Below are 141458 nucleotides of genomic sequence, written 5' to 3' on the forward strand. Positions count from 1 at the left end.
CGCCTGCAGCCCTGGAGCTCAGTGTGTTGTCCAACCTGCACTTCTGTCAGATTCCCCAGGCCTTGGGCAGCCTCAGATCCCCCCAGGCCTTGGGCAGCCTCTTCTCCCAGGATGCCGCCCCGAAGGCTGCCCTGGAGCACGAGTAAGCACACCAGTTTTAGAGGAAAAGGCTGAAACTTCTTTTCAGACATAGCCACCCATTGCAGCTTCTGAGAATCCCAATGAACTCACCCCAGGGAAAGGCACCTTTGAGACTGTGGAAGCCTTGACAGGAACCAGGGTCCACATGAGGGCTTTGTGCCCAAGGGGCTGTGGTGAAGAGGCCAACGGGAGGACTTGTGATAAAATCACGCGATGCCTGGGGCTTGAGTCACAATTCTCCCACCAAAATGGTGAAAGAGGCAGGAGGGGAGGCTGAGAAGGTCCGGCTCTGCCATCTGCTCACTCCTTGGGCTCGTTTTTCTTCGGAGCTGCCCAGCTGTGCCCTTGGATGGATGCACGTAGGCGGTCCACAGCCACCGTGACCACTGACACAGTCAGCTAATACTCCGGGTTTGTGACTGTGCTCCTTCTGCCGTCTCTGATTTTAAGTGAGCGTTTTGGCTGATTCTGAGTTCCCTCTCTTAGTATATCAATTACGCTTCTTTTTAAAATTTTTTAGCGGTTGCCCTAGAGTTTCCCATACATACTTAGAACTAACCTACGCGTCTTCCAAGGAGCAAGATCACTGCCCGGCTGTGCTCTGTGCAGGTGCCTCCCATTAGCGTGTTTCCGGTCCCCACCCATCCCGTAATAGCGCTTTATCCCATCACGCACCCTTGAGCTGCCCTCACACCACACAGCGTTGCTGTCATGGTTACCTGTTAGATAAATTCAGAATAAGGAAAATGGCCCCTGGACACCCTTCTAACTCGGTACTGAAGTTGCCCCTGAGGCTCACCCTCCAGCCAAAGATTAGGCCCATAAAACAAAATGAGGCCAGATGGGCGCACCAGCCCAGGGCGAGGACGGTCGAGAAGGCAGGCAGGGACAGGAAAGCTGGTATTGGGGAACCTAAAGTCGAGAAGGGGAGAGTGCTGACATGTCGTGGTTGGCAACCAGTGTCGCAAAACAATATGTGTATTAATTGCTTAATGGAAAACTAATTTGCTCCGTAAACCTTCATCTAAAGCACAATAAAAAATAAATAGAAAAAATAATGTAATTTTCCACCTTAACGGAATAAAGAATAAGCAAAAAAAAAGGAAAATTAAATGCTTCTCATCAATTTTGTGTGCTTAAAAATCCCACCACGAAATTTTAAAAATTAAAAGAAAAATTCTTCTTTAGCCCCTTGGAAGCAGTGGTAGCTCTGGACCCCGGGTTCTGAGGCTCTGTCTGGCTCCTTCTCGGGGTCACTCAGCAGCTGAGCGTGCCTGAGCACTCCCTTCGAGGGCCAACTGGGGCCTGGGTGGGGAGGGGCCTTGCTCTCCAGAAGGCTGGGGGGCTTCTCTGGCACAACCATCCTGCAGGCCTGTGGGAGGGACAAATGAACCTAGAACAACCCGAGAGGTGCTGAGAGCTCGCAAGTTTCTGAGGCCCCGTGCAGCGTAACCACCCCCTCCCAGCCCATATACAGACCTGCGGGGTTTCCAGCCCTCGCCCCCAGGTTTGCCCTCCAGGGGGGTGCTGGGGAGGGAATGGTGGGGGAGGACAGGATAGGGGTGGGGGAGGGGAGCTGAAGGGTGGAGCAGCAGGGGAGGGGGGAGGGCTCAAGGGGAGGGGGAGCTTAGGCCTCCGCTTGGGCCTGAACCCCCTGTCCTCTGGGCAGGACAGGGAGCCTCCAGTGGGACCCTTTCTCCTTCAGGCCTAGTAGCCCAAGCCGGAGGTGAAGGCCCGTGACCACACCCACTTCCTCCTTGATGTACCCCCACACCCCCGTACTGCTTCCCGGCCTACCCACCCCCAGGGTAAACCCCATCTCCAGGGCCCTTCTGACCCCTTAAACTGGGAGGCTGGGACGGACAAGCCAGGGTGTTCCAAGGGCCCTGGCTCCTGAGCGCCAAGCAGAGAGGTCTGCGGCTTCTCCTGGTGACTACAGAATGCATCCATTTAATAGAAGTTTCCAGCACTGACTGTATAAAACCAGTAACAGAGGCCGCGGGCAGGCCTGATCACCCCCAGCCCCCCAGAATCCAATCCTCCTCTGGGGAGAGGGTGCCCCGGTGGCAGATGGCCGCAGGCGCCAGAATTGTGCTTCGAGGGGGCGTCTAGACGACGGGTTTGCACGGTCCTCCTACCAAGGCCCCGCAGAACGCCACAGCCGGAAAAGTTCATGTAGAAATGGAGGGATGGAGGGGAACATCGTCTCTGGCTTCTTTTGGGGAGTCAGGGCTGTCAGTCCACAGGCGAGGTGGCTCCCCTAAGCCCCCACCTCCCTGCAGCCTGCCCCTCCCCCACACAGCCCTTCTCCAGGGCCCCTCATGGTCTCCTCCTTTGTCTCTGGGGTCAGTGAGGGCCCCTGGCCAGGCTTCGAAAACCCTCCTTTGCTTTCTACCTCCTTTTGGAAGGGGTTCAGGACAGTCTAAGCCAGGGGCTCCCCTGGATCCCGGGGAGGTGAGCCCTGAGGGGCCACGCTCACAACAATGCACCCGGGGCCGGGAGGGTAGAGAACAGTGACCACAGCAGCCTGGTGCACTGTGGGCGCCCGGCACCAGTCAGCAACTCTCCGGGGGGCTCTGCTTCCCAGGCTCCCCATCACAGCCCCAGGGAAGAATCGTGGACGCGGGTGGTGAAAACAATGCGACTCTGCTCCTCCGGTCAGGATGGGCACTCTGGGTATGTGTGGGGGCCCTGGCCTCTGACCTCCTTGGTGCCAGGTTGGGCGCCTCCCGATGCACCCACAGCCACACGAAGCTGAGTGGACGGGGCAGTGTCCAGGCCTGACTCTCCTGGCTTCGCCCCAGGGTCTTTCTGATCAGCCAGGATGGGTCACGAGTTGCGGTACATGTGTGCAAAGATACATAGGTTGTACAGAGTTGTAAAAACAAGTTTAAAAATGCTTCTGGCAGCTCGCAGTGGTGCCCCAGGCAGTTGGTCCCCCACCCCGTGGCACTCCTTTCTTGTTAGGATTTGGAGCAGCCGTGGGCATGGGGTTGCTCTGGGCCAGGCCTTCGCCCAGCATCTGTGCATGATCCCGCCATCCTCCGGACCCGGGCATAGCACAGCATCTGGTCCCCCGTGCAGTGGCAGGTCTCCATGCAGGCTGGTCACTCAGAGTTGCGTCTCGTCGCGCGTCTCAGGGTTGCAAGATGCCAACTTGTGGCTGTAGCTGCTCTTCCGAGCCTGTGAGCTGCCGGCCACGTGGGCTAGGGGATCGGAACGGATGAGATACCTGCAGGAGGAGAAGTGGACCTGGAGGCTGGTACCCAGCCATCCTCCCCGGTGGCCGGCGCTCGGCAGGCCTGGTGGTCTCCCGCCATGGGGATGCAGCGCGCACTTACACGATGTCGTTGGGCTCCAGCCTCGTGTCGGGCGGTGGGTTGATGAGGACGTAGGACAGAGTGTTCTGCTGGTCATTCATCTCGTCTGCAAAGAGACAGGCCCAGCGGGCAGTCAGACTCAGCCCACCCTGGCTCTGCAGACGTGGGGGCCCGGGGCATGGGGCTCTGCGACCAGCTGCAGACCTCTCAGCCTTTGTTGGCCATTCTGCCGGCGCCCCTCACCCCAGCACACCCAGCCGGGGCCTGATCTCCCTGGCAGATAAATACCTGTCCCAGCTCCTGTCCTACATGGACAGGCGTCAGTCATTAGGGGCAGCAGGCGCTGGCACCGCCCTCAGCCCAAGCAGTCAGGATCAGGGGGCATCCTTCGGACACAGCAGCCCCTGGCAGAGGCACCCGAGCATACCTGCACACACCTGAGCGTACCTGCACAGACCCTGCACACGGCCCTGCATCCACACTTGACCTGGCCTCCCTCCCTCCCCTCTGTGCCCTTCTAGGCCTGACCCGTCCCTGGGGGTGGGGGGCACGGGGCACAGGCCACCCTGCTGGCTTGCTCAACCCACTGACCCATTGCTTTGGATTCACTTCCCTGTTTCTAAAACCTGCTCCCCACAACCATCAGCCCAAGGAACCCATGGACCACCCAGGGCACCCACGGGCCTCATTCCCACCAGGAGTGGAGGCCCTGCCCGCGGGTGTGTGACGGCTCACAGGTGGCCTTGAGGATGCCACTGCCCGGTGAGAATGGATTCTGAAGCCTCTGAGTGCCACAGGACCACCCAGGCACTGGAACAGGTGTTCCAGGACTCCAGTGATCTGCCTGGGACGGCTGGACCCTGGCGGCCGCTGAGAAGGGAAACAAATTCTGTGCGAAACGAGGAACAGTTGGTAGGCCTGGCGCTGCCGCCTGTTTCTCTGAACTCACAGGTTCAGAGGCAGAATCTGAGGATGGATTCAGGAGCCGTGCCACGCAGCCATACCACGGCGTACACACACCATGCCTTCAGAGAGGCAGGGGCGAGGCTGACGGGGCGATGTGGGCACCTCCAGCCCGGGGACCCGCTCTGTCGTGCGCCCTTGGCGGGTCACTCTTGTCGTGGGACGGGGACATTCATCCCCTGCTCCTTTGCCTGCCTGAGACCCTGAGTGCCAGGCCTTCTGCCTGATGCCATCTTTGCTCTTTTCTCAAACCCTAGGCTGGGTGCCCCCTCCCTTCCCTGGAAGCTGCAGCCCCCCAGCCCAGGGCTGCTCATGCTATCCGCTGTGCGGGGGGCTGTGCATGGTACCCCACCCAGCCCGAGGCCAGCACGCATTTCTGTGTGGAGCAGATGGAGGACAGGAGGTGGCAGATGGCCTGGTGGCCGCAGGCTGGGTGGGGAGAGGCAGGCAGCTCTTGGGGACCCTGAGCCCAGAATCTCAGGTAGTCAGAGTCTCTGGTGTGTCTTCTCCAGTGGGTGGGGCAGCCCCTGTGTGCCCAGCAGCCCTGGCTCATTCTGCCCGTTTGTCCTCTGAAGCACCCGTCCCCCCCTGGCCTAGTCCCCTGGGGCTTCCACCTGTCTTTCTGGGACAACCAGGGCATTTTCTGGGACTGGGTGAGCTGATGCTGGATGGAGCCAGGCCTGGAGCCACATGGGCCTGGGGGTGTCAGGCACTGGGGGGTGGGGAGGGTCGTGGTGCGGTGCCACCCTGAAGTCCCCAGGGCAGGCACAGAGGTGGCACTGGCCTGGGTTAGTGTCATCAGGGTCACACGCAGGCCTGGGTGGTAGCCTCGGCTCTTCTGCTAAGTGCCCCAGGGTGTGGCCACCTCACCCCGGGGCCCTCGGGGACCACTCCAATTCCTCTGCCCCGACTCTCCGCCCACACCAGGGGCCTCCTGCCCCCTTTCTCATTGTGTGGACCAGGCACTCTGGACCCCAGCCCTCCATGGCCCCTGGGCGGGACGCTATCATACAGGGGTCTCTGAGCACCTATGGGAGTCCCTATGCCTTCTCCAGAACCGGGGGCGACTGGAGCATGTTGCACCCTAAAGCCAGGCCCTAGCTGTGGCCCGACCAGACTGGCTCCTTGCTCATCTGCGTGCAGCCGGGCTGGCATGCTGTGTGGGCCCTGCAGCCCAGATGAGGGGTTGCCCCAAGGGTCTGCGGGGTGGGCGTGGCTCTCTTGTTTTAGGTCGTGGTCCTAGAACCTCTCGCGATGGTGGGTGCAGGGGGTGGGAAGTGTCTGCCCGCCCTGGGCACAGAGCACAGGCACAAGGGCACACAGGCGGCACTCAGCATGTGCCCAAGAGTGAGTGTGGTGTCCCCGAGGGTGCAGGCCTCTCCCTGCGTATGAGCCTAGGGTGCAGCGGGGTGCAGCGGGAGGGGTGCAGTGGGCAGGTGCTCACTCACAGAAGTTGCCACCCGCAGCAGCGATGGCTCTGGGCTGTGGGTTTTGTGCCCCAGCCTGGCCGCGCAGCAGGGCAGCAGGCAGCCCCAAGAGCCCCCGCGTAGATGCAGAACAGAGAAAAGCAGAGGCAGCAGGGCTGCCAACACTGTCTCCTGGACCCACGAGGCTCTGGCCCCCAGACCTGAGATCCATGGGGCCCAGGGGCCTCTGTTGGACCTGCGGACCACAGCTTCCATTCCAGACCTTGGTCTGCCCCCACCAGGGCTCTGCCCCTGCTAATGCCTCCCCAGCCCCTGCATGGAGGGGCTGCACCTGGTAGGCTGCACCCAGAGTTGGCTTGGGGTTCAGGCTCTAGGCTCCTCCTGAGCCCTCGCAAAAGCAAAGCGTTCTAGAAGCTGGGGGTCGGAGCCCAGACCCTGTCTGAATCTCCAGGAGTTTAAGGCATGGCTGAGGCTGTGGGCACCTTCTTGGAAGAAAGGGGGTGCCAGCCAGCCCTGAGCATGCAGATGAACTCTGGGTTGTCAGGAGAAGAACCCCCCTAGAGCCATGGCTGGTGTGGCCACCAAGCTCCGCCCACCAGGGCACCCCTGAGGGCCTGGTGCCCTGATGCTCAGAGCTGTGCAAAACCCAAATCATTACACCCTGTTTGGGGCAGGGGCTGGCCCCGGCTTCTCCCAGCTGCACAGTCGGACCCTAGCTTGGGATCATCTGTCTAGGACTGTCCGAGAGCTAGTGGGCTCAGGGACCTCTCAGGGCTGGCTCTGGGCCAGGGTGACCAGCTGCCTGTCAGGGCCACCCTTGGACAGTGGACTTTGCTTCTCAAACAATGAAGCAGCACAAAGGGTCCTCAGGGTGTCCAGACCTCAGGGCTGGAAGCCAGTGGTCCCATGGCCTCCTCGGGCCAGGCTGGTGTCCAACAACTGAGAAGTAGGAGGGGCAGGATCCCTGCAACGGCGCCGTCTGGGCGCACGTGCTGTGGCCAAGCTTGGCCTGGCCTGACCTGAGAGGCCTGGCTAGAAACCGGGCCCTCTTGTCTCTGCTCCTGTCCACCTGCCTGGTGGCCGGGCACTGGGGCCTGTGGCAAAGGGTGGGCGTGCCCCTCGGCGGGTCCGGAGTCGGCCTCGACTCCCAGGGCGAGAATTACCTTGGAGGTATCCCAGGTTTACCCGATTCATGACATCGCTGGCTGTTAAATTTGCTACGTCCTCTACAGAATACGAGAGCACAGACAGAGACAGAGAGAGAGAGAGAGAGGTCAGCAAGCGGCAGCGTGGCGAGGCGGCCTGCAGCACGCGGGGCATCCAGCCGGGGCAGGGCAGTGCGGCTCGGGAAAAGCGGCTGTCACGGAAGGAAGTGGCTCCTTCTGTGGAAGCTGGGGCAGCAGGGGCTGCGGGCCACGGAAGGCCGTGCAGAGCCCAGCTCCGGGCGGTGGCCAGGTCCCTCGGTCTGCAGTGCTCGCCGTGGGATGGTGAGAGGTGGCGCCCCCTCTTGGGGCCACAGCAGCCAACCCCCCCAAAAAGGTTGGGGCATGAGGGAACACCCTCCACAAGTGTCCACACACTGGATCCTGTAAAGGGGGCTGGGGATGGCACCCATGGGTCACCCTGTCCCCCAAACCCTGGCCTCTGAGTCTCCTTCACACCACCCTTCCTGGCCCTGAGGGCCCCCCAGCAAAGGTGCTCCCCGTGTGGACCAGCAGACAGTACAGCATGGCACAGACCCCCATGGCCCCAGGCAGCTCCCTGGGAACCCTGAGCTTCCTGACCCCACTTGGAGAGCCTGGAAGCTGTTGACCCAGGGAACAGAGGGCAGGGGGCAGGCAGGGGCGTCGCTGCAGGGCCTAGCAGGAGTCCTGAGGGGGCCGGGAGCCAGGCCCACCAGGCTGTGTCAACAGAGGCAGCGTCTCCAGAGAAGGATGTGTGGAGGGAGGGGGGCTTCTCCCCAGGAAGTGCCCAGGACTGCTCTTGGTCAAGGCCAGCTACAGAGAATGAACTTGGCGGTGGTGGGGGCGGTGATCCTGGAGCCTCATAGATGGGTGGGTGCCGAAGAATGACAGGTGGGGCCCCGCTGGGTGGACAGATGGACGGAAAAGTGCCCCCTGATGGGGATCACCATGGTCCCCAGGCCCTCCTCTTGGCTGCTGGGAGGACAGGGCGGGGGGGCGTACCCAGTCAAGGCAATGCCCCTTGTCTTCTTGGGAGCCCAGACCCCACCCCGCAACCTCCTCCTCCAGGAAGGGCTGCTCCTTGGCCAGCTCGCTCGAACGAGTTTTACGGGTGGGGAAACTGAGGACCAGAGCTGTGGGTGAGCTTCCCTCTGGGCTCAGGGGAGTCCTGTGCCATCTCCACTGGGAGTGCAGAGGGAGCTGGCTCTGAGCATGGGTGGACAGACGAACGGACAGACAGACAAGTAGGGCAGCCAGAGGCTGGGGAAGCCTGGGCCAGGCTAGGTGGGCCCTAGGGCATCGCTCCCAACGGCTGGCTTCCAGCCTGACCCACCTCGCCCTGGCTGTGTCCAGCAGGTGCCCCTTACTATAGCCCGAGGTGGGCAGGTCCCGAGGGTGCCCCCTTACCATAGCCGGTGGTGGGCAGCCCCAGGTGCTTCATGCGGTTCTTGACCAGCTCGGAGAGCTCCTGACGCTCGGAACGCTGGTACAGGCTGAGCCGCTGCTGGCCCATCCACTCGGCCGCCGCTGCCGCCTTGCCTGCCTGCTTGGGGCCCCTGCGGCTCAGCTTCCTCGCCCACTGCAGGCTCTTGTGCCGCAGTAGCGGGGGGTCTGTCTGGTCACTGCCGCCCAAGTGGCGGCCATGGGCACTGCCGCCACCGCCTGCCTGTGCTGCCCAGGGCCGCTTCACTTCCCGGGTGTCTTCACAGTCCTCCATGTTCACGGAGATCTGGGACTGGCCAAGGCGGACAGGTGAGGCTCCAGGACACCTGGGCCCTAGGCTCACATGCTGTGTTCTCCAGCTGGGGGGCACCTGGCTTCCACCTGACTCCTGCCGCCTGGCCTCTGGGTCTACCCTGCCCTTCATGACTCACTGGATGGCCAGGGCGGCCCCCTCAACCTCTCCAGGCCTGTGTTTCTGCAAGTCAGCTGGGGTCTGGGCCCTGGCACATCCTGGCTTTGCCACCCCCTCTGGGCCTCAGTTTCTCCTCTGCAGCTTGGGGGTGGCAGCCTCCTCCCACATGTTTCCCTGAGGCCTGGGGGGCCAGGGAGAGTGCAGGGAAGGGGGTGTGTGTATACGTTGGGGGACCCAAGGACCCCCTCCCACGTCCCTCCTGAGCGGGAGGGCCCAGCTAGAGGCCTGGGGGCTGGATGTGGTGTTCCCACCGGACCAGAAGGGAGGTGCACCTGGTGCTTCCCTACCCCTCCAAGCCTCAGTTTCCTCACTATACAGGAGTTGTGACAGTCATGGCCCCTTATGTTTCCCAGAGCATAGCCCCTGCCCGCTTCCCTCTGGGTGCAGGCCGGGGGGTAGGGGTGGGGTGGGGGGTGGACTCTGGCTGGAGTTTCTGTTCTGAAGCTGAGATGCTTTGTGTTGGACAGGAAGCTGGTCCAGGCATGAAGGGAGGGGGCCACTCACCTGGGCCCTGAAGTCGTGGGGCTGTAAGGAGATGGAGGCATCTGGGTGCCTGGGGTGGATATCCACCCCACCCCCAGGCACCCACCTTCCGTGCCTTCTCCCCGCCACCGCCAGCACAGCACGCCCTGAGCAGCATCCCCCAGCCGCCTGAGCCCCGTCCCCCACTCGGGGCAGCGACTAGTATGGCTCAAGGACACCAGCGCCTGGATCTAACCCAGCCCCCGAGTCCGATGGAAAGGCGGGAGGCAACTGAGCCCCAAAGCCACAAGGCGGTGGGGGGAGCAAAGGATGCTGCAGGGGGCAGTGCCATCTGAGCACTGCGTACCTCCGAGGTGGTGAAGACGTGGCACTCGGTCCTGTAGATGCCGATGGGGATCTCGGCACTGGAGGAACACAGCTTCTGGAAGAGGCGGCCGTAGGTGTGGATCCAGAGGTCGTCCTCAGAGATCTTCATCTGGGGGTGTGGGCTCCCTGAGCTGGGCCCGCCTGCCCGCCCGCCTGCCCAACCACCCACCTGGCGGTCCGCAGAACCTGGGCTGCTGCCTGTTCACAGAGCCTGGGCTGCCGCCTGCCCGCCCGCCTGGCTGTACACACGGCCTTGCCTGCCACCTGCCCACCCACCTGCCCACCACCCCATCCTCAGAACTTCGGCTGCCACCCATCCACCTATTCGCCCGGGCACTTACGGCACAGAGGTAGCCAGATCCCGGCGTGGTGTCCAGGCCCAGCAGCAGCCTGGTGATGGTGATCATGTAGTCCTTCACGAAGGACTGGGGGGAGGGGGCGCAGGTGAGGCAGGGGGCACCTGGCTCCTTCCTGCAGATGTGCCTGCCAGGTGCCCACAGCCTCCAGCTCGCACTCAGGCTGCCGGCTCACCTGGTCCAGGTCCGCGCAAAGCACGGCTGGGGACAGCGCCAGGGAGGCCCATCTGGTTTTGGGAATGCACTCTGCCAAGTGCCACTGCGTCACAAAGGGGACCAGAACCCCGAAGGCTGCCAGGAGCAGGGCTCAGGACAGCACCTTCCAGGGAAGAGGACCCCTGCTGCTCCAGGGCTACCCACTCCCAGCCCTGCAGCCAGGGACCCAGGATCGCTCAGACTGGGGCGGACGTTGGCCAGGGAGATGAGAGACTGGGGCCCCAGGCATCGCAGCCCTCTCGGCCCGGTGCTGACTCACCTGGTAGAGCAGCGTGTCCAACATGCTGATGCTGAAGACGCGGCCTGCGGCGAAGGGCAGGCGGAACATGAAGGCCAGGTTGGAGCCGTTCTCGCGCTCCCTCTGCAGGAGAGAGGTCCTCAGCTGCAGCCCGCAGCCCTGCGTGGAGCAGGCGGGGCGGGAGGGGGCCGCGTGTGCACACGTGTGCAGTGTGTGGGTGGGCGCGGGAGGCCTGAACTCCCAGCCACGTCCCCACAGACACTCAGGCCGCAGCCCACATTTGCGAAGAAGAGGAATCAGCGGCCTGCTGGTGTGTGACCCAGGCAGCCGCCCAGGCCGACAGTGCTCACCAAAGTGCTGCTGCCGCCGTCCACAAATTCTCAGTGACCCTAATAATTTTATCCCTGGACTTGTGTTTTGCGAGCGAGGCCCGATGGGACAATGGAGCGTGACGTAAGCAAAGGACATGCGTGTGATATGCTTGTTAGCTGTGTCTGCCTATGGCGTCCACGATGACCATGGGCACAGGATTCCCACGGGCCCACGATTCCCACGGGCCCACCGTATCGGTTTCTTGTGGCTACTGTAACAAATGACCACAAACTTCGTGGCTTAAAATAAACCAAATTTATTACCTTACTGGTCTGGCAGTCGGAAGACTAGGCTGAAATCAAGGCTCGGCTTCCTTACCTTGTCCAGCTTCTAGAAGCCGCCATATGTACAACTGTGGTTCGGTGGTAGAATTCTCGCCTTCCATGTGGGACCCAGATTCGAGTCCCAGGCGACGCACCTCATGTGCAGCCGCCACCCGTCCGTCAGCGAAGGCTTGGGTGTTGCCATGATGCTGAACAGGTTTCTGCAGTTTCCGGACAGGGAAGAAAGGCCTGGCAGTCTCCTTCACAAAGTCGCCAGTGAAACCCTGTGTATCACAGAGGTCCGCTCTACAAGCGATCACGGGGATGGCGCAGGACCAGGAAGCACTTCGTTCAGTTGTGTGTGGGCTCGTCATGAGTTGGGGGCCAGCTCGACAGCAGCTAAAAAGAGGCTACCTATTTTCTTTGGCTCGTGGCCCCTTCCTCCATCTTCAAAGCCAGCAGCGTAGTGTCCTCAACTCTCTCTCTGCCCCTCCTGACTCCCTCTTATGAGGCCCTTGTGATGACACTGGGCACCCAGATAATCCAGGACAACCTCCCCCGCCAAGACCCTTATCTTAGCACATCTGCAATGTCTCTTTTGCCGCTATTTTAGTCATCTAGTGCTGCTATAACAGAAATACTGCAAGTGGATGGCGTTAAAAAAGAGAAATTTATTCTCTCATAGTTCAGGAGGCTAGAAGTCCAAATTCAGGGCGCCAGCTCCAGGGAAAGGCTTTGTCTCTGTCGGCTCTGAGGGAAGGTCCTTGTCATCAATCTTCCCCTGATCTAGGAGCTTCTCAGGACAGGGACTCCAGGCCCAAAGGGCACACTGCACTCCTGGCTCCTCTTGCTTGGTGGTACTGAGGTTCCTCTCTTCTCTGCTTGCTTCTCTCCTTTATATCTCAGAAGAGATAGACTCAAGATACAACTGAGTCCTGTAGATTGAGTCCTGCCTCATTAACATAACTGCCTCTAATCTTGCTTCATGAATGTCATACGGGTTAGGATTTACAACACGTAGGATAATCAGATCAGATCACAAAAAGGACAACAACCTCACGATACTGGGAATCATGGCCTAGCCAGGTTGATACACAGTTTTGGGGGACACAATTCAACCCAGGAGAGCCACGTAAAATGACATCATCACAGGTTTGGGGGATTAGGATGTGGACATCTCTGAGGGCCACTGATCTTCCCACCACACCACATGGGAGTTCGGTGGGACTCAGAGTGAGTACAAGGTCAGCATGTGCCACAAGCTAAGCGCACAGGGCGCCAACTGGCTGAGCGGCCACGCTGTCCCTTGCAACCAGAACTTGCTCCAAGTGCAGAGAAGTGGCAAGGGGGCTCCAAGAAGTGGATGAGCACGGAGCCCCACTGCGCCCTTTCTCGCCCAGGACACTTCCCTGCAGCCGCCAACCTCCCTCCTGGAAAGGACGGCACAGAGGGAGAGGGAACAGGGGGCCGGCAGGATAACTGCTCCTTCTCCTTTAGCCCTTCCTCACTCCTCAGGGAGCTGAAGGGAGAGTGCCTGTGGACAAGTGAAATATGAACAGCCAGGCTAGCTTTGTGCTGAGCTTTTTCCTGGGTTCTGGCGCGAACAAAATCATAGGCTGTCCGGGCTGCAAAATGTGAATCGTGAGATTTTGGCGGCTCTGCACCGAGCTAAACATCCGTGGGTTTGCATTTAAAACTGGCGCTGCATGTGGGAAGGCGAGAGGCAAAATCCATGCTAACAACCAATAATGTCAACCACCTTTACTTAGGGACGGTGAGCCCTTGCTAAAGCCGACAGGGAGGAGAGGCAGAGGCAGGAGTCAATCCGAGACTAGGGACCCGGGTGGGCGAGGCCGTTCAGGGTGAGGCCCATGTTACAACTACTGCAAATGCCCAGTGGAGAACGCGGCAGGCGTTGAGCACGGAGACCAGCAGGATAAGATGGGGCAGCAGTGTGCACCTGGACCTTCCATCTGGGGCTGCAGGGAATCCTAGAGCAGATCGTCTAGGGGACACCCTTGTCGCTACTGTTAGGTGCCATCAAGTGACCTCATGTGCAACAGAACGAGACACTGCCCGGTCCTGCGCCACCCTCACAATCGTTGCTGTTTGAGCCCATCGTGGCCTTAGGGCCCCCACTTCTTTATGTCAACGTGTTTGTTTACAGCTCCCTGGGTGGTGCACACAGTTTATGCTCGACCACTAACACAGCCAGCTGTGTTGGGGAAGAAAGACCCGGTGACCTGCTGTCATAAAGACGACAGTCAAGAAAAATGGGGCAGTTCTACTCTGTAACACACGTTGCCATGAGCGGGAATCAACTCTACAGAAGTGGTTTGGGTTTTCTTGGTTTGTGTTTGTTTACAACTGCTATCTCCTGGGCTGAAATGGACCGGTATTGGCCATTTTGAATCAGAGAATCACATGGCCTACTATGCCAGAAATGACAAATTGAAGAGGAATGGTGTTTCATTCATTGTCAAAAAGAACATTTTGAGATCTATCCTGAAGTACAACGCTGTCAGTAATAGGATAATATCCACATACCTACAAGAAAGACCAGTTAATACGACCATTGTTCAGATTTACACACCAACCCCTGGAGAAGGACATCATGCTTGGCAGAGTACAGGGTCAGCGGGAAAGAGGAAGACCCTGAACGAGGCGGATTGACACAGTGGCTGCAACAATGAGCTCAAGCATGACAACGATTGTAAGGATGGCACAGGACCGGGCAGTGTTTCCTTCTGTTGTGCACGGGGTCGGTATGAGTAGGAACCAACTCGATGGCACCTAACAACAACAACAACACACCAACCACTAAGGCCAAAGATAAAGAGATTAAAGATTTTTACCACCTTCTGCAGCCTGAAATGGATTGAATGTGCAATCAAGATGCATTGACAATTACTGGCAATTGCAATGCAAAAGTTGGAAACAACGAAGAAGCATCTGTAGCTGGAAAATATGGCCTTGGTGACAGAAACGACACCAGAGGTCACATGGCAGAATTTTGCAAGACCAACGACTTCTTCATTGCACATACCTTTCTCAACAACATAAAATGGTGACCATACACAAGGACCTTGCTAGATGAACACACAGGAATTAAATCGACTACATCTGTGGAAAGGGACTATGGAAAAGCTCAGCGTTATCAGTCAGAACAAGGCCAGGGGCCAAGTGCGGAACAGACCGTCAATTGCTCCTATGCAAGTTCAAGTTGAAGCTGAAGAAAATTAGAGCCAAAGTGCAGCCTTGAGTAAATACCACCTGAATTTGGAGACCATCCCAAGAACAGATTTGACACATTGAACACTAATGGCCAAAGACCAGACAAGCTGTGGGATGACATCAAGGACACCATACATGAAGAAAGGAAAAGGTCATCAAACAGACAGGAAAGAAAGAAAAAAACAAAATGGATGTCAGAAGAGACTCTGGAACTTGTTCTTGAATGTAGATCTTCTAAACAGAACGGAAGAAATGATGAAATAAAAGAGCTGAACAGAAGATTTCGAAGGGTGGCTAGAGATGACAAAGTATTACAATGAAATGTGCAAAGACCTGGAGTTAGAAAACTAAAGGGAAGAACATGCTTGACATTTCTCAAGCTGAAAGAACTGAAGAAAAAATTTAAGCCTCAGGTTGAAATACTGACGGATTATGATGGTGCAGTGGTTAAGTGTCTGGCTGCTAATCAAAAGGTCAGTGGTTCAATTCTACCAGCTACTCCTTGGAAACCCTACATGGGGCAGTTCTACCCTGTCCTATAAAATTGCTGTGAGTCAAAATCGACTCGACGGTGTTTTTCTTTTTTCCCTTTTAATAGGCAAAATATTGAACAACGCAGGAAGCATCAAAAGAAGATGGAAGGAATACACAGAGTCACTGTACCAAAAAGAATTAGTCGATGTTCAACCATTTCAGGAGGCAGTATACGATCAGGCAGAAACCGATGGCATTGAAGGAAGAAGTCCAGACTGCACTGAAGGCATTGGCGAAAAACAGGGCTCCAGGGATTGCCGGATATCAACTGAGATGTTTCAACAAATGGATGCAATAGTAGAAGCGCTCACTTGTCTATGCCGAGAAATTTGGAAGACAGTTACCTGGAGTGCGCTTGCTGTGTGTTTGCTGACCTGAACTCCTTCAGACCTGCCTCATCGAGCAGGGGAGACATGAGGTCACCAGGAGCGGAACAGGGGCTTATCCAAGCCGTGACCACTACCAGGACCACAGCCTCACCCTGACCCCATGGCCGGCTTCCTGTCCACCCTTGGGTCAGATTCCGTCTTCCAGGTCCCAAGAATCCTCCTCAGACCTGGCCCAAGTGCTCTGATGTAGAATCCTAGCTCCAGGGCTGCTAGGCAAGTGTTTACCCTCCCTTCTCAGGTTGGACGGAGGCTGAGCACACTGCTGCTGGGCGGGCAGACTCTCTGGGCATCTGGGGCTGCCTGTGGATGCAGGCAGGGCAGACTCCAGGCTGGGCAGGAGGCAATGATGCACACCATAGCCCAGTCCTGGGGGCAGAAAGGGCCCTGAGCCCAGGCTTCCAGGCTGCTGGTCCAAAGCAGGAGTTTCTCCATGTCCCCCGTGGCCATCCTCGGGGCTGCCTGGCCACGTCCACTCGCCTTCTGATTCTGATGGGGCTCTCAGTCCGTGGCTCAGTGGACCCCACTCTCATGTGAATCTGGGCTCAGGATAGGATGAACTGTGTCTGTGTGTGACGAGGCGCCCCGGTGCTTGTCCTTTCTGCCTGGTGTTGATGGTCAGGCCCAGCTGTGATGGTGGCATTTTCTGGGTCTTCCCCAGGGGTCTCATGGGGTCAGCTCACCAACAAAGTTTTAGCCCCGGCTGGTGAGTTCAGGGCTCACACAAAGTGGCCAGAGTCAGCCTGTTCCTGATCGAGTGGCTGGGGTCCCTAAGAGCCACAGGCGAGGAGCCTATGTGGCCAACTTGCCAGCTCCCCGGTCTCACTCAAGGGCAGCCTAACATGGGGTGAGGTGATGTGGCAACAATGGTACTGTGGGGTCCCTGCCTGTGGTGGCAGGCCACCACGTCCCAGGACACACGGCCATGGCCTCCATGGAGACCCTGCCAGCTCTAGACAAAGCCCTTTTAGAAAGTCAGGGAGTGAGCTTCATGGAGTCACCAGGCTACACGGTCAAAAGCCTCCAAACCGCTGGGCCCCTGGGCCCCCCTGGGTCCCCCCCGCTGCAGGAGCTCCCTGCGTGCCCATCCCCCCCGGCTGCAGCCCTCTCAGTCCCTTCTGAACCCCGCAGGAGCTGGAGGCACAGGTGGCAGATGTAGGCGCGCAGGGACCCTGGCTGAGTGTTGGGCGGCACGCACCTTCTCCAGCTTGGAGAGCGCCAGCGAGTAGCTGTCCTTGGCCCGGAACTGCATGAAGCGCATGTTGGAGGGGTGGGTGAGCTCGGTAGTGATGCTGAGGCTGGGGAAGAGCCTGCGGGGGATGGGGGATCAGGTGGGGCCGGGTGTGCCGCTGCCGCCCCGCCCTGCCCTCTCCAATGCCCCGCCCACCACCCCGCCCCCACCCCCTCCTCCTCACCCCTCCCCACCCCTCCTCTCCCCTCCCCACCCGCTCACCGGAACATGGTCTGCACGTTGACGATGGTCTTGGCATCGGCCATGTAGTCCTCCTCGGCGCTCATGGTGCTCTCCTTGTCCACCACCACCAGGTTGTCCGCGTAGATGATACCACACTGCAGCAGGCTGTCCAGGCTGGGAACCAAGTGCGCGGTGGGGACCCAGCTGTCCCCACACCCCCGCCTCCCTCAGAACTGCCCCTGGGCCAGGGTGGGTGTGGGGTAAGCAGGCCTGTGCCTGGGGTGCATCCCCTGGGCCCCACTGGGCCTCCCATCCCCTCCGGGCTACCTGGGCTTCTCTGCTGCCACAGGAGGACCTTGGAGGGGGAGGGCAGGTGTGGAGGGCCCTCCTTCTTCTAAGAAATGCCCGGCCTCCCCCCACCCCCAGGTCCTGCATGGGGCGCAGCTCAGCACCTTACTTGTCCACAGAGCCCTCCATGTAGTAGACCATAGGGAAACAGCAGATGGCCTCCAGGAAGTGGTGGTCCGGCCTGGGGGGGATGGCAGCTCCTGGAGGGGCCCCGTCTGTGGCTTACCTTCCCCACCCCACCAGAGCAGGTCTGGATCCCCAGAAGCACACTGTGTCAGGCCCGAGGGGCCTTCAGAGGCCAGTGAGGCCATACTTCGTTCTACCAGAGGGAAAACACAGGCCTGCTGAGGTCAGGCCCCCTGGGGGTAAAGCACTGCTCAGGTTCCTGGTGGAGGGGAGAGCCACATGGGCCCCTCAGGGACTCCCATTTGGAGAGACAAACAGAGGCACAAGAAACCATGAGACAAGGGAGGAAGACGTGGGAGAGCCTGGGAGCTAGAGGATGGGGTGTGCTCTCCAGTGAGAAATGGGAGAAGCCTGACCACCAGGAAGGACCAGGCCAGAAGCCTGGGATCTGCCTGCTGCCTTCCTGAAGGTGGGGGCAGATGGGGCCCAGGTGAGGTGAGGCCACAGGTATGGGGGCCCAGGGACCCCAGGGTGGGCAGGGTGGTTCTCCATGGCCCCTCTGCTTGGTGGGGCCAGCAGACTCAGGCCTGGGCCAGGACAGCCGTGAGTTCAGTGGCGCTGACGTTGGTGGGAGGGGCCTTACTTGTTATCCAGGAGCAGTACAATGGGGTTGAGCTCCTTGCGGGACCTGTAGTAGGCCCGCAGCGGCACAATGAAGTTGTAAAGCCCATTGCCGGCTGTCTCGGCGGAGACGATGATGAGTTTGTTCTTGAACCCGTAGGCCTTGGCATCTTCATAGCTGTTGTGCTTGCAGCCCTGGGGGCGACCCCCAAGTCACGTGCCAGGAAGGGGCCGTGGTGACCCTGCACTCCCAGGGACCCCAGCCAAATGACACCCGTACAGAGACTGCATGGCAGCCTGTCATGACACTCAGGACAGACACAAGTAAAATGGATGCAACTACCCAGACCTCCCACCCACCCTGTGGGAGCTGCACCAATGGTGCCAACAAGGCTGTGTCTGTCCTGACGCACTGCTCCAAGTGAGCCAGGGCTCGCGGAGCCACCAGCATGGGCAAGACGGGAATCACGTCAGCACGGGCCAGGGAGGGTCTGTATGCACTCATCTTAGCATGGTTTTAGCGTTGAGCTATGGGTACAGAAGTCACACAGACGTATCGTGTGTGTGCATGTGCACAGATATACTTGCTAGCTCTGCCTCCCAGAGGGATTAGGGGAGTTGACACCCCCTAACAATGAGCACACCCAGCGCCCAGATTTTAGCTTCTAACTACCACTTTCCATGAAAAGGACTTTCTGGAGAAACGACTCTTCCTGGAGCTGGGCAGGGGAAACACAAGGTGTGGGTGTAACATCTTTGATTAGTAAGTAAAGGACGTGCCCAGAGAATGATGGGGCAAGTCAGGGGACCCAGAAGTCAGCTTGAAGGGGCTCCCACCAGCAAAATCAGGAAAAACAAGCAATTTGTAACAAATGATGCTGTGTTATGCAGATGACACAACTTGCTCTCTTTAAGTGAAGAGGACTTGGAGCACTTACCGATGAAGAGCAAAGACCGCAGCCTTCAGTGTGGATCACACCTCAGCAAAGAAAACAAAAATCCTCACAACTGGACCAATGAGCAACACCACGGTAAACGGGGAAAGATTGAGGTTATCAAGGAGTTCATTTTACTTGGATCCACAATCAACACCCACAGAAGCAGCAGTCAAGAAATCAAACAATGCATTCAATTGGGAAAACCTGCTGCAAAGGACCTCTTTCAAGTGTTGAAAAGCAAAGACATCACCGTGAAGACTAAGGTGCGCCTGACCTAATCCAGGGTGTTTTCAATCACATCATATGCATGTGAAAGCCGGACAATGAATAAGGAAGACCGAAGAAGAGTTGACGCCTTTGAATTGGGGTGTTGGCAAAGAATACTGAATATACCATGGGCTGCCAACAGAACAAAAAAATCTGTCTTAGAAGTACAACCAGAATGCTCCTTAGAAGCAAGGATGGCAAGACTGAGTCTCACATACTTTGGACATGTTATGAGTCCCTGGAGAAGGACATCATGCTTGGTAAAGTACAGTGTCAGCAGAAAACAGGAAGACCCTCGAGGAGACGCACTGACGCAGTGTCTGCAGCAACGGGCTCAAGCATAACAACAATTGTGAGCATGGCACAGGACCGGGCGGTGTTTCGTTCTGCTGTGCGTCTGGTCACTGTGAGTCGGAACCGACTGGACAGCACTAACAACAATGACAACAGCTGCAATAGTAAATGGTGGGCTATAACCCACTGAGTAAAATACGAACCCCAAGAACCATACTGATATAAACAGATGAATAAAAATAAACAGGGACAAGGGAAGGTTCTTCCTTCCTGCAGAATGCCAGCTAGTAAAGATGAAAGGACAGGACTGGAGAACCACAGTGGGTGCTGACACTGGGGGTAAGGGCTGGGCGGGGACCATGCGCCCATGCAGCCTCAAGGTGCCTTCCCCTCAACAGCTTGTTAACCACAGACGGAACGGTGTCTTACAGAGAAGCCTGGCCAACACCACCATTACCCAGCAATCCACATTAACATCATCCATGGAAGGACAAGAGGACGTTGCACGCCTCCTGATGGGGTGCACTGAGGACGTGGCACTAGTTCTGGGGTATTCAAGCAATGTGCATAACCTGAATCCAACCACGGGGAAACACCAAGCAAACCCAAACCAGGGACATTCTACAAACTAACTAACCAGCCTGGACTCTTCAAAACCCACCGCCCATCTGCCAGCACATCGTTCTGTGGGGGCTTGGGTGTTGCTGTGATGCTGGAAGCTATGCCATTGGTATTTCAAATACCGTCAGGGTCACCCATGGTGGACAGGTTTCAGCAGAACTTCCAGACTGACAGACTCGGAGAAAGGCCTAGTGGCCTACTTTCAAAAACCAGCCAGTGAAAACACTTTGGATCCCAGAACGTCGTCTGACCCTGATTCAGTTACTCCGTATGCTCATCAGGAGGGCCCGACTGCTGACATCCGTCATGGGGGACGTCACGTTGGGTTAAATGGAGGACCAGTGAAGAAGAGGGAACCCTCAACGAGATGGACTGACACAACAGCCTCAACGATGGACTCAAACATCGCAACGATCGTGAAGATGGCGTAGGAGCCGGCAGCGTTCATTCTGGTACACGTGGGATCCCCATGACTTGACGCTAACTCGACGGCATCAAACAACTACTCTTCAAAACATCTTCCTGGGATGGGCCAAGGAGAAGCTGAAGAACGTTCCAGATTAAAGGAGACACAAGCTGAAGAATGTTCAGAATAAAGGAGACTAAAGAGGCACAACAACTAAATGTAACACGTGATACTGGATTGGATCCTGACCGGGGAAAAATCACAAAAAAGGACAAACGGCCACAAAGCCGTGGAAAGGCTCTGGGGGCAGGAGGCACAATCTGCTTCAGGACTGTGGGTTTGATGCTGACCGTGTTGACGCTGGTGTCCTGTCAGCAATTCGGTTGTAGCAGGAACAAGACAAGGTCACAGTGAAGCGTTCGTCTGCTAACTGAAAGGTTGGTGGTTCAAACCCGCCCAGTAGCACCGTGAAAGAAAGGTCTGGCGATCTGCTTCTGCAAAGATTCCAGCCGAGAAAACCCTGGGGAGCAGCTCTACTCTGTCACTCATGGAATCACCACGAGCAGGACGGACTCACTGGCAACTGGCTTTGTTTTGTTTTTATGAACTTGAGTGTCCTTGGTCTTGGGGAACGCAGGTTGACTTATTTGGGGGTAAAGGGCCACAGGGCTCCGATGTGATATCAGATGGTTCAGGAACACATGCATATAAAATACAGACATAAGGCAGTGAAGAGGCAGTGGGGGGCAGTGTAGACCTTTGGGGAATCAGGTGAAAGGTCTACGGTGCTCCTTGTGTATGCTTTTCTGTAAGTCTGCAATTATGCGGAGAGAAAACACCACCAAAGGTGGAACAGGCTGGATGCACTGCCCTGGGCTGGGCGGCTGGGCAGCAGGGGGCTAGGAGGACAGGGGTGGGCTCACCTTGTCCAGCCGGAGGCAGCAGAAGGGCGCCTTCACGGGCAGGAGGTGGCACAGGGTCGGGGAGCTGCCGATGTAGGGCGAGTTGGGGGGATAGCCCTTCACATACCTGGACAGGGGACAAGGGCCCTCAGCAGCATGCCGGCGTCCCCCCGGCCAGCAGTGGGGACTCCATGGACACTTGGCTGGGGGCCTCTAAGGGCATCGGCTCAGCCCACCCACCACCACCCTCCCCGGTAACCCACAAGCCAGCCCTGCGGTGGCTCTCGTTGCCCTAGACCACCGTGTGCGTTAGGATGGTTCCTCGGTGGGACTCTGCACCAGGTGACCGCGGGGCCCTGGCTGGAGCTCGAGGCTGCGCCACAGGACCGGCCCCCGGGGGACACGCAGCACTGCCAGATCCCGCGGACCTGCCGGCAGCCAGGCCAGGGCTGGGGTCCAGGCTGGAGGTGGGGTCAGGGGTGGGGTTAGGGGTGCGCCGGGACCGTGCGGGGCTAGAGGTGGGGACAGGGGCTGAGGGGCGGGGAAAGGAGGACCAGACTCTACCCCGCTAGTACCCGCGGCGGGTAGGGGTGGGGGTGGGGCCGGGGAGGGTGGGATCTAGGACGTCCCCCAGCACAGCAATGGGTTCAGCCCTCCCCGCCTGACCCTTTCCAGGCCCCAGCCAGGACTCTGCGTTCTCCTCTCCAGCTCCGCGGCTCGGGAGCCTCCCCCCGCCCTGCCCCCCCCCGACGCCCCTCGCCCACATCGCCCGCTCCCCAGGTTCTCCGGCCCCGCCCGCCGGCGCTCACTCCACCACCGACAGCCCCTCGTCGTCTGACTGCGCGGTCTCGTCCTCCGACTGGTCGCTTAGCAGGTCGCAGGGCAGCAGCGCCGAGCTGTCGGCCAGCTCCAGGACCGGCGCGATGCTGGGCCGCCGGCTGCCCGAGCCGTTCTCCGTGGGCAGCGCCAGCTTGCTGTCCCCCCTGCTCTGCGGTGGCCGGCATTCTGCGTTCTGGAGGTCCATGGCCACTGTCCCTGCGGGGAGCAGGCACTTGGCGGGTAGCCCCCTCCGGAAGCCTCCAGAGAGCAGGCTCCCAGAGCCCGGGGAGTCTCCGCCCCACTGAGCCTCAGTTTCTCTCTCCATACAATAGTGACAGTGGCCTCTTTGGGTGGTAGTGTTGAGCAGGACCCCACAGGCCCCTGGCACTGGCCCACCGTATCCATGTCAGTGATCACCACTCGAGGGGACCAGCCAGAAGGGGAGGGACTCTTGGCTGGGTGAACCCAAGGGTGGCAGTCCAGCCACTCTGCCCAGAGGGCTTGCGGGGCTCGGTCACCACAAGGGTGGACACAAGAGTGGCCAGCCCTTTACTGCCCGCTGGAATGGGTCCTGTCTGCACCCCTCTGGCCACTCTTCCATGGCAGTGTGGTGCTGCCAAGTGAGTGCTGGGAAGGGCCCAGGGTGTGCTGAGCACCTGCAGGGACAGCTGAGCTGCTGTTGCCCCGGACCAGGGAGGGGCCGGGGGCCACGTGGTTCTCATGGTTTCCGGATGCCCATGGGGGATGTGCAGGACATGTTAGGAAGCCCAGGTGGCCACAGGCCACCTCCTCTGCTCCTCCCGATCTTCTCACCTGCACCCCGGCCTCCCCTTCCCCGGGCCCCCTCGCACCCACGGAGGCGATGATACTGTGCACCGGTAGCCTCGAGGGCCCCTCGTAGAGGCCCTGGCCGGAGCAGCCCTGCCTCCTCTGCTTCTCCTCCTGCTTGAAAATGAAGGCCGAGTTCTCCTCCTTGGTGATGTTGATGTAGAAGCAGGTGTCCGAGGCGGCCAGGGTGTGCCGGGGCCCCGGGTTCAGCAGGATGCTCTTGTGGTCCTCGCGCTTCAGCCCGATGAGGCACACGCCGTACCTGGGGACGCGCGCAGGCGGGCGGTGGGCGGCTCCACGGGCTGTGCGCGCCCCGGACACCCAGCCCAGCTCCACTGCCCTGGCCCGGGCGTCGCCGCAGCCTGGACCCCGGGGCGCCCCCGCTGTCCCCCTGCCCGGCCGCGGGGACACACTGCCTGCTCCCACCCTCCTCTTCCTCCTCAGGGCCGGCGGGCAGCTCGATGGGTCCCCACTACCCTCTGGCCGCTCCTGCGCCCACCCCTCAGCCTGAGAAGACCCCACGGCCGGCCCTGCTCCCGCTGCCCCCGTATCCGTCCAGAGGGATCTGGCCTCGAGGCCCCGCCCCTGCGCCCGCCCGCCCCGCCCACCCCTGCGCCCGCCCCGCCCTGCTCTGGCCCCGCCTCACCCCTGCGCCTTCCCTGGCCCCGCCCCACCGGCCCCGCCCCTCCCCGGCCCCGCCCACCCGGCCCCGCCTCCATACTTCTTGTGGGCGTGGAAGGCGGCGTAGGTGAAGCTCTTGCCCTCGTACTCGCGGAAGAACTTGCTGTCGCCCATGCGGATGTGGTAGACCTCGTTCCCCGAGCAGCGGCCGTACATGCGCTGCCACTGCTCCGGCGACTCCTGGCCCTCCCTGTGGGGGGCGGCGTCGGCTCGGGGCGCGGGGCTGCCAGCGCCTCCCCCCTGCCCAGGGCGCCCCCCCCGCCCGCCCCAGGGTGCACGCACTGGCCTCGGGAGGTGTGCACCAGCAGGGTGATGAGGGTGGAGGTGGCTGGGCAGATGCAGTTCAGGGCCAGCAGGGCGTACTTGCACTCCTCCTCACACACCACGTGGTCTGCGGGGACACCGGGGTCACCGTCACTGTCCGCCTCCGCGCCCAGCACGGGCTGCTCTCCTGCCTCCCCCCGCCCCGGGTGAAGTGGGCGCCTTTATGTGGCCTTGGGGTGCTTTGGGAAGAACAGCCGGAGATTTTCCCCTAAACCCTAAGGAATTACCTTTTGCCCTAGTTTTCTACCCCAGAGGGTTTGTTACATTTCCTAGGTAAACTGTACGCAACTTGGTTTCATACTTTTTGCCCAGTCCTGGGCTGCAGCCTGCCCTGGATTGGTCGATGGGCTATGCAAGTGACTGTCTGTAGCCTACCGTGAGGGGATTGGTCAGTTCCTGGCCCAGGTGGGAGGGCCGTACCTTGGAATCGACAAGGAGTTTGTGTATATACTGAGCCAGTCCTACAGAAGTCTTAGAGACAGAAAGAAACAGAAGCAGAAAGAAGAGTGAAGGAGGAGAGACAGAGAGAGGAGGAAAGGAACTTCCTGAAAGAGCCGTAACAGGGGTCAAGGGCTGTAACAGTGGGGACAACGAGAGCCCTGGAGAGAGCCCAGCAGCAGAGTCAAGAGGAGCCTGTCCCCGGGGGCTGAGAGGAGGCCTGCACGGTGGAGAGGAGCTGAGAGAGTGCCCCGCACTGAACGGGGGGGACTGTCTACATGCTTCCTGATTCTGAGCTGTACCCTGTTCCTTATTAAACCACTTAAGTATGGTCTACGAGTTCTGTGTGGTCATTGCAATGGATAATTGAACCCAGAAGAGAAGCGCAGGGTGCCATGGGGGAGGTGGCTGGCGTCAGGATTGGTCAACAGGCTGGAGAGTGGAGGTATGTCTGACCTCCGCCTCATGCGGCTCAGCCTTAGGCATCATCCCCCTGCACTTAGACAAGTTCTGACATTATTACTATTTCTACTATTCCTGAGCACCCCTCCTGTACCCAGCACAGGCCTGCTCACCTGACCCGTGGAGGTGCCTAGCTCACCTGTCCCTCTCACCTGGGAGCTCATCAGACAGTGCTCCTGCCCTCACTAATCTGGGCCCCCAGGCACAGGATGGCTCATCTCAGAAGGTCCCACATGGGCTCCCACCCTAGATGTGGTGGGATGGAGGGTCCATAGAGTTAGGACCTGGCCACAGGGACCCTGTGACATTGAGCTTGCATGGACGGTGCTTGAGGCCCTGCTCTTCTCCAGTCCACACATGCACGCTCCCCTGTGTGCACACAGCCCCCCAACCATACCAGCAAACTTGACGTGGAACTTGTTCTCAGGCTTAAGGATCTGCACATAGAGGGGGCAGTTGGGGGCAAAGTCCTTCACAGCCCAGGCACGCAGGATGGTCTGGTGGTCCTGGGGGTGGGGTGCGGTCAGTGCCAGTGCCTGTGGGGCAGCAGCAGCAACAGGGTGTGGGCTCTGCCCTGGGGCTGGACAGGGGACAGCACTCACCGCCGCAGTGCGGTCCACCTCATTCCGGCTGCTGAGGATGAAGCAGGCCTCCCCGTTGTCCATCCTGCAAAGCACCAGGGGCTCACAGCTGCCCTTCTGGGGCCCTGAGAGACTTGGAGTGTGGGTAGCCCAGCCTGGGAGTGTTGAGGTGAGGGGGGAAGGGTTCCTGGGAGGGGAGACACAGCTGGGCCTTGAAGGGAGGGGGGCTGGACCAGGGCCTCGTAGAGCTAGGGGAGGGAAGGAGGGAGAGGGCTGGGCTGGGCGGTGGCACTGAGCTGGAGCAGCTCTAGAGCTGGCAGCTCTTGGGTGGGCCAGCCACCCACTGACTCACTCCTGGCCCATGAAGACCTTAGCAGAGCCCCCAGCCTCCCAGCACCCGGTCTGTCTCAGGGAGCACATGAGGGGGTCCTGTGAGCTCCTCGCAGCTTCCTGAGACCAGTGAGCCCATGCAGCCCAGCAGTTCCCCCTGGTTCCCTTGGTGGCCCTGTCGTCCCTTCTCAGTCCCTCCTCAAACCATGGTCCCCTCAGCCTGTGGTTCCCCTCAGTTCCCCCTCAGCCCCCCTCGTGGCCTTGTGGTTCCCCCTCACCCCCTCATGGTCCTCCCACCACAGATGCTCCTGTGGTCCCCCTGTGTTTCCCCCTCAGTCCCCTCGGTCCTCCTGCGGCCTCCCTGCAGTCCCCCCCGCCCCTCCAGCCCCCCCCCCAGCACTCACTTGGCCCGCATGAGGTCTTGGTCCTTGAGTGCGGAGCCCTGGAGGTAGATGACCCTCTGGGACCACAAGGGGATCTGCAGGACCCTGCGTACTTGCACATCCATCTCCGTGGGGCACAGGATGACCACGTAATAGTCCTGCAGCCGAGGCTGTGTCAGCTGGCACAGCCTCCTGCCCTCCCCCCCTTCCTGCTGTCCTGTGTGTGTTCACACCTGGCCCCTAATGGGACCCCTGGACAACACCTGGAGAGTGTGGGAGTGGACGGACATGAGAGACCACCTGGCCCCACCTTCCACTGGACAGGCAGGGAAACCCAAGCCTGAGGCACTTAGGAGACTGGCCTGGTCATGCAGCACTCCTGCCGCAGGGGTGACTAGTGGGCGACCTCAGAGGGAGCCCGGGGCCTACCTGGAGGCAGGGGCTTGCCTGGAGCGGGGGCTTACCTGGAGCAGAGGCTTACCTGGAGCCGGAGGCCTACCTGGAGCGGGGGCCTACCTGGAGCCGGGGGCCTACCTGGACCAGGAGCCTACCTGGAGCAGGGGCTTACCTGGAGCCGGGGGTGGGCATAGAACTCATTCAGGAAGTCCATGAGGAGGTCGATCTTGAGGGAGCTGACGCACAGGACCACGTGCTTCTCCGTCTGTGCCCGGTGGCGGCTATAGTTGCCGCCTGACTTCTGCCGCTCCATCCAGAGGTACACGAGCTCCTCAAACTGTGCAGAGAAGGGTGAGTGCCACACGGCTGGGGGGCATCAGAGAGAGGGCCCTTCCCATGTGGGACCATGACAAAGCAACCACTGACCCAAGAGCCCGGCCAGCACAGGGGTGATGGGGGTCAGGGCTGGTGGAATGTGCAGGGACATGGGCACTCTCGGTAGGAGGCCAGCAAGGCAAGGGTGGCAGCAGGACTAAGGAGAACTGGGCACACCCCTGTCCACCTCCTGCCCTGGATGGACCCAAAATGCTGCCCCTCCATGTCCAGGTAAGTAAGAGCCTTGCACCTGCTGGTCTACACCTGGGACCAAGTGTGAAATGAACACATTAGGGACTCTTCATCGGGTAGTTCATGCCAGCTGCCTGAGACACAGCCAGACACTGAGCGCTCACTTTATTATTCCACTTCAGAGGGGTGTGAACGGTGAGGCTGTGTGCATCCACGCTGGCCCACATTTCCTGGGTGTGAGCTGTGGGTGTTGGATTTGTCTCCAATGAAGAAAATCCACACATGTGTGTTTTATTGACTATGCAAAGACATTCAACTGTGTGGGTCATAACAAATTACGGATAATATTGTGAAGAATAAGAATTCCAGAATGCTTAATTGTGCTCATGAGGAACCTGTACAGAGACCAGGAGGCAGTCATCCCAACAGAGCAAAGGGTACTGCAAGGTTTAAAGTCAGGAAAGGTGTACACCAGGGTTGCATCTTTTCACCATACATTTCAATCTGTATGCTGAGCAAGTAATCTGAAAAACTGGACTGTATGAAAAAGAATGTGGCATCAGGATTGGTTGTTGTTGCTATTGTTAGGTGCTGTCGAGCTGGTTCCAACTCACAGAGGCCCCACCTACAACAGAACGAAACACTGCCCAGTCCTAAGCCATCCTCACATTCATTGTTAGGCTTGAGCCCATTACTGCAGCCACTGTGTGAATCCATCTCGTCAAGGGTCTTCCTCTGTTTCACTGACCCTCTGCTTTACCAAGCATGATGTCCTTCTCCAGGGACTGACCCCTCCTGATAACATGTTCAAAGTATGTGAGATAAAGTCTCACCATTATTGCTTTCAAAGAGCAATCTGGCTGTATTTCTTCCAAGACAGACTTGTTCGTTCTTCTGGCAGTCCATGCTATGTTCATTATTCTTCCCCAATGCAATAATTCAAAGGCATCAATTCTTCTTTAGCCTTCCTTATTCATTGTTCAGCTTCCGCATACATATGAGGTGACTGAAAACAACATGGCTTGGGTCAGGTGCACTTTAGTCTTCAAAATAACAGCTTCACTTTTTAACACTTTAAAGAGGTCTTTTGTAGCAGATTTGCCTAATGCAATGTGTCATTTGATTTCTTGACTGCTGCCTCTATGGGTGTTCATTGTGGATCCAAGTAAAATGAAATCCTTGACAACTTCAATCTTTTCTCTGTTTATCATGATGTTGCTCATTGGTCCAGCTGTGAGGATTTTTGTTCTCTTTATGTTAAGGTGTAACCCATACCGAAGGCTGTGGTCTTTGATCTTCATCAGTAAGTGCTTCAAGTCCTCTTTGCTTTCAGTAAGCAAGGTTGTGTCATCTGCATAACCCAGGTTGTTAATGAGTCTTCCTTCAGTCCTGGTGCCATGTTCTTCTTCATATAGTTCAGCTTCTCGGATTATTTGCTCAGCATACAGATTGAATAAGTATGGTAAAAGGATGCAACCCTGACGCACACCTTTCCTGACTTTAAACAACACAGTATCCCCTTTTTCTGTTCGAACAACTGCCTCTTGATCTATGTACAGGTTTTGTGTGAGCATAAATGTTCTGGAATTCCCATTCTTTGCAATGTTATCCATGGTTTGTCATGATCCACACAGTCGAATGCCTTTGCATAGTCAATAAGACACAGGTAAACATCCTTCTGGTATTCTCTGCTTTCAGCCAGGATCCATCTGACATCAGCAATGACATCCCTGGTTCCACGTCCTCTTCTGAAACCAGACTGAATTTCTGGCAGTTCCCTGTCGATATCCTGCTGCAGCCATTTTTGAATGATCTTCAGCAGAATTTTGCTTGCAGGTGATATTGTTTGGTAATTCCCGCACTCGGTTGGATCACCTTTCTTTGGAATAGGCATAAATATGGATCTCTCTCTGTTGGTTGGCCAGGTAGCTGTCTTCCAAATTTCTTGGGATAGACCAGTGCACACTTCCAGTGCCGCATCCGTTTGTTGAAACATCTCAATTGATATTCCACCAATTCCTGGCGCCTTGTTTTTCACCAATGCCTTCAGTGCACCTTGGACTTCTTCCTTCAGTATCATCAGTTACTGATTATATCCTACCCCACATCAGTGGGTTTTTTTTTCTTAAATGGTTGAATGTCGACCAATCCTTTTTTTCGGTATAGTGACTCTGTGTATGCTTTCCATCTTTTTTTGATGCTTCCTGTGTCATTTAATTTTTCCCCCACAGAATCCTTCAGTATTGCAACTCAAGGCTCCAATTTTTCTTTAGCTCTTTCAGCTTGAGAAATGCCAAGCATGTTCGTCCTTTCTGGTTTCCTAACTCTGGGTCTTTGCACATGTTATTATGATACTTTGCTTTCTCTTCTCGAGCTGCCCTTTGAAATCTGTTCAGCTCTTTTACTTCATTATTTCTTCCTTTTGCTTCACTACTTGATGTTCAAGAGCAAGTTGCGAGTGTCTTCTGACATCCATATTGTTTTTTTCTTTCTTTCCTGTCTTTTTAATGACCTCTTGCTTTCTTCATGTATGATGTCCTTTCATAACTTGTCTGGTCTTTGGCCATTAGTGTTCAAAGTGTCAAATCTGTTCTTGAGATGGTCTCTAAATTCAGGTGGGATATACTCATGGTCGTACTTTGGCTCTCATAGACTTGTTCTAATTTTTTTCAGTTTCAACTTGAACTTGCATGTGAGCAATTGATGCTCTGTTTTGAAGTTGGACCCTGACCTTGTTCTGACTGATGATATTGAGCTTTTCCATCATCTCTTTCCACATATGTTGTCGATTTGATTCCTGCGTATTCCATCTGGTGAGGTCCACATATGTAGTCACTGTTTACATTGGTGAAAAAGGTATCTGCAGTGAAGAAGTCATTGGTCTTGCAAAATTGTATCATGCGATCTCTGGCATCGTTTCTATCACCAAGGCAATTATTTCCAAGTACCGATCCTTCTTTGTTTCCAACTTTTGCATTCCAATCACCAGTAATTATCAATGCATCTTGGTTGCATGCTCGATCAATTTTAGACTGCAAAGTTGGCAAAAATCTTCAGTTTCTTCATCTTTCGCCTTAGTGGTTGGTGTGTAAATTTGAATAATAATCGTATTAACTGGTCTTCGTTGTAGGCGTATGGATATTATCCTATCACTGACAGCATTGTACTTCAGGATAGATCTTGAAATGCTCTTTTTAACGATGAATGCAACACCATTCCTCTTAAAGTTGTCATTTCCCGAGAGGCGGGGCCAAGATGGCGGACTAAGTGGACGCTACCGCGGATCCCTCTTGCAACAAAGACTCGGAAAAACAAGTGAATCGATCACATACATAACAATCTATGAACCCTGAACAACAAACACAGATTTAGAGATGGAGAACGAACAAATACGGGGAGGCAGAGATTGTTTTCAGAGCCTGGAGCCAGCTTACCAGTCAGGTGACCTTCGGCCCCCGATTTGGGGCAGAGCCCAGGGGGGCAGACGGCTCAAACAAGGGGCCCAGCCCTGGCTCCCGAACTCATTCCGGGAGGGGACCCAGCCGGTTCGCGCGGGCGGCGTGGCGGCACAGCTGGTGGGAGAAGTCCCCAGGAGGCAGTGACTGGTCTTGGAGCGGGGAGAGCAGCGTCCCAGCCGGGGAGCCATCCCGCCGGGATTTTGGCAGGCCGTGGGCGCAGGGAGCAGCTCCATCTCCCTGAACTGACTCCGGGAGGGGCTCAGCCAGTTCGCGTGGGCGGCGTGGCAACGCAGCCGGTGGGAGAAGTCCCCGGGAGGCAGTGACGGGTCTTGGAGAGGGGAGAGCGGCGTCCTACCTGGGGAACCATCCCGCCAGAATTTTGACTGGGCACAGGCATGGCATAGGCGCACAGAGCTGCTCCACCCCCCTGAACTAGCCCCGGGGGGGCCCAGCCGGTTTGCGCGGGCGGTGTGGCGACGCGGCCGGTGGGGGAGGTCCCCGGGGGGCAGCGACTAGTCTTGGAGCAGGGAGAGTGGCGTCCCAGCCGGGACGCGCGGTCGCAGCGCAGGCGCGGGGAGCTGCTCCGCTCGCCTGAGCTGACCCCCGGGGGAGGCCCAGCCGGTTCTCGGAGGCGGCGCGGCAACGCGGCTGGCGGTACAGGGAGTTCCCAGGAGGCAGCGACTGATTTTGGAGTTGGGAGTGCACCGTCCCAGTAGGGGAACCCTGACGTTGGGCGTGGGGCTGGCAGCGGAGGATCTGACCGTGACTCCAGCGGGCCAGACCCCCCAGGGGCAATCTCCACACAGCCAGCACACATAGGCGACGTGCCCCACGGGAATCTCAGATATAATAGTCATTCCAAGCAAGACAAGCAACTCTGGCTATATTCTGAGGTGCCACTCTCCTATCTCTCTGATCCCTCCCCCACCCTCCCCAGGCGGCTTCATTAACATCCGAATAGCCTGAGCCAGAGGGAGAACTCTGATAGGGATCTGACTGCATTTTTTTTTTAGCGGATTTTCTGGAAAAACTAGTTTCCCAGTGATGGCTCAGAAACAGCAGTCCATATCAAACCACTTAAAGAAGCAGACCATGACAGCTTCTCCAATCCCCCAAACAAAAGAATCAAAATCTTTCCCAAATGAAGATACAATCTTGGAATTATCAGATACAGAATATAAAAAACTAATTTACAGAATGCTTCAAGACATCACAAACAAAATAAGGCAAACTGCAGAAAAAGCCAAGGAACACACCAATAAACCTGTTGAAGAACTCAAAAAGATTATTCAAGAACATAGTGGAAAAATTAATAAGTTGCAAGAATCCATAGAGAGACAGCATGTAGAAATCCAAAAGATTAACAATAAAATTACAGAATTAGACAACACAATAGGAAGTCAGAGGAGCAGACTCAAGCAATTAGAATGCAGACTGGGACATCTGGAGGACCAGGGAATCAACACCAACATAGCTGAAAAAAAATCAGATAAAAGAATTAAAAAAAATGAAGAAACCCTAAGAATCATGTGGGACTCTATCAAGAAGGATAACTTGCGTGTGATTGGAGTCCCAGAACAGGGAGGGAGAACAGAAAACACAGAGAAAATAGTTGAAGAACTCCTGACACAAAACTTCCCTGACATCATGAAAGACGAAAGGATATCTATCCAAGATGCTCATCGAACCCCATTTAAGATTGATCCAAAAAGAAAAACACCAAGACATATTATCATCAAACTCGTCAAAACCAAAGATAAACAGAAAATTTTAAAAGCAGCCAGGGAGAAAAGAAAGGTTTCCTTCAAGGCAGAATCAATAAGAATAAGTTCAGACTACTCAGCAGAAACCATGCAGGCAAGAAGGGAATGGGACGACATATACAGAGCACTGAAGGAGAAAAACTGCCAGCCAAGGATCATATATCCAGCAAAACTCTCTCTCAAATATGAAGGCGAAATTAAGATATTTACAGATAAACACAAGTTTAGAGAATTTGCAAAAAACAAACCAAAGCTACAAGAAATACTAAAGGATATTGTTTGGTCAGAAAACCAATAATATCAGATACCAGCACAATACAAGGTCACAAAACAGAACGTCCTGATATCAACTCAAATAGGGAAATCACAAAAACAAACAAATTAAGATTAATTAAAAAAAAATACACATAACAGGGAATCATGGAAGTCAATAGGTAAAAGATCACAATAATCAAAAAGAGGGACTAAATACAGGAGGCATTAAACTGCCATATGGAGAGTGATACAAGGCGATATAGAACAATACAAGTTAGGTTTTTACTTAAAAATAGGGGTAAATAATAAGGTAACCACAAAGAGGTATAACAACTCCATAACTCAAGATAAAAGTCAAGAAAAACGTAACGACTCAACTAACATAAAGTCAAACACTGTGAAAATGAGGATCTCACAATTTACTAAGAAAAACGCCTCAGCACAAAAAAGTATGTGGAAAAATGAAATGGCCAACAACACACATGAAAAGGCATCAAAATGACAGCACTAAAAACTTATTTATCTATAATTAGGCTGAATGTAAATGGACTAAATGCACCAATAAAGAGACAGAGAGTCACGGACTGGATAAAGAAACACGATCCGTCTATATGCTGCCTACAAGAGACACACCTTAGACTTAGAGACACAAACAAACTAAAACTCAAAGGATGGAAAAAAATATATCAAGCAAACAATAAGCAAAAAAGAAGAGGAGTAGCAATATTAATTTCTGACAAAAAAGACTTTAGACTTAAATCCACCACAAAGGATAAAGAAGGACACTAGATAATGATAAAAGGGACAATTGATCAGGAAGACATAACCATATTAAATATTTATGTACCCAATGACAGGGCTGCAAGATACATAAATCAAATTTTAACAGAATTGAAAAGTGAGATAGACACCTCCACAATTATAGTAGGAGACTTCAACACACCACTTTCGGAGAAGGGCAGGACATCCAGTAAGAAGCTCAATAGAGACACGGAAGACCTAATTACAACAATCAACCAACTTGACCTCATTGACTTATACAGAACTCTCCACCCAAATGCTGCAAAGTATACTTTTTTTTCTAGCGCACATGGAACATTCTCTAGAATAGACCACATATTAGGTCATAAAACAAACCTTTGCAGAATCCAAAATATCGAAATATTACAAAGCATCTTCTCAGACCACAAGGCAATAAAACTAGAAATCAGTAACAGAAAAACTAGGGAAAAGAAATCAAATACTTGGAAACTGAACAATACCCTCCTGAAAAAAGACTGGGTTATAGAAGACATCAAGGAGGGAATAAGGAAATTCATAGAATGCAACGAGAATGAAAGTACTTCCTATCAAAACCTCTGGGACACAGCAAAAGCAGTGCTCAGAGGCCAATTTATATCGATAAATGCACACATACAAAAAGAAGAAAGAGCCAAAATCAGAGAACTGTCCCGACAACTTGAACAAATAGAAAGCGAGCAACAAAAGAATCCATCAGGCACCAGAAGAAAACAAATAATAAAAATTAGAGCTCAACTAAATGAATTAGAGAACAGAAAAACAATTGAAAGAATTAACAAAGCCAAAAGCTGGCTCTTTGAAAAAATTAACAAAATTGATAAACCATTGGCTAGACTGACTAAAGAAATACAGGAAAGGAAACAAATAACCCGAATAAGAAACGAGAAGGACCACATCACAACAGAACCAAATGAAATCAAAAGAATCATTTCAGATTACTATGAAAAATTGTACTCTAACAAATTTTCAAACCTAGAAGAAATGGATGAATTCCTGGAAAAACACCACCTACCTAAACTAACACATTCAGAAGTAGAACAATTAAATAGACCCATAACAAAAAAAGAGATTGAAACGGTAATCAAAAAACTCCCAACAAAAAAAGGTCCTGGCCCGGACGGCTTCACTGCAGAGTTCTACCAAACTTTCAGAGAAGAGTTAACACCACTACTACTAAAGGTATTTCAAAGCATAGAAAATGACGGAATACTATCCAACTCATTCTATGAAGCCACCATCTCCCTGATACCAAAACCAGGTAAAGACATTACAAAAAAAGAAAATTATAGACCTATATCCCTCATGAACATAGATGCAAAAATCCTCAACAAAATTCTAGCCAATAGAATCCAACAACACATCAAAAAAACAATTCACCATGATCAAGTGGGATTTATACCAGGTATGCAAGGCTGGTTTAATATCAGAAAAACCATTAGTGTAATCCATCACATAAATAAAACAAAAGATAAAAACCACATGATCTTATCAATTGATGCAGAAAAGGCATTTGACAAAGTCCAACACCCATTTATGATAAAAACTCTTACCAAAATAGGAATTGAAGGAAAATTCCTCAACATAATAAAGGGCATCTATGCAAAGCCAACAGCCAATATCACTCTAAATGGAGAGAACCTGAAAGCATTTCCCTTGAGAACGGGAACCAGACAAGGATGCCCTTTATCACCGCTCTTATTCAACATCGTACTTGAAGTCCTAGCCAGGGCAATTAGGCTAGACAAAGAAATAAAGGGTATCCGGATTGGCAAGGAGGAAGTAAAGTTATCACTATTTGCAGATGACACGATCTTATATACAGAAAACCCTAAGGAATCCTCCAGAAAACTACTGAAACTAATAGAAGAGTTTGGCAGAGTCTCAGGTTATAAAATAAACATACAAAAATCACTTGGATTCCTCTACATCAACAAAAAGAACACCGAAGAGGAAATAACCAAATCAATACCATTCACAGCAGCCCCCAAGAAGATAAAATACTTAGGAATAAATCTTACCAAGGGTGTAAAAGACCTATACAAAGAAAACTACAAAGCTCTACTACAAGAAATTCAAAAGGACATACTTAAGTGGAAAAACATACCTTGCTCATGGATAGGAAGACTTAACATAGTAAAAATGTCTATTCTACCAAAAGCCATCTATACATATAATGCACTTCCGATCCAAATTCCAATGTCATATTTTAAGGGGATAGACAAACAAATCACCAATTTCATATGGAAGGGAAAGAGGCCCCGGATAAGCAAAGCATTACTGAAAAAGAAGAAGAAAGTGGGAGGCCTCACTCTACCTGATTTCAGAACCTATTATACAGCCACAGTAGTCAAAACAGCCTGGTACTGGTACAACAACAGACACATAGACCAATGGAACAGAATTGAGAACCCAGATGTAAATCCATGCACGTATGAGGAGCTGATATTTGACAAAGGACCAGTGTCAGTTAATTGGGGAAAGGATAGTCTTTTTAACAAATGGTGCTGGCATAACTGGATATCCATTTGCAAAAGAATGAAACAGGACCCATACCTCACACCATGCACAAAAACTAACTCCAAGTGGATCAAAGACCTAAACATAAAGACTAAAACGATAAAGATCATGGAAGAAAAAATAGGGACAACCTTAGGAGCCCTAATACAAGGCATAAACAGAATACAAAACATTACCAAAAATGACGAAGAGAAACCGCATAACTGGGAGCTCCTAAAAATCAAACACCTATGCTCATCTAAAGACTTCACCAAAAGAGTAAAAAGACCACCTACAGACTGGGAAAGAATATTCAGCTATGACATCTCAGACCAGCGCCTGATCTCTAAAATCTACATGATTCTGTCAAAACTCAACCACAAGAAGACAAACAACCCAATCAAGAAGTGGGCAAAGGATATGAACACACATTTCACTAAAGAAGATATTCAGGCAGCTAACAGATACATGAGAAAATGCTCTCGATCATTGGCCATTAGAGAAATGCAAATTAAAACTACGATGAGATGCCATCTCACTCCAACAAGGCTGGCATTAATCCAAAAAACACAAAATAATAAATGTTGGAGAGGCTGCGGAGAGATTGGAACTCTTATACACTGCTGGTGGGAATGTAAAATGGTACAACCACTTTGGAAATCTATCTGGCGTTATCTTAAACAGTTAGAAATACAACTACCATACAACCCAGAAATCCCACTCCTGGGAATATACCCTAGAGATACAAGAGCCTTCACACAAACAGATATATGCACGCCCATGTTTATTGCAGCTCTGTTTACAATAGCAAAAAGCTGGAAGCAACCAAGGTGTCCATCAATGGATGAATGGGTAAATAAATTGTGGTACATTCACACAGTGGAATACTACGCATCGATAAAGAACAGTGAGGAATCTGTGAAACATTTCATAACATGGAGGAACCTGGAAGGCATTATGCTGAGCGAAATTAGTCAGAGGCAAAAGGACAAATATTGTATAAGACCACTATTATAAGATCTTGAGAAATAGTAAAAACTTAGAAGAACACATACTTTTGTGGTTACGAAGTGGGGAGGGAGGGAGGGAGGGAGAGAGTTTTTTACTGATTAATCAGTAGATAAGAACTGCTTTAGGTGAAGGGAAAGACAACACTCAACACATGGAAGGTCAGCTCAATTGGACTGGACCAAAAGCAGAGAAGTTTCCGGGATAAAATGAATGCTTCAAAGGTCAGCGGAGCAGGGGCGGGGGCCTGGGGAACATGGTTTGAGGGGACTTCTAAGTCAATTGGCAAAATAATTCTATTATGAAAATATGCTGCATCCCACTTTGAAATGTGGCGTCTGGGGTCTTAAATGCTAACAAGCGGCCATCTAAGATACATCAATTGGTCTCAACCCACCTGGAGCAAAGGAAAATGAAGAACACCAAGGTCACACGACAACTAAGAGCCCAAGAGACAGAAAGGGCCACATGATCCAGAGGCCTACATCATCCTGAGACCAGAAGAACTAGTTGGTGCCCAGCCACAACCGATGACTGCCCTGACAGGGAGCACAACAGAGAACCCCTGAGGAAGCAGGACATCAGTGGGATGCAGACCCCAAATTCTCATAAAAAGACCATACTTAATGGTCTGACTGAGACTAGAGGAATCCCGGCGGCCACGCTCCCCAAACCTTCTGTTGGCCCAGGACAGGAACCATCCCCGAAGACAACTCATCAGACATGAAAGGGACTGGTCAGTGGGTAGGAGAGAGATGCTGATGAAGAGTGAGCTAATTATATCAGGTGGACACTTGAGACTGTGTTGGCATCTCCTTTCTGGAGGGGGGATGGGAGGATAGAGAGAGAGGGAAGCTGGCAAAATTGTCACGAAAGGAGAGACTGAAAGGGTTGACTCAATAGGGGGAGAGCAAGTGCGAGTACGGAGTAAGATGTATGTAAACTTATATGTGACAGACTGACTGGATTTGTAAACGTTCACTTGAAGCTTAATAAAAGTTGATAAAAAAATATATAAAAAAAAATTTTTTTAAAGTTGTCATTTCCCGCATAGTAGACCATATGACTGTCTGATTCAAAATGGCCAATACCGGTCCATTTCAGCTCACTAATGCCTAGAACATTGATGTTTATGTGTTCCATTTCATTTTTGATGATTTCCAATTTTTCAAGATTCATACTTCGTACATTCTACATTCTAATTATTAATGGATGTTTGCAGCTGCCTCTTCTCATTTTGAGTCCTGCCATATCAGCAAATGAAGGTCCCGAAAGCTCCATCCACGTCATTAAGGTCGACTCTACTTTGAGGAGGCAGCTCTTTCCCAGTCATCTCTGAGTGCCTTCCAACCTGGGGGGCTCATCTTCCAGCACTATATCAATGTTCCACTACTATTCATAAGGTTTTCACTGGCTAATGCTTTTTAGAAGTAGATCACCAGGTCGTTTTTCCTAGTCTGTCTTAGTTTGGAAGCTCAGCTGAAACCTGTCCGCCATGGGTGACCCTGCTGGTATTTGAACACAGGCAGGTGGCATAGCTTCTAGCATCACAGCTACACGCAAGTCCCCACAGTAGGGACAAACCACTCAGGACTGGTGGAAGACTCATTAACAACTTGTGATACGCAGATGACACAACCTTGCTTACTGAAAACGAAGAGGATTTGAAGAATTTACTGACGAAGATCAAAGGCCACAATCTTCAGTATGGATTACACCTCAACATAAAGAAAACAAAAATCCTCACAACTGGACTAATAAGCAACATTATGATAAATGGAGAAAAGACTGACATTGTGAAGGATTTTATTTTACTTGTATCCACAATGAACGCCCGTGGAAGTAGCAGTACAAGAAATCAAACGACATGTTGCATTTGGCAAATCTGCTGCAGAAGACCTCTTTAAAGTGCTAAAAAGCAAAGATGTCACTTTGGGAATTAAGGTGCACTTGACCCAAGCCATGATATTTTCAATCACCTCATATGTATGCAGACGTTGGACAATCATTAAGGAAGACCAAAGAAGAATTGATGTCTTTGAATTACTGCATTATGGAAGAATAACGAACATACCATGAACTGCCAAAAGAGTGAACAAGTCTGTCTCGGAAGAAATACAGCCAGATTGCTCTTTGGAAGTGATAATGGTGAGACTTTATCTCATGTACTTTGAACATGTTATCAGGAGGGGTCAGTCCCTGGAGAAGGACATCATGCTTGGTAAAGTAGAGGGTCAGCGAAACAGAGGAAGACCGTTGATGAGATGGATTCACACAGTGGCTGCAACAATGGGTTCTAGCATAATGACTGTGAGGATGACACAGGACCTGGCAGTGCTTTGTTCGGTTGTACATAGGGTCACTAGAGTCGGAACCAATTTGACAGCACCTAGTGATAACACCACCACTACGCGGGAAAATACAGGTGTCGAGGAGCAGATGGTGCTAGGAGGGTCTACAGGGCTTTTGCAGGCAGCTCCGTAGTGCTGTCGCTGTGCTGACTGTGCCAGCCACGCTTGGGCCACATGTCCGAGGCCTGTCTGAGGGGAAATCGGGGCCCCGTGATATCCTTCAGCCTTTTCTGGCTCAAGCATTGAGTTCACTCATTTGTTCAGCACACCTTTAAACGAGCAACGGGACCGGCAGCGATTTGTGACCTGTGGCAGGGCCGTGTGCTATGACCTTGCTTCAGTGAGGTCATTGCACTGAATATACCAAGTGCCTATCATGGGTCGGAGCCCTGGTGGCGCAGTGGCTAAGAGCTCGGCTGCTAACCTAAAGGTCGGCAGTTCAAATCCACAAGCTGCTCCTTGGAAACCCTATGGGGCAGTTCTACTCTGTCCTCTAGGGTCACTATGAGTTGAAATCGACTGGATGGCAATGGGTTTGGTGGTTTGGTTTATCATGGGCCATGCCCATGCAGGGTCAAGGCCCTGGGCCCTGAGCACACAGGTGGCTACACAGCTGAAAGGTGCTTGAGGCTGGGACCTGAACAGAGACTGTCACGAGGGGTGAGGGACTCAAGCCCCACCTCTCACTTGGCAAGTCAAACAACGCTCTGAGCCTCAGTTTCCCCGTTGGCACAAAGGGTGATTGTGCCTGCCTGAAGGGGTTGCTTTGAGGGCTCAGGGGGCCCAGCAGAGGCAGCCATCAGCCCTGAGTGGGCAGAGGACGCCTTCACAGGGTCAGCTGTGGTCCTCAGTGTGTACTGAAAGGGACAGCCCTTCTGAGCGCAATTTCACAGTCTCGCTCCTCTCCAGGGTGCTCACTGGTGAACTTAGCGAGCAAAGGAGGGAGGGAGGATCATTGGGACCACCCTTTAATCACCATCCCTGACAACGCAGTCTTTCCAAGTTTATCAGAGGGATGCCGCTCAGGAGGTGGGGTCAGTGCTGCCCTGAGGTCTGACCACCTGCGCCCCCCGATCTGACTGGGGTGGTTCACGCCTGCCTGGTGCCCCCTGCAGGCCTTCGTGTCCAGGCGGCTTCCCTCCTTGTCAGTGGGGGGGCTTGAGCATGTGGCCTGGTGGATGGAGCGTGAGCAGAAGGGACAGTGCGCTAGCTGCGATCATAGGCTCCTGCCCCGTGCTTACCCCTCCCTGGCATGAGTAGGGCAGGTCCCAGACAGGAGCTTCCCCCGGCCAGATCACGGAAAGACAAAAACACAGAAGCCCTTTTGGCTTGCCTGCAGGGACCCACAGACCCGCCACGTCCACCCTGGCTGCACGGTACCACTGTTGCTGCAGGAGGGTGGCTGGGCGGCTCTGGCCAAACGCAAGCTCCAGAGCCATCAGCCTCAGCCCACACTGCCCGGCCGCCTGGGCTTCCTGAGGAAGACCCTTTGCAGAGGGCCCATCACCGAGCAGGACACCGTCCCCACCCTCTCCTCCCCGCCCCCAGGTCCCATGCACTGTCCCCACCTGCAGCGGGAGCACCACGAGGGCCACACAGATCATGATGACCACCAGCAGCTGGGACGGCCAGATCTTGGGTGTCACGTCACCGTAGCCCACGGTGGAAAAGGTGACAATGCAGAAGTAGAAAGAGGTCAGCAGGGACAAGTTCCCACCTGAGCGCTCCAGGTGCTGGATGCCACAGGTACTGCAGGTGCGGGGGAGGGGGGCCTCATGAGCTTGCCAATAGCATGGCTGACCCAGCCCCCAATCCCCACTGAGCTCCAGGCACCCCCCACCTCTCTCTGGTGGCCCCCAGACCTGCTCTCAGCTGGACCTCAGGACAACACCCCCCCCTTCAGCCTAGAGCCCAGCTGAGGGTCTCCCTGGGCCTCAGAGGAGCTGGGCCTCAGGGCCACACTGGAGCATGGGCTCCAAGTCAGCTGACCAGCTGGCCCCCGAAGCCATGACCTGGCCTTCTGGACATGACAGCCCAGGAGTCGGTGTCTGAGGCTGTTCTGCCCCTAGCTCCTTTGCCAACTCGAGGGCGGCCTTTTCCTCCTGGGTCCTGTCTCTCCCTGTAGGGCCCCCCAACTCCTCACCCAGGGCTGGCCGCAACACATGCCCTCCCGACAAACCCCCCAGGGCCGGCTGCCCCTCAGGACTTCAGAATCTAGGCATGGTAGCCTAGCCTGCAGGACCCGACACCCACATGTGGGGCTGACTGCCCCACAGGACTCACCACCCGGGGCCTAGCTCAGCCTATAGGATCCCCTGACTGCCCCATCAGCCCAGGGCTGGCTGCCCCTGGCCCCCATGCATGGGTGCCTCCACTGGCCACACTCACCCAGTGAAGACAAGGCACAGCAGGGTGCAGAAGAGGATCAGGACCTGGTTGAACATGGCTGACTGGGTCCGCAGGATGGCCCGGTGGAAGTCGTTCTGCGAGGGGGGCGTGCCATCAGCGGGCAGAGCCTGTGGACCCAGCAGGGAGGCCAGGCCACCTAGCCTGCTCCCCCTGAAGAGCCCACAGACCCCCTCTTTGTGGCGAGCTCCATGCTTTGTTAATGAAACTCCCCAAATACATGGTACTTAACGCGACAGAGGTGAGAAAGACACCATGCCAAGCAGCCCTCTGCACCCATCAAGGACCCCAGCCATGTACCCACCTCAGCTCGGCCCCTTGGGGAGGGCCAAGAACTCAGATGTGACCTCAGCCATGAAAACTCAGGTACAATTAAGATGATGGGGGGCTGGACTTGGGGGTTCAGGCCGCCCTGGAGGAAACCTGGTTCGTCAGGAGAGACCAGGCCTCCCCAGGACGGGCTGAGGGCCCGCTACCTGGGAACGTGGCTACGGCTCCTGACATTTAAGCAAAAGGGATCTCGAGTGGACATTCTGCAGAGGGGTCTGCCTGGGGCCCCGTGTGCGTGGCCTGGTTTGCACGCGGCCCCCGGAGCTGTACAGAGGTGGGGTGCCGGCAGGCATCTTACAATCATGTTCTCCAGGGCGTGCTTGGCCAGCCAGCAGTTCAGAAACACAGGGATGAACAGGTTCCGCAGAGGTGGCCAGAAGATCTGGGGGCAGAGGCAGGTCATGGGGCCTCTGCGCTTGGGGTCCGGGCTCGGGACCTGTGCTCAGACAGGGGGAGGGGGGCACCCACCGTGATGATGAAGGGCAGGGTGTTGATCATCTCCAGGACGAAAGAGACTTGGAAGATCTGCTCCCAGATGTTGCCCTGGGGGGCCAGGCAGGCTTCAGATACAGGCGGGAGGGGAGGGGGCCCAGGGAAGGGGAAGAGAGGGAAGTGGGGGTGCGGAGAGGGAGAGAGAAATGCCAGCCCAGGAGGTCAGGGTAGGGGCTGGGAGGGGAGGCCAAGGGGGAGGGCGATGGAATGGGAAGATGGAGGGGTAGGGGAGTCAAGGGGGAGGCTGATGGAGAAGTGGGTAGGGGCTGAGGGGGAGGGTGGGGGGAGGCTGAGAGGGAGGGCGGTGAATTGGGGGATTGGCCGAGGGGGATGGGGTGAGGGCTCACTTTGTAGCTGAGGTGCATTGGGGTAGGGGTGGGGCTCACCTTGTAGCTGAGGTACATGAGGGGGAGGTGAGGGGCTCACCTTGTAGCTGAGGTAGATGGCGGGGAAGTGAGGGGCTCACCTTGTAGCTGAGGTACATGAAGGGGAGGTGAGGGGCTCACCTTGTAGCTGAGGTACATGGCAGGGAGGTGAGGGGCTCACCTTGTAGCTGAGGTGCACGGGGGTAGGGGTGGGCCTCACCTTACAGCTGAGGTACATGAGGGGGAGGTGAGGGGCTCACCTTGTAGCTGAGGCACATGAGGGGGAGGTGAGGGGCTCACCTTGTAGCTGAGGTACATGAGGGGGAGGTGAGGGGCTCACCTTGTAGCTGAGGTACATGGGGGTAGGGGTGGGGCTCACCTTGTAGCTGAGGTACATGAGGGGGAGGTGAGGGGCTCACCTTGTAGCTGAGGTACATAGGGGGAGGGAGAAGGGGCTCATTTTGAGCTGAGGTGCATGGGGGGAGGAGGGAAGGGCTCATCTTGAGCTGCAGGACATGAGTGGGAGGTGAGGGGCTCTCCTTGTAGCTGAGGTGCATGGTGGGGTGGCGTGGGGCTCACCTTGTAGCTGAGGTACATGAGCAGCATGGTCTCCAGGAAGCTAATCATGGCCACGATGACCTGGAGACAAGAAAGGGGAGCAGTCTTCTCGTGAGCGGGGGCAGGCAGGGCCTCAGCAGGCGGTGGGATGTGTGTGTGTGTGGCGGGGGGCCTGGGCCTTGCTCCAGCGTCAGCCCTTGGCCTGAGCTGGCCAAGACCTGGCGCTGAGCCTCCAATGGCTGAGCCCTGACATGAATCCCAGGCCCCCCACTCCCGAGGGCAACGAGGCCAGGTCTGCTCTAGGCCCCAGGGATGTGGAGACTGATAATAGATGAACACAGGACACCCCCATGATTCCAGGGAGACAGAGCCCACTGCGCCCTGGGCCCCCCACTCACCTGGACGGCCCACAGAGCCATTTTCCTCTCCACCCACAGGATGGGAGCCCTGGGGAAGGAGCAGAGGGGTGAGCTTGGCTCTGGGGCACCCTTCTCCTTTGTTAAAAGTATTATGAACTGAACTTCTGTTAAGGGTGATGGAAAAAATTTGGGAACGTTGGTTGAACAACACGATGAACATATTTAACTTTGCTGAACTGTATGTGTGAAGAACATTGAAATGGCCAAAGTTTTGTCACCTATGTGTTTAGCACAATAAAAAAAAATGCAAAACAAGAAAAAGAAAGTATTATGATTGGGAAAAGAAGCACCTGAGTTCATGGGACCATCTTCCTCCCGTATCTTCCCTCCCCACCCGCAGCCTGCAAGGCTGAACCTGTGTGGCTCAGCTCAGGAAGAATAGGCCAGAGCTGACTGCCGGGCCAAGCAGCTTGGGGTGACTAACTGGAGGGCTGACACTTGCTATAATTCTTTAAGTTGCTCCCCCTTAGCCTTCAAGGGTGCATGCAGAAGGGGACAGCCCCCTAGCCAGGGCTGACCATTTGCAGCCACCATCCCGGGGCACAGGTGAATGTGTCCTCAGGGAGGTCGGGGTGCAGACATGACCCCTTGTGTTGGGGGTGCACAGGCTGGGCTGGGGATCCACCCCTGGTGAATTGGGAGGTGTAAGCTCCTGCCCACCCACTGTACCCAGCGAACTCACCAATAGAACTCGGAGGACGAGCCATTGAAGGTGTAGATTTGCTTGGGACAGCCCCAGCTGTGGAGAGACACAGGGGCTGGCATGGCTGCAGCCCCCTCCCACTGCCATCCTGGAAGGGATGCTGCCAGGGGTGTTGGCCCTCAGGAGGGTGGGAGGGGACATCACTTGCCCACCCAGGGCAAATCCTGCATCTTGGATGGGTGTCTGTGCTCCAACACTGCTGCAGAGGCAGCTCGCACCTGCCCTGCAGAAACCCCCACAGGGAGGGTCCCCAAGTGAGGAGGGGTGGGGTGCAGGGCTCTGCCCCACCAGCAGGCAGGAGGATGAGCACACACCCACGTCTATGGGATCTGGAGCCTGAGCGGGAGGCTGGCGGTCAAGCAGGGGCTGGGGACCTCTGCCTGTTAGGACAGACCCTGGGGAAGGGCCAAGACCCCTGGCCAGAGACAGACACCGAGACATACAGTGCCTCCTGCAAGGCCAGGGAATGCCTCAAACAAGGCTGGACAACGAGTGGGGCAGAGAGAGAGAAAGCTGAGCTCCCGCCTCCTTAGCACCGACTTGAAGAGGCACATCACTAAATCACTCTCAAGGACAAACCTCTCCAAGCCACTAGGAAGCCTGGCTGGGGGTAAGGAAATAGGGGCACAGCCAACATGCTGATGATAGTCACAGACTCTAACCTACACCAGGGTCACTAACCAAGGAGATCTCACAGTTTACAGAACCCCACGGGGATGGGCAGCTGCCTTCTCTCTCTTCTTTTGACCAGTAGACTTTCTCCCTGAGCCTTATTGGGGCTGTTACTATAAGCTAATGCACAAAGGCATGGCTGGTCATCCTCTTATCCTTCCATCCATCTATCCATTCATTCATCCATCTGACCATCTGTTTTTCCATCCATCTGTCTGTCCGTCTGTCCGTCCTCCCATCCTCTCATCCCCCCACCCTCCCATCTTTCCATCCTTCCAACCACCCATCCATCCATTCATTCATTCTTCCACCCACCCATCCATCCATTCATTCATTCTTCCAACCACCCATCCATCCATTCATTCATTCTTCCACCCACCCATCCATCCATCCTTTCATCCATTTGACCATCTGCCCATCCTCCCATCCGTCCACCCTCCCATCCATCCAGGCCCTCTCCCTATCCATCCGCCCATCCATCCATGCATTTGTCCATCCACTACCCACCCATCTATCCATTTATCTTCCTACCAACCCATCCTGCCATCCAACATTTACCTACATACCCATCCTCCCTCTCATTCATCCATCCAATAAAGAATGTTCTAAGTAATGAACAATCTGAAAATAAAAAGTATTCATTTTACAATAACATCTAAAAATAATAAAAGACCTAGGAATAAATTTAACCAAGAAAGTGAAAGACCATTACACTGGAAACTATAAAACACTGCTAAAAGAAATTAAAATGAAACCAACCAAACCCACTGCCATTGATGCCGACTCATAGTAATCCTATAGGACAGAGTAGAACTGCCTCATAGGGTTTCCAAGGCTGTAATCTTTACGGAAGCAGACTGGCTCATTTTTCTCCTGTGGACCAGCTGTTGGATTTGAACTACCGACATTTTGGTTAGCGGCAGAGCACTTTAACCACTGTGCCACCAGAGTTCCTTGAAAGAAATTAAAGGAAATTTAAATGAATGAAAAGGGATCCCATGTTCATGGATTGGAAGACAATTGTATCCAAAGTAATCCGCAGGTATAATGCAATTTCTTTATTAAAACTAAAATTCCAACAGTTTTTTTTTTTTTTTTGCAGAAATGGAAAAGCTGATCCTCAAATTCATATGGAATTGAAAGGGGCCCAAAATAGACAAAACAGCCTTGGGAAAAAAACAAAACAGAACAATGTAAGAGGACTCACACTTCCTGAATTCAAAACATATTACAAAGCTACAGTAATCAAAGCAGTGTGGTACTGGTATAAGGAAAGACATACAGACCAATGGAATAGAATTGAAAATCCAGAAAAAGAAAACCCATATATTTATGATCAACTGATTTTTTATAACGGTGCCAAAACGCATACAACGGGAAAGAACAATCTCTTCAACAAATGGTGCTGACACAACTGGATCTCTACATGCAAAGGAATGAAGTTGAACCGTACCTCACACCATGCACAAAAGAGAATTAAAAATGGAACAATGACCTAACCGTAAGGAAAAAAAACCCACAGAATTCTTAGAAGAAAACATAGGGGTAAAGCTTCAAATGACGCCGAAATCATCAGCAACAAGATTAAAAAATAGGCAAATCAGACTTACTCAAAATTAAAAACTTCTGGCATGAAGCGACATTACCAAGTGACAAGACAAGCTACAGAATGGGAGAAAATATTTTCAAACCATATATTGGATAAAGTTTAATATCCAGAATACATAAATTCTTAAACGTCAACAACAAAAAGCGTAACAACCCAATTAAAAAATGAATGGAAGACCTGAATAGAAATTTATCCAAAGAAGATATATACAAATGACCAACTAGCACATAAAAAGATGCTCAACACCATTAGTCATTGAAAAAACAAAATAAAACCCACTGCCATTCAGTCAATTCCAACTCCTAGTGACCCTATAGGACAGAGTAGAACTGCCCCATAGGGTTTTCAAGGAGCTGCTGGTGGATTCAAACTGCTGACTTTTTGGTTAGCAGGTAAGCTTTTCCAGGGAAATGTAAATCAAAAAAACAATGAGATACTACTTAACATCACTAGGTTGGCTATTATTTAAAAAAAAAAGAAAAGAAAAATAAGTATTGGCAAGGATGTGAAGAGACTGGAACTCCCATACATTGCTGGTGGGAATGTAAAATGGTGCAGTCACTGTGGAAAACAGTCTGGCAGTTTTTTGAAAAGTTAAACAGAATTGCAACCCGGCAATTCTACTCCTGGGTGTGTCCCCCAAAAACTTGAAAGCAGGGATTCAAACAGATACTTATATACCAATGTTCAATATTCACAAGAGCCAAAAGGTAGAAACAACCCAAATGCCCGTCAGTGGACGAATAGATAAATGAAGTATGGCATATACGTACAATGAAATATTTAAAAATATATTATCCAGCCATAAAAAGAAATGAAATTCTGATACATGGATGAACTTTGAAAAAATGCTGAGTGAAATAAGCCAGACACAAAAGGACAACTATTGTATGATCCCAGTTACGTGAAATATTGAGAACAGGTAAATCCATGGATACAAAAAGATCAGTGGTTATCAGGGGCTGAAAGGAGGGAGAAATGGGGAGACATAAAACGTTCTCAGCACCATTGTTTGTGTTGGTCAAACACTGGAGACAACTCAAGCCTCTACATAGAATAGAATAGTGAGAGGGACTGAGAGGTAATCATACCACGGAGTCCCGTAGCAAAGGGCATCCGAGTGACATCCACAGGCCACCACACGGGTGACGTTTGCGAATGAACATTTGAGCCAAACATGCACGAATCAGAATGATCCCTGCTGCTCTGTTCATTTGTGTGAAGTTGTAAAGCAACTGTCTTGCCTAACAATAATACACAGGTGTCAGGCTCATCTGCAAAGGGAGGAGGAAAGACGGCCCCGATGTCAGCGTAGGGATTTCCCACGGAGGAGCGAGCTGGGCAGGACGGGAAACCAGTGGGGGCTCTGAGGGAAAAAAGTGCCTTAAAAATCACGAAGGGGACGCAGAAAAGAAAAAAAAAAGCCTAGAAAACATGATGGCAGGAATGAAAAGCTCAGACCAAAGTTGGAAAAGAAAGCGAAGGGAATTCCCCAGAAAGAACAATAAAGGGAAAAGAGGAGAGAAAAGAAAAGGATCCTTCCAGAAGCCAATATCTGAATAACAGGAATTCCAGAAAGAGTGCCGAGAAAATAAGGGGAGATGGTCTTCAAAGACATAATTCAAGAAAATTCTGGATGTTGGTTCCCAGGTTGGGGTCCAATGGGGCCAACTTGGAGGTGAAAAGGGAACCATGCCAAGGCTGCCATCGCTGGGCATAGAGAGAAGATTCCACCAGCTCTCAGGGAGAAGAAAGCGCTTCACCAAAGCATCAAGGAAACATGTCACATATTCTCAACTGCAGCAACAGACTCAGGAAGACGATGGGGCAACACTTCAGAACACGAGCGAAAATGATTTTCAATGGCTATGAGGTCCAATGGGGACATTTCAGACCTGCAAGGTCACAGACAACAGACCCCACACACCTGTTTCTGGGAGCCCCGGGAGGGTGTGCTCCATGGAAAAGAAGAAGGGGAAAACCGAGAACGGGGATGCCACAGGGGCCAGGAGGGTCAACAGGGCAAGATGCAGCCTTGGGCTGGCTCAGTGCCTGCACTGAGGGTTTGCCCAGGCAGGCAGGAGCTAAGCCCCCTCCTCAACCCATGGCAGTCATGTCCCTCCTTGAGGAGAGCCATTTCTGGGTCTGCGAACAGCTGTAAACACAGCCACAGGTTCAGAGACAAAGGAGGTGAGTTGGAACGTGAGGGCAGTGTTGCTGAGCTGAGAAACCTGGGGATGGACGAGTGGGCAGGGGTGGCATTTGGGGAGGAAGCACCCCATGGCCCTGGACCCTGGGGGCTTTCCGGGTCCAGCTGGGTGCTGGCCACAGATGCCCACCTGCCCCCATCAGCCCCTCTCACAGACAGGGGGCCCTGCGTTTCCCAGGCCCCACTGTCACCCACCATCCGATGCCCTGGTTGGGATCGTCGAGCAGGACACGGACGATGTAGAGCAGGCAGGTGAGCAACTTCAGCGAGAAGTTGAACAGCCGGATCCGCAGGCCTGTGGAGAGGGGCTTCAGCTGGGGCTTTGGGGAACACAGCCACCAAGGGAGCGGGCTGTGGGGAGCAGGCCACCAAGGGAGGTGGCTGTGGCATCTTTCCAACATCCCCTCCCCGAGCTCCTGAGGGCCCGGTTGCACAGTGAGAGGGGCAGGTGTGGGTGCAGTGGGGCCTGGTGGTGGGGAGCTGTGCCACTTCTGAGGAGGTGCCATTCCTGTCCCCATCCACAGACCAGGCTCTGAGGTTCAGGGGTGCCGTGCGTGTCCCCTGGTTTCTTGCTCCTTGGGGACAGGACTTGGGGGCTTGCACCTGCTGGTGGGCTTCAAGCCCACAGACACAGCCTCCACGTCCCCATCCTACGTCCTAGGGGCTGTCCAAAGTGGCCAAGGTGGAGGGTGGGGCAGGAAGGTTATCTGAGCCCCAGTGTGCAGCAGTGGGCAGGGGGGCAGCACCACCGGTTCCTGTCTTATATTCCACTGGGTTCAAGGCGGTGAAGCCATGATGGGGGGCATTTCCTCCACCCCTGCACCCCACTACCCTGGCACAGCCCCCTCCCCACTCTGCCCAGGACCTCCATCCTCTGCCCTGCCCCCGCCTTCCTCTGCATCCACGCGGGTGCCCCTGCCCAGATGTCCTCAGTGGCAAGCTCTTCCTCCTCCCCGCCCCACCACCTGCCTTCATCCCCCCGCCCCACTCACTGGATCTTTGGTTTTTGATGAAGAACAGCTTGAGACGCTCTTTGAAGGTGTTCTCGTTGACATAGAACTCCACCTGGACCCTGGTGAAACAGGAGAGGGGACGTGGGGGACTCTGGGGACAGCGAGGGGGCACAGCTGAACTGGCCTCCTCCAAGACAACAGAGCCTGCGAAGATGGAGAACCAGGCTAGGGCACCACCTCCAGACACAGCTCCAGACCCAGGCTTGGGGGCCCAGCGCCCACACGTCCCAGCAGACAGAGTCAACTTGCTGGTCAGGGCTGGGGGGTGACCTGGGGACCTGGTTTGGAGGCTGGCCATCACATTTCAGTGGACAGGCTGTGGGCCTCAGGCCCAGAGCCTCCAGGCCACTCAGACAGACATGGCTGCCAGCCCATTGCACGTACCCCCAGCCCCAGAGACTTGTCTATAAGGCAGTGTGACCTGCAGCTGCCCAGATGCCCGCGTGGCCCTCTGCGTGGAGCTTTGGCCCAAACCCACCTTGCTACCTGCACAAAACACCCCAGGGCAGCTGGTCAGCCACTCTATCTGGTGGCCCCTGGTCTCTGTGCCCAGAGGCCACTACTTGATTGGCTGAGGGGTGTTGGAGAGAGGCTGGCAGGTAGCAGTCACCCTTTGTCCCCCTTCCCGCCAAGGCCCCTCCACCAGCCACTCCTTCTCTCAGCTTTTTGGCAGTCAGAGGTCAGTCCCAGACATCCTGAGCCCCGCGCGCCTCTGTTCACATGACCCTGCCCCGACCCCTTCTCCCTGCTGGGGCCCAGCACCTTCTTAGATGGGCCCACCCTGGACTGAGCAGGAATTGTTGGAAGCTCCCAGATGGGGTAGGTGGAGTGGCAGAGTGTGCGGTAGCCCCCACTGCTGACCCTCGTCCCAACAACCCTGTGATGGGTCATCTGGCCGTGAGGAGTATCATGGGCCTGGGGCGGGCCGGCCACTGCCCCCCACCCCACCTCGGACGCAGTGCCAGGAATGCCGACCAGGAGCAGGCTGCAGGTGCCACGGAGAGGAGACTCAAGTTGACACCACACAGGACAGAAGAGATGTCTCATGAGCCAGGTTCGGAAGCGGGGTGAGCATACTCCCCCTAGGCCGGCAGGGCCCCGGGGTGCTGGGTAAGGCCCTCCAAGGCCTCCCAGGCTGCCCAAGGCGTCAGGTTTGCACTGTAATGCCCACGCCTCCAACCTCCCCCTCTACCTAGGCCGTGTCGGCCGCTAATCAGGAAGGAGGTCTTAGGGAGCCCATAGGCTGTCCCCAAGTGCATTGCTGTAGACCCCAAAACCAAACAGGGTATTAGCAAGCTAGGGAACTCAGGGTACATGAGGCCAGGGCCTTGCCCCCACACGAGAGAGGGCGAGGGGCCTGGACAGGCCACCAGGGAGTTGGGTAGCATGGTGTGGTAGGTCACACCCCATGAGGGGAAGCACAGAGCTCCCGAGGCAGTCATCCTACCTGAGGGCTGCTGGAGGGCTGCCTGGAGGAGGCAGCATTGGGGGGACAGGCACGTGGCTGGGTGGATGCCCCAGGTAGAGGTGAGCCACACCTTCCTCTCCCCACCTCACTCCTCCCTGTCACCCTCATCGGGGAGGGCTCTGAGCAGTGATTGTCCCGCTCTATGAGGCATCTGTACCCCATCTGCCAAGGTTAACGCTGCTCTCCCCTGAAAGACGAAGGCACTGCCTGGCCAGGACTCCACCGCCTCAGCAGCCTCTAAAAAGTCTGTGAAATATTCACGGCCCCCAGGAGCATTCCGTGCAAAGTGATGCCTGGTCGATTCATTAGCTGTGACACCTTGGCTTGGCACAACCCGGCCTCGAGGCTACGGGGAGAGACCTCAGGCTGAGCCCCAGCGCCTGCCCTGCAGTGGCCCCTGGGGTCACAGGGCTCAGGGCCCAGGAAGAGGCAGGGGGTAGCCCTTTCCTTGCTGAAGATGCCGCTCAGGCCAGGTCCTGGAGGAGGGCAGTCACCGGACCACACACTGAACTCCTGGGGCCAGCTCTCTGGCCCTGCCCCGAGGACCCTGGGCAGTCGTCAGCCCAGAGCCAGGCGGCACCTGCAGGGGCCTAGCCCAATGGGGTGCATCCCCCAAGCCTGTGGTCAGAGTGTACCCCAGCACAGGCTCCTCTGCCCTCGCTCCCTGGGGCCCTCCTGCCTGTCTCTCACCCTCCCACACCTACCCCCCTGGGCCCTGCATCTCTCCCCAGCTAGCTCCGGGCCTTATTCTTGTCTCTGCAATGGATCGCACCCCGAGGACCAGCTCCTGTCCCTCCCCTGCCCTCTCCCCAACTCTGCCCTGAGCTCAGAATAAGCGCCCTGCAAAGACCAGGAGGGACGGGCCCCTGCGCGCCCTGCCTCCACCACCGCGGGCCAGGGAGGAGCTTCACCTCCTGTGAACCCCGCAGCGGCTCTCCTGTCCTGCATGCCCCAGAGGAAGGCACCCCCACTGCAGACACTTAAACGTGGGTCCTGTCAGGCTCTGGGGTGGTCGGGGTGGCTGAGGGGCAGCCTGCCCCAGCTCCACTGACCACGGCCAGCACAGGGTGACTCCCTGGGTGCCCTCACCGCAGGGGCCCCGGCCTCTGTTGGGCCTCCAGGAACGAACCCTGAGACACCTCACCAGTGCCCACTGGCAGCCCTGTGGCCTGGGAAGCAACCCCACCGAGAAAGGTGCTCTCCATGCTGCAGCAGAACAGGGAGATCACCGCGACGGGAGAGGCCCCGGCCTGCTGACCTGCCCGTAGGGGCTGACGGCCAGCTTCGCCTGGGAAGTCGGTGCCACCGACAGCACCTTTAATTCTGAATGAGCCGTGGCTGCCCGGGCCTCCGGCACCACCGCAAAAAGTGGATTGAAAAGTACAGTCTGTTTTAGCCGGAAGCATGTTTAATGGGATGGATAGAGGGTGTAATTCAGTCCAAAAGGGCACTGGAGCAGATCCCCGGGGGGCTCGAGGTAGGCAAGGCCTGCCTGCTGGGGTCACTCTGGGCAGACCTCGCCCGCTGCCCACCAAGGGGCAGAGCTTCTGGGAGCTGCCCCAGGCCCCTGCAGGCCCCACTGCCGAGGGCACCTGTGCTCAGCGCACATGGGTTGGGGCAGGTTGAAGGGGGCGCTCTTGACTCAATAAGCCTTTGTTTAGGACGAGGATAGGCTGCCGAGACATAGGACAGTCTGGGCCTGGTGATCAGGGGCTGGGCTGAGGTCCAGTGACTCCTGGAAGCTGAACAGTGAGCTCTGCCCATTGCACCTCCAAGTCTTCATCTGAGGGACAGGACAGAACAGGAACTGGCCCCAGAGGAGGGAGGGTTAGGCCTGCCCACCGTGCTTGAGCCCAGAGCTGTGCCATAGGGTAAGGCAGCAGGCTGCTAGGTAACAGGAGCCTTGCTGGGCTCTCACCTGTGCATCATCAGCCCTCAGAGCGAGGCCTGGCAGTCGTCCCCATGTGTGCTCCGCCACGTGCCAGGCGGGCCCCACCACCACTCAGGGCTGCAGGCCAGCAGCAGCCACCAACAGCAGCTGGGAAGACCATGCACCTGACGCCCATGTGGGCAGCAGGCAGGAGTTCCTGGTGGCTGGTCCCGGATGACCAAGACCACGGTGAGCCACTCTCAGGAGCCAGAGCTGGGGAGGGGCTTGGCAGGGAGACTGTACATGGGGGAGGGGCCCTGGAGCTGGCTGCAGCCGTGGGCTCTTGCACCTAGAGCGAGGCGGCCCTGTGCAAGAAGGCCACTCTGCAGAGCGAGGGCCTGCTCCTGTGTCCACTGACAGTCACTCACTCACTCAGTCACCCGACAAAGCACGGTAGCTGCTGCAGAGTCGCCGGGCGCATGGCGACCGCTTGCACAACAGGACGAGATGCTGCCCAGGCCTGTGCCATCCAAGATCAGCTGCTGACTGGATCGTTGTGATCCATGGGCTGACTTCAGAAGTAGATCTCCAGGCCTTTCTTCCTAGTCTGTCTTAGTCTGGAAGTTCTGCTGAAACGTGTTCAGCATCACAGCAACACGCGAGCCTCCGCTGACAGATGGGCGGTGGCTGCGCACTAAGTGCCTTGGCCAGGAATCGAACCCGGGTCTCCTGCATGGAAGGTGAGAATTCTACCACTGAGCTTTCATTGTCCTCAGCCGACAGGCAGGGACTGGGCATCAAGGTGGCTGGCACTCGGACATGTCCGGCCTGGTAACAATGGCGGCACTTCTCACAGCAAGCACAGAAGCTCACAGGCTGCATAGTGCTCCCACATCCTCCCTCCTGACATCCAACCCATGACGCAGGCTTGGAGCACGGTCCCACTGTCGTGAGAAGAACTGGGGGCACACAGCACCGCGCCCAGTGGTGGTCAGAGGCAGCCTGCACTCTGGGTGGCATCTACACAGGCCACCCCACCCCTCTCACATGGCGAGTCCCCGAAGCTGTGGTGCGGTGCAGACAGGGCGGGTACATGGGGGCACTGCCTAGGGCCCAGGAACGAGGTCTGAGCAGCCCGTACCAGTCAGGCCTGGCCATGAGGCCCAGAGCAGCAGGTGGTGGGCCGGGACTTGTTTGCCCACGGTCTGGCCCACCAGCCTCACGTGCCCAGTGCCTGGCTCTTTGTGCACACCCCTCCATGCCTCCTCTCCTCCTTGCCCCTGCAAGAGCCCCAGCCAGCCCGGCCTACGTGGGCAGAGAGACTAGGCCACCTGGTGGGTCAGAGGCAAGCCAGCCCCAGGCTGCTGCCTGACCTGCTCTGACAGACTATTTTCAAGGTGCGTCCAGTGTGTGGCCGGCTGCCAGTCTTCGCCCAAGGCCAGCCCACACCCAGGTGGGCCGTGAGGCACCCTTGTGCTGACATAGCCAGCTGCCTGGAATTGAGCTGGGCAGGCCAGGCCCATTAGCTACAGTCCCCATTGGTCTGGAGGAGCGGCCTTCCAGGGATTCCTGGCAGCGGCCTCTGCGCAGATGACCAGTGCTGGGAAGCTCCAGTCATGGTGCCAGGCCTGCAGGCGCCCAGTCCCCAGGGTGCGGGCTGATAGGTACATAGCCACAGGCGGGCATGCAGTGCGGACCCACCCGCCGGCCCACAGAAGCCACACTCACATGGGTGGGCGTCCCAGAGCTGCCTCCCCTAATCGGTGGCTCTACGCAGGCTCACAGCACCGGGCAGGGGCATGGTGGGCAGGGCCAGGCCAGTCGCCAGCCCAAGGTGGCTATTCTGAGCTGGGCCGAGCATGTGACCAGCCTAGTGGCCTGGACAAGGGCGTGGCCCGGGGCTCTCTGAGTTGCTCTGTGGAGGACTTCAGATGGACTAGAAGGGCCCTGAAGGTGGCGGGCGGTAGGTGGCAGCCTTGCATCTCTCCTCCGCCCCCCACCGCCCCAGGGCTGGGGGCTGGGGAGGCCAAGACCCAGAGTGGGTGTGGCGGCCCAGTGTGGGGCTCCCACCACGCCTCCTGGATGGTGGCAGGTTGGGGGCACGGCCGCAGAGAGGCCACGGTCCCAACGGCCAGCAGTACCACCACTGGTGACAACGATGAATGAAACACGACATCTTCACGCCCCCCCAGTGGCCCCTGCAAAGCACTCACTGTGACAGGGAGGAGTCCAGGCTGAAATCTTCCGCTCGAAGCCTGGGGACAGAGCCGACACGTCAACACAGAAGGTAACAGACAGACAGAGAGTCAGAGGGCATTAGGCGGGCAACAGAGGGCCCAGGCTCCCTGGACCAGGCTATGCACAGACAAAGAGGCTCCAGGCGGAATCGGGGGAAGCGGGGAGCACCCATGTGCAGTCCTAGCCTGGGGAGGCCACCCAGCAGGTGCCTTGGGGTGCCATGCCCGAGAACGCAGCAGATCCACACGGGATATGGAACATGCATCCAGCTGCAGCCTTGCTCTGCTGCAGGAGGTGAGGGCAGACAGGAAGGAACCCCCCGCCCTCAGCCGAGCATGTAAACGTGGCCCATCTGGTAGACACCCATGGCCCAGCACGGTCTTGCAAGTCCTCACAAGTCCGTCAGAGGAGCACTGTCAGCCCCTTCACAGCGAGGCGGCTGAGGTACCTCAAGGGGCAGGCCTGCTGGCTCACGGTCACGCAACCGGACGTGGACAGTCAGGGTGACTCTTGGGCCTCCTGACCCTCTCCATTCCCCTGCCTCAGCCAGCACATGCAAAGACGGGGGCAGGGGGCCACCAACCTGCCCCTCAGCTTCCTAGTGACAGGATAGGTGGGGCTGGGGGCCAATGATTTTGGGGAACCCAGAGGCACACCCCTCCACTGAGGGCAGCCATGCCTTGCAGCCCTGCAGGTGGCCCAGGGATGCCCGGCCTCAGGCCCTCCCAGAATGGCTGGTGGGAAGCAGGACATCAGGTGGGGTCAGCCAGGGCAGGCCCTCAGGGGCTGGGGCAGGGCAGGAGCTCTGAGGGGCAGGGGAGGGTCTGTGCCCTCACTGGTTACACGGCTGTCCTGGACTAGCTTCCCTGGAGGGCTTCAGATGGCTTCTCCCTCTTAAACCTCGTTATGGATTGAATTGTGTCCCCCAAAATATGTGCTGTGAACTCTAACCTGTATGCCTGTGGTTATAATCCCACCTGGGAATGGCTTGTCTTTGTTATGTTAACGGGGCAGGATTAGCGTAGGGTGTATCTTCAGTCAATTTCTTTGGAGATATAAAAGAGACTAAGCAGGAGCCCTGGTGGCACAGTGGTTAAGAGCTTGGCTGCTAACCAAAAGGTCAGCAGTTCAAATCCACCAGCTGCTCCTTGGAAACCCTATGGGGCAGTTCTGCTCTGTCCTGTAGGGTCGCTGTGGGTCGGAATTGACTGGACGGCAATGGGTAACAGGTAAGCAAGCAAACGAGATGGGTTAAGACAGGTGCCAAGACACATGAAGATCTCAAGGAACCAGGAAGCAGAAGCTGAAGCGACGCGGACCTTCCTCCAGAACTAACAGAGAGAGAAAGCCTTCCCCTAGAGCCAGCGCTCTGAATTCGGACTTTTAGCTTCGTAACTGTGAGAAATAAATTTCTGTCTGTTAAAGCCATCCACTTGTGGTATTTCTGTGTTAGGAGCACTAGATAGCTAAAACAACCATCAAAGCTACCATTTACCAGAAGAGGAAACAGAGGTTCAGAGAGGCCCGTTGCTCTTCCAAGGGCACACAGCAGGAAGGAGGGGGCTAGGCACACACCAGCCTGCCTTTGCAGGGCCCGGTAGGGTTGGCAGGGTCCTCTCTATGTGCCCCCAGCTCAGGCCTAGCTTGTGGGCCTGGTGGATGAGGTGGGGATGCTAGGCACACACTCTGGAGGGGCTCAGGCTCCTGGCAGGATGGCAGCTTCTGGGCCAAGGCCCCTGGGAGCTGCTTGGGGACTCTGCCTGCCAGTTGGGCTCAGGTTTCCTCTCGCGCTGCCCTGAGCTCCAAGCAGAGACAACAGCTGCATCGGGGTGGCAGGAACCTAGCAGGACTACAGCCAGTCCCAGGGGACCAGAACCACGTGCTCCCCAACCCGCGGGGCCCAGATCTTGTGGGAGCACAGCCCCCAGCTCTGTCTCTGGCCCCCTCCCAGGACAAGGCCTGGTCACCTCCCATGTGGCTGGAGAGGGGGAGCCCCGCCCTCCTGGCACTCTCTTGCCTCCGACAAAAGCCGGATTAAGCGTCCCAGTGGGCAGCGTATGTCTTGTGCTAGGCCTCTGCCTAGGAGCCCGGTGTCCACCACCTTGGTGGCTTGAGTGTCCAGGGACTGCCCATGCCTGGGCACAGGACAGCCTGTGCTGTGGGGGCAGGTGCTGCCACACAGACAGGGAAAGTGGTCGGAGGCCACTTTGTCAGCCCGGCAGACCCCGGCCAAGGACTGGAGTCATGAAGGGGGCCCTGGGACAGGCCCTGCAGGTGAGCTGCCCCGTGTGGAGCAGCTGAGCCCAGACCCAGCAGAGCCGCATGTGGGAGCCCTGATGGAAGGGTGGGGAGGAGGTAGGCGTGAGCTAGGAAGGGGTGAGGAGCTGCACGGGGTGGGGGGGCAGAGAGGAGCCAGGAGCCTCTGTGGGGTCAGGCAGAAGCCAGGGAGGCAGGGCCTCAGCAGTACTAGGATGGAGGTGGCGGAGCGCTGGAGGCGGCAGGACAGGATGACTGGGGAGGAAGCCCGGGCAGGGGAGGGGGCTCTGTCCCCAAAGCTGAACCCTGACGGGCCTGGAGCTACTGCAGACGCTGTTACTGAAATCCCTAGGGACCAGGGCCACACTGGGCCCTGTGTCTGCAGTATGGGGGTGTCGTGCACTGTGAGTGCGGGCGGTGGGCCCTGTGTCTGCAGTATGGGGGTGTCGTGCACTGTGAGTGCGGGCGGTGGCCCTGTGTCTGCAGTATGGGGGTGTCGTGCACTGTGAGTGCAGGCGGTGGCCCTAGGGAGGGCCAAGGAATTGGGGGGCAGGAACAGGGGAGTGGGCAGGGGCGTGCCCCCCAGTCGGGCCTCCGTGATTCTGAAGAGCAGAAGGTGGCATCCAGGTGACGTGGTGGTGGGGTGGGGATGGGGGGTGCAGACAGGGAAGCTCATGGACAGATGTGGGGAGGGGGGCTCTTTAGGATGGAGACGCTGGGGCAGGCATACACTGGCGAGAGGGTGCAGAGGGGAGGGTCCTTGAGAAGCTGCCATAGGGAGGGTGGGCTGGGGCAGAGGGGTGAACAGAGGGCACTTTGGGGCCTGTCCGCGTCATAGACTGAGGCCTGGAGTATGGGCCCATCCTCAGGGGACAGAGACGCTGCTCCACAGCCAGGCTCACCAGGACAGCCAGGAGCTACACCCAGCAGGTGACCCTCTGCCGGGAGCAGCCACATAGGGTGCCTGTGGGTTCCAGACTACAACCGGAACATGGGCTTGGCCCCGTCCCACCCTTACACTTCGCAGCTCTTCAGGCCTGGTCCCTCTGCCGCACCATGGCCCCCCTTGCAGCCCTAGGCCCCACCCCTCTACTCCCCGTGGCCCCACCCTTTGCTGCCACAGGCCCTGCCCCTCTGCCCCACCATGGCCCTGCCCCTTGCTGCCCTAAGCCCGGCCCCTCTGCCTCCCTATGGCCCAGCCTCCTCCACTGCTTGGGATGAGGTGGGCTTCTGCGTACTGAATCCAGAGTGGACAGAGGGTCCTGGGCCACGAGGCGACCACCAATCTCGAAAAATTGTGCTGCCTGCACCCAGGCCTAGCACCTCCTGGTCCCCTCTCTAGCCACCATCCATATTGCAGCTGACCCCTCCCTGGAATCCCAGAGCAGCCAGAATCCCGCCCCAGGAGCCCAAGCTGGGCTGGGGGGACCGACGCTGGAGGGAACAGCCATGAGATGAGGGTGCAGCGTGCCAGGGGGCAGCTGGGGAGGTCCCCACTCTGGAAGCTGCACCAGGAGCTGGCATCTCTCTCCCCCTGCAGCTCAGGCCTTTGGGGGGCAGTGGTAAGGCCTGGCCCTGGGCTTCCTCGGGGAGAGAGAACCCTGGCTGGCCCAGGGGCAGCCAGGTGTGCGGGGAGGGCAGCTTTCAGGGCTGTGGCTGGCTGGTCACTCTGACATATGGCACCCACCTTCCTGCCCTGGGCTTTCCTGGAATTTCCATCAGACCCATGCTCCTAAAAAGGAAGTCCCCCAGGTCCTCCCCTGCTCAGGAACCTGCCCTGGCCCATCCCCCCAGGCCCAACTCCGCAGCCTGAATCTCTCGTGGAGAGGCGCATGCGGTGGGGGGTGGGGGTGGGGCTGCAGGGCTTCAGCTCCCCCATCTTGGCTCAGCCTCAGTTTCTACTCCGCGAAATGAGACAGATAACAGCACTGCACTTCAGGGGCTGCTGGGGACTGCGCAAGGCGCCTTGTGTCAGGGCAAAGGCCGATGGGGGCAGGGGTGGGTGTGGGAGGGCTTCCTGGAGGAGATGGCCCTGTGCCCTGTCTCCCATGCCACACTGCAGGCCTTGATGCACCTTGGGCAGGACCTGCCATCCCTGCGGTGCCTGCAGGAAGGGGCAGAGCAGGAGCCAATCCCACTGCTGTCCCTGCAGCCTGGGGATCACCCCTGAGAAGCAGCCTCCTCCCCTGGTGTTGAGAGGCATGAGAGGGGAGGAGGGGTCAGAAAGCCTGCGGCCAGGTGGGAGGAGCAGGTGAGAGGCCCTGGGCACCCTTGGTGCTGCCATCTGTCAGGCTAAATCTTCTCCAAATTCTCTCGCCTGGACAGGGTGTACACTCATGCACACTCACACTCACAGACATCACGCACTCACACTTGTGCACACTCAGACACACTCAGAAACACACTCAGGCACTCGTACTCACACTCACAGACATGACTCACACGCACACTCAGACACACTCAGACACATACACGCAGACACACCCACACTCACACAGATACAGACACGCACACTCACACACTCACACAGATACACCCACACACACACACTCACCCACTCACAGACACACACACAGACACAGATACTCACAGACACACCCACACACACCCACTCACATACTCACAGACACACACAGGCTCAGATACACACACTCACAGGCACACTCACACACACACACACACACTCCCATCTCTGGTCCCACTGCTTCCTTGGCCTGGAAGGTCCCTGCCGGGTCTCCCCATGCCCAGGACGCCCTGCTCTCCAGCCCAGCCCAGCCCGCCTCTCCCCCAGGCCCGGCTTCCTGCACGACTCCGCCTGCACTGGGGGCAGCTCTGATTCATCCGCATTTCCCCCGCAGCACCGGGAGCTGCTCCTGGCAGGCACGCAGGGAAGGTGCTGGCTCAGAATTTACTGCTGCAAGCCAGGCCTCGATGTCCTTATCCATGAAATGGGGGTGCTGCTCTCAGGAGGCCCAGGGCAGGGCAGCTGGGGAGGGGACAGTGCTGCCCCACCTTCAGCCCAGGGCCAGTCACCCTGCTGCAGTGCAGGGCCCCTGCACCCTGGCCACCACCCACACCAAGTGCTGCCCCGCAACCCTCTGCACCCTGTCTGCCACCTGAACCAGGCCCTGCCCTGGGGCGGCCCCCAGTCTGGCTTGGCAGGGTCACAGGGAGCCTATCCCAGTCGGTGCAGCAGCCCCAGTCTGCTGTGCAGCCTCAGGGAGTTCCCCGACCCCTCTGGGCCTCACACTTCTCCCTTTTTAAGTGGGACCCGCACACTTGCTTCACTGGCCCACCGGGCACAGCGCCCTGCGGCCACCTCCTCTTCCTCCCTGTCTTACCTGCAGGCCTTCTGCGACTCTCGGGTTTTTTTTTGGGGGGGGGGTGCCACAGGCTCTCCCAGGCTGGCAGGAGAGAGCAGGAGGCCGGGCAGCTTGGATAGGGGTTCCGGGGGGGACTCCCTCCTCTGCCCCGACTGGCTGCAGACGGCGGCAGGTGCGGCAGCGCAGCCGAGCAGGATGCAAAGCCGCGCGGAGATGCAAAGCTCTTCCCCGGCCGGCGCTCTGCAAGCCCCCGCCCGGACGACGGCGCCGCTCCCAGGCCCGCGCCCGCCGCCGCGCCCCTACCTCTGGCCCACGTCGCTGCCCACGGAGCCCCCGCCGCGCGCCGGCAGCAGTGGGCTCAGCCCGTGCGGCTCCTCGGGAACCGATGCGCCGGCCGGGGTGCCCCCGGGGCCCGCCTTGCCCTCGGACGGAGAGCGCGGCAGCTTGGCCCGCGCCATCCTGCCGGAGGGAGCACTCGGCCAGCGGCAGCGGGAGGGGCGCGGGGGCGGTGCCAGGCGCAACCATCGTAGCCAATACCATCTCGGCCCGCGCCCCCCGCGCCGCGGCAGTGGAACGGCCGGGGCGGGGGGAGTTGAGGGCGGTGGGGCTCACCGAACCGGCCCCTGGGGGCCAGGACGCGCAGCCACCCGCCCGCCTACGGTGCTAGGGGCCGCCTTTTCTACCAGAAGTAATAGTAACAACGAGCGAGACAGGCGCAGTAACCTCCCCAGAGTCGCAGCAGTGACAGCTGGTACTGCTGGCCGCTCACCTGCGCCAGGTAGGGGCTGCTGGAGAGGGGAGGGGACATCCACGTCCGGCCTCGTGCCCAGGTCTCAGCTCTCCTGCGTGTCCTGGGGACCTGGGTCAGGTGCTCGGGCCGGCCTGCCCAGAGCCGAGCCCCCTCCTAGCCCAGCCCCCTCCTAGCCCAGCCCCCTCCTAGCCCAGCCCCCTCCTAGCCCAGCCCCCTCCTAGCCCAGCCCCCTCCTAGCCCAGCCCCCTCCTAGCCCAGCCCCCTCCTAGCCCAGCCCCCTCCTAGCCCAGCCCCCTCCTAGCCCAGCCCCCTCCTAGCCCAGCCCCCTCCTAGCCCAGCCCCCTCCTAGCCCAGCCCCCTGGCCAGCTGGAACACTACTGCGACTGTCCTCCCTCCTGCAGCCTCCCCGCTCCCTCATTTCCTGCCCTGGCTCTGGACCGCATCAAAACTCTCAGGACACAGTTTGGGGGGCACTTGTTTATTGGGGCCCCGGATCCTGCCAAGGGTGAAGCAGCCATTGTGCACGGAGCAAGGTCTGTGTGGACACCCTGCCAGGTAGAGGCAGTACCACCTCATTCGATACTGGGGGAGCAGTGCATGTCTGTCCAGTTTGCAAACTGGGAAAACTGAGGCACGGAGGCAGGAAGTGGCTTCCCCAGGAGTCTGAGACAGGAAGGGGTTATTGTAGTTGTTAGGTGCCATGGAGTTGGTTCTGACTCATAGTGACCCCGTGCACAACAGAACAAAACACTGCCCAGTCCTGCACCATCCTTACAATCGTTGTTATGCTTGATCCCATTGTTGCAGCCACTGTGTCAATCCACTTCATTGAGGGTCTTCCTCTTTTCCGCTGACCCTGTACTCTGCCAAGCATGATGTCCCTTTCCAGGGACTGATCCCTCCTGACAACATGTCCAAAGTATGTAAGACGCTGTCTCGCCATCCTTGTCTCTAAGGAGCACTCTGGCCGCACTTCTTCCAAGACAGATTTGTTCGTTCTTTTGGCAGTCCATGGTATAGTCAATATTCTTCGCCAACACCGCAATTCAAAGGCGTCTGTTCTTCTTTGGTCTTCCTTATTCATTGTCCAGCTTTCACATGCATATGATGTGATTGAAAATACCATGGCTTGGGTCAGGTCAGGAAGGGGTAGAGCAAGGATTTGAACCCAGGATGTCAGACTTGGTGCCTGGCCCCTGATGGCCACAGGACGGCTTCTCTACTTCCCATGTCACAGGTGGGCCTGTGCCTCAGGGAGGGGTACCCCAACCAGGGTCACACGGTGGCAGGGGGCTATGCATCTTGCTGCCCTGATGCCCAGCTCTGCCCAGGAGGCTCCAAGATTCATACCTGTCCTGTCCTCAGCAGCTGCCAAGGCCACCAGGGTCCTCCTGACCCACCCAAACCCTGGCCCCACCAAAAGCACTCGCCTGGTCAATGGGCCACCTCTGTTCACCCCACTGCGACCAGCGAGCACCTGGGGCCTGGGCTATGGAAGGTTGCAGAAGGAAGTGGGCCTCAGTACGCCAGAAAGCAGCAACTCATCCTCCACCCCTAGCTTATACCATAAGAGCCCTCGGGGACCGGGCTGCACCATCCAAGTCCCAGGGTCTCCTCCTGTCCTTGGCTGAACCATTTCTGCCCTCGCTGGCCTCAGGGTACCTCTGCAGGCCTCGCAGCACCAGGGGAGTGAGCATCCACAGCGAGGCTTCAGCCATGGCCTCTGCGTGCGTGAGCCTTCCAGTCTTTAGCCCTCAACCAAGGGGCTGGGTAGGCTGGGCCCCTTTGGGGAAGCTGAGGCGCATGTACCCTGGTGTACGTGCTCAGAAAATGACCAGCCTGCTGGTGCTACCAATACCTGCCCAACGTCCTTCCAGATTTCTCGAGTAGAAACCTCCAGTCCAAGGAAACACAAAACACATGCCTCCTCTGACATCACCTCTCTCCTCCTGTCTGCCTCTTCCACCCCCGTCTGTCCGTGTGCTGTGCTGTGGGGGCTCGTGTGTTTCTGCGATGCTGGAGGCTATGCCACTGATACTTCAAATACCATCGAGGTCACTCATGGTAGACAGCTTTCAGCAGAGCTTCAAGACTAAGACAGACTAGGAAGAAAGGCCTTGTGATTTACTTCCAAAAATTAGCCAATGAAAACACTATGGAAAAACCCTATGGAACATTGTCCGATATAGTGCTAATGGGCCCCTTGGGTTGGAAGGCACTAACAATACACTGTGGCCGAAACAATGGACTAGAACATACCAACGATCATGAAGATGGTGCAGGTTCCGGCCACATTTGGTTCTGTTGTAGGTGGGATTGCCGTGGGTCGGAGACGACTACAAGGCAGCTAAGATCTGCCCTAGAGAAATGAAGTGCTTGTGGCAGCAAAGCCTGAGGAGCCCTGACTGCCCCAAGGGAGGGGGCAGACAGACATCCTTCTGCCACTACCGTTCCTGAGGGCAGCACTGAGCAGCTCAGAGAATGAGGCTGGGCTCCGGCCCAGAAGTCTCTCTAAACAGACTGTTGAATGAAGCACACATGGTGATTTATATAAAGGCTAAACAAAAAGTACTACCAACTGTGGGAATGCGCAGACAGAGCACCGCACAACTCCAGAGGGCGCTGTGTGCGCTGTTCAACAAGCTGTTCTCTCCCTGTCCCTGCTGTGCATGGAGAGCCAGACGTCGGGATGTGCTCCACAGATACGACCGTCACCCCTGGGAGCCACCCTCTCCCTGTCCCTGCAGTGCACAGAGAAAGAGCTGGGCATTGGGATCCACTCCACAGAGACCACTGTCACCCCTGGGAGCCACCCTCTCCCTGTCCCTGCAGTGCACAGAGAAAGAGCTAGACGTTGGAATCCACTCCACAGATACCACCGTCACCCCTGGGAGCCACCCTCTCCCTGTCCCTGCAGTGCACGGACAAAGAGCCAGACGTCGGGAAGCACTCCACAGAGACCGCCGTCACCCCTGGGAGCCACCCTCTCCCTGTCCCTGCAGTGCACAAAGAGCCAGACATCGGGATGCGCTCCCACGGAGACCACTGTCAGCCCTGGGAGGAGAAGAGAAGGCCGGAGAAGAGAATGTCTCGGGCGTCCAAGGTGTCACAGAAAGAACATGCGCCTCCTTTCCCTGAGCAACTCCACAGCCCCTTTAGGATGCTGGTATGAGCACCAAATGGTAAACATCAAGGGAGACTTCGGACATTTGGCCCAGAGCAGGATAGGGAGCTACGTCTTTTTTGGTTCCTGATTTTTGAGAGTGCAGTTGATCTACGCATACTGACGGAGGCTCAAGTCTAGGATCAGTGTTATTTGAAGAGAGAATGGTGTCAGGTATTTTGTAAGGTGCGATCTAATTTAAAAAACATTGGCTGTCATCAAAAGCACGAGAAACAAGATATAAAGTAGATAAATTGGACTTCATCAAAATTAAAAACGTTGCATCAAATGACTTTATTAGCAAAGCGAACAGACAACTTACAGAATGAGAGAAAATACTGGGGAACCGTTTATCTGCTAAGGGTTTAATACCCAGGATATATGAAGTACTAGTACAACTCAACAACAAAAAGACAAACAACCCAGTTAAAAACCTGGGCAAGGGACTTGAACACACGTCTCACCGTTAAGCATACAAAAACGTGATCGATTTCGTTAGTCGTTAAACATCAGTTGCTGTTGAGTCAATTCCGACTTGCAAATCAAAACCACACTTTGCAAATAACTGCAAATGTGAGAATCAGCACAAAGCCAATTCCTTTGAGGCAGAGATCAAGTATATCCCAGACTTCCACGTTCTTCAAGGGGCTGGACTGCTCCATCTCTGAAGCTGTCGCTCTCCTTCCTCCGAGCACTCTCCCCGCCCCTGCTGGGTTCGGCAACTCACTGCAACGTCTCACAGAACGCGTGAACTGTACTTACAGGTAAGTGGTTTACTACCTCAGGGTCCGGGAGCATGTAGGCAAAGCCTCCCTTCTTCGGTGCAGGACAGCTCTCTCAGCTTCTCTCCACTGTGCAGACCCCCCCAGCCCCCCGAGGACAGGCTCCTCTTGGCCTTGCCGTCTGTGTTGCTGCTGGGCCCCTCCAGGCCTCTCGCTGTCTTCAGTGTTACAGCTCTCTTAGGAGGTTCCTTGCCTCTTCTCTGTCTGCTTCTTTCTTCCTTCTAATTCTTCCTATTGCTTCCTTCTGTCTGAAAAAATTTTGTGAGGTTGGCTGCTTAAATACACAAACTCCTTGTCAATTTCAAGGCATGGCACTTCTACCAGGGCCACGAACTGGCCAATCCCCTTTTAGTAGGCCACAGACGCTTTGTTTGCATAGTAAGGTACAGATACCTCATTTGCATAGTCTATTGACCAATCACAGGGCGGGCTGCAGCCCAGGACCAGATAAAAAGTCTCAAAACCGGGCTGTTTACAGTTTACCCAGGAACGGCAATCAACTGGGACAAAAGTAACAAATCTGGAGTAGAAAACTAGGGCAAAGGCAACACCTCAGGGTTTAGGGGAAAATCTCTCAAGCTGTTTTTCCAAAGAACAAGGCAAAAGGCCACATCAAGGCAGCTATTGCACCACACACAGTGAGACACCACTTCACACCCACTGCTGTTGTTGGTGTCAGGTGCCGTTGCGTCGGTTCTGACTATAGCGACCCTGTGTACAACAGAACGAAACACCGCCTAGTCGGTCCTGCGCCATCCGCACAATTGTTGCTTGAGCCCATCATTGCAGCCACTGTGTCAGTCCACCTTGTTAAGGGTCTTCCTCTCTTTCACACCCACTAAGGTGACTACTACCGGAAATTAACAAAAGTATTGGGAAGGATGTGGGAAAACTGGAACCCTCACTCACTGCTGATGGAAACGTAAAATAGTGCAGCCGCTGTGGGAACCAGTGTGGCAGTTCCTCCGAAAGTTAAAGGTGGAATCACCCCGTGGCCCAGCAATTTCAGTCCTGGGTAGATACCAGGAGACGTGAGAGCTGGGACCCAAACAGGCGCTTGCACACCAGTGTTCACTGCAGCGTTACTCATTATGACCCAAAAGGTGAAACAACCCAGGTGGCCCTCAACTAACGAATGGGTGAGCGGAACGAGGTCCTCCACACGTGGACTATCATTCAGCCTAAGAGAAACGAAGTTCTGATACCCACCGAGAAACATCACGCCGAGTGAGCTCAGTCAGACGCAAGAGGACAAATACTCTATGATCCCACTTACCTGAGGTATCTAGAATCAGCAAATGCATAGACCCCCAAGTTCCTTAGTGGTTCCCAGGGGTGGCTGGGGGGGGAACGGGGAGTCGCTGTTGAAGGGGTGCTGAGTTTCTGAGGGTGATGGTAGCACAACACAGTGAATGTAATGAACGTCACAAAGTTGTACAGTAAAACACGGTCGAAATGCTAAATGTTTTGTTGCATATATTTTACCACAATAAAATTAAAAAGAAACTGAATAACTCAGAGTATAGGTATGTACGGGCCGATATTCCCAGGGAACAAACAGCCAACTGCCAGCGGTGCTAAAAGCTGGGGTCGGGTGTGGGGGAGGGTAGAATTCTGACTTCAGGCAGCATGATTTATGTAAGGTTGGGTTCATTTTAAAAACAACCATCCACTTTTGTCCTAGAAGTAAAGCAGCTGTGTTTCCCTCTTCAGGGGAGGACAGCCCCCTCAGTCCTGAGCAGGGGCCCCGCCCAAGGCTTCCGAGTTCCCCGGTCTCTGTAGCCACTGTGGGGTGTGTCTGGCAGGCTGACACTTGGGACTGGCAACCCTGAGCCTGGCTGCCCCGCCCACCAGCATGTATGATTGTGTACCCCTGGGTTGCCCACGAAACCCTGGTAGTGTAGGCAGCGTAGGTCGGCAGTTCGAATCCACCAGGTGATCCTTGGAAACCATACGGGACAATTCTACGCTGTTCTATAGGCTCGCTGAGTTAGAATTGACTCGATGGCAATGGGTTTGGTTTGGGTCTCCCAGGCCTGTGAGGAGAAGAGGCGAAGGAACAAGCAAGCAAACAATCTATATGTTGTTGTTGTTCGGTGCCATCAAGTTGGTCCAGACTCATAGCGACCCTATGGACAAGAGAAACACTGCCTGGTCTCCCACCACCCTCACAATCGTTGTTATGCTTGAGCCCATTGTTGCAGCCACTGTGTCAATCCATCTCTTGAGGGTCTTCCTCTTTTTCTACTTTACCAAGCGTGAAGTCCTTCTCTGGGGATTGATCCCTCCTGATAACATGTCCAAAGTATGTGGTATGTAGTCTCACCATCCCCGCTTCTAAGGAGCATTCTTGTACTTGTTATAACACAGGAAAGGATGGGGTGCTGTGAGGCAGTGATGTGGGGGTCAGGCATGGCCTGGTCAGCTCTCAGGGGTGCCCTGAAGAGGAGAAGAACCTGCCCAGGAGTGAGGGGTGGGCACGGGGGGGGTGGGGAGGGGGAGACTTGTGCTCCAGGAGCAGGGAGGAGGCCTCTGCAGGTGAGAGACCAGGGCAGCAGGCAGACAAGGCTGATGCATCCACAGGGAGCATAGAGGCTTCACTGTCACTAGAACAGGGGGCTTAAAGGGCTTGATGTGGGGCCCCGCCCTGCCTTATCCATGGGACTGCAGGGTGGCTCAGGCCGAGGTACAGAAGGTGGGCTATGGGGAGCAGCAGAGAGGCGCGGCGGCTTTGGAGGTCCTGGTGCCCAGACGGTGGTGTGGACAGGGAGGGGGAGGACAGTGAGCTGACCAGACTCCTGAAAGGCTGGATGGGGGGCCAACCAAGGGGGAGGGAATGGGTGAGGGGGAACACCCTAGGATGGGAAGGAGAAGGTGGGGGGTGGAGGTGGCTTATGAGTCCGTTTTGGACGTTCTCCGCTGACAGTGCCTGCCTGATGCCTCACATGTGAGGTGGTTGCTAAAGCGCACTCCTGCCCTCACCATAGAAGCAGGCTATATTCGGGCTTCAGATCAAAACTGCCTGACTATGTCTAACTACTTCCCTACTCTTTCTACTGTTTTAACTTCAGGGTTAGACCACAGCTGAAAGTCATAAACAAGTTCCAAGAAAAACCAACACCGGACCACCAGGCATGTACAGATAAATCAGAAAACTCATGTCAAGGAATGAAGAATCACCAGACTTATGTCGTCTGTAGAAACTGAGTGCATTTCGGAAGTGAAAGGTGACAGTCGCTTCCATGCCAATTCCTAGCCTGCCCCACAATGAATAATCAGCAAAAATCATGACTGTGTATAACTTCCTGATTCTGCTTACTATAATGACCTCATAAAGGCTGATCCCCGCCCAGTTTTGGGGAGCTGCCTTGGTGACTGGAGTCCCAGCACACTCCTTTACTTGGCCAACTAAACAAATGCTTTCACTTTGCCTTAAAAGCCATGTCCATTTCTCTGTTCAGACAGTTCTGAGCCGAGCAGGGACCTGGACCTGAGCTGGTCCTAGTCCAGTATGGGCAGTTACACATGAGTGTTGAACACCCTCGCCCAGTGCTCCTGAGATGTGAGCATAGGGGCCACCAGCTCGGGTGTGGGTCTTAGGCCAGGGCCATGGGGGTTCTCTCAGTCTCACCTGGAGCAAGGTGAGGACAAAGAGGCAGGGCACCCATAGGTGCGAAGGAAGAGACACTGCCTTGGGCAGGCCCAAAGCCCAAGGAAATGAGAAAATGGAGCAGAAAGTGGGAGGAGAAACTCACAGGCCAGTAAGGATGGGGCACAACCACTCACAATTTCCCAGAACAGTGACCTAGACAGTATCACAGACCAGGCAGTGCTGCTCCCACCCTGCTCCCCCCTTCTGAAGCCAACGGTTGTTCTTCGGGATCCTGGGGTCCTCAGCAAAGCCCCACATCTGGAGAGGGGCGAACCAGTGGGTGTCCTGAGCTGCTGTTTCCTGGCATGGGCTGACACTTGGACCAAAGCCAGGGCTCCCAGGCTGCCCCTGGGGTGGACAAGTATGAAGCCCCGCGGTGCCCCAGCCAGGTAGTGTGGACACTGGGGTAGAAGTTTCACAGGATCTCAGAGGAAAGCAGAACTCGAGGACTCCGACAGATGCTTGCCACTGCCCTGTGCTCTTCGGCCGTAGAAACGTGGACAGAACAAGGAGTTCTGAAATGGGCTGTGAAGCCAAGACCCCTCGAATATTCTCTCAGAGCTAAGCAGATTAAGGCAAGGACATAAGTAAGTTGGAGCAAAAGAAAAGAAAGCCATGGAAAAAGCAAGAAGGGGAAGAAAAAAAAAAAAGGAACAAGAGAGAAAGAAAGGGAAAAAAGGGAGAAAAAGAGAGAAAGAACAACGGACTTGGCATTGAGAAGACAAAGACCCCAGCTGCCAAAAAATCACAGCCCAGAACAGAAGGCAAATGCCCAAAGGGCTTCGGGCACTAAATCAACTTAATAAAGACAAGGTTCAATAAAACAAGAGCTCAAAGACGAGATAAGTCCATTTATCTACACAGACTGAGCTAAAAGGGAGACTGCAGACCTCAGGAAACAAACCAAGAGCCCAAATATCATCATGGTGATTATTAAATGAACCCAAGACAGCAAGAACCAGGAGAAACATGGCTGAAAATCCAATTACTGGTCCCGCAGACTGGCTGACAGTCGTGGCGAAGGCAAAGACAGAGATCAAAGGAGCCGGAGAGGAGCTGGAGATGTGGAGGAAGCCCCACCCCAAGGATCTCTGTGTCTGAGTAGACGTCCCATCCAGCAGCACAGAAAAAGTACTTCTTAATATAATGATGGACTGATGAAAGAACTACACATAGAGTTAGTTTCAGGAAAGTAAGATATAGATTAGGAAGGACCTGGCGGTCTACTTCTGAAAAAATTGGGCAGTGAAAACCTTATGAACTGTAGTGGAACATTGTCTGGGATAGTGCCAGAAGATGAGCTCCTCAGGTCGGAAAGCACTCAAAATACGACTGGGGAAGAGCTGCCTCCTCAAAGAAGAGTCAACCTTAATGACATGGATGGAGTCAAGCTTTTGGAACCTTCATTTGCTGATGTGGCACGACTCAAAGTGAGAAAAAACAGCTGCAAACATCCAGTAATAATAGGACTGTGGAATGTACAAAGTAAGAATCTAGGAAAATTGGAAGTCATCAAAAATGAAGTGGACTGTATAAAGATCGATATCCTATGCATAGTGAGCTGAAATGGATTAGTATTGGTCGTTTTGAATTGGACAATCATATGCTCTACTGTGCCAGGAATGACAAATTGAAGAGGAATGGTGTCGCATTCATTGTCGAAAAAAACATTTCAGGATCTATCCTGAAGTACAATGCTGTCAGTGATAGGATAGTATCCATATGCCTATAAGGAAGACCAGTCAACATGACTATTATTCAAATTTATACACCAACCACTAATGACAAAGATGAGGAAATTGAAGATTTTTACCAACTTCTGCAGCCTGAAATTGATGGAACATGCAATCAAGATGAATTGATAATTACTGATGTTTGGAATGTGAAAGTTGGAAACAAAGGCAAAGGATCGGTAGTTGGAAAAATGGTCTTAGTGACAGAAATGACACCAGAGATTGCATGATAGAATTTTGCAAGACCAATGACTTCTTCACAGCAAATACCCTTTTTCAACAACATAAATCGCGACTATACACATGGACCTCACCAGATGGAATACACAGGAATCAAATCAACTACATCTGTGGAAAGAGACAATGGAAAAGCTCAATATCAGTCAGAACAAGGCCAGGGCCGACTGTTGAATAAACGATCAATTGCTCATATGCAAGTTCAAGTTGAGGCTGGAGAAAAGGAGAACAAGTCCACGAGAGCCAAAATACGACTTTGAGTATATTCCACCTGAATTTAGAGATCATCTCAGAATAGATTTGACGCATTGAACACTAATGACTGAAGATCAGATGAGTTCTGGAATAACACCATGGACATCATACATGAAGAAAGCAAAAGGTCGTTAGAAAGACAGGAAAGAAAGAAAAAAACAAAATGGATGTCAGAAGAGACTCTGAAACTTGCTCTTGATTAGCTAAAGAGTAGAGTAGCTAAAGTGAAAGGAAGAAATGATGAAGTAAAAGCTGAACAGAAGATTTTGAAAGGGCGGCTTGAGAAGACTAAGTAAAGTATTATAATGATATGTGCAAAGATCTGGAGTTAGAAAACCAAAAGGGAAGAATACACTTGGCATTTCTCAAGCTGAAACAGCTGAAAAAATTCAAGCCTTGAGTTGCAATACTGAAGAATTCCACAGGAAAAATACTGAACTATGCAGGAAGCTTCAAAATAAGATGGAAGGATACACAGAGTCACTGTACGAAAAGAACTGGTCAATGTTTAGTCACTTCAGTGTATATGATCAAGTGTATGTGATCAAGAACTGATGATACTGAAGGAAGAAGTCCAAGCTGCACTGAAGGCATTGCTGAAAAACAAGGCTCCTGGGATTGATGGAATACCAACTGAGATGTTTTGACAAACAGATGCTGCACTGGAGGTGCTCACACGTCCATGTCGAGAAATTTGAAAGACAGCTTCCTGGCCAACCAACTGGAAGAGATCCATATTTGTGCCCATTCCAAAGAGAGGTGATCCAACAGAATTCACGGATTATCGAACAATATCATTAATATCACATGCAAGTAAAATTTTGCTGAAGATCATTCAAAAGTTGTTGCAGCAGTACATTGACAGGGAAATGCCAGAAGCTTGAGCCAATTCAGAAGAAGACATGGAATGAGGGATATCTTTGCTGCTGTCAGAAGGATCTTGGCTGAAAGCAGAGAATACCAGAAAGATGTTTACCTGTGTTTTATTGATTATGCAAAAGCATTTGACTGTGGATCATAACAAATTATGGATAATGCTGCGAAGAATGGGAATCCCAGAACACTTCATTGTACTCATGAGGAACCTGTACATAGACCAAGAAGCAGTCCCTTGAACAGAAAAATGGGGTACTGCGTGATTTAAAGTCAGGAAAGGTGTGCACCAGAGTTGTATCCTTTCACCATGCCTACTCAATGTGTATGCTGAGCAAATAATCTGAGAAGCTGGACTATAGGAAGAAGCATGTAGCATCAGGGTTGGAGGAAGATGCATTAACAACCTGCAATATGCAGATAACACAACCTTGCTTGCTGAAAGCGAACAGACTTGAAGCACCTACTGATGAAAATCAAAGACTACAACCTTCACTATGGATTGCACCTCAACATAAAGAAAACAAAAATCCTCACAATGGGCCAATAAGCAACATCATGATAAAAGGAGGAAATATTGAAGTTGTCATGGATTTCATTTTACTTGCGTTCACAATCAACACCCATGGAAGCAGCAGTCAAGAAATCAGACGACATATTGTGTTGGGGAAATCTGCTGCCAAAGACCTCTTTAAGGTGCTGAAAAGCAAGGATGTCACTTTCAGGACTAAGGCACACCTGACCCAACCCATGGTGTTTTCAATTATCTCATATGCACACGGAAACTAAACAATGAATAAGGAAGACCGAAGAAGAATTGATGCCTTTGAATTATAGTGTTGGCGAAAGAATATTGAATATACCATGGACTGCAATAAGAATGAACAAATCTGTCTTGGAAGAGATATAGCCAGAATGCTTCTTAGAAGCAAGGATGGTGAGACTTTGTCTCATGTACTTTGGACATGTTATCAGTCCCTTGAGAAGGACATTATGATTGGTAAAGTAGAGGGTCAGCGAAAAATAGGAAGACCCTCAACAAGAAGGATTGACGCAGGGGCTCCATAATGGGCTCAAACATAACAAAGATTGTCATGATGGCACAGGACCAGGCAGCATTTTGTTCTGTTGTACACAGGGTCACTATGAGTCAGAACTGACTCCACAGCACCTAACCACAAGATACAGAATTGACTACGCCCAGGTATTCTACTTAATCTGTTGTGTTTAAAGGATAAAGAAAGAATTCTTCAGGCATATAAGACAGAAAAAGTGAATCACCTAGAAGAGGAAGGCAAACCAGCTGCAGGTTTTCTGAAGCGAATTCAATGTCTCCTGCCTACCGAGTTTTATGGAAAAGGAAAACGAGATCTAGGACTGTTATACCCAGCCAAGATGTCATTCAAGTCTAGAGGCACGAGGGGGACGTTCTCAAATGGAAAGCAACTCAGAAATTACGGCACAAGTCCAGATGCCCTCCTTGGAAAAAAACAACCTTAAAAGTAAAATGCAATCAAATCAAAGAAATACCAAAATCAATAATCCAGGAATGGAAAAGCCACTGTGAATGGGTTGGTGAAAGTCCACCTAAAATCAGAGAAAATATTTTTAAAACTATGCACAGCGTGGTTAAAGAACAGGTAGTAATGATTCGAAACCTCGACAGAGTAAAAAGAACAACACAATTAGCAAATTCTGGGGGGTGAAGGAGAGGGAGAGAATCAGGAGGGTTAGCGGTGCCCCCTTCAGAGCAGGGATGTCCCACAAGGAGTCCCACTCCGAGCCGACTGTGATCCTAGCAGCCCCACTAAAAGGAATGGGGCTCCTCGGAGAAACAATGGATTCTAGGGCACGGGAGGCGGTAGGAGAGCTGGAAAACCTAGAAAACAAGGAAGGTGTGAAGGGGGATGGGAGTCATGCAAAGGATCCAGAGGCCAGCTGGCCAGGACTCCCCCTAGTCAGAGTAGGGACACTGCGCATCAGGAAAGGAATGACGGAAATGTGGTCAGCGCATGTCCTGTGGCTGCTAACTATCACAGACTTATGGGCTTTGAACAACACGGGTTTATTTTTTCACAGTTCTATCAGACACAAGTCTAAAATCAAGGTGTGGGCTGGGCTGGTTCTTTCTGGAGGCTCCAGCGGAGACTGTCTCCTTGTCTTTTCTGGCTCTAAAGGCCGCCTGCGTTCCTTGGTTCGTGGCCATGCATCACGCCAACCTCTGCTTCCGTTCTGAGGTCTCCTCTGATCTGACCCTCCTGCCCCCCTCTCATAAGGGCCCTTGTGATGGCATTGGGCCCACATGGGTAATCCAGGACAACCTCCCCTCCTCAAGACCCTTAACTTGTCACATCTGCAATGTCCCTTTTGCCAGGTAAGGTAAACATTCACAGGTTCTTGGGGTTAGGATGACATCTGTAGGGGCCATTGTTCTGTCTCCCACACATGGTGAATCCATGACACTCCACAGGGCAATGCATGGTCCTCAGAAAGAGAAATCTAGAAAACACCCCACTTGTCACCATTTGAGGCTAATAAATACCGCCTTACTCTGGAAACTGGTAATTAAACAGAAAGGAATAAACATATCTTCCTGTTTTTTCAGTAGAAATTTTACTTTGGGGTACTCAGCTAGCTCCCATTGATGAAGGCAAGCCCTGCTTACAGGAGGAATGGCTAACAATGGTGAGGTGAACAGAAGAAGTCGGCCCCCAAGGCCCCAGGGAGGCCAGGCAAGGATGTGCGATGGGGCTCAAACCCACTGATGCTTGGTCGGGGGGAACTGGATGCTGGTTGGTGATAGCTCGCCTGAAGGTGATCACCATGGAAGGGCTGGCTGTCATCTCATTGGAGAGACAACCCAGACATTTTCCTTTGTCCACCAGGCCTTTAGACCCAGCTCCCAGGTCCCGAGAGGAACAAGCTGACCAACCAGGGAGAGGCCAGCAGACACTGGCCAACACTGGCCTACGGGACCAGAGCCTGTGTAGTGACCGCCTAGGCCATGTAACAAGTTTGTGGCACAGAACAACCCAGATTTACTCTCTCACACTCTGGAGGTTAGAAGTCCCGGCATAGCTGAGCTCAGGGTCCCCCCAGGCCAAAATCAAGGTGTTGGCAGACTGGGCTCTGATCTGGAGGCTCTGGGGCAGACTCTGTTCCCTGTCTCTTTCAGCTCCCATTGGCTCCAGTGCTCCCTGGCTTGTGAACTCGTTGCTCCCATCTCTGCCTCTGTGGTCACATGGCCCTGTGTGTGTCTCCCTCCCCCTTATCAGGACACGTGTGAGTGCACTCAGGGCCCATCCAGTAATTCAGGATCATCTCTCATCTCAATATTCCTCTTCCCCACGGTGCCTGGAGAACATGGTTGGAGCCCCCTGGTAGCAGGGATGGGAAGACTGTGCGGGGCTTCACAAAGGGGGCACTCTGTATCCCACAGGGCGAGGCCTGGGAAGCCTGGGACCCTCTTTGTCAATGGAGTGTTGTCCCTGCCATGGTGCCAACCTCCTCCTCCAGGGCATTACAGGCACCATCGGGCACAGCAGTGACATCCTGGGATGTTCACCCCCTCCCCCCCACTGGTTAATCAGTCTGAAGGGGCCCCCTGAGGGACACAGAAAAGTTGACAGAAGGGAGGCGGAGGGAGAGAATCAGTGCGTTAATTAGCTAACTAGGTTTGCAGGCCAGAGTGAGGCCTTCACGAGACTAGCCAGGATTTGAAGGGTTGGACAGGTGGGCATTGGAGGTGGGGTTCACCCTCCCAGTGTGCCCCACTTTTTCCTCATGAGATGCCCCAAGGTGGCCACTGGGGCCAGGACAGGGTGAAGAAGTAGAGCTGGCACTCAAGCCATGGGCCTGGGGTCCAAGGTCAAGTCCTGCCGAGCAGGCATCGAAGGGAACCCTGGGTGCTGTGGGCAGAGAGCCTCTGTCCTCACGACTGCCCCAGGCTCAGATGCTCCCACCCTGGGAGGCACTCCTATCCCGTGACAGGCCCTCCCTCCAGTCCCGTGAAGGGACTGAGATACATGAGGGAAGGCTCCCGGGCCCTGAGGCTAGGGTTCTGCCACGAGAGGGGCTGCCAGTGGCCCCTGGCCATCACAGAGTCAAGGAGGGGCTGGGGGCCTCATGTCCACCCCCTCAGTCTCCCCTAGCCACCTCCTTGGCCGAGCCCCCACCCCAACCCAGACCCCTTCTTGGCTCTGCCTGTCCCCACCACCCCAGACCCAGAAGTCATCTTCAGGGGCACTCGGGGCTCCCTGTGAGTGATACTGTTGGGGGAGGTGCAGAGCAGGCCTTTCTCCCACTGCGGCCACCCCAGGGGTCTTGGTGGAAAGTGACCGTTGGAGCTATACCCCTTAACCTTGTAGGGATCCAGGTCTGCAGGGACACAGGGGTTCCCAGAGCTGTGCCTGTCCACCCTGCCTCGGTGCCCCTCCCCAGCATTGTTCCTGGAGGCCAAGCCCTCCTCTGCAAGGAGCTCCCAGGCTCCCATGGTGTGGCCAGTGAGTGGGCTTCGCTCTCTGTTGTCATGGATTAATCATGTCCCCCAAAATGTCTGTCAACTTGGCTAGGTCACGATCTCCAGTATTGTATGATTGTCTACCCTTTTGTTACCCAATGTGATTTCCCTATGTGTTGTAAATCCTATCACTGTGATGTAATTTATATTGATGAGATCTACAAGATTAGATGTCTTAAGCCAATCTCTTTTGAGACATAAAAGAGAGAAGCGAGCAGAGAGACATGGGACTTCGTACCACCAAGAATGAAGAGCAGGAGTGTGCATCCTTTGGACCTGGGGTCCCTGCACTGAGAAGCTCCTAGTCCAGGGGAAAATTGATGACAAGGACCTTCCTCCAGAGCCGACAGAGAGAGAAAGCCTTACCCTGGAGCCGGGGCCCTGAATTCAGACTTCTAGCCGACTAGGCTGTGAGAGGACAAACTTCTCTTTGTTAAAGCCATCCACTTGTGGTATTTCTGTTCTAGCAGCACTAGATGACCAAGACATCTGTGTTTCCTGTTTGGAGCTCTTTTCACACTGACTCAGGACCACCCGGAAAAACAGCCCAGCCAAGCCAGCAGATGTTGTCTCCCAAGCCTGGCCAAAAGTCCTGAGCCCCACAGTGACCACTCTGCATGCTTCAGCCACACGTGGGCCTCCCCACAGCCCTACCCTGGACATGCCGTTAATGACCAGAGAAGGGGATGGGGGCACAGCCTGGACCCCGCCCCTAGGGGCTGCCCCCTTGAACCTGGGCCCTCTGCTGGGGTTGTGGAGTAGTTTCCAGACCCAGAAAACCCATTGCAATCGAGTGGATTCTGACAGAGCAGAACTGCCCTGTAAGGTTTCAAAGGAGTGGCTGGTGGATTTGAACTGCTGACCTTTTGGTTAACAGCTGAGCTTTTAACCACCACACCACCAGGGCACCTTCCAGGTCCCTCAGAAGTTCCCCCAATTATCTGTGTGACCACGAACAGGTCCCCTTCTGGGCCTCAGTTTCTCTGTCTTCAGGGGTGGGGTTGGGCCAACAGACGTTCGAAAGCCCCTGGGCTGGCTCTGTCACACCCAGACATCCCTGCACTTGGCTGATGCACCTCCATCTCCCCGGTGGGGCCTGGGGCAGCTGGCCCTGTTTACAAGTGGGGACATTCAGGCCCAGGGGAGCTGCTCTCTCACCTGAGGGCCCTGTACTGTGGGGGGTGTCCCATACTCCGTCTCTCACATGTGCCCCTGTCACTGGCAAATGTCCCTCTGTGTTCTCGTTCCTTTACGCACCACCCACTCACTGTCCCCTGGCCAGTCCTGGCCTCCCAGAGCTAGGGGTGACCCGGGCCCTAGAACCCACACCTGGGGAGCAGGCAGGGAGGAAGGTGTGGACTGGCCCAGGGTCACAATCTCCACAGCAGAGGGGCACCTGCCCTCTCCTCCCCTACCCTGACACAGGGCCCCTCTCTCTCCAGGCCCCTGCTCCCTGCTGGGACCCCGGATGATAGCAGGAGCAAACCACACCTGGCCCCCAACCCCACACACCACAGCCAAGAGGGGGACATGCACACGACCCAGCCCTGACCCAGAAAATGGCTCAAACACCCTTCCTCACTCGGGACACCTTGAAGCACATGGAATCGGCCGGAAACTTCCAGGCCCACAGCAGCCTCTCCTGTTCAAATCAGCTGGGCCTTGAGTTCCATCTTGCAAGGGGCAAAGAGTGGGCCCCTGAGACCACAGGCAGCGAGTCAATGCCGGGGCCCAGGACCACCCAGCACCCACATGCCACGGCCCCTCCACTGTCAGTGGGCTCCCCCAGAACCTGCAGGTATGGCATGTGGGAGCCAGGCCACTCACCCTAACGACGGGGGACTGATTCTTGGAGTGAGGGGACCCGAGGGATCCTAGGCCCGAGTCAGCAGGCAGGGCCAAGGCGCTGTAGGTGTCCTGGGGGCAGGTGGGCCTGGGTGAGGGAGAGTTAGGAGGGGTCCGGGCCCAGCAGGAGTCCCTGGGGATGCAAACAGCTAACGTGTTTGGCTGCTAGCCAAAAGATTGGAAGTTCAAGTTCACCCAGAGATGCCTCGGAAAAAAGACCCAGTGACCGGCTTCTGTGAAGACTGTGGCCACGGAAACCCTGACAGCTCTGCTCTGACACACAGGAAGGCACCGTAAGTCAGCAAGGACTCAAGGACAACTGGGGGACCCACCCAGGGGGCTCGGCGTCTGGGCCCGGCAGCTGCCAAGGGCAGAGGGCTTCCTGGGAAGTGACGATGGACGCCAGGAGGCGCAGCCTGGGAGACCCCAGGCACGGGGCCTGAAGAGCCAGGTGGCTGGGCGGGGAGTGAGACGGGCAAGAGTTCGGCCTGGCTGAATCAAACCGCTTCGGAGTCAACGTTCTTGGAATCTACACCTAAGTGCCGACCACCGGATCGTTTTTGCTGCTGGCACCCAAGACCTACTTGTGATTAACGAACTAGGTGCTTAGACAAGATAAGGGGCTACATTTCAAGGCCCTGTGTGCTTGACCAGCTATAAATTACTGATAAGCCTCTCGAGTTGTTTTTCAAGGCCTCACCAGGTCCAGAGCGTGCACAGTAAAGATCAACATAGACTATGAATGACCTTCCACATGAGACAAACATGAGCAGGGACCCCTTGCCAGGACTCGAACCAAGATCCAGAGGCATCACACATGCACAACATCCCAGAACAAGTCCTGTTTGACATCCCTCCACCTTAGTTCCAGCAGCCTCTGCGAGGAAGTCCATCTTGAATTCTAACTGTGCACGCATTTGATTTTCATAACCCCTCCCCTTCTCCTGGAAATCTCCACCCATCTAATGAATAAAGATAATGCCTTTTTCCTGCCTAAAAACTTTTATAAAGCCTAGGAAATCCTTTGTTCTGGGAGAGACTGGAGGCTAGCATAGGTGGAAACCCCTCTCCATCTCTCCCTTGCGAGCCTTTTCCTAATAAACCTTTGTTCTTGTGGAACCTCTGAGCCTCTCCTGGTCATCCTTGGTCAGTAGGAAGCAAGAACCTAAGCAGGGCTTGGTCCCAAGCTGGGAAGCCTTGCCCTGCAATAGGGAGGGCTGGCGTGCAGGGAGAAAAGGGGCTCGGCTTTAGACCCAAGGAATCCTGGGAGCCAGGCGACATGTCTCCCGAAGCACGTCTCACCCTGTCCTGCATGGATCCAAACATGGCAGGTGACCCCCACGCTCGCCTGGGTCCTGCGTCCTGGTGTGGACAAATGGAGGACAGAGGCCCGGGGTACCCCTGCGGAATCACCACCCAGCCAGTCCGGCCAGTCCGGTCTGTTAGCAAGGCAGCCTGCGCCGGTCAGAGGAAGCGCCTGGGGCGCATTTAAATAGAACTTCCCTCGGGATGTGCGGCTACAGCGTTTCCCTGAGCTCCGCAGTACTCTCCGGAAGAGCTCTTGGGGAAGGTGGCCACCGAGGCTGAGGACTCTGCCTGCTCCAAACCCAGACCATCCTCACCTCCGCACCCGCCCTGGGTGGGACAGCTCCCACCCCAGACTCTAGCAGCCCACGAGGCTCAGGCCTCAGTGATGGTGGGTGCTCCCGCCCTTCCTGGAGCCCTGGCCTAGCAGGGGAACCTACTGAAAACCCCGTGCTCCTGTCCTCCCCGCCCCTGCTTCCCTTCCCAAACCTCTTTTTAAAAAGCCAAATACATTGCCTTGAAGTAAATGCCACTCACAGAGAGGGTTGTTTTTGGCTGTAACCTTTAAAGAAGCAGATCACCAGGTCTTACTTCTGTAGTGCCGCTGGGTGCGTTTGAATTGCCAACCTTTCACTTAGCAGCTGAGTGCAAACCATTTGTGCCACCCTGGGACCTTTGCCAAACCTCCACTGCCCCTAAAACATGACCACCCCCTCTACCTCAGCAGGCATCCACTTAAGGGACCGTCCCTTAACACAGGGTCCATCACGTCATGGGCCACGCCCATACTTATCCATCCAGCACTTTCTACATCAGTGCACAGAGCCCTTCCCAGATAGCCTCCCACTCCATTTAGCCAGAGGTGTACGATGTGTGTCCATGGAACAGAGCGGCTCAGCAGCTGAGGGAGCCTCCACGTGGGAGCAGGGTGCCTACAACCAGTGTCTCCGTGGAGGGAGGCTGGAGGAGGCAGGCTGGAGATGGAAGGCTGGAGGAGGAGGAGGCTGGAGGAGGAGTTTGAAGGAGGAGGAAGCTAGAGAAGGAGGCCGGAGAAGGAGGAGGCTGGAGGAGGAGGTTGGAGGAGGAAGAGGCTGGAGGACGAAGAGGCTGGAGCAGGAGGCTAGAGAAGGAGGAAGGCTGAAGGAGGAGGGAGGCTGGAGGAGGAGGAGGCTAGAGAAGGAGGCCAGAGAAGGAGGCTGGAGAAGGAGGAGGCTGGATGAGGAGGAGGCTAGAAGAGGATGGAGGAGGAGGAGGCTGGTGGAGGAGGAGGAGGTTGAAGGAGGAGGGAGGCTGGAGGAGGAGGAGGCTTGAGGAGGAGTTTGGAGGAGGAGGAGGCTAGAGAAGGAGGCTGGAAGAGAAGGAGGCTGGAGAAGGAGAAGGCTGGAGAAGGAGGCTAGAGAAGGAGGAAGACTGAAGGAGGAGGGAGGCTGGAGGAGGAAGAGGCTAGAGAAGAAGGCTGGAGGAGAAGGAGGCTGGAGAAGGAGGAGGCTGGAGGAGGAGGAGGTTGGAGGAGGAAGCAGCTGGAGGTGGAGGCTGGAGGAGGGAGGCTGAAGGAAGAAGTGGCTGGAGGAGGAAGAGGCTGGAGGTAGAGGCTGGAGGAGGAGGCTGGAGGAGACAGGCTGGAGGAGGTAGGCTGAAGGAGGAAGTGGCTGGAGGTGGAAGCTGGAGGAGGAGGAGGAGGCTGGAAGAGGAGGAGGTGATCCTGCAGGGCAGGTAGGTGACTCTCGGGATGGGTCCCGCTGCCCTTGATGTTCACACCTTCATTCACATTTGTGATGACCATTGTTGCCTTGGATTAAAAAAGGAACACGGTCCAGCTGACATGGGGAGGGGATGCAAGGGGCTGGGCCCCAGTGGGGCAGGGGATGAGGAGGGGACAGCTTAGAAAGAGGCCCTCCCAAATCTGCTCGGCTTTCAGGCAGATGTCTGGGGGCCGCCCTGTGTCAAGGAGCCTGGGACTGGCCAACGGTCCTGGAGGGGGCCGGTGGTAGGGGCTCAGGGTGGGCAGGGACCCGGAGTGGCAGAACCCAGCAAAGCTTCCCAGGAAGACTGCCTGCCCCACCCCATGGTGCAGGTACAGGCTGGGCTAGGAGGCCTGGTCCCTGGAGGAGTGTAGTCAGGATGGTGTAGACAGGAAGGGCAGGATGGTGGGGGTGAGAGCAGGATGGTGGAGGGTGGGGGCAGGATGGTAGAGGGCGGGGAAAGGATGGTGGAGGATAGGGGTGGAACGGTAGAGGGTGGGGGAGGGCCAGATGGTGGGGGGCTGGGGGCAGGATGATTGTGGAAGACAGGCTCTAGGACCCTGATGAGAAGGAGGCAGGAGCTGGGTTGGGGCTCCCCTAGGGGGAAGGAGGCACTTTCAAGCCATCCAACAGCATTTCTTCCCCCTAGGGGACGATTCTCACCAGCTCCTCTCTCCATCCAACTACCAGGCTCACAGCTCTGGGCTGTGGGCTGTGGGCCCTGGGCAGCACTTTGCAGCTAGCTCAGTGATTGCTAGGTTATCAGCAATTAAGGTGAGCGGGCCCCAAGGTGAGGCTCTTCCCTAGAGACCCATGCCCTGGCCTTCCCCCTTTCTAGCATGGAGGTGAGCTCTGGGGAGCTTTGCATGCCCCCACCTCCTTTCCCCAAGCTGGAGGGGGCAGGGCCAGCAGAGTCGGGAGGGGTGTGGAGCGGGTGTGGAGCGATCAGCAGGGAACCTGAGGCCTCTCTGAAGCCCATCTGCTGGCCTCTGCAGCCCAGGGCCCTGTCTGATGTCAACAGTCCCCCCTGTAGGGCAGGCAGGGATCTGGCCCAGGCAGAGGGCTGCTGCTTCCCCACCTTCCTGCCTTCCCACATCCCCACTTGTTTTGTGAATAAATATTTGGTGTTGCTCAACTCCAAAAACCCAGGCCACGACTCTGGGCTGTCAGAGGACAAAGGGGCACAGCCCAGCGGGGCCTCTTCTGGACCATGTTCTGACCGGGAGAAGGCTTGGACTCTGGGTGTCCTTCCTGCAGGAAGGCAGCATTCAGCTCCACGGCACACCTGGGGAGGGGCCCCTGGACTGGGCCCACCAACCGGGGCCTGCACAGGCACAGCCCTGCCTCCTCCCCCTGCCTAGAGCCCCAGCACCAGACCAGGCTGTCCTATGAGCACCCCCAACAGCCCGCCGCCCTGTCCTCACATGCTGGGGGGTGTGGGGGGTGCACCGACCTGTGATACACCTCCAACTGTGACTTTGGGAACCCTGAGGGGCTGTGCTTGGAGCAAGAGCTGACCTCCACCCCTGGGGGCTGGCATGTGAAGCTGTGGAAAGCAGCTGGTCCCAGGCAGGGCATCCAGGAGGGGGTTCACTGCCAGGTCACCTCCTCCCTGTGGTTCTCCTATCCCAAGTCTCCCCTGTGATTCTACCTCTTATGGGAGGTAGTCTCCCCTCCCCCTTTCTCCCCATCTCGTATCTCAGTGTACAAGCCCCATTCCACCCAGCTCTGGGGGGAGCGGAAGGCAGGGCTAAAGTCGGCTAGATGGCACAGATCGGGGGACTGAGGCTCCCCCAGGACGCTGGTTAACAGGGATGCCTGTCATGGCCACAGCTCCTGGGTGGTGCAGCTAGTTTACACTACACTACTAAAGCTTGGCAGCTTGCACGCCCCCAGTGGTGCCACAGAAGAAAGGCCTGGTGAGCTGCTTTGTAAAAATTACAGCCAAGAAAGCCCCATGGAGCACAGTTCTGCAACACTTGGGGGTCGCCATGGTTGGAACTGATTGAATGGCAACTCGGGGTTTGGGTCCAGGCTCTGGCCACGCCCACCATTTGCAAAGCCCTTTCACATCTCCTGTCTCTTGCCCGCTTCCCCCCTTTAAGGGGTGCCATCCCCCTCTGCAGGAGCAGGGGCCTCACGGCAAGGTCTGCAGTTCCTGAGGCGGCCACTCAGAGCCCGAGTCTGTCTCCCCCAGGGTCCTAGCACCCACTTAGGTTTTCAGGACAACTCAACCATGGAGGTGGGGGCTGGGCCCTTGGCCTCCCGAGCTCCTCTGGGCTCCTTGGGGCCTGGCTCTGGGGCAGAGGGGCAGTGAGAGGCCCCAGGGTGGGCAAGGGGTCCCAGGCCTGGGGGAGGACCAGAGGTGAACTGCCGCTGAGAGTCCTGCTCCCGGAAGCCCTCAGAGCCAGCCCATAGCCAGCGGTGAGAGGCGCCCAGGAGCCCCTTCACTCCTCTCCCAGCTCTGCCAGCCTCCCTCCGCTCTGGGAGCCACTTCCATCGACCACGTGGGCGAGGCTGCAGTGACTCACTGCTAGTGGCCTCGGCCTTGGAGAACAGCCTCCAGAGTCTTCGTAAAGCATGACCCTCTCCCACAGAGCCTGCCCTGGTGCTGGAGAGGAGGACAGGGTGGGGACAACTGGGAGGAGAGAAAGCATCCTGGGCCACAGGAGCCTGGGTGGCATGCCAGGCGAAAGGGGCTGGAGCTGCCTCTGCTGAGCCCCTGCTGAGCCCCGGCTGTGTGTCCATGGGCGGAGGGAGGGGCAGACACAGCCTACCCCTCTCCCTAACCCTAGGTGCCCCGTGGCAGATACCACTTCCCTTGGCACACTGGCCCACTGGCCTGCAGCTTGAGATGTCTGGGCTGGGAGCCAGGCAGGGAGTCCTGTGTGGAGGGTGGGGCTCAGGGGATCTCAGGACCCACCAGCAGGGCAGGTTCTGCCCCAGCCTCCCAGTCTCCTGCCACCCCAACAAGGCCTAGGGAACAGTGTGTATGCCAGAAGGAGTCTTCCAGAATCTGGGGGGCATGAGAAGGACACGGCCATACTCTCCCAGGCAAGCGAGGCTAGAGCAGAGAACATTGTGAGGGCTCCCCGTGGCTGCCCTTTACCACATCGGTGGGTAGTGAGCCGGGCAGGCCTCCCAAGCTGCTGCTGGCACAGAAAGCCCCGGTCACTCCCAGTCCTGGGCTTCCCAAACCCAGGCTCCTCTTTCCTATACTCAGACCAGAGACAATTTTCCAGGAAGGCTCCTCAAGTCCCTGTGATGAATGGATGCAAGGAGGGAGCTGGGAGCTGGCCAGAGAACAGGTGGTACCCATGGGTCTTGAAGTCCCACCTCACTGGCCCCTCGTTTCCTCTGGGGCACAGCCAGCCATGTGCCTCACTGGGTCAAGGCAGAAGAGCCCCTTGCACCCTGCCCGGTCCCCCCTCCAGCCTCTAGGTGAGCAGATGCTGGAGATACCCAAACCAGCAGCCCACCTCATCTGGAAGCTCTGAGGTAAGGTATAGGGTGGGGGGCACCTTTCCCAAATGGCCTGGCCGGGTCTTCCCACGTGGTGTCTCTCAGGGCCCACGAGGTGTCTGAGAGAGGCATGACCTCCATGCTCTTTCCTCCCATTTCACTTCATTTCCGACTGCAGAAGGGCAACGGGGAGGGCAGCCGAGTGCCAGGGGCCACCAAGGTCTCCTCCCCCCCCCCCACAGATACACACACACAGCAGACACACACATCTCCAAACACTGGACACCTCCAGCCCTGTGAGGCTGCTGGGCTGCTCACACAGGAGACAGGCCCTCAAACAGGGCCCAGCAGAAAATAGACTGGGGTTGCCAGGGGATGGGGGAGTGGAGAGCGACTGCTTAAAGGGTCTAGGGTCCTCTTTTGGGGTGATGAGAAGTTTTGGAGCTAGGCAACGGTGACGGTTGGATTGCGAATGGACTGGACTAAATGTCATGAATGGCAAATTTTATGTTTTGTGTATTTTAAAAGCATAAGCCAGGGCCTAGCTATGAGTTGGAATCGACTCGACAGCACTGGATTTGGGTTAGGTCACAGCACCGCATTAACGCTAGCTAACTCCCAGTCCCCAGGGAGGCGGGGCAGTCTTCCCCAGGGCAGACCCACGGCCACTCTAGCCAAAGGCGAAGTCTTCCCGTTGCTCTCTGGAAATGAACGGATATAGCATTACAATTACATCGACCACACTGGCCTGGTCCAGTCGTCTGGAGACCAGGCACCACCGGGGGAGATGGTACCACCCAGGGAAGACAGGCACCACTTTCTGCCAGCGCCTGAAGAAGCTCCAGCTGAGGCTGTTCTGGAGAATTAACCAAGTCCCACCTGAGCAGGCACCCAGGCCTGGTGCTGACACGGGAAGATGTGGAGGGCATGGGTGGGCTCAGGGAAACCCCCTGCCCTGTGCACCAAACCAGCACCAGCCTGCCCTCCTGCCCAGCCAGGGAGTTGAACGAACTCTTGACCTGGGCGTTTTTGCTCAGGTGGGTTTACTCATGGCTGTGGCATTTAGACAAACAGCAGCAAGTCGACCTTAGAGGGCTTCCCAGCAGGACTCACATGCCTTGATTCTAAAAGGATGAGGACTTGGGCTCTGTCTTCCCCTGACTCAGTTAATGCCACCGAATGTTGTGTGAGGTGGAGCAAAACGCTCCATTTCCAGCAGGCAGGGTGATTTTAAAAACCATTTTCCATAAGCTCTGGAGCTCCTTACACACAGTCCTCAACGCTGACCCTGCTCCCAAGGAGCATTTTTGTTTTTCAGCCGCAGTTGAGCAAGGGGCCACTCTGAGGGCTCAGTGTGAGTCCTGACAATTTCCAGCCACGTGGACTTTTTGTGCTAATGTGAATAATTGCACAGTCGGGGAAAATGCAAATCCGCTCCCCGGGCTCGGGGCTGAGGTGACCAGGCCTACGGAAAGGCCAGCAGCCGCCCCTAGCTCGAGGGAGGGAAGGAGAGCGTCGGGCCCGGGCTGCAGGCTCTAGCGTCCTAGAGTCCGGAAAGCTCGCCCACAGACGGGCGTGAGCGCGCCTCCCAGGAGGCTGACGGAGCTAAGTGCCGGCTGTTTACCCAGACAGCTATTTGGGGAAAAGGCACAGGAAGAAGCCACATTTCTTCTAGCTGCCTGCCAGTCCCCTTGCATTAACGACTTCCAAGGTTCAAAGGACCCCTGCCCATTTTTTTACCCAGGAGAATTTGAGGCGAGGCAACCTCTTCACGCTGAACGAGTGACCACAGCATGTGCCTGAAGGACACTACCCCTCAATTAATAATTAATAGGGGACCACAGCATGCGTCTGGAGGACATCAGCCTGAGCGCGTCCACCCCAGCTCTTCCCCCAAATTAGCAGAGCTGAGGGTTTGGGGCGCTGAGGGCGGACCGGGGTGCAGGGCCGCATATCGGTCTCTGGGAAGGCCCCCACCACAAAGCCCCCGGATCCCGTCCCCCAGGCCCCCTCTGAACTTCTTCCGTTTCCTAGAAGCCGGGAAAGTTGAGGGGCTCTTGGTCGCCGGCGCGCGCCGGGCCGGAACCGGCCTTCAGCACCGGGGACAGCGGCCGGCGCGGAGCCTGCTGCCCGGCTGTGGGCAAGGACCTGGCCGCCCCCCGCCTACCTGTCGTCGCTCTGGAAGGACTGGTCGCCCAGCAGCAGGTCTCGGAAGCGATACCGCGGCGGCAGGGGCAGCACCTCGGAGTCCAGGTCGGTCATCTTGAGGCTGGCGATGTCCAAGAGCACACCGTCCCCGCGGCAGCCGTCCCCGGCGCCGGGCTGCCTGTGGGCACACGCCAGGGCCCGGTCAGCAAGCCGCGGCCAGCAGGGGTGCGCTCGGCCCCCGCGGCACCTCGGGCTCCGGCCGGCGGGCGGCCCGGCCCGCGCTGCGCAGCGGAGCCAGGGCGCCCCCACCGAGCAGCGGGGCGGGGGAGGGGAGGGGCGGCACCTGGGGGAGGGGCGGGGCGGGGCCTGGAGGCGGGGTCGGCCGGGAGGGGCGGGTGGGGTGTGCTGGGCCGGGCTCGCCCCAAACCGGCTCCCGGGCGGGAGGAGCCTGAGGGCTGGGGGCTCTCATGGCCTGCCCAGGGCAGGAGCCCACGACCGTGCCGGGTCCCACCTCCTCCTTCCCTCGACTCCTCCGCGGGTCAGTGCAAGGCTTCCTGGCCCTCACAGCCTTTGCCAAGGCTCCTTGGTCAGCTTTCCTCCAGGATCCAGAACCCCCACCTCCACCCCAAAGACCCTCCTTCAGAACCTCAGGCTACTTAGGGGGAGGGGGAGGTGCAGTAGCTGAAGGTTTAAGAAGAGGCCCTGTCCTGCCTCCCTGGGGCCCAGCAGCTCTGGTCAGGTCAGAACCTGCGGGGGAGGGGGTGGTGTGGGGGAGGGGAGAACTCCTCTGCCCAGAGCTGCCCACAGAGGGGCCACAGACACCCTGTCCCTATCCCCTGAGTCAGGGTGGGCAGATCAGGTACCCAGAGGGTCCCTGGAGTCTGCAGCCTTTGAGGCCCAAGGGCCAGTCTCCTGGCTCCTGCCCTCCTCTGTCCCCATCCCCATGTTAGTGAGTCCTAGCTGCAGTCCAGTTACCCACCTGGGGCTCCAGAGCCAGGTGGCAGAACAGCCATCCAAGGCCCCCAGTTCCCAGCCTCCACAGACAGCAGTCCCCAAAGCCCCTTGCACACTAGCCTTGTTGTGGGGCTCTAGGACCCCTCAGCCCTCAAATCGGGGATCACAGCCTCCTTTCAGGCCCCCTTGCAACACAAGCCCCCTCACAGCACGAGGCACCTGACTCCCACCAAAACAGTTTCCCAGCCATGCCTGAGGTCAGCACAGACAGCCCCCAAGGTACAGATGGCAACTGAAGCTGAGGCATCAGCGCCAGAGGGAGGTCGAGCTAGATCCCAGGTCCCTGACCCCAATCAGCACTGAGGGCTCCTGGCACTCTGTGGGAAATGTGTGAGGCAGAGGTTCTTCCCACACCCTCAGCCTCCAGACTAAGCATCGTCCCCACCTGCCTCCTCTAAGAACAGAGACCTCCGGACAGGGCAGACACCCACACAGGGTAGACGCCCGGGAAGAGCCGACCCTTGAGCAGAGCAGACCCTGGAAGACAGACCCCTGGGGAAGGTTGTAACTCTACATGGACCCAGGACAGGCCTCCCGGCTCCCTTCCAAGCCAATCCAGGGTGGGCAGGACCAGCTGAGGGGGTGAAGGATCTCTTCCCACCCAGGGCACGTCTTAGGTTCGCGACTAGTAGGTGGGGTGGGGAGAGGTTAGAAGGGGGAGGCTGGCTGGACTTTGCCGACCACACTCAGCTCTCTGTTCTGGGGCAGCGAGGGCAGTGTACTGAGACCAGGAGAGGTGGCACTCACCTGGTCCCCGGGGCCCAAGTGCCCACTATGACACCCTCCAGTTGAGAAGGGAAAGTGCATAGCCTGAGCTCCATTGAACACCTGACCCATGTCCCCCACTCCCACCCAGACAGCAGGCAGGCAAGCGTGGGTACCCCCATCCTACAGATGTGGAGATGCTCCACAGACCGTCCCGGTCCTGAGCTGCCAGCAAACTGCCTCCCCCACCCTGTTCTCCCAGGGTCACAGGTCAACCCCGGGACCTGGCAGTGTTGGAGAGATCACATTTTCCTAATTGTGTCAGTGTGGCCAGTGTTTTTCTTTAGTCAGGAGGTGGCTGGGAGGTGTGGGGTGGCGGAGGAAGGGACCATGTGGATGCGGGTTGGGGCTATAGTTCTCGGGTTGGTTTATACTGTAAGCCCCTTCCAATGGCGACACCCCCAGTTTCCCAGCCCTGGCTGCCTCTGCCACCCTTGCCCTTTGGCACTGCTATGGGCTTCCAGGGAAGGGATCAAGGGTGGGGTCCCCTGTTTGTAGCAGGAGTCCCAAGACCTGCCCCCCACTACGTGGCCAGGCTGCCCCCTCACGGTGGTGCTGTGGTGATGGTCAGGTGTGAAGGCTGCGGACAGGCATCCCACAGGCCTCCTGGCACCCCACTGCCTCCCCAGCAGAGCGAAGCTCCACGCTTTTGGCTGTGTGCTAGCCAAGGGACAGGGGCTGCCAGGTCACTGGGAAATGTGCCTGAGGTAGGAGGTGCTCGGCACTTGGCTGGGCAACTGCCCTGCACCCTCACAGAGTGTGAAGACCTGGACAATGAGCCATCTGGGCAGGACAGCAGCAAGGGTACAGTGCAGCCCCGCAGAAGCCTAGATGGCTGGGGTGGGGGCAAAAGGAGACCCTGGGGTAGCCTCCCACTCTGCCTCTTTGCACCTCTTTCCCTCTGCCTTCTCCCCTGTGTGATGTAGTCTCCTCTCCCAGGTCCTGAACACGTTACCCTTTTACCCCTGGGCTCCCCCTTACCTTGTTGGTGGCTGCACCAAAGAATTATCAGTTGCACAAGAACTCAGGGGTATGCAGTTCAGGATAGCGTACACCTCCAGATCCAGGCCATCCCTTCCAGATGGAATTCCTGGGGACAGGTGTCAGCCCTGCTATGGGACACGCTGTGCCCTGGGAGCCAGGGCAGGCCAACAGGAGGGTGGTCCCACCTCCTAGGCGGAGGCTGGGGTGGACCCTACTAGGGGAACCCGCAGGGGGCCTGACGATAACAGTGTGGCCCAGACCTGGCTCCATCAGTCCTAGCCAGGTGGCCCTGGGCAAGTCACTTCATCTGCCTGAGGCTGATTCCCCATCTGTACATGGATGCCATTACCCTCTGGGGTGACGGTGAAGATGAAGAGAGATAGTGTCTTGGTCACCTAGTGCTGCTATAACAGAAATACCACAAGTGGATGGATTTAACAAAGAGAAATCTATTCTCTCACAGTTTAGGAGGCTAGAAGTCCGAATTCAGGGTGCCAGTTTCAGGGAAAGGCTTTCTGTCTCTGTTGGCTCTGGGGGAAGGTCCTTGTCATCAATCTTTCCCTGCTCTAGGAGCTTCTCAGTGCAGGGACCCCAGGTCCAAAGGACGCGCTCTCCTGGCTATAATTTCTTGGTGGTATGAGGTCCCCACATCTCTCTGCTGGCTTCATTCCTTCATATCTCAAAAGAGATTGGTTTAAGACACAATCTAATCTTGTAGGTTTAGTCCTGCCTCATTAACATACTGCCACTAATCCCATCTCATTAACATCATAGAGAAGGGCTTTACAACACATAGGAAAATCACATCAGATGACAAAATGGTGGACAATCACACAATACTGGGAATTGTGGCCTAGCCAAGGCGACACACATTGTTGGGGGGACACAATTCAACCCATAATAAGTAGTAAGTGTGCAGTCCTTAGCATGGTTAGTACTTAGTATACACGTCAGGTGGCCACTCAGGCTGCTTGGCCAGCAGTCTGACCGAGCTCCAGAGAGCAAGGCAAAGGCTCGGTCTCAGCTTCGGGGTGGCCAGTGCCCTGTCACATCCTCACAGGTCAGTTGGAGGCACCTTTGGGGCACTCGCTTGCACCACACCCTGAGAGCCTAGGCAGAGAAACCAGGGGGAGGAGGAGGCCGCGCCCCAGCCACACAGCAGGAAGCTCAGTGCACCCCAGCTGTGCTCCCCGCCCTCCAGCCCGAGGTTGGAGCACCATCGCCAGCTGCCATCACCTGGCGCCAGCTGCGATCCAGGTACCGCGGTGAGCCAAGCGATCGGATCCCAGGATCATCACCATCACTGTTGGCGATGCAGAAGCGTGGGCTGGGGGGAGGACTTAGCCCCAGGTTGACTCTGCAGCCTTCTCATTCACCACTAGGCTATGCAGCCTATGCTCTGATGGCCAGAGTTTTCTGCCTCTCTGTCTCTCCCATACCTGCCCGCTTGGTGGTTGTTATGGATTGAATTGTGTCCCCTGAGAAGGTATGTTGACGTCCTAACCCCCCGTACCTGTGAATGTGACCTTGTTTGGAAATAGGGTTTTTACAGATGTCATCAGTTATGAGGTGCTACTGGATAGGGTGGGTCCTAATCCCACCTGAGTGCTGTCCTTATAAAGGAGGAGAAGAGACACAGAGACACACAGGGAAAGAAGGCTGTCTGAAGATGCAGCTACAAGCCAAGGAACACCTGGGGCCACCAGAAGCTGGGAGAGACAAGAAGGCTCTTCCCCTAGAGCCTTCAGAAAGAACATGGCCCTGCTGACCCCCTGAATTTGGATTTCTGGCCTCCAGAATTGTGAGAGAATGAATTTCCGTTGTTTTAAGGCCCCCAGTTTATGGTACTTTGCTACGGCAGCCCAGCAAAACTAATACAGTGATCAGGACTGAATGCTTAGTAAAGTGTTCAAAGATACGCTTCTCCCACAAAGGCACCGGGCCCCAATGGTTTTACAGCCAAGTTCTGCAGTGTCAGTCAAACCACCCCAAAGCAAAGGAGAAAATGGAAGCCACTCTGCTTATTGTACAAGGCTGGCCTAGTCACACCACCAAAATCAGACACGGACAGCACAAAAGGAGAGATTAGGCAACCTCTCTTCTGACTATACATGCAATAATCCTAAATATACTATAAGCAAATGGAATCCAGTAATGTATGAAAACCATAATACACTGCCAAAACTGAATAGGATTTACCTAAAAAATGCAGTGCACGTCACTGTGTTAACAGAACAAGTAGAATATCCACATGATCATGTCAATACACGCAGAAAAAGGGCTCGTTAGGATCCAAAATTCACTACAAAATTCCATACAGAGGGCAACAGCCTTAACGTGTTTAACAACAACAAGAGGAACCGACCAGAACTAAGCAAACATGGAGCACATTGGTGAAATATTGGTGGCACTCCCACTCAAGTTCGGAACACAAACAAGGTCACCCGCCACCGCAATAATGGAAGTCCTGGCCCATGCAATGAAGACAAAAGAATAAGAGGCATGTCTTAGGCCGGTGTCATGGATTGAATTGTGTCCCCCAAAATATGTGTCAACTTGGCTAGGCCATGATTTCCAGTATTGTGAGACTGTCCACCATTTGTTGTCTGATGTGATTTTCCTATGTGTTGCAAATCCTCCCTCTGTGATGTTAACCAGGGAGGATTAGAGGCAGTTATGTTAATGAGACAGGGCTCAATCTACAAGATTAGGTTGTGTCAATCTATTTTGACATATAAAAGAGAGAACGAGTAGAGAGTCGGGGGGATCTCTAACCACCAAGAAAGCAACAACGGGAGCAGAGAGTGTCCTTTGGACCTGAGGTTCCTATGCTGAGAAGCTCCTAGACCAGGGGAAGATTGATGGCAAGGAATTTTCCTCCAGAGCTTACAGAGAGAGAAAGCCATCCCCTGGAGCTGGCGTCCTGAATTCGGACTTCTAGCCTATTAGACTGTGAAAGAATAAACTTCTATTGCTAAAGCCATCCACTTGTGGTATTTCTGTTACAGCAGCACTGGATAACTAAGACAGCTGGGTTCTCTAGAAGAGCAAAACAAATGAAGCATATTATATATACATATATATACATACATACATATAGAGAGAGAGACAGAGAAAGACAGATTTATTTCAAGGAAATGGCTCATGCAGTTGTACAGGCTGCCAAGTCCCAAATCTGTGGATCACATGTCAGGATGGAGGATTCTCTTGACTCACATGGTTACAGGGTCTGACAAACCCAAAATCAGCAGGTCAGAGAGCAGGGTGCTGGCTCACAGGGCTTTGGGAGCTGGCAAACCCCAAAATCTATAGGTCAGATGGAAGGCTGCTGGCTCAAGAACCAAGGCATCCCAAGAACCGGTGGTCAGAGGATGATGAGTTGGATGCAAGATCCAGAGAGAACAAGCTTTGCCAGGACATACATATATATTGGATGCAGCCACACCCCCAAGGAAACTCCCCTTTCAACTGATGGGCTGCTTATATCAGGTCACAAAATGTAGGATGATTGTTACATAATATCTGCCAAACCCCTGAGAATCATGGCCCAGCCAAGCTGACACATAACCCTAACCATCACAGCCTATCCTTGTCAACTTGGCACTTGTACACATCTCCTTGGACTATATGTAATCTTTAAATAAAGGCAATTATAGTCATACATGTGCCTAACATGATACCACTAACATTCCTACAACGGGAAACACACTAGCCCTGTTTACATCTTATATTTTACAATAAGTAATGGAATAAGGGAGGGAAGAAAAAGATATTTGCAGTATGTGCACTAATAAACTTATAACAAACCAAAGAAGAAATAGCTAAAGCAATTATAGTCTTCGTTTCTGCAACTGGTCACGTGATTGTAGGTGGTATTCAGAACTACCTTTTTCCACCATCTGTTCCATATTCCCTTTGCCATAAGCTGGTCGTAGTTCTTTACCTCATAGGGTGACCCAAACCTTCATTCCATTAGTAGTCATGTCAGAATGGGGTTGCTGTAGTTTTCCACTGACTTTATTCACAGGGCATGGTAGTACTAAGAGATGTCTAAGGAATCTCCTGTATTCCAGACATGATCTTCTTTACCTCCATTATGTAGTATCAATCCAATTTCCCCTGGGTAATCTGGATCTATCACACCAACCAATACAGCAACTCCCTTCTTTGCCTGTTGATCCAGAGACATGACGAGCCCAAAGTGGCCAAGCGGCATTCTTAACTTCCAGTTCAATAGAACCAGTGTTGTGTCTCCCAGTGGGACCATTCCCCCCTTGGGAGGATCGTTCCTTCCAAGTCCCTGATCATTCAGCCAAACCATTCATTGGCCACAGCCCACAAATCAGCACACAATCGCACATCTGGCCATTTCTCCTTCCAAGCAAAGTGAACAACCAGGTGCACTGCTCGGAGTTCTACCCACTGGGAGAATTTCTCTTCACCACTGTCCTTCGGGGAGGTCCCAGAAGGGCTGCAGTCAGCCACTGTCCACTTTGAACTGGTGCCTACATACTGCTCAGAACCATCGGTAAACCAGGCACAAGTTTTCTCTTCTTCAGTCAACTGATAGTAAGGAACTCCCCATGAGGCCATACGTGCACTCTGGGAGAAAGAAGGTAATGTGACAGGAGTGGGGACCATGGGTTTTGGGCCACTTCCTCATGCAACTGACTTGTGCCTTCAGGTCCTGCTCGGGACCAATCTCGTATACACCGCTTCATTTAAAGATGGAGCGATGCTGTGCATGTCCAACTTTATGGCTCTGTGGGTCAGACAGCACCCAGTTCATAATGGGCAGCTCAGGCTGCAGAGTGACTTGGTGGCTCATGGCTAAGCATTCAGCCTCTACTAAGGCCCAGTAACAAGTCAAAAGCTGTTTCTCAAGAGGAGAGTAGCTACCCACACTCCTTTTGAGAGGATGGCAGGGCTTTGCTCCAAAATCCTAAGGGTCTGCACTGTGATTCACCAATAAGGGCCTGCCAAAGACTCTAGACAGCATCTCCGTCTGCCACGGGCACTTCAAGAACCACTGGATCAGCCGAATCATGTGGCCCTAGTAGCAGAGCGGTTTGAACGACAGCCTGAACCTGTTGCAGAGCCTTCTCTTGTTCTGGGCTCCACCCAAAACTAGCAGCTTTTCTATTCGCTTGGTAGCACACGCAAATGAGAGATCTGTTGCCATCAAAATTCAAAGAGGCCCACTAGGCATTGTGCCTCCTTTTTAGTTGTGGGAGGAGCCAGAGGCAATAACTTACCCTTCACTTTAGATGGAATATCTTGACATGACCCACATCACTGGGCCTCTAGAAATTTCACTGTGGTGGAAGGTGCCTGAATTTTTGTGGGATTAATTTCCCACCCTCTAGCATGCAAATGGAAACCCTGGTGGTGTAGTGGTTAATGGAAACCCTGGTGGTGTAGTGGTTAAGTGCTACGGCTGCTAACCAAAAGGTTGGCAGTTTGAATCCGCCAGGCGGTCCTTGGAAACTCTATGGGGCAGCTCTACTCTGTCCTATAGGGTCGCTGTGAGTCGGAATCGACTCCACGGCAGTGGGTTTTTTTTGGTTTAGCATGTAAATGTTTTACCAGTAACTACAGAGTCATTGACACGCTTCCTTACTAGGTCCAGTCAGCATAATGTCATCACTGTAATGGCCCTTCAATTGCATCCTTCAAGTCCTTGGTGGTGGCAGTAATCTCTGCCATCCATCCAGGAACATGGTATTTCTCTTGGTTTACTATTTTCTTAGGTAGGGGCAGTTCTAATGGCTGCCACCTGGCTGTTCCTACCATAATGGCCCTTATTCTATTCGTCAGGGATCCAATGTGGTGGTTCTGCCAGTTGCTGAGTATATCTGTTCCAATTTTGCATTCCAGAACTGGGGAAATCACTACAGGATGGATTTGGGGACCCACTGGACCTACTGTGAGATGGACATGAGCCAAGACTACATTAATTACCTGACCTCCATATGCCCCACTCTGACTGGTGGGCCACAGTGACATTTTGGGTCTCCTGGGATTAGTGTCAGCTCAGAGCCAGTACCTGGTAATATCCCCCAAATTTGATTATTTCCTTTTCCAAAATGAATAGTCACTCTCCTAAAAGGCTGTAGATCCCTTTGAGGAAGGCTGAAAGAAAGATTAACAGCATAAATTTTGGGCAGTGCAGTGAGGTCTTTCCTCAAGGGAACCAGGCCTCTCTTTCATTCAAGGGGTTGTGGGCCTGTAAACTGGCTCAAGTCTAGGAATTAATTGAGGGGCCATGACTCTCTATTCTAGTGATTCAAGTTAGACTGCTGTCATGGTTTGAATTATGTCCTCCAAAAATATCTGTCGACTTGGCTAGGTCATGATTCCCAGCATTGTATGACTGTCTACCATTTTGTCATCTGTTGTGATTTCCCTACGTGTCTTAAATTCTACCACTACGATGTAATGAGATGGGTTAGTGGCAGTTATATTGATGAGATCTGCAAGATTAGACAGTGTCTTAAGTCAATCTCTTTTGAGATATAAAAGAGAGAAGTGAGCAGAGAGACATGGGGACCTCATACCACCAAGAAAGCAGTGCCAGGAGCAGAGCGTGTCCCTCGGACCTGAGGTTCCTGCTGCGAGATGCTCCCAGAGCAAGGGAAGGCTGATGACAAGGACCTTCCTCCAGAGCCAACAGAGAGAAAGACAGTCTTCCCCTGGAGCTGGCATCCTGCATGCAGACTTCTAGCCTACTGGACTTTGAGGGAATAAACTTGTTTGTTAAAGATATCCACTTGTAGTATTTCTGTTACAGCAGCAATAGATGACTAAGACAAGGGCCATTTACGTGAGCTAAAATTCTTCTGCTTGTACAAATCAAGTAAATATTTCATAGGTTTCCCATCTCTTTCACTCCTAGAGACACCACGACTAAGTAGCCAAGGCCATAAGTGCCTATGAATCAGACTATTCTGATGACTGCTTTGATTCCGCTGTCCATTACGGTAACCACGTCCACCTTGTCTTTGTCAACTGAGTGCCAGCTCTTGGCCCCTAACACCAAGGGGTCCAACCAACCCCATTGTAATTAGGTGTCTTAATTCAGTTAGGGATGTTCCCACTGTCAAATCTGACTTACATAAAACGGCAATCACAGCAGTCTTCAAAGATGCTGGGGCTCCCTTCACAAATTTGCTCCTCACAGTTGTGGTAAAGGGTATGCCCTCTGGGCGCTCCACATGTGGGTCTGCGGGTCTAACCTGATAAATCCACTCTAGCAGGCCAATTTTTCTAAGCCCTTGGATACCTTCTTCTACAGTATATGAAGACAGGTCTGGTACTTAACTCTATTTAGTGTAGGCCACTGTGTAATCCACGCTTCAGCAACACAACCAAATAAACTGTTAGATCCTTTCCTAACCTCTCGAGCTGAAACACTGAATGAAGAATCTGTGCTTAGTGGGCCCATATCAGTAAACTCAGACTGCTCCATCTTTATGTTCCTAGCACCTTTATCCCACACCCTTAATAGCCATTCCCACACATATTCCCTGGTTTCTGTTTGTACGTATAAGAAAAGTCAAGCCGTTCTTTTAGAGTGTGGTGTACTTCCTCCTGGGTTACACTTTGTACTTCACTTTTTGGGGTTCACTGGGACTTAAATCTACTTATAGGTCTAGAAGCAAAAATGAGTGGTGGGAGTGGATCCTGGGGTGATTTAGCATAGTCTTGTAAGGCATCTGCCTCAGGGAACGCTCCAGCCAACTCCGCAGGTGATAACTCAGACAAAGACTCTTCAGGTACAGCTGGGTTAAACTCATCAGGTGGATGTGGAAGGGATAATGGTTTCACTGGGGAGGGTGGTTTAGCAGACAAAGATGGAGTAATCTCTTCAAATGGGAGAAAGAGGCTGGCTCTGTTGCCCTGAGCATTTCCATGGAATTTAGGTGCTTAGTGTCCCCAGCTTCCGGATTATCTGCCCATATGTCCCCATCCCAAGTTTCAGTCACCTACCACCACAGTACTGGAAGTCCTGGCCCACACAATGAGGATGAAAGAAAGAATAAGAGGCATGTCTTAGGCTGGGTTCTCTAGAGGAGGAAAACCAGTGAAGTGTGTGTGAGTGTGTGTGTATATATGTATGTGTATATATATATACACAAAGACACATACAGATACATATATATGTATTTGTATATATAGACAAAAAAATTTATTTTAAGGAAATGGCTCACACAGTTGTGGAGGCTGGCAAGTCCCAAAACTGTGGGTCTCTTGTCAGGCTGGAGGCTTCTCCTGACTCATGTGTTTGCAGAGGCTGAGGAATCCAAAATCTGCAGGTCAGGTGGCAGGCTGCTGGCTCACAGGGCTGTGGGAGTTGGCAAATCCCAAAGTCGACAGGTCAGACAGCAGGCTGCTGGCTCACATCCCAAGAATCGGGGGTCAGAGGATGACGAGTTGGATGCAGGATCCAGAGAGAGCAAGCTTTGCCAGAGCATCCATACATATTGGATGCAGGTCACACCCCCAGGAAACTCCCCTTTCAACTGATTGGCTACTCACGTCAAATCACAAAATGGAGCATGATTACGTAAGAGCTGCCAACCTGCTGAGAACTGCTGCCTAGCCAAGTTGCCACATAACCTTGACCATCACAAGGCATGCACACAGGAAAGGGAGAAACGGGTGGCAATGATTTGCAGTTGGTATAAATATTTACCTAGAAAACCAGGAGAACCAATTGAAAATGATTGAGAACAAATAAAAGCATCTAAAAAAGGGTGAAACACAAACCAAAGGCAAAACAAGAATGAATCAGAAAGCAACACAGGGAAGAAGGACCCTGCTTCCAGCAGCCGCCAAAATGAAAGTGCCCGGACCTACACGTGGCCAGAACGTATAGGACCACTGGTCCCCCAAGAGGGACAGGCTATGAGGAAGGGGAGGCAGAGGTCACGTTCGTGGGTGCTCGACAATCCACTCTCCAAACAAATGCTCAATCAGCTCCAAACAACAGCACACTGTTGGCTCAAAATTCGGCAAATTGTATCAAAAGCTCCGCTGCAGAGTAAATGTGCCAGAATGGCCCATGTGGGTGTGAGAACCGAGGGACCAGATCTGCCTGGCCCACAGCCACAGAAGCTCGGGGTTTGGCAGAGGGAAAGGCAGATGCGGTGGGAAAGCAAAAGAGCAGCCGAGGGCTCTCGGGCTCTGTCAGAACCGAGGGGTGATGGAGGATGCTCTGTCAGAACCGAGGGGTGATGGAGGAGGCTCTGTCAGAACCGAGGGGTGATGGAGGATGCTCTGTCAGAACCGAGGGGTGATGGAGGAGGCCCTATCAGAACCGAGGGGTGATGGAGGAGGCTCTGTCAGAACCGAGGGGTGATGGAGGAGGCCCTATCAGAACCGAGGGGTGATGGAGGAGGCTCTGTCAGAACCGAGGGGTGATGGAGGAGGCCCTATCAGAACCGAGGGGCGATGGAGGAGGCCCTATCAGAACCGAGGGGTGATGGAGGAGGCTCTGTCAGAACCGAGGGGTGATGGAGGAGGCCCTATCAGAACCGAGGGGCGATGGAGGAGGCCCTATCAGAACCGAGGGGCGATGGAGGAGGCTCTGTCAGAACCGAGGGGCGATGGAGGAGGCCCTATCAGAACCGAGGGGTGATGGAGGAGGCTCTGTCAGAACCGAGGGGCGATGGAGGAGGCCCTATCAGAACCGAGGGGTGATGGAGGAGGCCCTATCAGAACCGAGGGGCGATGGAGGAGGCCCTATCAGAACCGAGGGGTGATGGAGGAGGCTCTGTCAGAACCGAGGGGTGATGGAGGAGGCCCTATCAGAACCGAGGGGCGATGGAGGAGGCCCTATCAGAACCGAGGGGTGATGGAGGAGGCTCTGTCAGAACCGAGGGGTGATGGAGGAGGCCCTATCAGAACCGAGGGGTGATGGAGGAGGCTCTGTCAGAACCGAGGGGTGATGGAGGAGGCCCTATCAGAACCGAGGGGTGATGGAGGAGGCTCTGTCAGAACCGAGGGGTGATGGAGGAGGCCCTATCAGAACCGAGGGGTGATGGAGGAGGCTCTGTCAGAACCGAGGGGTGATGGAGGATGCTCTGTCAGAACCGAGGGGTGATGGAGGAGGCCCTATCAGAACCGAGGGGTGATGGAGGAGGCTCTGTCAGAACCGAGGGGTGATGGAGGAGGCCCTATCAGAACCGAGGGGTGATGGAGGAGGCTCTGTCAGAACCGAGGGGTGATGGAGGATGCTCTGTCAGAACCGAGGGGTGATGGAGGAGGCCCTATCAGAACCGAGGGGCGATGGAGGAGGCCCTATCAGAACCGAGGGGCGATGGAGGAGGCTCTATCAGAACCGAGGGGTGAAGAAGGAGGCTCTGTCAGAACCGAGGGGTTATGGAGGAGGCTCTGTCAGAACCAAGAGGTGATGGAGGAGGCCCTGTCAGAACCGAGGGGTGATGGAGGAGGCCCTATCAGAACTGAGGGGTGATGGAGGAGGCTGTGTCAGAACCGAGGGGTGAAGGAGGAAGCTCTGTCAGAGCCAAGGGGTGAAGGAGGAGGCCCTATCAGAACTGAGGGGTGATGGAGGAGGCCCTATCAGAACCGAGGGGTGATGGAGGAGGCTCTGTCAGAACCGAGGGGTGATGGAGGAGGCTCTGTCAGAACCGAGGGGTGATGGAGGAGGCTCTGTCAGAACCGAGGGATGAAGGAGGAGGCCCTATCAGAACTGAGGGGTGAAGGAGGAGGCTCTCTTAGAACTGAGGGGTGATGGAGAAGGCCCTATCAGAACCGAGGAGTGAAGAAGAAGGCTCTGTCAGAACCGAGGGGTGAAGAAGGAGGCCCTATCAGAACCGAGGGGTGAAGGAGGAAGCTCTGTCAGAACCGAGGGGTGAAGGAAGAGGCTCTGTCAGAACCGAGGGGTGATGGAGGAGGCCCTATCAGAACCAAGGGGTGAAGAAGGAGGCTGTCTCAGAACCGAGGGGTGAAGGAAGAGGCCCTATTGGAACCGAGGGGTGAAGGAAGAGGCTCTGTCAGGACTGAGGGGTAAAGGAGGAGGCTCTGTCAGAACCGAGGGGTGATGGAGGAGGCGCTGTCAGAACCGAGGGGTGATGGAGGAGGCTGTCTCAGAACCGAGGGGTGATGGAGGAGGCTGTGTCAGAACCGAGGAGTGAAGGAGGAGGCTCTGTCAGAGCCGAGGGGTGAAGGAGGAGGCTCTGTCAGAACCGAGGGGTGATGGAGGAGGCCCTATCAGAACTGAGGGGTGATGGAGGAGGCTGTGTCAGAACCGAGGGGTGAAGGAGGAAGCTCTGTCAGAGCCAAGGGGTGAAGGAGGAGGCCCTATCAGAACCGAGGGGTGGAGGAGGAGGCTCTGTCAGAACCGAGGGGTGATGGAGGATGCTCTGTCAGAACCGAGGGGTGATGGAGGAGGCCCTATCAGAACCGAGGGGCGATGGAGGAGGCCCTATCAGAACCGAGGGGCGATGGAGGAGGCTCTATCAGAACCGAGGGGTGAAGAAGGAGGCTCTGTCAGAACCGAGGGGTGATGGAGGAGGCTCTGTCAGAACCGAGGGGTGATGGAGGAGGCCCTGTCAGAACCGAGGGATGAAGGAAGAGGCCCTATCAGAACTGAGGGGTGGAGGAGGCTCTCTCAGAACCGAGGGGTGGAGGAGGAGGCCCTGTCAGAACCGAGGGGTGATGGAGGAGGCCCTGTCAGAACCGAGGGGTGATGGAGGACGCACTGCACACAGCGGGGGACGAGTCTGTAGTGTGGAGGAAGGACAGAGCTTAAGCAGCTTGCCAGATTCCTGAGCCTTGTTACTGTCCCCTTCCATTGGCAGGGCTGATGCTGGAACCCAGGCATCTGGCTCCCAAGCCTTTATTAACTGCTATACCCTATGGCTGTGTGCCTTGCGTTGGAAGAAAAATAAAAGTAGACCCTATTGCTAGAAGAAAGTACAAGGCAAACATGTTTAAGCCACTGGAATGGAGAAACCCTCAGAAGCCCTCTTATTTAATACAGAAGAATAAAAGTACTAGAGGAATAGGTTTAGAATGTTTCTACACCAGAAAAAAACAAAAGGCTCCCTCAACAAAAGGAAAGAACAGGCTGTGAACAGGGAGCACATATTTGCAACAGTAACGATGGTCGGAATGCAGCAGGGGGCCTGCACTCCATGGAGAAAAGATGCAGAGGGCAGAAGAGCAGGCAGCTCAAGTTGTGCGCGCGCGTATGTGTGCCTGTGTGTGCATGTGTGTGTGTGTGAGCACGTGTGTACCTGTAGATGTGGACATGTGTGTATGGATGTGGGCACTGTGTGTGCATGTGTGTACATGTGAGCATACAGGTGCGTCTGTGTGTGCGTGTGCGTGTGTGTACGTGTGCATGGGAGCATGTGTGGGTGTGCATGTCCCTGTTCACTGCTCACAGGCACTGCCATCGTTGCCTGGGGGCGGGTGGCCGAGTGCAGGGCATGGAGCCCACACAAACTGAACGCTGCCACAGCCCTCTGCTGACCACAGTGAACAAGCTAAATGCTTCCTCTGCACCATAGTTAAGAAGCCAAAGCTGACTAGCCTGCCAGGCACCTGGGCAGGTAGGCGTCCCTGGGGATGTGCCCCTCTCCTGCAGAGAAGGAGCTGTGTGTCACTCACTGCTAGCTCCCGAGATGGGCCAAGTTCCAGAGTGAAAGTGTGAGCTTGGTTCAAACTGGAGCATCATTCAACTGGCACTTCCCACAGCTCTCTCCGGGCACTGACCAGCCCAGAGTGTGGGGGGGCTTGGGTGTGGGGGCCTATGGTCACCCCTGACCTCCTCTGAGCCAGGTACTACCCCCAAGGGTGTGGGGAAGTCAGGAGCCACAGGGGGTGGCAGCTCCCACCCTACCCATCCATCTACCTGTCCACCCACCCACTTTCCCCTCTGGGTTTGGCCAGCCACTCAGGAGCCCCCCTAGTGCCCATAGTCAGGTCACTTGGCATCAGACAGTGATCAATGTCCGGTCATCACAGGCCTGCACTCCCCTTGGTGGTCCTGCCCATGGGTTGCACTGTGCCTCTGCCTGGAGCTGGCCACACTCCACAGCCTGGGCAGACACTCCGAGGCCACATGGACCACACGCCAGGTCTTACCCCAGGCCACAGGTGATGCTACAGTCAGCACCAACCCTGCAGCCTGGTGCCCCGGCCACCTGAGAATGGGGAGCATGCAGGGAGCCACATCCACCAGGACAGACACTTGAGGTGGGGGCAGACCATCCCCCCTGCTACCGGTAAGGGCTTAAGGCTGCATCTTGAAACGGCACCACACACCTGCCCAGAGGCCCCAGAGCACCAGGTGGGTTCTGTGCTGGCTGTGGGGGGAGCACCTAGGGGCCAAGCGGGGGGCGTGGGGACCCAGAAGTGGCCCCGCCCACCCTCACCTGGGTGCAGGGGCTCCCATTCAAGCTTCTCATTACAGCAACAGGCCGTTCACAACTCAGCCCCAGAGGCCTCCCCGCACATGGCTACCCCAGGAGGCAGCACCAGCCAGAGTCCACTACAGTCAGCCCTGCATTGCTGCACTGCACCTTCCCTCCCCCACCCCCACCTTAAACCCTCCCCAAGGCCTTTCATGCCCGCCCTGCCTGACCCTGCCTCTGCACAATACGGGGGTCACCTTTCCAGCAGGACACCTGGTTAGGCCACTCGACCACTGGAAGCCTCCATGCCCCGCCACCCGGGTCTCAGCCCCTCTTCCTCTGTACTGCAGGCAGGCATCTCCCATCACACAGTGTGTGGGGCCCCAGACCCCTGGGCTGGGCCTTCATCCTGAGATCAGGCACCTGTGGAGAGGCGACCCCTGGCTCCCTGGGCCCTCTCAGCCAGCACCTAACCACCACCCCAGGTCTGGTCCGTGTCCCAGCACCACACCTCCAGCCTCTTTCTGCAGGTGTTGAAGAAACCCCAGGCAGAGACCAGCTGACCTCCCAGCTCCAGGTGAAGGCAACACCCTCCGTGGCTGCCCTGGGGCCCCAGGCCTCCTGGACCCCCTGCCCCACCACCCAGCAGGACTAGTGGCTACTCTTCAGAGCCAGAAACAGTGGCTCCCAGACCAGTGCTGGCTGAGGCCCCAGTGCGTGGGTCAGCGTCACTGGCCAATGGGGTGCTGAGTGAGCCCTGAGAACTGGTAAGTGGATGTGGCCCAACCTCCGGCCTCACAGCCCATACAGGGCAGCGTGACCACAGCCAGGGTGACCGTGAGAGTGACTCCTGCCTGACCTACCTGTCCAGGTGAGGCTCACCTGCCCAAGGAAAAAGGCCCAGTCACCGGACCCTGGGAGGGAGAGACAGCTGGGAGTACCAATTACAGATTGAATTGTGTCCCCAAAAAGTATGTGTTGTAAGTTCTAACCCCCATACCTGTGGTTATAATCCCATCTGGGAATGGGTTTTCCTTTTTATTTTAATGAGACGGTATTAACGTAGGGTGTGTCTTAAATCCATCTCTTCTGAGGCAGAAAAGAGTAGATCGAGCACCAAGCAAGCAAGCAAGCGGAGACTGGGAAGACAGATGCCAAGCCAAGTGAGATCTCCTAGGAATCAGGAAACGGAAGCTGAGAAGACAAGACCTTCCCCCAGAGCCCAGAGAGAGAGAAAGCCTTCCCTTGGAGCTGGCGCCCTGAATTTGGATTTTAGCCTCCTAAGGTGTGAGAGAATAAATTTCTATTTGTTGAAACCGCCCACGTATGGTACTTCACTAGGTAACTAGGATGGCTCCCAGGCAGCCATCACAGGGTGGCACTGAGCTCCACGCGTTGGCTCCAAACTTACCCAGCCTTTTTTCGCACGCTTTTCCTGTTGTTGGTGATGACCATGCCGGTTTCTGAGGGGCCTCACCCAGCCTTTGTGTCCCCCATCTTCTGCGGCTCCTCTGCCTCTGCTCTGTGAGGCCAGCGCCTCTTCCGGCTCCCCCTTGCCCGCCCATCCTTCCTGTTCTGGGGCAGCCTTCCCCCAGCTTCAGAAAGCTGGCTGTTTCTCACCCAGTCCCCATCTCTGTGAACTTTTAAACTTGACTGCTGCTCTTCCAGCCTCACCTCCCCAGGCCTGTCCCAGCCCTGGCCCAACTCCAGCCTCTCTGGCTCTGTCCCAAGTTCCACAGGTCCACGGGCTTCAGGTGAACTTGTGTTTCAGGGACTTAACCACACACACAGGCAGGAGGGTGCCCAAGACACTTTTCGAACACCGTGTGTCATGAGGAGCACCTGCCCCACGCCCAGCACCCAGCTGGCGTGCAGGAGATGAGGGGGTGAGCCCAGCCGTGTGGTGCTGCACCCCACCCAGCAACGGTGGTGCAGCCTGCCAGCCCCCCTTCACACCCTCTCCCTAACTCATGGAGGACATCCCAGTACACAGGCTGGCTGGGCCCTCGTGGGCTCTCTCACATGCCCACACACTGTGCACACAGGGTCAGACACATGTGGGACACAGGCTTGCACACATGCAGCAGCTAACACCCTCCACCCACTTGGGTCCAGGATCTGCTCAGACAACGGTCCCATTCCCAGAAACCCTGGGTTGCCTAGGGCTGCAGTACTGGTGCCCCGAGCACCAGCTGAGCCTGGGGCAGGTGCACACATCCCTGGCACCTGGGAGAGCCAAACAAGTAGTCTAGGAAAGGGTTATGACTCAGTCATAAAGCTCCCAGGAGAGAGGTGTCGCTAGCACAAAACCTGACTTCTCCTGCACCGGGGTGTCCTAGACAACATCATGAGTTCATCAAGACCAGACACAGCCAAAACCCCCATGGCCAACATGCGAAGTCGCGACCTGGGTCCCTTCTCACCCACCTCTGCCTCCTGAGCTGGTGCCGGAGCCACCTCCGGCCAAAAGGCAGACCCAAGTCCCCTCAAGCCACTCCATCTGGAAGCTATCGGCCATCCCTCCTGCTGACCCCTGCAAGCCCTTTCCCTGGGGCTGGACACTTTCTTCTATCCTGAAGGCACTGCTTCCTAATATGGGCAGTGAGGAGGAGGCCAGCGGGGCCCCCCAGCAGGCCTGGAGGATCCCATAAGGACCCTAGAGAGCTGGGCTGTGGGAATAGGCAATTTCAGGAAAGGGCGCGCCAGGGCACTGACAAGTGTACTGGGCAGGGGGCGGGCGAAGCATGGGGCAGCTGCCTCCCCCGACGGCAACTGTCCCCTCCTGGGCAGAGGGGGCAGCTAGGCCAGCCACCCCCCACCCACAGCAACTGTTCCCTCCTGGGCAGAGGCATCTGGAGCTGGAGAGGAGCAGGCAGAGACGGGCAGTGCCCAGGGACCCCAAGGAGTGGTGGAGCCTGGGACCTCCAGGGACTTGGAGGAGGCCAGAAGGGCCAGGGTGAAGTCTCCGGAACTCCAAGAGCCAAAAGGGTCTCCCAGGGACCCCACTGCTCTGCTGCCTAGCCTGGGGCTGGCCCTGGTGGGGGACAGGTCTGGGGTGTGGGTAGCTCACTGGGGGTGGCCGCAGGTGTCCAGCACTTCTTCTTCCTGAATAGCAAAACTTCGGCTAGCGCTACCAACACCTGTGAGTGACAGAGACCTGCCCCAGGTCTGGGAAGGTGTAGAGCCAGGCATTGATGCCCCTGAAGAGCCAGGCTGCCTCACAAAACTCCCCCCACGGGCTCCTCTCCTGGAGAAGGGTCTTCAAACCTAAATCCTGTCCTGGAGCTGCCAGCTGGGATCCTCATGTAGGAGTACCCCAGCGCAGCCAAGCCCACTCAAAGGCAATCAACTCCCCCAGCCCCTCTATAGATAGGCCCACTGCCACAAGGCTGGGGTGGGCAGCGAGGGGCCCTTTCCAACAGTTCTTCCTCCTGGGGGGCCCCCACTTGCTCGCCACCCACTGGTGCTCCTCCCTTAAAGAGCCCAACCCTCCCACCCTGCTTCCTGGACCAGGGCTGGAGGCTGCTGGATGGCCCGAGTGCAGCAGGGCCCTTGCCCCTGGCTTCAGACCCTTGTCCCCAGGCTACAGTTCCACTCCTGTCCTTGTTCACCATAACTGTGGGGCCTCAGGACCACCTCTCAGCTTCTCCAGGGCTCCCTGGCATGGAACACCCCTGCTGGGCTAGGGCTGGGCTTCAATAGTGCCTGGCCCTCCATAGGCAAAGGCTACCTTCTTCCAGGATGGGGCCCTCTATGCTCCTCCATGCTCAGTAACTGGACATTCAGGCAGAAGGGCCTTGGGGATTTTTGCCCACCCTCACCTTTTCTGGGGGGTCCTCACCCCGCCTGACCTTCCCTGGGGGGGTACTCATCCAGGCAACCTTCCCTGGGGAGGGGTCCTCACCCAACCAGACCTTCCCTGGAGGGTCCTAACCCATACGATCTTCCCTGGGAAGGAGGCTCACCCAGCCTGACCTTCCCTGGGGGGTCCTCACCCAGCCTGACCTTCCCTGGGGGGTGGGGGTCCTCACCGACCTAGACCTCTCCTCTGATCCCGGCAGTGGCTCTAGTCACCTGGAAGGACACTAGGGCCCCCATTGTGACCACAATGTCTGCAAGGACAGAGGCCACCTCTGTGCAGCTGGGGGAGGGGTGGGAGCCAGGCAGGCTGAGGCCAAGGGTGGGGAGGACCCAGTCCCTAGGCCTGGGCTGAAGCTTCATCTGCCTGGAGGCAGGCAAGCAGGATCAATGCCCCAGGGCACCTGAGAGGAGGGCGAGGTGGGGGAGGGGCTGGGTCCCAGGGGCTGCAGAATCACAGGAGCTTTCGTGGCCCCATTTACTCCGTGCCTGACCCCATCACGTGGGGGATCCCTCCAGGCAGCTCTGGTGGGAGGGACCAGCCTGTGCCCACTTTATGGGGTTGACTCGGTTTCCCAGGCACCGCTGAGTGACGTGTGCACTCAGACACTGCTCCTCAACCCCGCGGTACCCCCCATGGATGCTAGGCCGGGGGGGGGAAGAGCCCCGCTGAGTCACCTCTCCCCACCCCATGTATGAGCTAGAACCCCTGCCTCCTAAGCCTGGTACTCTCACCAGAAATGGCCCTTAAACACCACGCTCCAATCCTCTCCCCGTTTATACGGGGAAAACTGAGTCCCACAGAGGAAATGACCAGCCCAAGCACGGGCCTCCCAGCCCACCTGCACCCCAACCTCAACTGGGGCTCCCTGCGCAGAAGCCACGTCTCTTCCTAGGGAGGGTTGCCCGAAAACCCGCTGCTGTGGCGGGACCGCCACCCTGCGCCCCACTTGGGTCCTGCTCTGCCACCTCCAGGCCCGAGTACCGGAGACGGCCCCGCCCCCAGCCTGTGTGGGGCGCTAGAGGTCGGAGGCCTGGCGCAGCACCCCGGGTCCACACCGCCGCCTCCTCACGCCGGACCGCGCTTCCCCCCGCGCCTGGGGGGTGCTCTGCACCCAGCATCTAAAAATGGCCGCGCTGGGGGCCACCTTTGCCTCATGGCGCTGACTGACCCACACCGGCCTGCGCGGCCTGGGAACCTGCTGGGCAGTCAGTGAGCGTCCTTTCTCGGGTCCCGCCCTGATGGGACACCCCAGTACCCCCCTAGTGATCAAGAGGGCGCTCCAGGCCGGGAGGGGGTAGAGTGTCCTGGGGGCTCGGGGTGTCCTGGGGACGGCATCTCCCGAGGGCGAGGGTCCTGGGGGCAGGGGACGCTGGGGGCAGGGGTTTTGGGAGTGGAGTTCCTGGGGGACCGGCTGTCCTGGGGGCAGGGGTTTGGGGGCGGGTGGCTCTGGGGGGTAGGGCTAGCCCGGATGGGGTCTCCCCGAGGTGGGGGAGGGCGCAGCCGACAGTACCTGGGGGTACATCGGCAGTCGTCGAACTCGAAGCTCCGGTTGGTGTAGCCGGCGCCGCGCGCCTCGTTGGTGCAGATACCCCCCAGGCTGCGCGCCCCGTCGGGGAGCGGCATGGGGCTGGGGATGCGGTCCGCGCGCTCGCCGCTCCCTCCGGCTTTGCGCGCAGAGGTCCGCGGTGGCTCTGGACCCGGAGCCAAGCGAGAAACGAGCCGGGAGCGACAGGCGACTTGTTTCCTCGCTTACCCCTCCCGCCTCCAGTCCCCCGACCCGCTCGCGTTTGTCTCCCCGGGAAAGGAAAGCCGAGTGCTCCGCCGGGCTCGAGGGCCTGTCCGGGCGCGCCTCCTGCCGGCCCCGCCGGGAACCGCGGCCGCGCGGGGCCCAGACCCCGGACGCGCCAGGGTCCGAGTGCATACCCACCCGGAGGACCAGGCTCCATCGCAGCACTCAGGGCCGCTAGTAATCCCAGAAGCCAGAAGGGGGCTCTATGGGGACCAGATAACCCCGAGCGAGCTGTCGGCCACGCCACGCGCCCCTGAGAGGCTCAATCGCCCTGCGGGGTGTGGCGTGGTGGGGCGAGGGGGGCGCGGGTCGCGAGTGTTGAAAACGCAAACACCAGCGAAGGATCCGCGCTGCTGCCGGACCTCGCCCTGGCTCCACCTGCTCTCTACCCGAGACACCAGTCACTCGGCAGAAAACCTCCACCAAGATCCCCGGGCAGCCGCCCTGTCGGGATACGGGCGGTGGCTCCGTATCTCCCGGGCCTTGGGAGCTGCCAGGGACTGTCTGGGACCAGAGACAGAGGAGACTGCCTCGCCTGCCCTGCCTGCCCTGCCTCTGCTTGGGACCTGTGGCTGCTCTGCGCCCTCACCCACACTGACACACACCCCCACACCAACACACCCCCACACTGACACACACCCACACCGACACACACTGAGCTTCCTCTCAGCAGGCAGTGAAGGGCTGCCTGCAGGCCGGTGCACACCCAGCCCTTGCCCTCACACAGCACCCGGGGCTCCAGCTTGGGGCCCTGTCTGCTCCTGAGGCCCAGACCCTTCCCGAGAAAAGTTGGCAATGAAAGAGAGAGAGAGGGAAAAACAGAGAGAGACAGAGAGAAACTGAGAAAGACAGAGAGAAACAGTGAGAGAGAAACAGATAAACAGAGAGAGAAACTGAGAGAAACATAAACAGAGGAACAGCTAGAGAGACAGAGAAACTGAGAGAGAGAGAGAGTGACAGAGAGACAGAGACGGGGAGAGAAGAGAAAAGGGGAGAGGAGAGAGGGGAAAGAACAAGAAGGGCAGGACAGCTGAGCCTCAGGACAGACCCACATCAAAGCTGGCTGCTTTTCTCAAGACCTGGGCCCCAATCCAGGCTGCACTTGGGGTCTCAGTCAGTGTGGGGGCTCCCTGGGGCCCATGTGGAGGGCATTTGCCATTATGTCATGACCCTGCCCTTCTCCTGAGCACCCTCCCTGTCTGCCTCCAGGAGGCAGCAGGCTGAGGGCAGAGGGTTTTGGGGAACCCCTGGGCGGGGTCTGGCATGCTCTGAGGCCCCCAGGTGGGGGCACAGACTGGTTCAGGCAGTCCTGGTAGGAGCTACGGCCAGGTCTCACCCACCCCTGCAACGCACCCCCAGCAGTACTTTGGGCAGCTGTACATGCTAGAGCCCCAGCTGACTGAGGAAGTGTGACCATCGTGCAGGCCCCTCCTGGGACACACTGCCTGTATCATCACCATTGGGCAGGGGCCCCGGGGCGGGGGGTGCTGCCCTATGATCAATTAGAGATAATTACATGGGCTGCCTTGGTGGGAGACTGATGGGCCCAGTGACATTTCTGAGGGCTTCAGGGAATGAAAGCCTCGCCTGGTACTGCATCTCAGAGCCAAGCCAAGACTGGAGCGGGCTCCCTCCTACCTGGAAAGACAACAGGGCTGACTCTAGGCTTCAAGCCACCTGCAGAGAGCTGCCCTGCCCCCACACCATGTTCAATGGCGCTGGCTGTCTCTCTACTGGGGACCTGAGCCCCCAGGGCCAGAAGCCTGCTCCTCCTCACATCTCCATAGATGCAAGGGCCCCCTCCTATGCAGACAGAGCCAAAAGTCTTGATTCCCTGGCCTTAATGATCCGCTTCACACCCCCTGCAGAAAACGGCAGCTGGGGTGTGGCAGAGCATGGCTGCACAGGACCTGGAGCTGGTAGCTGGCTGGCAGGCAGTCCTGGGAGGTGGGTGGGTGGGGGGTAGGAGGCAGACAGAGACTGGCCTCCTGGCCCTCCTGCGGCCTCCACCCCGTTGTCTGCGTCTGTCCCCACACTGCCTGCCTGACTTAATCCCTGACTGCGGTCCCCTCCTTTTCTGCACAGCTGGATGCGAGGACCCCACATCACGTCACTGCAGGCGCGTCCTCCTCAATGTCCCTCCTGTAACCCGGGCCTGAACGCCTCTCCCACATCTGCCTTCAGGCTGCTGAGCCGAGCAGTGACAGACAAATGGCTCAGCAGTCGAAGAAAAAAAAAAAGGGCACCCTCAAATCATAGGACCCTACCCAGTGCGTCCCCAGCACTGCCTGTCTGGCAGTCTTTGCACCCATCTCTGGCTGGCTCCCGATCTCATCGCCCCAAATTGAAATGAGATCACCCTGGATTAGGATGGGCCCTAAATCTAATGACAAGTGTCTCCATTAGAGAAGGAAAGAGAAGGCACAGAGAAGAGAAGGCCACATGAAGACAGGCAGCAGAGATGGAGCCATGCGGCCAAAGGACACCTGGAGCCACCAGGAATTGGAAGAGGCAAGGAAGGTCTCCTCCAGAGCCTTGGAGGAGTGGCCCTGCCACACATGGATGTTTGAGTTCTGGCCCCCTGGACTGTGAGAGAGTAGATTTCGGTTGTTGAAGCCCCCCAGTATGTGGTGCTTTGTTATGGCAGTTGCGGGACACTCACACACCCCCTCAAAGACGCTAACCTGTGGCCCTGAGTCCTCTCCAGCTCAGTAGAGAATCTAGGCGCCTACCTCCCCAGGGTAGGAGCCCCCTCTCACCCTCAGGCCCTGCCCCCTTAGCCTGCCCCCGCCCCTGCACCCTGGGCAGACTCCCTCCACATCACTCCACCCGCCCCAGCCCTGTCTCAGACTCCCGGCCCCCAGCACAAGATTCAGCCGTGCCCCCTCCCCCGGGACTCCTCAGCAACCGCCCCTCCTGCGCTGCCCGCGGGCCAGAGTCCCTGAACCCCACAGATAGCGGCTAAACAGCTCGCAGAGCGCCACCTTTCCACCCAGGTGTGGACAGGTGCGAAGAGCCATCAGGTGCGGGCTGGACGGAGGGCTGGGGGCGGGGCGATCAGGGGGCAGGGCAGCCAGGTACTGCCTGGGCGGGGCGTGAGCGTGAGGCCAGGGTGTTGCACACGTGAGAGGGCCGGCGAGGGCACCTGGGGTGAGGCGGCCTGGGTGGTGCGCGTGGACGGGGGCAGGCTGGAGCGCACGTGGCCGGGCACGTGCACGTGCACGTGGGGGTCCGCGCGTGCACGTGGGGCGGGGTCCGCGCGTGCACGTGGGGCGGGGTCCGCGCGTGCACGTGGGGCGGGGTCCGCGCGGAGTCCCACCCCCTGCGCCGCCCCGCCCCGCGCCGCGTTGCTCTCGCTGCTGCAGCTGCGAACTCATGGCGTCCTGGCGCCCCGAGCCCAACGTTGAGCCCCACGGAGTCACTGCCTCTGGCGGATGCAGGTGAGAAACTGGGGCGCAGGGAGGGGGTGGGAGGAGTCCTGACCCGGTTCCTCTGAGCAGGGATGTGCCTGCGTCCAGGCCGTAGTCGCCAGCCCCCACCCAGCACGGCCCACCCGGGGGAGGCGGCGAGGGTGGAGAGGGCACTGCCCGTCTCCACGTTTGGAGGACCCCGGCGCCGCCCTGCTGGCAGTCTCCCCGGGTGCTCTTTGCTCTCTTCTTGGCAGGAGCACGTCCCCTCCCGGCGCCCTGGGCAGTTGCGAGGACCGGGCCCCGGGCTCGAGCTCCTTCCAGGGCCCAGCGCCCGAGGGTCAGGGTTTGTGCCGCCGGCGGAACGTGCTCACAGAGCGGGAGCGAAGGTGAGGGGCCCCGTGGGGTGCAGGGAGACAGCTGCCTGGGGTCACAGGCTCTTTGAACCGAGGAAATTAGATCTGTGCTGACCAGGTATCAGGTGGTCAGGGCAGGTGTATGGTGTCCAGGTGAAGGCACAGGGTCACCCCAGTGCCTGGCCCCCTCTTGGGCCTGAGACCGTGGGTGGTGGAGGTTGTGCATCTGTGACCCCTGGACCCTGGGACCCCTGACTGTCTTGGGCCCTGCCCCTCCCAGAAGCAGTGGTTGTCCAGGTCCGGGCTGGAGGCAAACGTCTGGACAGCCTGTGGCCGGGGCCTGGGGTCCAGTCTGCTGATAGAGGTCCCTGAAGGGTTTGGTCCACTGGCCGTGGGACCCCTGCCCGAGAAGCGCCTCTCGTGTTCTATGGTGGGTTTCCGGCAGCTGCTACCTCTTGCCCAGGCAAGGTGGCCGGGCACATGGGTGCTTGTTGCTTGTCCGGCTGCAGGAAGCGGATCGCAGCCAGCTGTGAGCGGCTGCGGGCCCTGCTTCCCTGGTTTGACTGCCGGCGGGAGGACATGGCGTCAGTCCTGGAGATGGCCGTGCAGTTCCTGAGGCTCGCCCACACCCTGGTGCCCACCCAGGGGCAGCACGTGGTGAGTCTTAGGTGGCTGAGCCCGCTGGCCAAGCCCTGCCCCTTTCCTTTTAGGATGGCCGCCTCCTGGCTTCCTGGCCCCTGCCCTCGCGGCTGGAGCCAGTGCTTTTTGGCACCCACTGTTCACTCATCATTCCCCACGGAGCTGGGGGTGTTACGGGGTGAACTTCCTGCTGAAGGACTAGTTGTCCTATAGTCAACACGCATCTCTGCCTGACTCGCTTGAGCACCACCATCACTGCCTGTGTGTGGCCCTGTCAGACGACATAGTCGTCCCCAGGAAAGGCTCTGCCTCATCCCCGACTCCCACGTAGCTCTGGCTGGGGATCTGCTTGGGGACTCAAGCTATCTTGACAAGTGTCAGGATGGGGCTCCACACAGTCACCAAGAGGCCCCTGTGAGTGTGGCCTGACTCAGAGGAAGGGGTGTCACATTTACAGAGTGAGGCTCTAATCCAGGTGCTCAGACTGCCCAGGGTAACTTCTGAGGCCTCCAGCGAGGTGATGCCCTGACTGCTTTCCCTGCGGTCCCCCTCGCTGGCTCCCACCTGCTGTCTGAGATGCTTGTTTGCTTCCAGGTGCTGCCCCCCCCACAGGAGGCGTGTCATCGCAGGTGGCAGTGGAGGGCCCTGCAGGTGGTGCTGGGGAGTCAGGCTCCTGCGGGCACACTGGACTCGGGGACGGACGCTCTCAGGCTGGCCAGGTTAGTGTCCCCGGGAGGCTGACCCTGCAGGGCTATGGGACCCTGTGGCATGGACACAGGCCCCTCAGGACATTGTCAGGGATGGTGGGAGGCACTGGAAGCCTGGTGACCTGCTGGGGGTCTTTGAGCCCTGGCTTATCATGTGGCAGGGGCAACACCCCCTGCTGGGTCACAGAGACTAGGACCAGGGAGCCACAGGGACCAGAAGACAGGTAAGCATGCTTCCACAAAGGCGCTCAGCCAGCAGTGTGGGGGCTGCTGCGGGGACGCCCGGGTCCCTGGGTGGTGGAGGTGGCCGACACCCTCCTTCTGTTTCCGTTGTTTCTGACTCGTGGATTCAGTTATAGCTGTGGGTCTTCTGTGGTGACAGGGTCTTGGTAGGTGGGTGGGTGAGAGGGTATTGTGTCCCCTCCCCACCTGGTGGGCACCCAGGCTTCTAGAAGGCAGTTTTCTGAAGCTCAAAACTTTTGATTCATTTTTCAGAATGACAGGTTATAGGCACAAGGGCAGTGTCCAGGCCAGATAGTCTGGCTTGTGTGTCTATGTGTGCCTTCACCACAGCAGAGAGCTGTGGAAAGATCTGGAACTGGGTGGGGGCTGGGGAGGCAGTGGACAGAGACAGGGAGCAGCTTCTGAGCTGGGCTTAGTCCCAGGTGGTATGGAGAGCCACCTCTGTCTCAGATGTCCTGGGTGTGATCAGCATCTCGGCCAGGTGTCTGGGGCGCCAGGTGTCAGGGGCATCAGGCTCTTCTTCTGGGGCCTGGGGTCAGACCCTGGCCAAGGGCAAGGACCTGGTCCACTCTCTGGGTGTCTCCTCAGAGGTGCTTTTAGAAAGTCCTTGGTGCTGGCCAGGCCTTGCAGGCTGGTCACTTGGGGAGGAGGTGGGCAGGACACGGGGCTCAAAGCTACCTTCCCCTCTGCCATTTCTTCCTCAGGCCGCAGGAACCCCCACATGGGGTGCCCTTGGACATGGATATGAGCGTGGCCCCCTCAGAGTTGGCTGAGGTGCTGGGCGGGCCGTCAGCACCCCCTGGTCAGCGTGCACCCTGTGAGCAAGGCTGCGGTTTCGTCTCTTTACCCAGAGGTAAGCCAGGTGGGCCCATGTGGCTGTCCTTCTGCACCCGGGAACGTAGTCTGTTCCTGGATAGGGCGTGCAGGGTTAGCACCAGGACCCACTTCATGAAAATCTCCATCTTGGGGCCTGAGCCTCACGGACCCTATTTGTCCTTGGCTGTCATCCTAAAGTGGACATGTGTGGCCGAGAGGGCAAACATGCATGGGGTGGGCTGGGCTATTTCTTGGACGTGAAGGCAGGGAGGCGGCAGCAGCTGGACGCTCCTCCCCCCCGCCGCCCCAGGTCTACCCTCTGCTCCAGCGAAGTCGCCTAACCCACCTGCGAAGGTCCCGGGGCTGCTGAACAAATTACCCTGCCCTGGGGGCTTGAAACAACCCAAGCGTTTGTTTCCTGGCAGTTCTGGAGTCTGGAAGGCCAAATCCAGGTGTGGGCAGGGCCGAGCTCCCTCCGGAGGCGCTAGGGGAGGACCCTTCCTTGCCTCTTCCAGCTTGTGGTTATGGCCTAACCCCACTGTCACGTGGCTGGCTTCCTCTGTGTCTTTCCTGTAAGGATAGCATGGGATTAGCCATAAAGACGGTGTTTGCAAACAAGGCCATCTTCACAGGCACTGCGTTAGGCCTTCAGAACATTTTAAAGAGATGTGATTCAGCTCATCAAACCGCCTCTGCCCCACGAAGGATGGTGGCCCCCCATGCTCCCGTCATTTACCCTGGGCCTCCTCAGAGCCCTGGTCGCCTGCCAGGAGGTGTGGGGATGCAGGGGGATGTGGCTGTCCCGAATCAGACGAGCCAGAGTAGAGGCCACGGCGCCAGGCTCTGCTTCCTATGCCAGCCATGGTTGGGAGTTTGCATCCCCTGGCTGTGCTACCAGTGCCCTTGCAGGGGCTGCAAAGGGGAGTGAGTCACAGCCTGCAGCCATGGCCATTACCTTCCCTGCTGGGGGCCTTGTTCCCTGAGGCCGCCCCCGGCCGAGCTCTGCGTCTGTCCCCAGTGGGCAGCTGTGTGTCCACTGCACAGGGCTCCCTGATGACTGTTGCTGGCTGGGTCCCATCCACTCACCCTCCTCTCTGGCTGTCTGTCACTCTACTGTATTGAAGACGTCTGTGTGTGCTTGCCATATCCCGGGGCCCACTGCGCACACCTTATAGGGAGGGTCTTGCCATCCACTGGGGGCACCAGGGGACTCCAGGACCTACGTGGCAGGGCAGGGGGCATGCAGGTGCAGAGGTGAATTGGGTGGGCAGGGAGCCAGCCTGAGGGTGGAGTCTGTAGTCAGACGGGAGGCAGCACCAGGCCTGAGCACATTGAGCCAGGCCAGGCTGAGCCGACACCTCCCCGAAGCCCCCCTGGCCCCTGTGCTAGGTGCCCTGCTTTGTGCAATTCCCTCCTCCATGCTGTCTGTCGTACCTGCCCAGTTCCAGGTGCCTCTGGTGCAGGGCCAGGGTGGCAGGGGCTGGTGCTGGTGTTCATGCCAGGGTGCAGGGGGGTCTCCGGCCCCAGGAGAGGGTGCCTCAGGCACTGTGGGTGGGGGACAGAGGGCAATGGCTGACTGACTCTGACTTCTCTGCAGAGCCCCCAGACCCAAGTGTCTCCAAGATCCTTGGTGGCCGGGCCCCGGTGCCACTGTGCCCTCCCCGGGCTCCTCTCTCACAGCAGCCTGCCTCCCCCACGATGAGTCCAGCAGCTCAGAGCTGGCCCAGCCCAGCTGGGGGAACTGACTCAGCCGTGACGTCTGCACTGGATGCCAGGTGTGTGCCCCACGCGTGTGGCCTCTTGCCTGCGTGTGCCCCGTATGCCAGACTCTCACTCCCTGAGCTCGGCTGCGGGAAAGCGTTTTCTCTGTGTCTGTGCCGGGGTGGGGAGGACCAGCCACAGGCCAGCACGGCCTTCCCTTGTGTTTCTGAACACACTGTTGTCTTTCTAGTGAGCTCTTGTTTTGGCTGATAGTAAAATGAGTTTGTGTTCATGAGCACACACCAGCTGGGATGTGGGAGGGCTGGGAGCGGAGCCAGGACTGCCAGCATCTTTCTGGTGGTGTCCCTCCTCCAGGCCAGCGTCCGTCCATGATGCTGGTGTCCCTCTGTGGGCCTGGGCACTGCCCTTTCCCCACTGGGTAGGGGCAGAGGCACGTAAGCCACCTGTTGAGGACGCTGGGCCTCCAGGACCAAGGTCTGGGGTTGGCCGTGCATACTCAGGGTGGGGTCTTCCCTTCCTGCCCAGGTCTGTGCCGGGACCTGAAGTGGAGGAAGGCATGACCCTCCTGTTGGCTGCCAGCCCTGACTGGTGGCTGGGTGAGTTGGGATGGGGGATAGGTGTGGTCCTCAGTGCACCCAACATGGGGGGGGTGGGCAGCCAGGGAGTGGGGGCAGACTGAGTGAGGCCGGCTTGTTGGGTGGTGTGGGGAGTCCTAGATCTGTCTCTGCACTCCTGCTGTCTCATCCTCTGATGTTGTCAGGCCACAGGCAAGGAGAGGAAAAGGAGTGTGTGTGAGCGTGTGGGTGAGGGTGAGTGTGAGAGTGAGCTGTGTACAATGTGAGTGGATGTGTGGGTGAGGGTGAGAGTGAGCCATGTGTGAGTGGATGTGTGGACGTGGGTGGGTGTGTGGGTGAGGGTGAGAGTGAGCCACGTGTGAGTGGATGTGTGGACGTGGGTGGGTGTGTGTGTGGGGGTGAGTGGTTTTGTGTGAGTGTGGTGAGTGTGGGTGTGTGTGGATGAGGGTGAGAGCTAGTGTGTGTGAGCATGTTGGTGTGAGTGGTTTTTGTGTGGGTGAGGGTGAGAGTGTGAGTGTGAACATGTAGGTGTGGGTGAAAGTGGGTGTGGGGGGTGAGAGCGTGGGTGTGTGGGTGAGTGTGGGGGTGAGTGCGGGTGTGTGAGAGTGAGTGTGAACGTGTAGGTGTGGGTGAAAGTGTGGGTATGTGGGGGGTGAGAGCGTGGGTGTGTGTGGGTGTGTAGCTGAGTGGGTGTGTAGGTGAGAGTGTGGGTGTGTGTGGGTGAGTGGGTGTGGGTGTGAGAGTGGGTGTGTGGGTGTGAGTGGGTGTGTAGGTGAGAGTGTGGGTGTGTGTGGGTGAGTGGGCGTGGGTGTGAGTGGGTGTGTGGGTGTGAGTGGGTGTGTGGGTGAGAGTGGGTGTGGGTGTGTGTGGGTGTGGGTGTGTGTGGGTGAGTGTGGATGAGAGTGTGAGTGTGGGTGACTGGGTGAGAGTGTGGGGGTGTGTGGGTGGGTGAGCGTGTGGGTGTGTGTGGGGGCAGAGTGTGGGTGTGGGGGGTGAGAGTGTGTGGGTATGTGTGGGTGTGTGTGGGTGTGGGGGGGTGAGAGTGTGGGTATGTGTGGGTGTGTGTGGGTGTGGGGGGGTGAGACTGAGTATGGGTATGTGTGGGTGTGGGGGGTGAGAGTGAGTGTGGGTATGTGTGGGTGAGTGAGAGTGGGTGTGTGTGGGTCAGAGTGTGAGTGTGGGTGACTGTGGGTGTGTGGGTGAGAGTGTGTGGGTGAGAATGTGAGTGTGGGTGACAGTGTGTGTGTGGGTGTGTGTGGGGGGAGGTGAGAGTGAGTGTGGGTGGGTGAGTGAGCATGTGAGTGGGTGAGAGTGTGTGTGAGAGAGTGGCTTGTGGAACCTGGTTGTGTCTGGTTTGCCGTCAGCTATTTGGGACGCTGTGCTCTGTGACCAGAAATGGATTACCCAATAAGCAGAGTACCTTGGGCTTGCTTGTGTACTCATCTGTACTACACAATTTCACCTGTTTTCACGTCCTCGTGGTGGAATTGTGCACTACAGATGAATGAGAAACAAGGCAGCCCGTCTGTATCTTGCTGATTGGGTAATCCATCCCTGGCCCTGTCCCTAGACCCTGCATTCCCCGTGGTGGCCTGGTCCCCAGGCTGCCTGCAAAGCTTGCTGGCTGTGCAGTGTGGCTTCTATTTAGTGTGGGGGTGGGGCCCTCCCGGTCCTGGCCCTGGAGCAGGGCGGGTGGGCATCCCCCCATCACTGAGCTCCCTACTTACACTCTCCTCTCACAGATGAGCAGGGGGCTCTGGGACTGGACAGCCAGCAGAGGCGGGCCCTACATTCTGACCTGCCCAGGTTCTAGAGCGTCTGCTCCTCTGCTAATGTGTCCCCTTTGCTTCCAGGGTCCCTGGAGGGCCCAGGAGGTGGCACCCCTGCCCCACCAGACAGGGCAGAGCCAGGCTCCTTGGCGGACACCGGGCCCGGCTTCCAGGAGCTCCAGGACAACCTCCTGGAGCAGTGGGGCCCGGACCTGGGCTGCGCAGGCCTGGCGCTGCGTGAGGAGGCCGACAGCCTCTTCCCCGAGCTCTTCGCCTGCTGTCTGTAAGGCCTGGCAACAGGCGTGGGGTGCAGGACGGGCACCCGCAGGGGCACGCGGGCACGGGTTATTCTGGATTTGAGCTGCAGCTGCGTTCTAATTAGAGCTGCTGAATACTAAACAGGAAAAGCAGTTTTCTCGGAGGAAGTGGGACTTTGTGGCTTTGTGTAATCAGGGCGATTCACGGGCAGGCTTCCCCGCCCTCTTCAGAGCCAAGTGACAGAGGCACCTGCCTAGGATTTTGTTTCTGCGACTTTGTCACCTTGTGGGGTCCCTAAATGACCCCGGGCGGGTGCCCTGGAGGGGAGGGGTCTTCAGTCTGGGCCCTGACCCTGGAGACATCGCAGTGGGATTAAAGGCCTGGAGGTGCGGACACCGGTCTGTGGGGACTTTTTCTTCCTTCTCCAGACCCTGTGGAGCTGTGGCTCTGGGGTTGGACTCTGTGGGCATTCGTAGCCCGGAGGGGCCATCAGGAAGACCCTGGTGTCCGATCTCCCAGCCACCTACCCCAAGGAAGGGGAGCCCTTTCAAGGCGGGGTGGGTAGAGGCCACCCTGGGTCTGGCGTCCTCCCCCACCCTGCCCTGGGAGCTGGGGAAGGGGTGGGGGATCAAGCTCCTTTGGCTCACCCCGTCCTGGCCCCTGCCCCAGGCCCCACCTGCTTTCAGTCAGGGAGGTGTGGGTGCTGGTCTCTGCCTCAGACTGACCAGGGCCTGGCTGGGCTCTGGCCTCCACACGCCCCTCTGGAGACACATCCCCCCCAAGCCTCCCCAGTGAGCACACAGCCCGCTGCCCGGGCCTTGGCCCTGTGGCCTGCACGCCCCCACAGCAGCCGCTCCACTCTCGTTCATTCCCACCTGAGTCATTTAGGACAGGAGCGGGGAGCAGCTGGCGTGGGCGGGCGGGCTGCGGAGGAGAGTGTCGTCACCCGCTGAGGCCCTGGGGGGACAGTGGGCGGGGCTGGAGGGGAGGGGCCCATTCCTGGCGGGACCGAGTGTTCGCTTCTTCGCTCTGGGAGGGGGCTGTGTGCCCTAGACCGGCAGCCTCAGGACCCCCACGGGCGCCACCATTTCCTGTTTCTGAAGACTCAGGCAGAGAGGGGGCCGTGTCTGAGGTGGGTGGGCCGAGCTGAGGGGGTTTCTGTGCCCCAGGGTACGTGCGCACGCAGGGCGTCCTCCAGGCTCCAGTGGGTTTGGAAACAGCCTAGACCCTGATGGCACGAGGAGAAGCGCCCGCTTCCCGTCTTCACGTGAATCCAACAGCCTCGAGAGATCCAGGTGTCCTCAAAGACTGGGCACGTGTGCGCGCGTGCATGTGTGCGCGTGGGTGTGCACGTGTATCTCAAGTGCAGCCCACTGCCGCCACTTTGGGCCCTCGGTGTGCCCGCTTACCTGCTACACTGCTCTGCACCCCCTGCCTCTCTCCCTGGAGTGGGGACCACAAGTGTTTCTGCCCAGCGCGGTCGACGGGGGGATTGGTAGAGCAGACGCGCTGGGAGGGTCCCCAGGCCGGCTACTGCATGGAGCTGAGGCAGGGACCTGGGCAGAATGCAGGTGCCGTGGGAGCCAGGCCAGAGCCTCACCTCCACCGACCCGCCTCTGAGCGGAACGCCTTCACCCTGGTTATGGGCACCCCATGGTCCCTGGCACCGCGCTATCAGAGCCCCAAGCCTAGCTGACCTGGACGCACCCACGAGCCCTGCCCTGCACAGCCCCCGTCCTCACGTGCCGGCCTTGCCTGCAGCCCCCGGGAGGGGGATCAGAGCCCATCCACAAACTGGGTTCATTGCCCAGACCTTGGCCAATAAGGTGGTGGAGAGCCAGCCCCTGCTTCCAAGCTCCCTGCTGGGAGGGGAGGGCATGACCCCATCCCAGGTGGCAGGCAGCCTCAGCTCCCGTGGCACCTGGAACCCACGAGCCAGTGCATGGAGCCAGTGTTGAGAATGACCCTGCAGCCCAGTCCAGCTTATAGGGCTCAGACAGGAACTGATTATCAATGCCTACGGACTAGAGGGCTGAGAGAGTGCCTTGAGCTTGAACTCCAGCACTGGGCTCCTGCCCCCTGCTCCCCGCCCTTAGGCCAGATGGTCCTGTCCTGCCTGTTTGACTCCCTGGCTGCAGACACCGCCTCTCTTGGTTCTTGTTGGCCACCCTTGGTGGTGCAGTGGTTAAGAGCTATGGCTGCTGACCCCGAAGTTGGCAGTTAAGTCCATTATCTGCTCCTTGGATGCCTGATGGAGCAGTTCTACTCTGATCTATGGGGCCGCTATGAGTCAGAATCCACTCAAAGCCAATGGGTTTGTTTTTGGGTGGGATGGGGGCTCAGGCCCCACCTGGCCGGCTGCCTGGGGCCTGTGCCCCCTCCCATGCGCCTTAGCGCTGAAGAGGGGAGTTGAGGGTGACGGCTGGAGAGGCCTTTGCAGACTTGTCAGGTGAGCGCAGGAGGAAGGAGACAGGAGGAGCAGGTGCCCTGGGGGCTGGCTGTTGAGGATACTGAGTGAACGAAGCTGTGGGGGGCAAGAGTTTTCTGTGAGCAGCACTCCCACCACCCCCTCCTCTCCTCGGGCTTCTTTTTTGAGTCAAATTACAGCTCTTGTTGTCCTGTATTTGCAAGAAGGTCACTGGCTGGGCAGTGACCTTTAGAAAGCAGTGAATGTGCTCACAGGCTGATTACAGACTTATTTTTAGGGGTGGGGGTGGGGCTTCTGTACACCCCCCTCCCCAGCTCTCAAGATGATCTGCTTCCCCAGATCCCCCCCCCCCCGAGTCTCCTGTTTGCCTGGGAAGTAGGACACAGCCCGGCCATGACAAGGGGACAAAGGCCAGCAGCAGGGTCCCCCACGCCCTCAGGCTGTGTTGGGGAGGTGCCAGAGCCATCCACACCTGCTCTCTGGTCTGTTCACCTCTCAGAGCTGGGGACATTTGAGTAGGACAGTGTCTGTGGCTGGCCCTTTGGGACAGTCAGTCAGTGGGTGGGGCTGAGAGCTGGTCCAGCAGGCCTCAAGCGCTACTGACTGCACCCATGGCACCCTCCCCCCACGCCACCCTTCTCAGCCAGCCGGTCCTGCCTGCTTCCCCCGTCTGCCCACACTCCCACCCTCCCTGCTCTGCCCACACCCCACACCCTCCCTCCTCTGCCCACCCCCCTCCTCCACCCATGGCCTGCTCCTGGCACCCATGCTGACCTCCTCCAGCCAGCCTGCCCTCCCTGCCCCCCACCTTGTTCCTCTGAGACCTCGTGACCATAATGGGGGACCATGTGTTGGTGTCAGGGTCAAAGGGCTGGGCCCTGCTCAGCTCAGTAACTGAAATCTTGTCCTGGAGCAGCGCCCGCAGGAGTCTGCTAGGGGTCTTGGTGCTCCGCTCTTAGGGGAGGCGGGCACAGGTCCTGAGCCCCAAGATATCCATCATCCCCACCCCAGGGGCCCAGCGAGCCAGTGGAAGAACTGGTCTCCCCTGCCCTGTCTCTCCAGTCTCTGAGACCCTCGCCCTGCCCGACCTGTGCTCAGTGTTCTCTATGAGGACCCGGTTCCCCCTTTCGCCCATGTACACCTCACAGGGACCCCCAACCTTGCTTTCCTGGCCTGGACTCAGGTGGACGAAGGCCCCACCTGCCTGTGAAAGCTGGACATCCGGCCCCATGACAAGCCAGAAGGAACCAGTAACCAGCTGCAGCCACTGTAGCTTCCTTGGCCCAGAGCAGACCCCATGTCTGACCATCCAGCTGCTCACCTGTGCCCTGTGCCTGAGCCCAGAGGAGGGCAGCCTCCGGCCACTGTTGGCATAAAGGCCCCAGGCAGGCAGGCCCAGCTTCAGGGGCTCCCTTGTCCATTGGTCACCGACAGAGTCGAACCTGCTGAGGGCTGGGGAATGGGAGCTGGAGTGGCAGCCTGGCCCCAGAGCTGGGTCAGTGCTGCAGCTGAGGCCTCCACTGGGCCCTGGTGTCATTGGTGGGCACCACATCTGTCACCCTCAGGGCCCAGCCAAAGCCCTCCCTTGCCTCCTCCCTCTTTCCAGAACGTTCTGGAACCTTCCTGACCCCTCTGGATGCCTCTGACGCTCCCTGAGCCCGAACACTGGGTCATCCTTGTGGTGGCCCTGCTGTGCTCTGGCTGCAGCTCAGAGGGGCAGTGGCTGGTTCCCCTCCACCACTGGGGGGCTTGAGCACACAGTGGGTGCTCATTTAGGCCCAGGAACTCCTAGGTGAGGCCCAAGGAGAGGAGAACACTCCTTCTGCCCCTGGGGCCTCAGGGCTGTCTGGGGAGACCCAGGGGGCACGTCGACAAGGGGGGTGCTGGCCATGTGATGATGAGGGGGTGGGGGATCAGTTCCTGGAGTGGAGAATCCAGACATTCACCTGAAGGTGGCAAGTGGGGTGCCCTCCCAGCCTGGGCTCTGGCCCCTAGCCACCCTTCCCCTGACTCACCCTACCTTTCCAGGCCCCCCAGCTCCCAGCACCCCACTGCCCCCCAGGGGCACACACCTCTCCGTTTACTTAGGAGGGATTGTCCCTGGAGCCAGGGAGAGGAAGGGAGGAGGGTTGATGGTGGGTTGCACAGCCTGGGTGGTGGGAGGGTGAGGCCGGCTGGAGAATCCAGTGCCAGGGCTCTGGCTGTCTCTGCCATGGGCACAGGGGCTGAGGGGTGAGGGCTGGTGGGGACAGTTGAGTCAGGAGGATTCCAGTGGCTGACACGGGGAGGAGGGACAAGAGCAGGATGTGCACTGGGTGTGTGTGGGTGTGGGGGCGCACTCTGCTGTGTTAGTACTCAGTCTGCCTGCTTTATAGCTCCACAGGGCTCTCTCAGGGCTCTTCAGGCTCCCATGACTTGGGGCGTTAGCCTCAGGGACCTGTGTCTGGGCCCTACCTGGTCGAGGAGCACACTCCTCTGCTCTGTCCTCCAAGTCTCCCAGGGTGCAGCCATGCCCCCGCCCCACAGCCACATCCAGGCTGCCTTGGATGGGCCCCCTGCTGTGCTGTGCCCTGCAAGGTCTTCATGGGTGTAGGGATGCTGACAACCTGTGAATCTGACCACGCCATCCCGACCCTGAGCTGGCCCAGGCACCTTCTCTTTGTGCGGCCACAGGGTCCTGGCCACCCCTCTCCAACCTCATGCCCCGCCCCCTGTGGCCACTTGACGTCCTGAACACCAGGCCCGTGACCTCAGGCCCCTTGAACTGACCAACCCCTTCATGGGAGCTCACCCCGGACATGGGAGCTGCACCAGCACCCCGGGGGCAGTTGGTGCCCAGTGTTCTCCACTGATGAATGTGAGGCTGGGAGCACCAATCCAGAGACCATTCAGCCAGATGTGGCTGGGCATTGCCTTAGGGCAACTGAGTGGCTGCACCCAATGAGGCAGGTGTCAGCTGCTTCGCCACAGCGGGATTGACAGAAAAGCGTTGGTGATTATTTGTTAATCAGTAAGGCAATGTGCATCGCAGAACAGCTGTGGGCTGGAGGAATGGGGGCAGGACTGGAGCCCAGTGGGACAAGTATCCTGGAGTTCTGTGACCAGCCCCCAAGCGGTGGGCTTCCCTCGCTCACTCCTGCCTGGGGGGGTGGACGGGGCAGCGCGTTTTCTGGTTTGGAACTACAGAAGCAGCTTCACCCTGCTGACCTTGTTCACGTCGTCCCCAGGAACCCTGCCCAGCTCCCCCCAGGACCAGAGAGGCTGTGTGGCATTTGACCCCTCAGCCGCTGCTATGGGCTCAGCCTGCACATGTGGGGCTCAGGCACGGCAGCCTCAGGCCGCTGCAGAACCTCCTGGACTGGGCGGCCCTTCCTGAGGTGTCCACGGAGCCCTCGTCCTGAGCTGAGACATTGGTGGGTGTGCAGGAGAGGAGGGGAGGTGGGCTGGGTTGTCTGATGAACACTGGGTCAGCAGGCAGCCGGGTTCCCGTGCCAGCGTTGGTCCTGTCGCCAGGTACCATGCGGCTGCCGTGTGTCCAGCCTCAGTGACAGAAGCATCTCCTGACAACCAGCGCTTATGGGGCAGGTGTGGGTGGAGCCCTGCAGACACAGCTGTCACTCAGCCCCCCAGGTCCCCCAGTACAAATGAGAGTAGAATGGGATTCCCCGGGGTGCCCTTTGGGAAACAGCCCCTAGGGGTTTTCTTGGTTGGCGGGGTGCTGTCAGGACTCAGGGTTTGCCTGGCACTGCCCTTGACCCCAAGCAAGCTCTCCCGGGGTCTTGAGGGGCAGGGCTGGGGCGCTGTTTGCAGGTGCTGAGGCTTGGTGGCGCCAACAGCCGAGGGGAGGGGAGGGGCCTGGCAGCCCTCTCTTAGCCCCCTGCCTGGGGTGGGAGGGGCAGAGCAGTGAGGATGCAGGTGCTTGAACTGAGCCTCAGTGGGTCAAGCAGGGATGGCAGAGCAGCGAGGTGGCTCTGGAATCCAGGGTTCCTGGCACCACCTTCACAGGGCTGTCTTGGGGTCACCCTGGGGCCTCTCGGCTCTGCTGATAGGTAAGCAGGTCTGTTTCACTTCCCCCCTCCAGACCTCAGGGATGGAATGTGGGCAGCTGATGACCTCGTGCCCTTGGCCTTAACTTCTATGGCTCTCCGCCTCCAGTGAGAGAACAGGAGGGCGGCTGTGCCCATGGGGGGTGGCTGTGCCCACGAGGAGTGGTTGGGTTCAGGGGAAGTGTCTGTGCCCACGGGGGGTGGAGGAGAGATGGTCATGCCCATGAGGTGTGGCTGGGTCCTGGAGGAGTGTCTGTGCCCATGGGGGGAGAGATGGTAGTGCCCATGAGGGGTGGCTGTGTCTTTTGGGCCTGTTTGTGCCCACAAGGGGTGACTGGGTCCTGGGGGGTGGCCGTGCCCGTGGGGGGAGAGATGGTTGTGTCCATGAGGAGTGCCTGTGTCCTGGGGGAGTATTTGTGCCCGGGAGGGGTGGCTGTGCCCAGAGACGGTGTTTGTGCTCAGGGTGGGTGGCTATGCCCGAAGGGGTTGTCTGTGCCCACAGTGGGTGGCCATGTCCAAGGGGGATGTCCATGGCTGGGATGGGTATGTCTGGGGGGGGGTGTGGCTGTATCCTGGGTGGGGGAGTTAGAAATGTTTTGCTCCCTGCCCTTTATGGATTTCACCAGCTGGACACTGAACCTCTCACCACAGGGTGCGACCTCCAGGCTCTCTGCAGCCTTCGCCAGCCTGTGGGGGCTATGGGAAGGCTGGGTCTGCTCCACTCTCTGAACCCCCTTGTTTGGCACAGTGGCCAGCTGGCAGAGAGCTCAACTGTCTGCTGAACCAAACTGGACCTTTGAAAGGCACCCCGCCAATCGCCTCTTCTAAACCCACTTTTCTTTCATTTGTAAAATTTGTCTTTGTGGCTGTTGAGCCTATTCTGACTCAAGGCGACCCAATGTGTACAGAGTGAAGCTGTTCCGTAGGGTTTTCAAGGCTGTGGCCTTTTGGAAGCAGATGTTCAGGCCTGTGAGGGGCTAGGACATGAGGGATGTTTGTGGGGCCTGGGTTCCCCACAGACTTGTTTAAAGGGCAGTGAGGTAACCCGTGGGAACGCCCACTGAGGTCCCCACATATTCTGGTCCCAGGTCCAGCACCCAAGAGGTGACCCCAGTGTGCCATCGCCCAGAAGCAGGAACTCCAGCCCAGAGTAGGACTGGCTGGTTGGCAGTGCGGTGGTGAGTTTAAGATGGGTGTGTCCACCCCAACATTGCTCCGCCCACAGGGATCAGCTGGGAAGTTGTGTGATGTCCCATGTCTGTGGGCAGCAGGAGAGGTCCTGTGTCCCCAGGCCTAAGTCGGCCACAAGGTGTGGGCATGGCTGGGGTTCCTGGACGATAAAAATCAGCAGCCCTACAGCTCTGGGACCCAGCACAGGGCTACCAAGCTAAAAACAAACGAACAAAAAATACTCGAACCTGTTACCATCAAGTCGACTCCAGTTCATAGTCGATTCAAACTCGTAGCGACCCTACAGGACAGAGTAGAACTGCCCCGTAGGGCTTCCAAGGGGCAGCTGGTGAATTTGAACTGCCGACTTTTTAGGTTAGCAGCCATAGCTCTTAACCACTGTGCCACCAGGGCTCCAGAAATAAAAGAGAACTTAATCTGATTAACAGCATTTTCAGAATACCTAGGACAACCCTCATACCTAATGGTGAAGTATGAGAAACTTTCCCTCCAAGGTCAAGAGCAAGATGTGGATGTACATTGTCACTGCCGCTGTTGAACTTGGTATAGTGACCCAGATTCAGCAAGAGTAGAGAAGTGAAAGATAAGATTTGAAAGGAAGTGCTGCACCCAAGCTTGTTCGTATTATAGATGATATAGTTATGTGAAAAATATCCAGAAGAGTAAGCAGATCAATTATTCAAATTTAACAAGTGAGTTGAGAAAGGTGGGTGGCTAAAGGATCTATACACAAAACAAACTCTTTCTGTGTGTGAGTGACGTATAATTTGAAAATGAAAGGTGTTCAATTCCATTTATAATCAGATATTTTATTTGCAATTAGATAAAAAAAAATATCCAGTAACTAGGAATAAACCCAACAAAAAACTTGTGCAAGTCTCTTTCACAGAAAACTATGAACTAGTATTGAAAAATTAGATTAACTAAATTCGTATACCGTGTACTTGGATTAGAAGTTTCAATACTATAAAAATGTCAGTTCTCTCCCTATGATCTATAGCATCTCAATCAGAAATATTTTTTGTGGACCTTTATAAGCTGTTTCTAAAACTTAGATGAAACTGCTGAGGGTTAAAAATAGTCAAGACTCTCTTGAAGAAGTTCAGTTTGGTGGGGCTTGTTCTACCGGGCATCTGTACTTATACAGCTTTAATTTGGTATCATTGTAAAGGTAAAACAGAAATGGACCGATTTTAACACAGTACAGGCACGCATGCATGGGCGCCTTTTATAACACAGATGGCACTGCAGAGAAGAGAGATGGGGAAGGTAGTCTCTTCAGGACGCGCAACTGGTACAATGGAATGCCCACAAGGAAAAAAAGGAATCTTGGCCCTTATATCAAACACAAAAATCAGTTCCAGCAGTATACCGGGCAGAGTCCTGGCAGGAACAAATGGTACACTCAAAAGGGGTGATCTAAGAGAGTTTAATGACTGTCTTGGTCATCTAGTGCTGCTATAACAGAAATACCCCAAGTGGATGGCTTTAACAAAGAGAAGTTTATTCTCTCACAGTCCCGTAGGCTAGAAGTCCAAATTTAGGGCACCGGCTCCAGGGAAAGGCTTTCTCTCTCTGTTGACTCTGGAGGACAGTCCTTGTCATCACTGTTCCCTTAGTCTGGGAGCATCTCAGCACAGGAACCTCAGGTCCAAGGACGCCTTCTGCTCCCGGCGTTGCTTTCTTGGTGGTATGAGGTCCCCTACTCTCTGCTTGCTTCCCTTTCGTTTTATCTCCTGTAAGATAAAAGGTGGTGCAGGCTGTACCCCAAGGAGACTCCCTTTACATTGGATCAGGGATGTGCCCTTAGTAAACCAAAAAACCCCATTGCCGGTCCAGTCGATTCAGACTCACAGAGACCTTAGTAAGGGTATTACAATCTCACCCTAATCCTCTTTAACATAAGATTGTTGTTGTTGTTGTTAGGTGCCATTGAGCCGGTTCTGACTCATAGAGACCCTATGCACAACAGAATGAAACACTGCCCGTTCCTGAGCCATCCTTACAACCGTTGTTATGCTTGAGCTCATCGTTGCAGCGGCTGTGTCAATCCACCTCGTTGAGGGTCTTCCTCTTTTCCGCTGACCCTGTACTCTGCCAAGCGTAACGTCCTTCTCCAGGGACTGATCCCTCCTGACAACATGTCCAAAGTATGTAAGACGCAGTCTCGCCACCCTTGCTTCTAAGGAGCATTCTGGTTGTACTTCTTCCAAGACAGATTTGTTGATTCTTTTGGCAGTCCATGGTATATTCAATATTCTTTGCCAACACCACAATTCAAAGGCGTCAGTTCTTCTTCGGTCTTCCTTATTCATTGTCCAGCTTTCACATGCATATGATGTGATTGAAAATACCATGGCTTGGGTCAGGCGCACCTTAGTCTTCAAGGTGACATCTTTGTTCTTCAACACTTTGAAGAGGTCCTTTGCAGCAGATTTACCCAATGCAATGCATCTTTTGATTTCTTGACTGCTGCTTCTGAGGGTGTTGATTGTGGATCCAAGTAAAATGAAATCCTTGACAACTTCAATCTTTTCTCCATTTATCATGATCTTGCTCATTGGTCCAGTTGTGAGGTTTTTTTTTTGTTTTTGTTTTTGTTTTATGCTGAGGTGTAATCCATACTGAAGGCTGTGATCTTTGATCTTCATTAGTAAGTGCTTCAAGTCCTCTTCACTTTCATTGTGGAGGTTGTGTCATGTGCGTAACACAGGTTGTTAATGAGTCTTCCTCCAACCCTGATGCCCCATTCTCCTTTATATAGTCCAGCTTCTCGGATTATTTGCTCAGCATACAGATTGAATAGGTATGGTGAAAGAATACAACCCTGACGCACACCTTTCCTGATTTTAAACCAATCAGTATCCCCTTGTTCTGTCCGAACAACTGCCTCTTGAGCTATGTAAAGGTTCCTCATGAGCCCAATTAGGTGTTCTGGAATTCCCATTCTTTGCAATGTTATCCAGTCACAAAATGGAGGACACAAAATGGAGGACAGCCACACAATACTGGAAATCATGGCCCCGACAAATGGATACGCACATTTTTGGGTGCACATAATTCAATCCATGACAATGACAAAGTTGAGGGATGTGTTAAGAGAAACCAATAAGCAGAAGCTGTTTTCACCCCTGGGCTTGAGGGCAAAAGGAAGGAGCAGTTTATAGATGGACGGCAGCTGAAGAAATAGCAGAGAGCATTCACCAGAGAATCCGCTCAGCAGAGAAGAATGGGGGAAAATAAATACCCCATACTCTCCAGTTTCCTGTTGATGCCTCCCACTGGCCAAATCCCACAGTAAGCCAGAAGGGCAGGCCCTCCCCTTGGATGCAGCCCTAGGGGCTCAGATCTGAATGAAAAGAACGAGTGGGAAGTCGGTGTGCAGGGAAAACCAGAGAGTAACCAGCACAGGCAGATTGTGGATTCAGATGTAAAAGGCCAAAGAACAAAGCTTCTAAACAAAGAGAGCTTCAGAGAATATCCTCACAACCTGGGGGAGAGAAAGCCTTCTGCGACAAGACAGAGAAAGCATTACTCAGTAAGGCAAAGGCTACTAAACTGGGCTATGTTAAAATTAAGAACTTCCTTTCATTACAAGGAAACCTGGTGGCATAGTGGTTAAGTGCTACATCTGCTAACAAAAAGGCTGGCAGTTCAAATCCACCAGGTGCTCCTTGGAACTCTGTGGTGCAGTTCTACTCTGTCCTTTAGGGTCGCTATGAGTTGGAATTGACTTTGCAGCGATAGGTTTGGTTTTGGTGTTTTCATTACAAGACACAAGTAAATAGGTGAAAAATACAGCCACAGAGTGATGAAGACATACTACACATATGACTGGCAAGGGACTGATACCCAGAATATATAAAGAACATCAACCAATCAAGAAAAAAGACACCTGGATAAAAAAAAATTGGCAAAAGACTCGAGTAGTCACTTCACAAAAAGACTCCAGAGGACCCAAATCATGAAAACTTGTTCAATTCCATTTGTAATCAGGGAAATGGGAATTAAAATTACAATGAAATTCCATAATACCCCTTGCCCCAGAATAGCTAAAATTAAAATGACTGACCTTACCAGTTATTGGTGAGGACAAGAAATAGCAGAAACTGGAGGATTCTGGGGGTTGGGATGCCTACTGGTCCAACCACATTCAAAATCTGCTGGCATGACCTGGTAAACTTGAACCTGAACATGCCTGGTGATCTAGATATGTACCCAGCACTGGGGCTCCTAGACATGTGTACAAGCGTGCATATAGCAGCGGATTCATAATGGCCTCAAACTGGAAAAAACCTCAATGCCCATCAACAGAAGAATGGACGAAAAGTTGTAGAATATTGATATAATGGCTATGTGGTTTTGTTAGTTGCCATCGAGTTGGCTCTGACTCACAATGACCCCATGTACAACAGAACAAAACATTACCTGGTCCTGCACCATCTTCATGATTGTTGGTATGCTGAGTCCATTGTGGTGGATACCATGTATATGGAGAACTTTCGAACCTAGGGGTTCATCTTCCAGTACTGTGTCAGACAATGTCCTGTTGTGATCCATAGGATTTTCACTGGCTACTTCTCAGGCATTGGTGAAAAACAAGGCTCCAGGAATTGATGGAATACCAATTAAAATGTATCAATAAACAGATGTAGTGCTGGAAGCACTCACTCTATGCCAAGAAATTTGGAAGACAGCTACCTGGCCCACTGACTGGAAAAGATCCATATTTTTGGCCATTCCAAGGGTGATCCAACAGAATGTAGAAATTACAACAATATCATTAATATCACGCACAAGTAAAATTTTGCTAAAAATCATTAAAAAGGAGTTACAGCAGTACATTGACAAGGAACTACCAGAAATTCAAGCCAGATTGAGAAGAGGACATGAAACCAGAGATATCATAGCTGATGTCAGATGGATCCTGGCGGAAAGCAGAGAATACCAGGAAGATGTTTACCTGTGTTTTATTAACTACGCAAAGACTTCGACTGTGTGGATCATAACAAATTATGGATAAGATTGTGAAGAATGGAACTTCTAGAACTCTAAATTGCGCTCACAAAGAACCTGTACATAGATCAAGAGGCAGCCATTGGGATACTTTGTGGTTTACAGTCAGGAAAGGTGTGCATCAGGGTTGTATCCTTTCACCATACTTATTCACTCTGTATGCTGAGCAAATAATTTGAGAAGCTGGACTATGTGAAGAAGAACAGGGCATCAGGATTGGAGGAAAACTCATTAACAACCTGCGTTATGCAGATGACACAACCTTGCATGCTGAAAGTGAAGAGGACTTGAATACTTACTGATGAAGATCAAAGACCACAGCCTTCAGTATGGATTGCAGCTCAACATAAAGAAAACAAAAGTCCTCACAACGGGACCAATGAGCAACATCATGATAAACGGAGAAAAGATTGAAGTCGTCAAGGATTTATTTCACTTTGCTTGGATCCACAATCAACAGCCATGGAAGCAGCAGTCAAGAAATCAAAAGAGGCTTTGCATTGGGCAAATCTGCTGTAAAAGACCTCTTTAAAGTGTTAAAAAGGAAAGATGTCACTTTGAGGAGTAAGGTGGGCCTGACCCAAGCCGTGGTGTTTTCAATCGCATCATATGCATGCTAAACTTGGATGATGGATAAGGAAGACTGACGAAGAACTGACACCGTTGAATTATGATGTTGGTGAAGAATATTGAATATACCATGGACTGCCAAAGGAACAAACAAATCCGTCTTGGAAGAAGTACAACCAGAATGCTCCTTAGAAGCAAGGATGGCAAGATTATGTCTCATGTACTTTCGACCTGTTATTAGGAATGTCCCTGAACAACATCATGCTTGGTAAAGTAGAGGGTCAGCGAAAAGGAGGAAGACCCTCAGTGAGATGGATTGACACGGCGGCTGCAACCATAGGCTCAAGTATAACAACGATTGTGAGGATGGCGCGAGACTGGGCAGTGTTCTGTTCTCTTGTACACAGGGTGGCTATAAACTGGAGCTGACTTGACAGCCCCTAATAACAAAAAAAATTCTCAGCAGGTTGCCAGAGCGTCCTTCCTAGTCTGTCTTTGTCTGGAAGATCTGCTAATGCCTATCTACCATGGTGGCCCTGCTGGTATTGCATCAAAGCACCGTGGAAGCCACCACAGTACAACACACTGACACACGGATGGTGACAGACAATGGCTATAGAGTGAGAAAATGCATGTGCCATAGCTGCAAATGACAATGGGTTGGAACTCACAGGTGGAAATGAAAAAAAAGAAAACCATAACCAAATGACAGTATTTGAGGTCAAGAGTGTCTACCTTTGGGGAAGTGGAACGGGGCTGGATTTGGGGGCACACGGGGCACCTCTGGGCTGCTGGGTTAGGGTACAGGTGTCTACTTGGTGGTGATTTACTGAGCTGCACAGTGAGAAGGAGCCCTGGTGGTACAATGCCTGTGGCTAAAGCTCTCGGTTGCTAACCAAAAGGTCAGCAGTTCGAACCCATCAGCCGCTTCCCAGGAGAAAAATGTGGTAGTCTGCTTCCATAAAGACTGTTGTGCTGTTAGGTGCCGTTGAGTCGGTTCTGACTCATAGTGACCTTATGCACAACAGAACGAAACACCGCGCCATCCTCACAATCGTCGTTATGCTTGAGTCCATTGTTGCAGCCACTGTGTCAATCCATCTCGGTGAAGGCCTTCCTCTTTTTCGCTGACCCTCTACTTTACCAAGCTTAATGTCCTTCTCCAAGGGCTGGTCCCTCCTGACAGCATGTCCAAAGAACATGAGACGTAATCTGTAAAGATTATAGCCTAGGAAGCCCTACGGGGCACTTCTACTCCGTCCTTTGGGTGGTTATGAGTTGTAACTGACTTCACGGCAAGGAGTTTTTACGGGGCACGTCAAAGCTTTGCACTTTTTTGTGTGTTTTATGCAAAAACAAGAGAAGGACAAGCGAAGAAGGCCCAGGGGCGATTTGATAGCTGTTTTCCTCTAATATTTCCTCTTCAGGGCCTCAAAGTCCCTAGTTGCAGCCAGGATAAGGTGTCCTCGAGGCCTGTGTGGTTTGGGAACAGTGGTGTTTGGTGACGTGGCCCCTCCTCCTGACTGTGGCGCTGCCGTCACAGCTGGGCGCGTGCTGGGCGCACAGACCTTGGTTTTTGGTTTGATCCACATCCAGTGAGGAAGGCATTGCCACCTTGATTTACATGCAAAATAACCAGAATGGGGACAGAGCTGAGGCCCCGTCTGAGGACTCAGAGCTGGGAAATATCTCACCCCGGGTGAGACAAATCAAGGGGGGTGGCAAATCCTAAAATCAGAATGTCCCACCACACCCGGGAGCCCCTCTTCCCCCGTTAGCTCAGACCAGTGGGCACGAAAGTCTCGGCCACGGGATTTGAGGGTGGGCCACGCTCAGCCGCAGCTCGAGGACCCAGGAGTCCCCAGGTTGCTGGCTTTGCCACACAGGATCCTTCCACCAGGGTGGAACGGCACTCAGGCCCCAATCACGCCCAGTGCTCTGGACAGGCCCGGCCCCCCAACCCATTGCGCCTCCCCGACCCTTGTCGTCTTGCCTGACCCCATGCATGATGGGCGCAGCCTAGCCTAATGTCCGCAGCTCGGGACAGACCTGGCCTCCTGGCCCAGCGCCCGTTCCGGGGAGAAGTCTCTCTTCTCGGGCTTATGAAGCGTTTGAGGACGTGGAGAACACAGCCAGCTTTCTCACCTGAAGATGCCCTCAGTCTTAAAATGCAACTTTTGCAGGGGGCCCGAATCCCTGCAGTGCGTCATCAGTTCGCCTGGCATTTGCCCCCCACCCCAGCTCAAGGACGGTGCCCATCATAGCCTGCAGCACCCGTGGGAGGAACTTCTGGCTTGTTCATCCGCAGGAGCAACACTGGAGACTGGGGCTGCCCAGGTCCCTCATGCGACCCACTGAGCCGGGTCCACGGGAGATGCCAGGAGGCTGCCAAGGTTCCCCATACGACCCACTGAGCCAGGTCCACGGGAGACGCCAGGCGGCTGCCCAGGTCCCCCATGCGACCCACTGAGCCGAGTCCATGGGAGACGCCAGGAGGCTGCCCAGGTCCCCCATGCGACCCACTGAGCCGGGTCCACGGGAGACGCCAGGAGGCTGCCCAGGTCCCCCATGCGACCCACTGAGCCGGGTCCACGGGAGACGCCAGGAGGCTGCCTAGGTCCCCCATGCGACCCACTGAGCCGGGTCCACGGGAGACGCCAGGAGCCAGAGCGTTTGTTCTGCTCCCATGCAAGTGTGTCTTGTTCCTTGTTCTGCACTCTACATTGCTCAGGGTGGCTGGGCGGGCAGGCAGGCAGGCTGGCAGCCTTTGGACATGTGCCCAGCACATGCCTGTGACCAGGAACATGCAGCGCACTCTCTCAGCACCTGCTGGGCACCCGATCCACCAGGGCGTTCTCGAGGGCTCCAGTGCGGGGGGCTGTAAGCAGAGATGGAGGACTCCAGTGACTGCTGACCATTCCACCCACCAGGGTGTTCTCGAGGGCTCCAGTGCGGGGGGCTGTAAGCAGAGACAGAGGACCCCGGTGACCTCCACGTGCTGGCTGCAGAGAGGGGTCAAGGCTGACTGATGCAGGAGGTGGGGTTTCCCTGGGGTGGCTGGGCAGACTTACAGCCCTTGGGGGTCTCTGGGTACTTGGTGTTTGTGCCAGTGTGGGTCAATGGATCAGTGATCCCTCAGCTTGTGGCCTCATCTCAGAGGGTGTTCATGTGTTCTCCTCCCTGAGGGATGTCCCTCCTTCCCAAGCCCTTCTCAGCTAGACAACTGCCCACCCAGGGGTACCGCCTTGCCTGCCAGCTCGGTGGGTTTCTCCCAGTGTGTCGTCCTGTGCCTGTGTCCACGGTCAGATGGTGTGAGGGTGGTGTGTCCCCATCACGGGTGGCTCTGCTTCTTCCTGACTGTGCTCTCTGTCAGGGCTGGGTGGTGTTTGTGGAATGGCTGGTGCACTTGCATCTACTGAGACCCTCATGACACTGGGGAGGGGCCGTGTCTCGGCTGCCCCTCCACCAGGGCCCTGAGTCTGCTGTGTTCACCATGGCTTCGTGTGTTTCCTTCGTTCCTGCCTTTGGTCCATCGCCATGGGCTCAGGGAGAAGTGTTACGTGAAGGCGTTCTGCTTGGACACTGTCCAGGTGCGTGGTCCTTGGAGGAGCCCCCTGAGCTTGACCCGAGCCCTCTGACTGCGGTTACTCAGGCCTCCCCTGGCCTCGCCCTTTGCCCCCTGACCCCCTAAAGACTGAGAGAAGAGCTTAGATCCCGCCCCCTGCAGGCTCCTAGCACCGCATCGGAAGCTCTGGGCATGCTCGTTGGACGCGTCACTGATAGCACATCTGGGTGCCACAGTCGTCAAGGGTGAGAAGTATCATTGACGACGTAAAGGGATCCCCTTGTCTCAGTAGTTGTGCTGTCAGCCGAAGCAGAGCGCTTAGGAGAACTGGTACCCTCAGCAAAAGCCCTAGTCAGGGGCTGGGGGGGTGGAGGCCGGCTGCTGAACCCCAGGGCAGACCCCACTGCCCCGCAGGAGGAGCTGGCTCGGTTTCCCCTGCATGCCCTTCAGGACAGTGGGCAGAGGACTCTCTGGAGCTGGTGTGACCCTTGGGTGGAGGCTTTGGTGACACAAGTCCAGGAGGAAGGCGGCTGGGCAGCCTGTCCCCCCACCCGCTTTCCTGTTCACAGAGCCCCTTCCCTCTCTCCCTCTCAGCCACTGGGCTTGGATGAAGCTGAACCATCTCTGACCAAGGGAGGACGGTAACTCAGGCCCTGGGAATACAGTAAGGCCATCACCTCCCGGCTTGGAGACCGGCCTGGGTGGGCCAGAACCCAGGCCACTCAGGGGCAATCTGGGGCTCCCTCAGGGGCCTCTGAGACATGGGCGCCTGTCACTGCACTGGGACACAAGAGGGGCTGCAGGCAGCATCTGCGGGGCTGAGGAGGGAGCCTGCACCCCTCAGAATGTGAGGCCAACATTCCCCTTTTGTGCTGAAGCCTTTGTGTGGTGGGGTGTGTGTGTGTAGGATTTATGAGTGTGTGTGATGTGTATATGTGTGTGGTGTCTGTACAATTTTCTGTTCTCTGAGGCCACAAGAGCCCTCACAGACACAAGCCTGCGTGTTGAGAAGGTGAAGAAGTAGCAACAGTCCCTCCATCACTTCGTGTTACAGAGGCCTGAGGGGGGCCCGCCTGGGGAGGGCTCAGGTGAGGGGCAGATGCTCCCCCGGCCCTGCTCTGTTGGGGAGACGCTCTCGTTTCTGCAGCCCCGAGTGGAAGAAATCGCCCCTTCCAAGCTCTGGCAGTGCTGTGGCTTCCCCCACAGACCCGGGAGTCAACATTTGGGGGAGAATCATTTATTGAGAAAGCAGAGTGGGGACAGTGAGGGTGGGACAGAGGGGCCCTTGGCTGGCGACGGTGGGTTCCTGGGCCCTCCAGGAGCTGCTGTAGACCCCACAAGGCAGGGATGGGGACAGGCGTGGGGCTGGGGGCAGGGACAGGTTGGCACAGCATTTTCTTGGGGGAGTTCCTGGAGAATTGGGAGAGGGTGAGAGGTTGGGGGTGAGCAGAAGGCTCTGAGGAGTCTCTAGCTCTCTACCCAGAGCCCCGACAGCACGGACCCTCACTGTCCAAGGGGAGGGGTTGAGGAAGGGGCACACGTGGTGGGGGCAGGAGGGCACTGGGGGCAACCTGGCAGTGGTCTTCATCCTGCAACCCTAGAGACGCTTGCCTTCTCAGGGATGAGGAGAGGGTGTACTCACGGGTCACCCAAGGGCCCCTTGCTGAGTTCACCCTCACGGCCCACCCCCTGGGACAGGCCACCAACCTGTCTTGGTGCCCGAGGCCTAGCTCTGAACTTTCTGCGGCGCTCTTCGGAGACAAAGTGACAGTGAGTTAGCCACCGGACCTGGGTGGGCAGGGTGGGCAGGGTGGGCAGCCCAGAAGGGGAAGTAAGGTGGCTCGCCTTCGCCATGCAGAGCAATGATCCGCGCCTCCCAGAGCCTGAGCTTGGCCACGGTGCTCTTAAACCAGCCCAGGAACTCTTTCTTCACAGTGGGCTTCCAGACTGCAGGCGGAGCAAAGGGCTGGCCATGGGAGAGGAGGGTGGCAGGGGTAGCTGTGGGTGAGGGGCTCCGGGATGGGTCTCGGGGACCAAGGCACCCAAGTTCCTGGGGACGCAAGGAGAGTTTCTGAGTCTGGGGGCAATTTGAGTGGGTGTGGGGGAGGAGAGCACGTCCCTGCCCCTGGCGTGAGGTCTGGTTACGCTTGAAGAGGGGGAGTGGGCGGCCTGACCCCCCAGTGTTTGCCCCAGCTGCTCCTTCTTCCTTTTTCAGAATCCCCCCCTCTTTGTTATCATCGTGGGAAGTGCCAGTTTCTCCAGTCTAAACCGCTTAGGGGAATGTGAGACCCCAGGGCTGTGTGTTTGTGTGAGTGACGGTTATGTATATGTGTGAGTGTATGGGGACTCGGGGCTGCAGTGGTTGAGGGCTGAGGGTCGACCTGACTCTGAGTCGCCACCTGGTGCTTGGAGCAGAGGCTAGCACTCTGCCCTGACTTGGCCTGGGCACCTTTGCAAGGAAACCAGCATCACCCCATTTTACAGAAGGTGCTCCCTGCAGGCTAGTTCCTGCTGACCACCTGCCTGTATGGCCTGGGGTGCCTTCCCAGGGGATGGCTTTGCAGGTCCTTTTTCTGTCTGCCACCTCTTGCCTTAGTCCTGGAGGGGCATGGGGTGTGGGTGGCCAGCTGTCAGCCCAGGAGAGTAGCCTGCACATACCTGGCAAGTAGGCCACCAGGCTGATGGTGCCGCTTTTATTGTTGACCAGGTAGAGAACCAGGAGGTGTCTAGGATCCACATCCTCCAGGTAGAGCAGGTTGTGGCCTGATAGAGGCCTGGAATGGCTAGAGAGTACGGTGCGGCTGCCAGGCCCCGTGGGCACTGCAGGGGATACACTGGCCCCTCCTCTGATCAAACCATGGACTGCATTTCATACTGGGGGCCAGTGTGGGTGGTAAGTCTGTGCACCCAGAGTGGCTGCCCAGCACAGGCAGACCTCCCAGCCCAGGCAGACCCCCAACCCAGGCAGGGCCCTCCAGCCCAGGCAGATTCCCCCAGCCCAGGAAGACCCCCAGCCCAGGCAGGACTACCCAGCCCAGGCAGGTCCCTCCAGGCCAGGCAGGCCCCCCCCAGGCCAGACAGGCCCCCCCAGAACAAGCAGAGCTGAGCTCCCATTGTGGCCCCCTCCTCCGCACAGAGGTGGGGCTGAGGCTCCTGGGGAGACTTGAGACCTCACTGTAACCAGGCCACCATCTCGGCCCCACATCTGCAGCGGGCCGCCCCATGGGCCTGTGATGGGGCCGTGACTCTCACACTCCATGCTGAACGTATGGTCTTGTACGTGACGAGGTACAGCTTCAGGGACTGGTCATCCTCTTGTCTGGAGGCAGAGCCAGACAGTGGTCACTCCATTGGCTATGCCTCCCATTTTTACAGAGATGTGTCCACACACGGTGACATCTGTGCTTGCTGGTCACTGTGATGCTGGCTCCCAGGCCGCATGTGCCCCCCCCAAGACTATACCTGCCCCACCAGTCTGCACCTGCCCCCTGGCCACACCTGTCCCCTCAGACTATACCTGCCCCCAGGTCACACATGTCCCCTCAGACTGTACCTGCCCCCCCAGGCCATACCTGCCTCCCAGACTGTACCTGCCTCCCAGGCTGCACCTGTCCTCCTGGCCACACCTGTCTGCATGGTCTGTACCTGTCCCCCAAGAATACACCTGTCTCCTCAGACTCTATCTGCCCCCAGGCCACACCTGCCCCCCCAGACTGCACCTGTCCCCCAGGCCACACCTGTCCCCACAGTCTGTACCTGTCCCCCAAGCCACACCTGTCTCCTCAGATTGTACCTTCCCCCCAGGCCATACCTGCCCCCAGACTGTACCTGCCTCCCAGGCTGCACCTGTCCCCTCAGACTGTACCTGCCCCCCTCCCAGACCTCACTTGCCCCCCCCAGGTTGCAGCCTCCCAGGACTGGGCAGTTAGAAGGATGCCCTGAAGGGAGGAGGTGGCAAGCATAGACACTGGGCACACACCGGGCCATTGTGCTCAGAGGCCATGGTAGCTAGTCACCGGTGACCTTGTGACAGCCCACCACACAGACTCACAGCACCAGGAGCTCCCCATGCAGGTTGCCATCCCTCCCAGCCAGCGTGTGGGTGAAGGTCTGGAAGGCCCTGCCCAGGCAAATCAGGACCGAGGTGTTGGAGGCAAGGACAGCAGTGTATCAGATCCCAGAGAGCTGCTGCAGCAGTGAGGGGCGCGAGAGGGCATGCGGGGGTGGGGGGGTGCTGCCATCCACCCTGGCTGATCCTGAGCCCGCACTGCCCCCACGGCCAGGTGTTCCCTTGCTCTCCCTGACTGAGAGCCTAGCAGGGGCTCCAAACACCATGCTCCCTTGTGGCCACTTACAAGTCGAGGGAGAGGCCGCGTCTGGGCTGAGTCCTGGCCTGGGGATGCCCACGGTCTGCCTGTGTTTGCCCATGGTCTACATGGGCAGCACTGCCTGTCAGCACCTGGCAGGGCTGACCAGAGCTGACCAGAGAGCCCTGGTGCACAGGCTGCCAGCCCCTGCCTCCTTCCACCAATGCCAACAGGAGTGCACACGGCTGCCTGAGGCAGAGGTTCTACCCTGGGAGCCCTGCAACCTGGGAGGATCTCCAGGAAGGTACAAAATGAGGCATCCAGGTGTTACCGCTGAGGGCATGGAGGCCCTCCCGACTCAGTGGGACCT

General features: G+C 56.1%; 1 protein-coding gene across 6 annotated transcripts; it reads right to left on the reverse strand.

Moving 5' to 3' along the window:
• Nucleotides 1–2080: 2080 nt before the first annotated feature.
• KCNT1 (potassium sodium-activated channel subfamily T member 1) lies at nucleotides 2081–109307 on the reverse strand. Of its 6 annotated transcripts, none has more exons than XM_064290697.1 (31): nucleotides 109195–109307; nucleotides 87694–87852; nucleotides 50032–50111; nucleotides 49235–49334; nucleotides 44529–44585; nucleotides 43826–43874; nucleotides 43449–43508; nucleotides 42481–42555; nucleotides 42311–42394; nucleotides 41665–41759; nucleotides 40845–41025; nucleotides 26750–26914; nucleotides 26203–26339; nucleotides 25490–25553; nucleotides 25285–25393; nucleotides 23946–24054; nucleotides 23704–23853; nucleotides 23006–23244; nucleotides 22145–22370; nucleotides 21357–21462; nucleotides 17930–18102; nucleotides 17270–17341; nucleotides 16852–16986; nucleotides 16597–16708; nucleotides 10631–10732; nucleotides 10141–10224; nucleotides 9780–9908; nucleotides 9455–9475; nucleotides 8443–8770; nucleotides 3483–3567; nucleotides 2081–3373 (listed from the first exon to the last, which is right to left on the reverse strand). In XM_064290697.1, the coding sequence occupies exons 1-31, from the start codon at nucleotides 109305–109307 to the stop codon at nucleotides 3253–3255; spliced, it is 3720 nt and encodes a 1239-aa protein (XP_064146767.1). In that variant the 3' UTR covers nucleotides 2081–3252. The 6 variants fall into 6 exon arrangements, with proteins under 6 accessions (XP_064146767.1, XP_064146769.1, XP_064146768.1 ...); XM_064290699.1 differs by lacking the exon at nucleotides 109195–109307 and adding an exon at nucleotides 105234–105618 and having other exon boundaries at nucleotides 8443–8764; XM_064290698.1 differs by lacking the exon at nucleotides 109195–109307 and adding an exon at nucleotides 105234–105617.
• Between the last annotated feature and the right edge of the window lie 32151 nt (nucleotides 109308–141458).

The sequence above is a fragment of the Loxodonta africana genome, chromosome 9 (genome assembly GCF_030014295.1).
Source record: "Loxodonta africana isolate mLoxAfr1 chromosome 9, mLoxAfr1.hap2, whole genome shotgun sequence".
Lineage (NCBI taxonomy): Eukaryota > Metazoa > Chordata > Mammalia > Proboscidea > Elephantidae > Loxodonta > Loxodonta africana.

Bases quoted from the DNA above. Each gene is read 5' to 3' on its own strand.
- KCNT1 (XM_064290697.1), bottom strand. From the start codon at position 109,307: ATGCCGCTCCCCGACGGGGCGCGCAGCCTGGGGGGTATCTGCACCAAC. The intron at 87,853-109,194 runs GTACTGTCGGCT...GTGTGCCCACAG, and splicing joins GACTGCCGATGTACCCCCAG to GCAGCCCGGCGCCGGGGACG. The intron at 25,554-26,202 runs GTGAGTGCTGGG...GGTGCTTTGCAG, and splicing joins CAAGACCTCATGCGGGCCAA to GATGGACAACGGGGAGGCCT.